This window comes from Trifolium pratense, linkage group LG5, assembly GCF_020283565.1.
Source record: "Trifolium pratense cultivar HEN17-A07 linkage group LG5, ARS_RC_1.1, whole genome shotgun sequence".
Taxonomy (NCBI): Eukaryota; Viridiplantae; Streptophyta; class Magnoliopsida; order Fabales; family Fabaceae; genus Trifolium; species Trifolium pratense.
In genome coordinates, this window is record NC_060063.1 from 33,062,276 (window position 1) to 33,202,629 (window position 140,354).

The 140,354-nt window shown below is 36.9% G+C and overlaps 2 protein-coding genes, 2 long non-coding RNA genes and 1 pseudogene across 6 annotated transcripts; 1 reads left to right on the forward strand and 4 right to left on the reverse strand.

The window, feature by feature from the left end:
- Positions 1-14,829: 14,829 nt before the first annotated feature.
- Positions 14,830-92,475, reverse strand: LOC123886472 (annotated as a pseudogene).
- On the reverse strand, positions 20,501-22,442 carry LOC123885809. Its single transcript, XR_006801252.1, has 5 exons — positions 22,384-22,442; positions 22,197-22,279; positions 21,893-21,958; positions 21,729-21,797; positions 20,501-20,549 (listed from the first exon to the last, which is right to left on the reverse strand). It is a non-coding gene; the product is annotated as an uncharacterized LOC123885809 (long non-coding RNA).
- Positions 80,513-89,724, reverse strand: LOC123885808. 2 transcript variants are annotated; one of them, XR_006801251.1, is made up of 4 exons: positions 89,653-89,724; positions 89,469-89,572; positions 80,802-80,908; positions 80,513-80,639 (listed from the first exon to the last, which is right to left on the reverse strand). It is a non-coding gene; the product is annotated as an uncharacterized LOC123885808 (long non-coding RNA). The 2 variants fall into 2 exon arrangements; XR_006801250.1 differs by having other exon boundaries at positions 80,513-80,648.
- Positions 92,476-92,878: 403 nt separating the features above from the next.
- LOC123884686 (boron transporter 4-like) lies at positions 92,879-96,291 on the forward strand. Of its 2 annotated transcripts, none has more exons than XM_045933850.1 (5): positions 92,879-93,199; positions 93,991-94,288; positions 94,328-94,423; positions 94,524-94,629; positions 94,839-95,011. In XM_045933850.1, the coding sequence occupies exons 2-5, from the start codon at positions 94,154-94,156 to the stop codon at positions 94,859-94,861; spliced, it is 360 nt and encodes a 119-aa protein (XP_045789806.1). In that variant the 5' UTR covers positions 92,879-93,199; positions 93,991-94,153; the 3' UTR covers positions 94,862-95,011. The 2 variants fall into 2 exon arrangements, 1 of the variants encoding a protein (XP_045789806.1); XR_006800900.1 differs by lacking the exons at positions 92,879-93,199; positions 93,991-94,288; positions 94,328-94,423; positions 94,524-94,629; positions 94,839-95,011 and adding exons at positions 95,143-95,180; positions 95,332-95,457; positions 95,531-95,624; positions 95,803-95,915; positions 96,090-96,291.
- A 16,856-nt stretch (positions 96,292-113,147) lies between these two features.
- Positions 113,148-118,142, reverse strand: LOC123887565. Its single transcript, XM_045936895.1, has 4 exons — positions 117,956-118,142; positions 117,696-117,795; positions 113,723-114,112; positions 113,148-113,647 (listed from the first exon to the last, which is right to left on the reverse strand). The coding sequence occupies exons 1-4, from the start codon at positions 118,060-118,062 to the stop codon at positions 113,519-113,521; spliced, it is 726 nt and encodes a 241-aa protein (XP_045792851.1). The 5' UTR covers positions 118,063-118,142; the 3' UTR covers positions 113,148-113,518.
- Between the last annotated feature and the right edge of the window lie 22,212 nt (positions 118,143-140,354).

A 140,354-nucleotide genomic window follows, 5' to 3' on the forward strand; every position in this document is an offset into this window, starting at 1 on the left:
GAGATTGGATTTATGGTGATTTTGTGGTTCCTCATAATATTGGGGGTGGTGGTCGTAGAGGAAATATGAGTAATCCATTTTAAAAATTTAAAATAAAAGTGCCTTAGTCTCTACGGTGCGACATTGGAGTTACGATATCGACTAAATTGGTCCCCGGCAACGGCGCCAAAAACTTGGTCGTGTGTTTATCAACTTAACTGCAAGTATACAGTCGTGTTGCGTAGTTTTAAAAGATTATCGAACCCAAAGGACCAATAATCGACCTACCGTTATCTAGTGTTGCTTTGTAAATCTAAGGCTAATGATTTAAAGGGTTTTGAATAATTGAATAATTAAAATAAGAGAAATAAATATTTTTTAGATTTTTAATACGTAAATAAAATATTGCTAGGACGTGCTATTAGTTGCTTCGGAGGGTTCAATGTTTAATTCGTGCTAGACAAACTGTTAAATCTTCGAAACTATATTGTTTTAAAAACACTAATCTCAGCTCTCGCAAATCTTGACCAGTATTATAAATTATAAAGGTGGTGCTTAACTCTCGTCCTCACACCCGCTAATAAAATACTCTTTGAAAAGCAATATAATTTAATTAACTCTAATCCCAACTCTCGTTGCGAATTAGAGTTAATGTTCAGTTTTTACTATCTAGTAGAAATCTCACGCTCTCGCTCTATTGATTTTTACTTTAATTAATTCTCACTCTCGTGACGAATTATAATCAACGTTTAATTAAAAACTACTTAAGAAAATAAAACAGTCGCCAGTTTTCAAGAATTATATTTGATTTAAAAACACTAATCTCAGCTCTCGCAAATCTTGACTAGTGTTATACTTAGATAAAATAAATACTCTGCTCTCACGCGCTCACTTACATATATAAGTACCTTTGAAAACCAATATAAAACTCATCAATCCTAAATAGCTCTCGCGGACTTTAGAACTAACGGTCAGTTTTTACAATCCGGCCCTAAACCTCAACTCTCGTCAATGTTGGTTTATTGCCTTTAAAACAATCCTCACTCTCGTGACAAATCGTTTGAAAACGTATTTATTTAAAACTGGTGGTTGAAAACTATTAAGCACTAATTAACTACCGAACCCCTATTAGCTACTAACTACACATCCTAGCAACGCTAAATTTAGCAAGACATAACTAAAAATAAAGACATAAAATAAATAAATAAAAATAAAGACATTAAATAAAAACAGAAAAATAAAATAAATAAAATAAGCATAAAAATAAAGAAAATAAAATAAAATAAAGAACCTGAATTAATAAAAGAAATCTTGAGTACGGACACCGACAGCGCAACAGCAGGAAATAAAAATATTAAACTAAGAGAAGAAACCAAGAATTAAATCTTAGTCTCAATTCTCTTCCTCAACTGTTACAAGTTGGTGTGTTTTTAAAGTGTAAGAAAGGACACATATTTATACTAGTAGCTAGGAGACGAAATATAAATTTTGGCCGATGTGGGACTTTGGCAAGTGTGGCGAACGCCACACGATTGAACTTTGATTGGACGGCTGAGATGGAAAAGTGGCGACCGCCACTGGGATGCAAGTGGCGAGCGGCATTATGCCCTTGCTGGCGTGCGCCATTTGGTTGGCTTGGGTGGGCTGCACATGTGTGGCCCAATGCTGCACATGTGTGGCCTTTTTGTCCATTTTTGCTCCTTTTCAGTCCATTTTCGCTCCTTTCTTCAACTCGTACACTTTTTATCTGTTTATTTAAAATATGAGAAATAAGTAACTATTTATATAGTAAAACTTCGAAATCGAAATAAAAACATATAAAATATAATAGTAAATTAACTAAATAAATAACATCTTTTTAGGTGTATCACCTTTCCTTCGAGTCAACATGAGCACACAACTAGGAAAGAAAGTAACATAAAAAAGCTACTTCCAAGTGAGCTCTTCAGCTACGAATAACTTGTAAGTAGTAACAGAGGCATGCAACAGCAGGAATAAACACATATAGCCTCACAGAGCAGATAGAGAGAAATAAACTCTCACAGTGGATTCAAAGATAGGAGAAATAAACTCCTACAATCAGAGTACATCCATTCAACAAAAAATCACCAGGGAAAAATAAATTCCCACAAACATAGAACTAGGAAAAATAAATTCCCAGCCACCAGAGAATAAAGCCAAGATGTCTCAGCATCTGGCATCACACTTGTCACTTATTCATACTACCACTCCCCTTGAATTTGTGCATGACAGAGCACAAGCATACAATGTAGTCAACCATAGGAACTACAACATCCTTGTAATAGCAAAAGCATTCAATCAGAGTGATCAACGCTTAATAGTTGTTGTAGACACACATGTGTGCATTCATAAATAAGCATGTACAAGTTACCCATATTTCTATGACTGTAACTAACTAAGTCACCCATATTGCTATGACTGTGACCCAAATCACCCATATTTCTATGACTGTGATCCTAAGCATAAAAGTCATCCATATTTCTATGATTATGACTAAGCACGATGAATCATCCATATTTCTATGACTATGATTATGATCAGGCCCTATGCTACAAATTTAAATGCTTTTTGGAATTCTTGCATGCACATCACACGGAGCTGAAGGTAACATTTACTCCGCTCAGACATAGGCGTAGCAGATTAACACATCGCAAGGAGAATCGCAACAACAACATACACACCAGATGTCAGCACATCTGTCCACACATCACGCACATAGACCTTACATAGATCACTACTCCCCCTTTTTAGCCACAAATTCTGACAAATAAAGTCAGTGTGCATTAAACAAAAGAACAGAGGCATAGAGGTACCATAGAAGTATCAGAAGTGCAAGTTACATAACAGAGAGAACTAAACTCTCACAAAAGAACCACATAGGGAGAAATAAACTCCCATATACTGAGAAAAATAAATTCTCACACATCAGGCATGACATCACACATCAGGAACATAGCACTCCCACAACCATCACGCACACTATCAGAGCATAAGCTATCAGAACACATTATCGTGCTAGTCACACACTACTACTCCTCCTGAATAGCATTACTCCCCCTCAACACATGCATATATATATAACTCACACTCCCCCTCAATACGAGCATAGAAGCATAAGAACATCAATACGAGCATAGAAGCATAAGAACAGCAACTTCACCAAATGTAAGAACATCGGTCCACACATTTGTCCACACACACACTACTCCCCCTTTTTAGTCATAATTTTGACAAACATCATACATATCAGAACATAGAGTAGCAGACAAACGCTTCAGAGTGCACACAATACAGACCATAATGCACACAGAGGTGCTAGAAATCCAGGGCCTAGCCCACAAAAGATACGGAGAACAAAAGTAGTGGAAAGAGAACATGCACGCTTTCATCCACAATACCATGACCAAACTCCAACAGTATAGCATGAAGATCATAAGTCATAAGACATAAACTTATACTATCTTCATCACATCAACCACATAGTGCACAGAGCTACTACTACTGAAGATAACACCACGGGATACATACCTTATCATATATAAATCAGTAGTAGAGAAACCATATCATATCCACCACATCAAACTCCATAGTCAACACTCATAAAATAGACTTTTTCCCCTTGTTTCCACAACATGACAAGAGCATGAGAGAACATTGTTCTTGGAAACAACATGTACCAACCGGCAGAGAAAACAATGTTAGGAACATGTGGTCCGACAAACGAAATCTATAGTCAAAAGTCAAAGACACTCCCTTTTTGGCTTTGGAGTGTTTCTGATCTTTTAATCTCAAAGAGTCATCTCATAATACTCTTAGAGATTACACCCATAAAGGTTATTGGTAGCTTCACCATAAACGTTGTAGCTTTGCTTCATAGTTAAAAACATACTCACCAAAAATCCAGCTTCTCATAGCATTATCTCCTTTAAAACACAAATTTCTATTTCTAGACATTTTCTTTAAAATGAATGAAACATTCTCTAAGAGGACAGAAGAGATGTCAACTTTCTTCCTGTCAAGTGACATGATGCCCAGAACATCATCCTCAATATTTGTCTCATAGTCAACCACATTCTGGCATTTTGGTGACAGATGTTGTACACAATGTTGGAACACTTGAGATAACATGCTGTTGAGACAGATGTTACAACATCTCGTACCAGAACAGACAAGTTATTCAACACAGATGAGTATTATTCAGTTTCAATCTCAACAGACATATACCAAAAACATCTTCAACATCAAACTAGAGGTTTTAGAAACAGGTCTGAAATAGTCACACACAATAGTAGTAATTACCTTTGATCATCACATATCTGAGCATTATCACATCTGATCACATATAGTACTTCGCAGCAGAATGCACATCCACAAATAGTCATAACATGACCAGTTCTCGTTCGGTCACACTTTTTGCAATACCTTGATCAAGTGGAAGATCATCAGGATCATTTTCTTCCACCACATTCAAAACCTCAATACTCCAAACCACCATTAGGTTGATCTGCAACCGCATTATATTGAGGACTCTTAGAACCACACCAACCTTAGTTTAGGGGATCGCAAAACAGATTTCAACAACACTAACGGGTTGGTCCATGATGATTCAACATCCGATATGACATTAGACTCAGGTGAGGTTTCTTTGGGGGGACTCAACCACAACTTTAGTGGGGAATGACAAAGTGTCAGAACCAACAACCTTGGAAGATGACACTTGCACAATTTCAACAACAGTGTCATCAACAACAACAACATTCATACCAGATTGAAAGTTTCAGAGGTACATCTGACAGATGTTCCAACACTATCCACAACATTAAAACCTTTAACATGAGTAACAACATTTGATTCGACATTAATAAAATTTACCTAGGTAAATCTGGAGGAATCGTCAACAACTAAAAAGACATACTTCTTTCGTCCAAGGTTTCCAACTTGCATAGGTCTCATCAAATCAGCAATCACCTCTTTTCTGGTCGTGAACCCAGAAGTTTTCGTGCCAGATGTTGCAACATTATGTGAGACATTTGTCCCTTCAACTAGTCTATAATGCAATGTGAGAGGAGATTCCCTCTTACAGATAACATGAGAGCTGATCAAAATACTTAGATGCTGATCAAGAATAATACTACAAAGAAAAGTGGGAAATGTTTTTGGCATCTTCACAGCCAAAGACTTAGCATGCTTAGTAGTTTGATAAAAATATAAGAGTTAAAATCACATTTGGTCTTGGTACCAACAATGTAGATAAAGTTACTCAAACTTATAGCATTGCCAGATAACTCTACCTCAGCTGCAGGTTATTCACACCTGCCCAAAAACTTATTAATTATAGATGGAGAGAAATGAACACATCTACCCCTCACAAACACCTCCATATACTCAGGGTTTTTAGGGTCATCACAATTGTCAGCAACATTCACTACAAATTCCCTTACCAACATATCAAAACAGTCACCTAGATCAGTCATTTTTCTCATCAAACCTGCATGTGTAAGTACATCAACAACATTTTTGCATTTTAGAACATCTCCCTTAAGATTCCTTTCAAGAGCCAATCTTCTGTGATACACATACTTCCACCTTGTTGACCCATTTTCCAGATGAAAAGAAATATTATCTAGAGGAGCATAAGGAACGGACACAGACACCTTCTTTCCTTCCACACTTCTTCTAGATGTTGTAACACCCAAACCCATTATTTATATATTTCTACCTTTAGTAAAATCTTTTTCAAAATACGCAACGGAAAGTAATGTTTGATATTATAAAAGTTGTGGTTCGAGTATTACATTCTTCAATCAAAATAATACTAATGTGGTTAATTAGTAAAAATACTTGTTTATACAAATCTTAAATCAACTAACGTATTTATTAGCTATACAGAGCGGAGCTTCACCGACGACTCGACATCGAATACCACAAAAACCTGTCAATCTGGACCCCCAACGGTCCACCACATAACACATAAAAGAGAGTTAGATAACATACTCAAAAATACAAGTGCAAGTAAAAGGGTACTCAAACACTTCTTCAATAATCATGCATATATCATACATTCATACATATTCATCAACAATCTACCATTCAATTATAAGTACATAAACACATATAATCGAATACCCACATAATCAATTATCACTTATCACAATTGGTCAAGTATGTGTCACATATCATCACATAAATGTATACATAACCTAATGCATTCTAATGCGTCAACTTCATGCAATGTCACCATAGACATATCTAATGCATGTGGTACCGTTTCGTCTTTATTAGAGTATCTCACCTCTAATATTCGTCTTTATCGGATAAATATAATCCGATATCCGTCTTTATTGGAATATCCAATATACAACAACAAAATTCATGAATGCATGTATATGTTTTTCATGATTTCACCAACAATTATTTAGCATAAAGCTCGTCATTTACCATGTGGAACACTATCCAACATACGTCATTATTAAGATTAGCAAAACCTTAATATTCGTCATTTACAACTTCATACATGATTAACAATCATTATAAGCATCAACAAGCATCAACAATTGATGACGTTAGTCATTACATGGAAATAAAGACCATTTTCAAGTGTTTTTAGATGTTTTTGACCTAAATCATGAAGAATAAGACCCTGATTTGAAACTACATGCAAAGGAAGATAGCAGATGAAAATTTGTGAAATTTGAAGTATTTTTCGCCTGGGGCGAAATATTTTCGCCTGGGGCGGAAAAATTGCTGAAGAAACTGGTTTGCTCTCTATTCTGCCGTTTCAGGCGAAATTCTAGCGCCTGGGGCGAAACTGCTTGCGATTTCTACACCAAATCACCCAAAAATCCCATTTTTCATGTTATAAATCCCAAAAGAGTTTGTATTCAAGCATAACAAACATGGATAAACACAAAAGGACAGTTCATTTCTCAGATCCACATCATAAACATCGAAAAAGTAAAGATTGAACACTTTTTCATCAAAACTCTCAAGAACACAAAGTTCTTGAGTTTAATCTTTCATAAACTCGTTTTTTAACCATTAAATCCGTCCATTAATCATGTTAAAAGCATGTTAAACATATTAAGAACCTTAGGAACGATTTCCATCAAGAAAATCCGTTCTAAGCTAAAACGAAAATGGGGTGGAGGAAGTTCGGGTGAGGAGAAATCGACATTCTCCCCTTCCTCGAGTCACCCACGAATATGAAAATCTACTCTCTTACCTTAATCCGACGAAAGCTCAACGATTGCTCCTCGAATCTCTCCTCCAAGCTCTTGCCCTAGCTCCTTGCTCTCCCTTCTCTTCATTCTCCCAAAAACAAGAAAATGAACTCTTTCTCTCTCTAATGGGCTTCATATAGCGCCCCCCTCTCCTTGTGCCAAGGCCCATTGGGCCTCAAGCCCACTAACTTGGCCCAACTCGCGCGTTAACTAAAACTCTCGATAAATAACTTAAAGTTACTATCTTACTTAAAAACCACGTCACTAAATAATTAAACACTTAAATAGTGAATAATAAATTTGGGTCGTTACAACTCTCCCCTACTTAAAAGATTTTCGCCCTCGAAAATTACGCTACTAAAACAACTCCGGATAACTCCTGTATCCGACCCTCCAACGAAACGCTCAAAACACTACACATTACTAAGTTTGACAAAACTAGTTTATCCCATCCAACACAATTTTTGTCTATTTATCAAGAGATCAAGGACGGCCAGTTCCTCAATTTGTCGATAGATAGTCAACAATCATGATATCGGCATAAACCATTCTTATTAAACTGCTAAAACGTCAACTTCGCACGAAACATCCACAGACTCACATTCTACGGTATTCGCAACTTTGCCCCAAAACAGGTACAACTAATCGAACACTCTCCAAAAGATACTTCCGTGGAATACTTCCACAACTCCATAATTCTCATACATCTTTGATTCCCTCATGAATCACTTAACCGAGCTACATCACCCATTTATATTTGAACCTTATTCTAACTTATCATTCTATAATGCCATCTCAACATTCAGTTGATGACCAACATTCTCAAACTTCATTGACACATGCTAAAAACTACCGTCTCTAACCGTCAAATTCTTTTTCTCATATATCTCCAATCATTGAGTCGAATCTTGATACGACTATTCTATTCCTAAGTAATCTCTTAACCAATATTTACATTCTTTAACGCAAACATTTTCCAATACCACTTCTCCTTAATCCCTTGCAATTCACTACTTCAAAATTAGGCTACCGCCTAAAATTGGTTCACCAAACCATCATAACTTCTATCTCATTAGTTTCAAACGACATCTTCAATTCGCCCACAATCCATCTATCCATGTTCCCCATCATCTTGCATTGCAACAAGCATACTCTTCTCCTCTGTTTATTCACCCATCGGTTTCTTATTCAATTCTAACCTCTACTAATCATCATCTCTCTATGGATAGCTATCTTTAAACTTCTCCTTAGTACATTCGATACCAAAATCAAACTCTTGAATTTAATCCACAAGCTCCAAATGTTCGCCATACGATCTAACTCTATCCATTAAATTCTAATATAAGGTACAAGGTCTTCCAATATCAACTCTTTGTCTTAGTATTCTTACTAATGACTCCTTGTCTACTCCCAATATGACATCTCTAGAAAATTCCCAAAATTCTCGTCCAAAAGATACATTTTAAGTTATACACCAAATCACTACCGTTCCATCATCCATGATGAAACAATTTAAAATCCTTTACTTCATTGTCACCGATTACGACCATACTACATCAACATCCACGATGCATCTAACAAAACTAGTCTCTACCGACTCTTCCATTCCATGAATTCAAATTTCCTAGTAAATACTTACTCACTCTTATCTTGTGGGCACTACAAAATGCTCTCCGACACTTACCTTAGGCACCGCCTTCAACTTCTTACTATATGTGTTCAAACACAACATCTACTCATGTGTGCGGTAATCCTTTTCGCAACTCTCACCTAACACAAGTCACTTCCAATATGACCTCCTATTACTCATTCTCTGCACGTTCTTCAACGGCTAACTTTCTTATTTCACATCATTCTAAGACGTTACTACTCACTTAGCTTCATCTCAACCTCCAAGAATTTACGATCTCGCTCGACATGCGACACTAATTGTCTGGTTATTATCCAAATCCAATTTCTCTTTCTTCGATAAGCCTCTCACAAAATCTTTCGAATCGTTATCCTACTTCCATCTTCGAATAAACTCGACTACTTATACAATCCTTACTTCCAATGATTCAACAAACATACCAATCCTATTATGATATTTCTCAATTCCATTCTCATCTACTTTAAAACCTACTTCCCTTCCTTGATTAATTAACACCAACGGTTCACTAATCTTCACATCTCTTTCTCTAAGCTTCTTAAACCTCTTCTAGAAATCACCTCGCACACTAGGCTCAGAACTCCGAATTGTTCAACCAATTCAACCTACTACCATATGCACGACTCACGTAAAACTTCTTACTTAAGCATCCGGTACAACATCTGATCCACTTGGATGACAACTTACTTCAAATCATCATCCTCTCAAGAATCCTAATCACTTCTTCTTCCTCATATTCGACTCCTTTCGATCAAACAGGTACTTCAACTTTGGTCCACAAAACACGCCTCCATACTTTTAGTGCAACACACGATCTCCAATCATTCCGAATACTCTTCATCTCACTTAACCAATCTCACTAACGCTCCTACTGCGAAACACTTGGTCTGACAACTTCTCTTCTAGTAGTTTCTCACAACTCGTTGCTTCCATTCATTCCACTTCGAACAACGTCACCAACTTCTGAATATTCTGCTTCAAGAACATCTCTACTCATCCAATCTTCTCACGTTCGAAACATCTCGGAGGGATACAATCTTCTCCCCCACTTATCTCAAACCCACCTACACTCTTCCACTAGAACTTCTGGTGCTCACACCTAACGGTTCTATCGTCTCTAAATATATTCTTCCTAAGAAGAAACTAGTATCGACATCGTTTACACGCATGTCACATACAAGGGACAAAACCCAACCCACTATACCTAAACACTTACACAAAATCATGCAAGCATCCAAGTAACCTATACTTCCCTCACTTCTCAAAGTTAGGAAATCAAAACAACACAAGAAAAATGAACATTGCAACGCAATAATTCATATTCACATTTATTCTAGTCCTAACAAACACAAGAAGGCAAGAATTTCACATCCAATTAACTTAGGACAAGACATCAACAAAAATAAAATTCTTGTCTGGCTCCCTCGCTTAGCAAAAGCTAGCGAGCTCCCGGCGAGACAAGTCAGAACTTCCTCAGGATTTAGTGAGACTTAGCGAGATTCAGTGAGGTTCGTTCCTCGCCTAGCGAGCACATCCAAAAAACTGGGTGCTCTGCTACGATATTGAACTTACGCTCACTAAACTCTCGTTTTCTCGACTCACTAATCCACAAAATCCAAAACATCAAGCATATAACATCATTATATACTTGAAAGTACAATTAGAATCATGCATCAACAATCAAAACATAGAATCGTGAGACCTTCACGTTTTTACTCATAAAACACATAGCAATTCAAGTTCCTAGTAATCATCTAGCACATGTTATAAACAAAACATATAACAAACACACACAAGGATTCACTAACATCCTACTCTTCTCACTTTCATTCAAAATTTTAGTTTTCACTTAAAAGAAAATAATTTTATATTTTCACCAAAATCTTCAAGAAATAATATTAGTTTTTAAAATTATTTCAAATCATCACCACATGCAGTTTTATATCATGTCGGATCGTCACATGCAGTTTTATATCATGCCGGATCATCACATGCAGTTTTATATCATGCCGGATCGTCAACAATTAGCAAATAAGCATCAATCAACCAAGTTTAAACTACACAAAGGTTAAACTCTAAGCATATACAACTATTATAAACATAGAAGTATAACACTCACACAACTACTCACAAAAAGAATGGATAATTTAATCCAATTCACATCACTCATAGTTCCTAAATGAACAACAAAAGTGATTTCACAAAACAAACACCACAAAATCGTTAGACAAACACGACTGACACACAATACTCACTTGGTCTGACTGCACAGACCTGCTCTGATCGACACTTAACCCACACAGTCCGAAGACAACGGGGCTCTGATACCAAGTGTAACACCCTAACCCATTATTTATATATTTCTACCTTTAGTAATTTTTTTTTCAAAATACGCAACGGAAAGTAATGTTTGATATTATAAAAGTTGTGGTTCGAGTATTACATTCTTCAATCAAAATAATACTAATGTGGTTAATTAGTAAAAATACCTGTTAATACAAATCTTAAATCAACTAATGTATTTATTAGCTATACAAAACAACCTAGATAAGGAGACTCTATATACATATAAAACCCCTTTTTCCCGTGTCACAATCAGAGCGGAGCTTCACCGACGACTCGACATCGAATACCACAAAAACCTGTCAATCTGGACCCCCAACGGTCCAGCACATAACACATAAAAGAGAGTTAGATAACATACTCAAAAATACAAGTGCAAGTAAAAGGGTACTTAAACACTTCTTCAATAATCATGCATATATCATACATTCATACATATTAATCAACAATCTACCATTCAATTATAAGTACATAAACACATATAATCGAATACCCACACAATCAATTATCACTTATCACAATTGGTCAAGTTTGTGTCACATATCACTTACCACATAAATGTACACATAACCTAATGCATTCTAATGCGTCAACTTCATGCAATGTCACCCTAGACATATCTAATGCATGTGGTACCGTTTCGTCTTTATTAGAGTATCTCACCTCTAATATTCGTCTTTATCGGATAAATATAATCCGATATCCGTCTTTATTGGAATATCCAATATACAACAACAAAATTCATGAATGCATGTATATGTTTTTCATGAATTCACCAACAATTATTTAGCATAAAGCTCGTCATTTACTATGTGGAACACTATCCAACATACGTCATTATTAAGATTAGCAAAACCTTAATATTCGTCATTTACAACTTCATACATGATTAACAATCATTATAAGCATCAACAAGCATCAACAATTGATGACGTTAGTCATTACATGGAAATAAAGATCATTTTCAAGTGTTTTTAGAGGTTTTTGACCTAAATCATGAAGAATAAGACACTGATTTGAAACTACATGCAAAGGAAGATAGCAAATGAAAATTTGTGAAATTTGAAGTATTTTTCGCCTGGGGCGAAATATTTTCGCCTGGGGCGGAAAAATTGCTGAAGAAACTGGTTTGCTCTCTGTTCTGCCGTTTCAGGCGAAATTCTGGCGCCTGGGGCGAAACTGCTTGCGTTTTCTACACCAAATCACCCAAAAATCCCATTTTTCATGTTATAAATCCCAAAAGAGTTTGTATTCAAGCATAACAAACATGGACACAATATATCGAGAGAAACAAAAGAGAAATACGAAGTATGGACAAATAACTCACAAAAATAAAACAAACAAGAGTGTGGCAGCAAAATAACGTTGAAAAATCACAAGCTTCATATAATCAGAAACTTCTCTTCTTTTTATTTGTATTTTTTTTTTATTGATTTTTTTTTTTGATTTTTTTTTTCTAATTCAAATATCAAGAGATGAAATTGAAATTTGTGCTAAGAGATGGTCCTATACGAACCTTGCTCTGAATATCAAATAATGGCTAACTAAATACAAATTAACCATTTTCACAATATTTGATGAAGTTTAAGCTTGTATTTTGAAAGGGTAAAATGGAGTACGAAAATTACTTATAAAAATATAGTTATGACAGAATGAAACATAGTAATAACTGAAGAATGGGTGGAAAATGTCAGAAATGGGGCGCCATACTCTTTCTATTGATTAGAAAGGATGATAAGCCAAAATGAGGATCACCACAAGAAACATGGTTTCTTGATAAGATCAAAAGCTTGGTCCAATCTAGAACCAAAAAGAGACAATACTCTCAATTCACACAATGTGTAAAAATTCTGCAAAAATAGTCTGATTTATTCATTGATTTTCGTCCCCTTAAATAGGAGAATTACAAAATGAAATTCTGGTACACAGTAGACAAGTGTTGTCCACGATGTGCAGACACTTGTCGTAACACTTGTCTTAGCAGTAAGAACAATAAAACAGAGCATTAAAAACATATACTGAAAAGCATAAACGACACACATAATTGTTAACCCAGTTCAGCCTAACAGCCTAATCTGGGGGATACCAATCCAGGAGGAAATTCACTATCAGCAGTATTAATTCAGAGCTAAACTCCCCCGTTTACAACTCCTCACTTAATCCCTACCCAATGCAACTTCTACCTAGGAACTCCTAGATATGAGATCCCGTCTCACTCCCCTCAACCTTACAACTAGTAAGGATTTCAATAACAACAGAATGGAGACACTCTCCTTGACAAAGATGAAGACACACTTCAATAACATCACCACCTAGCCAACGACTAAGTTCACAATTTGGAGTTGCTTAAAAGCTTCCTCCAATTACAATACTCAACTCATTACCTACAGGTTTCTGAGTGAGGACACGGTGACCATCTCACAACTCGAGTGGTTCACTTTACACCAACTCTCCTAGAGAGTGGCTTAAAGACACGAAACCCTTAAAAGACTACATCTTTGATATTCTATTTTTGCTTCAAGTTTCAGTGTATAAAACAGGGTTAGCAGCACCCTTTAAATAGCTGAGCCTCGTGGGCTTTTCACAATGCTTCAGCTCCAAGAAATCTTCTAGATGCAAAATATATATTTTTACCAAATCTTTCATTGCATCAAATATTCCTCCCATAAATATATTTGTTGTAAATATATTTTAAAATTAAATCTTCTAATCTTCTTGAAGCACAAAGATTTATTTGAAATAAATCTTTTATATTTTCTGCAGCAATCTTCACAAGATATATTTTTGAAACAAATATTATATTTTCTAAAAGTTATTTTATTCCTTTAGAAAATAGAACTAGGGTTCGGCTGCCTTCAGAAACAATAGACCATGTGCGCCTTGTTGTGTAAGAAACCACGAAATAATTCTTCAATCAAATCTTCGAAAGATTGAATAGAAAATATAAACGCTAGCTGGCGCGAACAATCAGACATACAAGTGTTGTTACATCTGTCTCAACACTTGGTGTACGCACATATGTCTCAACACTTGGCTAAAAGATGTTTTTGCAAAATGTAGCCAACATACAAAAACCCAACACAAAAGCTAAAAATTGAGCCAAATCTTGCTCATTATTGCTAATAATTAGCATTGACCAGCCAATATTCATTTGGTGGCCAATTAAGGAAGGTATGATCACACATTAAAAGTGATCAGCTGTTTTGTGATCAGCTGTTTTCCTCTCCCTTGCTCAGCTGTTTATTTGCACGAAAATAAGCACACCAAATGCCTAATTAAAACTTTAAAAGCTTATAATTGGCAAGCAAAATAAACTAAAAATATTCTAAGTGTTTTGGTCTAATTTAGATAATTTGGACCTCACATTTTTATTACAACACGAAATAAAAATTAAGAAAACTTCAAATTTGGGCAGCATGCCCTGTCCCAATGCCATCTTCACTTGACGTGATCAAATTGATAATTCTTGGCTCTATTTCGTCCTTTTGTTCTTTTGCTCCCATCAAGTTGGTTATTAAGTTAGTTAAACTTTCCTTAGCCTTCTTAGCTCGCTCCCTTGTCATTGGACCTCCCAAACCTTGGATTGCTTCATTAAGGTCTTGTTGGGTAATTTCCTCATCACTTTCCCCATAAGCGACACTTCTCACAACCTACACAATCCATCAATGCACAGCATGCCGCAAAATTCCATAACCAACGAATCAAATAAATTTTGTGTGTAAATTTGACGCAGAACAGAAGCACTAGGTTTGCAAAACGCTAGAAACCTAAATGATAATGACAAGCCGCCAGAACAAACTTGTCAAAATAGGGTTTCGGAGTCCACCGAAGGTTGAGATGAAACTCAAATAATTTTATTGAATGAAAAAAACTGTCTGTCAATCTACAACCGTTTAGCTTAAATAGGGAAAAGACAAAACCCTAATGGGCCGAAATTAACAAAGCGAAAAAATAATAATAAACTGGCTAAAATATTAAATTGCTAAATAAACCCCCCTCCTACATCAGTCTCCTCCACCTCAAGAGAACTCGATCCCGAGTTCTCATCTTGATAAAGGACTTCATCTGCATGGTACTCATATATATCTGCCACATTGAAAGTGTTGGAAATGTTCATTGATGCTGGAAGGGCCACTACATAAGCATTGTCATTGATCTTGCGAGTTACTTGGAACGGTCCATATTTACGTGGCTGCAGCTTGCTATAAGTACCAACCGGAAACCTCTCCTTGCGCAGAAACACCATCACATCGTCTCCTACATGGAAAACTTTGATGCTCCTGCGTTTGTCAGCAGCTGCTTTATTCTTCTGCCCAGTAGCCTCTAACTTAGCCTTGACAGCCTTTTTAACTGCTACCATTTCCTCGGCCATATTCTCAGCAATCGCACTAACTCCCGGCGCCTTAGGCAACTTAACCAAATCAACTACATGCTTAGGAATAGAAGTATAGACCAGAGAGAATGGTGATTTCCCTGTAGCTGAATGCACAGCGTTGTTGTAAGCAAATTCGACCTGAGGTAAAACTAAATCCCACTGTTTCGGCTTGTCACCACAAATACTTCGAATCATATTTCCCAAAGTTCTGTTGGTTACCTCAATTTGTCCATCTGTTTGAGGATGAGCTGTAGACCTCCTATTCAGCGCAGTTCCAAACAATCTCCAAAGAGTAATCCAAAAATGACTGAGAAATTTGGTGTCCCTGTCTGAAGTAATTGACTTAGGAACCCCGTGAAGACGCACAACCTCCCTGAAAAACAGTTTGGCTATGTTGGACGCATCGGCAGTCTTCTTGCAAGCAATGAAGTGGGTCATCTTGGAGAATCTATCTACTACAACGAACACTGAATCTACACCTCTCTGTGTACGAGGCAAACCCAACACGAAATCCATGGCTAAATCTTGCCAAATATCATCAGGAATAGGTAAAGGCATATAAAGACCAGTATTTTGAGACTGACCCTTAGAAACCTGACAAGTATAACACCTCTTGACTATAGTACCAGCGTCCCTCCTCAAGTGTGGCCAATAATATCTCTCCTCCAGACTAGCAATGGTCTTGTCTCTACCCATATGACCGCTAAGACCACCACCATGTAGGTCTCGAATTAGCTTCTCTCTTAAAGAGGAGCAAGGAATGCATAATCGATCTCCTTTAAAAAGATAGCCATCTCGAATATGAAAATCTGCACAAGGATGTTTTCCACTGCATTTGGCCCATAATTCCTTGAACTCAACATCACTTTCATACAACTCTTTCTGGCACTCAAAACCTATTATCTCCTGCGATAAGGTAATTAGCAAGGAAGCTCTCTTACTCAATGCATCTGCTACCTTATTAAGAATTCCCGACTTATGCTGAATAATAAAAGGAAATTTTTGTAGAAAACTCACCCACCGAGCATGCATCTTGTTTACCACCTTCTGGCTAAGAAGAAACTTCAAAGCTTGATGGTCAGTGTAGAGCTCTAAAGACTGCATAGAATTCCTGATCATAAGTACTCCATTTCTGGCGAGCATCGCTTAATTTTTTGCTGAAAAAGGCTATTGGTTTCTTCTCCTGAGACAACACAACTCCTATTCCCACTCCACTAGCATCACATTCAACTTGGAATATCTTGTCAAAATCGGGAAGTGCTAATACCGGTGCGGTACATAGCTTCTCCTTAATTAGTGCGAAACTCTGCTCTTGCTCAAACCCCCAATTGAACTTACCTTTATTCAAACACTCAGTAATTGGCGCAGTGATAGTACTGAAATCTTTGATAAGCCTCCTATAAAAGGTGGCTAGACCATGAAAGCTACGAACCTCTGTCACAGATTTAGGTGTAGGCCACTCCCTTATAGCACTCACCTTATCTTCATCAACCTGAATACCTTCTTCACCAACAACAAATCCGAGAAAAAGTAATTTGTTGGTGCTGAATGTGCATTTTTTTCATATTATTGTACAACTGATTCTCTTGTAAAAATTGCAACACTTGCCTCACATGCTGCAAATGCGCTTTCTTTGTCTTACTATAAATCAGAATATCATCAATATAAACTGCCACAAAAGAACCAGTAAACGGACGCAAAACTTGATTCATCAACCGCATGAAGGTGCTAGGGGCATTTGACAAACCAAAGGGCATCACCAACCATTCATACAATCCATCTTTGCTCTTGAAAGCTGTTTTCCATTCATCCCCAGGTCTAATTCTGATCTGATGATAGCCACTACGTAAATCTATCTTCGAGAACACCTTAGAACCGGCCAACTCGTCAAGTATGTCTTCCAAACGGGGAATTGGAAATCGATACTTGATAGTTATCTTATTGATGGCTCGGCTGTCGACACACATTCGCCACTGATTTCCTTTCTTAGGGACTAAAAGGACTGGTACTGCACATGGACTCATGCTCACACGAATAAATCCCTTCTTCAACAAATCTTCAATCTGCTCCATTAAAATCTCATTCTCCTTGGGGCTCATATGATAGTGAGGAAGGTTTGGTAAGCTAGACCCTGGAATGAGGTCAATTTGATGTTGAATAGCATGAGAGGCAAATTATTTGGTAATTCCTCTGCGATCAACTCCTGGAAATCTTCAAGGATCTCTAGGACTTCTCGTGGAATCGTTTCCTCTTTTACAACATTCATCTACCCTTTTATCACCACTGGACAGAAACATTCAGTTTCTTTAACAGCCTCATCAAGCTCCTTTTCACTTTGCGTCATCACCAAGAAACTAGACTTCTTTCCATCTGGATTCTTTTCAAAGTGCAAAACAGGAGCCATAGCAATTTTATGTGTGCCCCATGTAAACATCATCACGTTATCCCGTCCTCGATAAGTGATATCATTATCAAACTGCCAAGGTCTACCAAGTAAAATAGGACAAACATCCATATCAAGAACATCACAAAGTACCTCTTCTCTATAATGTTTTCCAATGGAGATAGGAACTCTGCAGGCTAGTATTACCCGAACTTGGGAGCCCTTGCTTACCCAACCAAGGGTGTATAACTTCTCATGGGGTTTTGTGGACAACTTCAAATAATCTACCAATTTTTGCGACACCAGATTCTTCGTGCTGCCATTATCCACAATCATATTACACACCTTGTTTTTGATAGAACAATGTGTTTTGAACAAATTCTTGCGCTGCCCTTCTTCTTTAGATGCTAGTAACATCCGCTGCAACACAAAACTCACCCTTTCATCATATTCTTCTTCAGCAAACTATACCTCTGCATATTCATCCTCATAAAGTTGCTCTCTCTCATCATCATCATCCTGTTCTTCCACCACTGCTGCAACTCTCCTTGATGGACAGACATTGGATCGGTGACCTTTCCCATTACATCTAAAACAAGTATCAATAGTGGGTTTGGCATATGGATTGTTTTGTTTTTGGGTTGGGGCCTTGTCATGTGGTGCACTACTAGAATTGCCAATTGCCTTATTACCAGGAGTAGAATCCCTGGCTGCTGCACTCTTCTCTTTGTCACCTGATGATTCAGTATTGTTTTGGGGAGAATACTTTCTAAAAGAGGAGAAATTTATGGGGGATTTCTCCATCAATTCTGCCTTCAAAGCTAGGCTGGACGCTTCAGCAACGGTCCAAACGGTTTGCAAACCCATCTTCTCCTGCAAGGATCCTTTCAATCCACTGATATAACGAGCCACTTTCTGATTTTCTGATTCACCCAATTCATTAGGTTCAGAAAAACGCAGAAATTGAGTGCTATATTCTGTCACTGACCGCTTGCCCTGAACACATTCAATATACATCTTATACAGAATTTGTTCATAATCTTCAAGTAAAAATCTCTCAAGCATTAATTGTTTCATCTTCCGCCAAGTTCGAATGGGATTCTTTCTCTGCCTCTGCCTCTGAACGACGAGTTTGTCCCACCAGACAACAGCGGTACTTTTCAGCCTGATTGCCACCATCTTAACCTGCTTGTGATTAGGGACGTCCATGATGTCGAAAAATCTGTCAACATCAATCTGCCAATCTAAAAATTCCTCCACTCCCATCGTTCCATAAAACAATGGAATATCTGCTTTCACGCGGTAATCAGGGTGATTTCCACGATCGTTTCCTTCTTCAGTCACGACCTCCTCCTCTTCTGAATTTGAATCATCCATCGTATGATTGTTTCCATGACCTCCTCCCCTGTTCAGATTGATTCTGTTGTTGTTGTTAACGTTTTTGTTGTTGTTGGATAACGTTGTCACCTGTGTTGTCAGAGCGGTGATGGCCGCGGTTAAAGCCTCTATGGCACCGTCAAACTCTGCTTTCGTCACCGGTTGATCTCCCATCTGATCACTTCACGAAAGAACAGGGGAAACCTGCTCTGATGCCAACTGACGCAGAACGAAAGCACTAGGTTAGCAAAACGCTAGAAACCTAAATGATAATGACAAGCCGCCAGCACAAACTTGTCAAAATAGGGTTTCGGAGTCCACCGAAGGTTGAGATGAAACTCAAATAATTTTATTGAATGAAAAAAACTGTCTGTCAGTCTACAACCGTTTAGCTTAAATAGGGAAAAGACAAAACCCTAATGGGCCGAAATTAACAAAGCAAAAATATAATAATAAACTGGCTAAAATATTAAATTGCTAAATAAACCCCCCTCCTACATCAAAATTGCATCGGTAAGACAACAAAGCAGATACTAGGAGTGTTTGTTTATAGTATAAAAATAAATATGTCTTCAGATAAGCACTTAAAAAGTCTGGTTCATAACAAAAACTGTTAAACTATTGTCCTTCCTACAACTTCATTAGCATCATAAAGCACATCCATAAGAGACGAAGCCACAATAAGCTATGCAAATAAATAAATGATACTATGTAGTTAAGGCGAGAGCTACGTTTTCCATTAATTTTTAGTTAATACCTGATGTTTCTGAATTAATGTTGATTTTTTTGTTTGTGCTCAGGGACAATATGGCCTTTCCACAACTTAGTTTCATCAAATGGAACAGGACATGCAGCTTAAAGCTTGGTGTTGTAAAGCAGCTGTTTTATCAAGGATTCTATTTTAAGGTCCTCATTAGGATTACCCGTATTGTACTCAGCCGGCCTGCTCGAGATAATCTGTAGCCTAAAGTGAAACATAGATTGCATCATGAATACTTCTTACCTGAAATATCTAAATGAAGAAAAGTATATATCAAGATGAATCAATTAAACTATAGACTGTGATTCCATTAAAAGCAAAATTCATGACCTTGAATATGCAAAGAATACAGCAAATTTCAGCTTGAAGAAAAAAGTGCTTAATATAACACTTACTGATCCATGTCATTCAGCACGATACACTGTCCCAAATGATCCAACAACCTGAGCATACACATTGCAAGGTTTCATTTTGTCACGCAGCTGTATGAAACTTCCAGGTCACATTTTATAACTATCTCCTCATTTCCTCGTTTTCAAATTTCATTGTTACATTTTCTTATTCCAGTTATAAACTTAGCATGTCAGTTATTTTACACTTATATTAGTAAAGAGTGATAAATAAGCGAGTGAGTCAACCAAAGGTAAGAGTATATTTGAAATTTAATTATAAATCAACGTAATTTTTTGGTTTGTGCAAAATAAATTTAAAAGACTTGTATATAGGAATTAGGAACTAATGAAGTACAGTACAAATGAACATGCTAAGTAAACTTATTAAGGAAGTTACACACTTATTAAAGGTCAGATCCATGAAGTGAAAGTTCAACATGCAAAATATAAATTGAATGGCTGACTTGTATAAAAAGGAAGAATATGCCTATTTAGCTACATCACATAGAACCTCTCAAGTCATTTTGATAGTTTAAGGTTAAGTTTTGTCAATTCGACCCTTAGTTTAATGATCACTAGTTGAATAGTTTAAAGATTAATTTATTATGATACACCTACCCCCCAAAAGATGATCACATTTTTCAATTCAAATTTGCTATCCGCATTGTGAGTAAGAAAGAGCTTATGTGGGAAAAGTGGATGGAACATTTGTGTTTCACGACAGAGATTAAATTGAATAGTTGATAACTAATTTTTTTGAGACTTCAATGAGGAGATGGATTAAATGGTTGAAATCGAGGATGTGAAAAATGAGCTATAATAGAAATTAATTTATCAAACAAACACTTCTTTGGTAACTGGAAAATTCTAAAAACAACAGAGGGAGTATACAGATTGGTTTCTGTGAAGCACACCAGAATATACATGCTTCCCGCTGAGCAAGCATCATAAAATAATTGACAGTTAAAAACTGTATCTTGTAGTAATTAATCAACTTTAGAAATCATGATTATATCATTTGACTTTAAGAACAACTTTAAAGGACAGGGTTAATAAGAAGTAACAATACTTTTGTATACTTGATCAAGGTTTGCCTATGTATCGTAACACTACAGATAAAAGTCTCATCTTCAAACTTGAAATTGTTTTCGAATTAATTGAAAGAAAACTTCAACACTGGATAGTGTATACCATTATGATTAAACACATACTAAAGTGTGAGAGACTTACCGTTCCAGCAACAGATTTTGATGACAAGAAAGTGTTCGCTTTAAATCTGGACAACTCGAAATCACACACCTGGACAAAAAAAAATTGAAAAATAATCATCTTCCATCACAAAGATATTAAAAATTCCGTAGAGAAACTCAATTACTCAGCCTGTTCAATTATACCTTTACATTCCAATTTTTGTCTATCATCAGGTTCGGGGATTTGAGATCCCAGTGCACGACTGGAGGCTTCAGACAGTGAAGATAATTGATCCCTTTAGCCTACAATCAGATAAAGCATATATCATATACTCCCTCCGTCCCAAAATATAAGCAAAAGTTGGTCAACAAAAGTGGATGTGTTTGGTCCAAATCATTAACCAAATACATCAAGTTTATTTGACCCACTTTTGCTTATATTTTAGGTCAGAGGAAGTATAATTTAATATATTCACGTGAAAAAAGAATAATAATGTTATGTACATACCACGTCTATAGCCATTGCTAATCTTCTTCTTGGATCCTTAATTTCACTAGTTGATGGCCAATGTATCAGGTGAAATAAACTACCTTTGTCATAGATACACCAAGAAACAACAACAGTAAGACACTCAAAAATCTTAATGCAAGAATCCTATAACAGATTTAGTTAACTACGGAAGAAGTTTGATTACCTAGGCTAATACTCTGTCACTATAGATAGATGGGGCCGTTTTGTAACCGTACCCATGAAGAGTGTAACGACCCAATTTTCATATTATTATTTGTATGTGTTAAAATATCTTATTTAACGTGGCATTTTAATTAAGTTAATAACTAGAGTTATTTATCGAGTACTTTAGTTATTAAGCGAGTAGAGTGAGTTAACGTGTGATTGGGCCAAGCCAATTGGGCTTGAGGCCCAATGGGCCTTATGGACTAGTGGGGGCGCCATATAGTCATGGGTAGAGAGAGAAAACACTCATTTTCTCTTGTTCTTGAGAAGCTTAGAGAGAAGGAAGAGCATTGGTGAGCTAGGGCAAGAAGGAAAGTGAAGATCCAAGAGCAATTCTTCGAGATTTTCATCGGTGAAGGTAAGAGAGTAGATTTCATATTCGTGGGTGATACGAGAAAGGGGAGAATGTCGATTTCTCCTTACCCGAACTTTCTCCACCCCATTTTCGTTTGGGTTTTTGGGTGATTTTCTTAAAGGAAATGATAGAGAATGGTCATAACATGTTTAATATACTTTTAACATGTAGTATGAACGAATTTGTGGTTAAAATTGGGTATTTGTTATGTTTTGGATGTGAGTTGTTGTGTTCTTGAGCTTTTGAGCTAAAAATGGTAAATCTCTACTTTTTCGTAGTAAAAATGGTAGATCGGTGAAATGAACCGTCCTTTTGAGTCTATACATGTTGATTACACGTGAAATCAAACTTATTTGGGATCTAGAACATCAAACTTGGATTATTTTTAGTAGATTTTTATCCTCTGTGTTAGCAGGAGTCTCTGCATGATAGTAGGGGTTCTGCATGATAGTAGGGGTTCTGCATGATAGTAGGGGTTCTACGTGATAGTAAGGGTTCTTGCATGATAGTAGGGGTTCTACGTGATAGTAAGGGTTCTTGCATGATAGTAGGGGTTCTATGTGTTAGCAGGGGTATTACCTGAAGTACATGTGTAGTAGGGGTCCTCTGGTATAGTAGGGGTACTCTGTGTTAGTAGGGGTATTACCTGAACTGTTGTTTGGTGGTTTTAAATGCTACTGATTGTTTATGACCATGATTAATTGTATTGTGATGAATTGTTGATTATATGTGTGGAATATAATTGTTGTTGATTGTGTTGATGATGTTTGTTTAAATGTCAAAGAAGTATATTAAGGTGTTAATCAACTTAATAAAGAAGGATATTAGAATTATATTATTCTAATAAAGAAGAATATTAAGGTATAGTGTTATCTTAATAAAGAAGTAATGTTGGATAGTGTTCCACATTAGTAAATGAAGAGCTTAATGCTAATTAAAATGATTGTGAGTGAATTCATGAAAAACATATACATGCATTCATGAATATATGTGATATTGGATATTCCAATAAAGAAGGATATCGGATTATATTTATCCGATAAAGAAGGATATTAGAGGTGAGATACTCTAATAAAGAAGATGGTACCACATGCATTAGAGGTGTCTAGAGGACATAGCATGAATGTGAAGCATTAGATTGCATTAGGGATTATGTGTGCATTTTATGATAAATGATGTTTGACACATACTTGGTAAATGTTGATTGTTAATCCGTATGTGAGGAGCAGAGTCCGTCATGACTATAAAATGAACAACGCAGAGTCCGTCATGACTATAAAATGAACAACGCAGAGTCCGTCATGACTATAAAATGAACAACGCAGGGTCCGTCATGACCATAATCTGAACAATGTATTTGTGGTGTTAGATTACATTAGGAACTTTATGTATATTCCTATTGGTAATTGAGTTATGTGATATTTGTTGATGTTTTGGTATTGTCCGAGACGACGTGAAACTATATGTTTGGTGTATTTTGTGGATGATTGATTAGGTGATAAATGAAGTATATGCATGATATATGAATATGCATGAATGATGGTGATGTATATGTATAATGTATGATTATGCATGTTTTTATGAAGAAGTGTTTAAGTACCATTTACTTACACTTATATTTTGAGTATGTTATCTAACTCTCTTTTATGTGTTATGTGCTGGACCGTTGGGGGTCCAGATTTTACAGGATTTTGTGGTATTCGATGTCGAGTCGTCGGTGAAGCTCTGCTCTGATTGTGACACGGGAAAGGGTTGTATTTAGACTATAGGGTCTTTATGACTTTCGATATTTATTTGTAAAACTATACATTTTGATAAATGATTATTCTGTATAAACACTGTTTTTACTAATTAATTACATTAGTATTATTTTGATTGAAGAGTGTAATGCTCGAACCATGACTTTTATAATAACAAAACTTTGATTTTCCGCCGCGTATTTAGAGAAAGATTTTACTAAGATAGAAATATATAAATAATAGGTTTGGGTGTTACAATTGGTATCAGAGCCCCGTTGTCTTCGGACTGTGTGGGTTATGTGTCGATCAGAGCAGGTCTGTGCAGTCAGACCAAGTGAGTATTGTGTGTCAGTCGTGTTTGTCTAACAATTTTGTTGTGTTTGTTTTGTGAAATCACTTATGTTGTTCATTTAGGAACTATGAGTGGTGTGAATTGATAAATTGATCCATTCTTTTGTTGAGTAATTGTATGAGTGCTATGCTTCTATGTTTATAATAGTTGTATATGCTTAGAGTTTAACCTTTGTGTAGTTTAAACTTGGTTGATTGATGCTTATTTGCTAATTGTTGACGATCCGGCATGATATAAAACTGCATGTGATGATCCGGCATGATATAAAACTGCATGTGATGATCCGGCATGATATAAAACTGCATGTGACGATCCGACATGATATAAAACTGCATGTGGTAATGATTTGAAATAATTTTAAAAACTAATATTATTTCTTGAAGATTTTGGTGAAAATATAGAGTTATTTTCTTTTGGGCAAGTGAAAATTAAATTTTCAAAATGGTGAGAAGAGTAGGATATTAATGTGTCCTAGTATGTGTTTGTTATATGTTTTGTTTATAACATGTGTTAGATGATTACTAGGAATTTGAATTGCTATGCGTTTTATGAGTAAAAACATGAAGATCTCATAATTCTATGTCGTGATTGTTGATGCATGATTCTAATTGTGCTTTCAAGTCTATAATGATGTTATATGCTTGATGTTTTGGATTTTGTGGATTAGTGAGTCGAGAAAATGAGATTTTAGTGGGCGTAAGTTCAAAACCGTAGCAGAGCACCCAGATTTTGGATGTGCTCGCTAGGCGAAGAATGAACCTCGCTAAGTCTTGCTAAATCCTGTGAATGTTTTTGACTTGTCTCGCCGGGAGCTCGCTAGCTTTTACTAAGCGAGGGAGCCAGACAAGAAATTTATTTTGTTGATGTCTTGTCCTAAGTTGATTAGATGTGAGATTCTTGTTTTCTTGTGTTTGTTAGGACTAGAATAAATGTGAATATGAATTATTGCGTTGCAATGTTCATTTTTCTTGTGTTGTTTTGATTTCCTAACTTTGAAAAGTGAGGGAAGTATAGGCTACTTGGATGCTTGCATGATTTTGTGTAAGTGTTTAGGTATCGTGGGTTAGGTTTTGTCCCTTGTATGCGACATGCGTGTAAACGATGTCGATACTAGTTTCTTCTTAGGAAGAATATGTTTAGAGACGATAGAACCGTTAGGTGTGAACACCAGAAGTTCTAGTGGAAGAGTGTAGGTGGGTTTGAGATAAGTGGGGGAGAAGGTTATATCCCTCCGAGATGTTTCGAACGTGAGAAGATTGGATGAGTAGAGATGTTCTTGAAGCGGAATATTCAGGAATTGGCGACGTTGTTCGAAGTGGAATGAATGGGAGCAACAAGTTATGAGAAACTACTAGGAGGAAGTTGTCGGACCGAGTGTTTCGTCGTGGGGCGTTAGTAAGATTGGTTAAGTAAGATGAAGAGTATTCGGAACAGTTGGAGATCGTGTGTTGCACTAAAAGTTTGAAGGCATCATTTTTGTGGACCAAGGTTGAAGTACCTGTTTGATCGGAAGGAGTCGAATATGAGGAAGAGGAAGTGATTATGATTCTTGAGAGGTGATGATTTTGAAGTAAGTTGTCATCCAAGTGGATCGGATGTTGTAGCGGATTCTTGAGTAAGAAGTTTTACGTGAGTCGTGCATTTGGTAGTAGGTTGAATTGGTTGAACAATTTGGAGTTCTAAGTCTAGTGTGTGAAGTAATTTTCATAAGAGATGTGAAGATTAGTGAACCGTTGGTGTTAATTAATCAAGGAAGGGAAGTAAGTTTTAAAATAGATGAGAATGGAATTGAGAAATATAATAATAGGATTGGTATGTTGTTGAATTGTTGGAAGTAAGGATTGTATGAGTAATCGAGTTTATTCAAAGATGGAAGTAGGATAACGATTCGAAGGATTTTGTGAGAGGCTTGTCGAAGAAAGAGTAATTGGATTTGGATAATGACCGGACAATTGGTGTCACATGTTGAACGAGAACGTAGAGTCTTAGAGGTTGAGACGAAGCTAAATGAGAGGTATCATTTTTGAATGATGAAGAATAAGGAAGTTAGCCGTCGGAGAACGTGTTGAGAATGAGTAGTATGAGGTCATGTTGGAAGTGACTTGTGTTAGGTGAGAATTTGCGAAAAGGATTATCGCACATGTGAGTAGATGTTGTGTTTGAGCACATATAGTAAGGGTTGAAGGCGATGCCTAAGGTAAGTGTCAGAGAGCATTTGGTAGTGCCCACAAGGTAAGAGTGAGTAAGTATTTGCTAAGGAATTTGGGTTCATGGAATGGAAGAGTCGGTAAGGACTAGTTTGTTAGATGCATCGTGGATGTTGATGTGGTATGGTCACAATCGGTGACAATGAAGTAAAGGATTTTAAATTGTTTCATCATGGATGATGGGACGGTAGTGACTTGGTGTATAACTTAAGATGTATTTTGGACGAGAATTTTTGGAAATTTTCTATAAATGTCATATTGAGAGTAGACAAGGAGTCATTAGTAAGAATACTAAGACAAAGGTTGATTAAAATTTAATGGATGGGATTAGATCGTATGACGAGTATTTGGAGCTTTGTGGACTTAATTCAAGAGTTTGATTTTGGTATCGAATGTACTAAGGAGGAGTTTAAAGATAGCTATCCATAGAGAGATGATGATTGGTAGAGGTCGGAGGTGAATAAGAATTCGATGAGTGAATAAATAGAGGAGAAGAGTATGCTTGTTGCAATGCAAGATGATGGGGAACATGGATAGATGGATTCTGGGTGAGTTGAAGATGTCATTTTCGAATCAACGAGATAGACGTTATGGTTGTTTGGAGAACCAATTTTAGGCAGTGGTCTAATTTGGAAGTAGCGAATTACTAAGGGATTAAAGAGAAGTGGTATTGGAAAATGTTGCGTTAAGGAATGCAAATGTTGGTTGAGAGATTACTTGGGAACTAAATAGTCGTGTTGGGATTCGACTCAATGACTAGAGTTATGTGAGAAAAGGAATTTGACTGTTAGAAACGATAATTTCTAGGATGTGTCGAGGAAGATTTGAGAATGTTGGTCATCAAGTGATTGTTGAAATTGAATTATCGAGTGATATGTTGGAATAAGATTCGAATATGAATAGGTGATGTAACACGGTTAACTGATCCATGAGGGAATCAGAGACTTATAGGATTTGTGGAGTTATGGAGTATTCCACGGGAGTATCTTTTCGGAGTGTGTTCGATTAGTTGTACTTGTTGTGGGTAGCATTATGTGTACCGTAGAATGTGAGTCTATGGATGTTTCGTGCGGAGTAGACGTTTTAGCGGTTTGATAGGAATGGTTTATGTCGATATCATGATTGTTGACTGTCTATCGACAAATTGAGGAACTGGCCGTCCTTGATCTCTTGTTGATAAATGGACAAAAATTGTGTTGGATGGGATAAACTAATTTTGTCAAACTTGGTAATGTGTAGTGTTTTGAGCGTTTCGTTGGAGGGTCGGATACAGGAGTTATCCGGAGTGCTTTAGTCGCGTAATTTTCGAGGGCGAAAATCTTTTAAGTGGGGGAGAGTTGTAACGACCCAATTTTCATATTATTATTTGTATGTGTTAAAATATCTTATTTAACGTGGCATTTTAATTAAGTTAATAACTAGAGTTATTTATCGAGTACTTTAGTTATTAAGCGAGTAGAGTGAGTTAACGTGTGATTGGGCCAAGCCAATTGGGCTTGAGGCCCAATGGGCCTTATGGACTAGTGGGGGCGCCATATAGTCATGGGTAGAGAGAGAAAACACTCATTTTCTCTTGTTCTTGAGAAGCTTAGAGAGAAGGAAGAGCATTGGTGAGCTAGGGCAAGAAGGAAAGTGAAGATCCAAGAGCAATTCTTCGAGATTTTCATCGGTGAAGGTAAGAGAGTAGATTTCATATTCGTGGGTGATACGAGAAAGGGGAGAATGTCGATTTCTCCTTACCCGAACTTTCTCCACCCCATTTTCGTTTGGGTTTTTGGGTGATTTTCTTAAAGGAAATGATAGAGAATGGTCATAACATGTTTAATATACTTTTAACATGTAGTATGAACGAATTTGTGGTTAAAATTGGGTATTTGTTATGTTTTGGATGTGAGTTGTTGTGTTCTTGAGCTTTTGAGCTAAAAATGGTAAATCTCTACTTTTTCGTAGTAAAAATGGTAGATCGGTGAAATGAACCGTCCTTTTGAGTCTATACATGTTGATTACACGTGAAATCAAACTTATTTGGGATCTAGAACATCAAACTTGGATTATTTTTAGTAGATTTTTATCCTCTGTGTTAGCAGGAGTCTCTGCATGATAGTAGGGGTTCTGCATGATAGTAGGGGTTCTGCATGATAGTAGGGGTTCTACGTGATAGTAAGGGTTCTTGCATGATAGTAGGGGTTCTACGTGATAGTAAGGGTTCTTGCATGATAGTAGGGGTTCTATGTGTTAGCAGGGGTATTACCTGAAGTACATGTGTAGTAGGGGTCCTCTGGTATAGTAGGGGTACTCTGTGTTAGTAGGGGTATTACCTGAACTGTTGTTTGGTGGTTTTAAATGCTACTGATTGTTTATGACCATGATTAATTGTATTGTGATGAATTGTTGATTATATGTGTGGAATATAATTGTTGTTGATTGTGTTGATGATGTTTGTTTAAATGTCAAAGAAGTATATTAAGGTGTTAATCAACTTAATAAAGAAGGATATTAGAATTATATTATTCTAATAAAGAAGAATATTAAGGTATAGTGTTATCTTAATAAAGAAGTAATGTTGGATAGTGTTCCACATTAGTAAATGAAGAGCTTAATGCTAATTAAAATGATTGTGAGTGAATTCATGAAAAACATATACATGCATTCATGAATATATGTGATATTGGATATTCCAATAAAGAAGGATATCGGATTATATTTATCCGATAAAGAAGGATATTAGAGGTGAGATACTCTAATAAAGAAGATGGTACCACATGCATTAGAGGTGTCTAGAGGACATAGCATGAATGTGAAGCATTAGATTGCATTAGGGATTATGTGTGCATTTTATGATAAATGATGTTTGACACATACTTGGTAAATGTTGATTGTTAATCCGTATGTGAGGAGCAGAGTCCGTCATGACTATAAAATGAACAACGCAGAGTCCGTCATGACTATAAAATGAACAACGCAGAGTCCGTCATGACTATAAAATGAACAACGCAGGGTCCGTCATGACCATAATCTGAACAATGTATTTGTGGTGTTAGATTACATTAGGAACTTTATGTATATTCCTATTGGTAATTGAGTTATGTGATATTTGTTGATGTTTTGGTATTGTCCGAGACGACGTGAAACTATATGTTTGGTGTATTTTGTGGATGATTGATTAGGTGATAAATGAAGTATATGCATGATATATGAATATGCATGAATGATGGTGATGTATATGTATAATGTATGATTATGCATGTTTTTATGAAGAAGTGTTTAAGTACCATTTACTTACACTTATATTTTGAGTATGTTATCTAACTCTCTTTTATGTGTTATGTGCTGGACCGTTGGGGGTCCAGATTTTACAGGATTTTGTGGTATTCGATGTCGAGTCGTCGGTGAAGCTCTGCTCTGATTGTGACACGGGAAAGGGTTGTATTTAGACTATAGGGTCTTTATGACTTTCGATATTTATTTGTAAAACTATACATTTTGATAAATGATTATTCTGTATAAACACTGTTTTTACTAATTAATTACATTAGTATTATTTTGATTGAAGAGTGTAATGCTCGAACCATGACTTTTATAATAACAAAACTTTGATTTTCCGCCGCGTATTTAGAGAAAGATTTTACTAAGATAGAAATATATAAATAATAGGTTTGGGTGTTACAAAGAGCACCACATTTGGATGGCGAACACGTTTCATTATTGCAACCTGAAGCAATGAAATTAACAACAAGAATTGTAACTTCCTCACAGAATTAAGAATACTGAACAAGAAAAAATGTAAACAGATTAATAGTAAATAAAAGATATAGAAACATCATTTTATAAAAAAAAAAAAAAAAAAAAAAAAAAGAAATTCATTAGATATAGAAAAAGATCCAAGAGCATGGCACTATACCAAAGTAACAGATCACATCATCAGACAAACACCAATTAATCATAGAAACTCAGATGCTATGAAATAAATATATAAATAAATAAATAGACAAAACAGTACATCTTTTTAATCAATATCAATATTAGGAAAACAAACCTCTCTCAAAAACTCTTTCAACTGATCATCGTGGAAATTCTGAACTGATAAAACTTTGACAGCAACATCCTAAAATTTTAAAGCAACGAATAAATACACCAAAATGAAGAACAATTTACCTTATAATAGAAAAATAATAAATAGCAACTCGTCATGGCAGCTAAAAGTTATTCATGCAATCACACAGACTTAGGAAACTATAGATTGTGATTCCATTAAAAGCAAAATTCATGACCTTGAATATGCAAAGAATACAGCAAATTTCAGCATGAAGAAAAAAGTGCTTGATATAACACTTCTGATCCATGCCATTCAGCACGATACACAGACCCAAATGATCCTTCATAAAGCAAAGAGAAGTCACATTTAGAGTCATCATGCCATTTATAATCCTTCAAAATTGAGAAGCTGGAAAAACGAAAAATTTACCAGCACCAACGCGCTCTTTGATCCGTAACTCATCCCATGATATTTCAAGCCAGTACATTGCTAGTGATGGTTCAAGATTCATATATTTTGGAATATCCGCAGCACCCTGGTTTTCAAGCCTATTGTCTACCTGTTCCAGCTTTGACTGGATACCCATTTACCACCGAACTTCCATTTGCAACGACCTCATTGTAAGAAATTTCTTTGACCTTTCCCAACAAATGGAATTTCATGTAATAATGCTTCATAGGTTGGGCGAAGAGCTTGAGAAACACCTTCATAAATAGAAGGAAAAATTAGTAAGCCTAAATTTTGCACATTTGTTGCCTCTACCTTTCAAATCAAATGGATTTAGAGGTGCTTCCATACCTCCACAAGTTTGATCAACTGAAGCATAATTGAAGCCATTATTATTATTTTTGTACAAATCAGTTTCTTTATGTTATTGATCTTCCTGTGGATGGCCCGTAAAATATTGACCAAAAACAAAGACCAACTTTAAAATATGATTAATTTCTGAAAATTTGAATTTATCAATCTTAAAATTCATACACCACAAACTTGGGAAGGAGAAATCCAAATCATTTTTAAACGAAGTACTACGAAATATCAGATTTGCCATACAGTATGAAAAAGGAAGATTAAATATTTGCAATAGGCGATCTGTAATTTTTGGTAAATAGAAAATGAAACACGGGGATAACAATTTCTTCACGGTGTAAATAGCTCAATTTATACATGCAAACATGATGTTTGTGTGGATATGCATAATTTTAAAAATTAATAGAGACTAAACTTTGTAAGTGCGATTCATACTGAACATCCCGCCTGATGAAACAATTTATACCCTACTGAGTGCCAAGTATCATCAATGCTGCATATATACTGAACTTAAAATAATAATCGTTCAAAACAGCCAGAAGATCAAATGGTCAGGTATATAAAGTGATGCATACCTGAATACAGGTCATTGTTGGGAGAATTCTGATTAAAACATATCACATGAGGAGATGTAGCATCATCCGCATAGGGCGATTGAGAATCTCTCATATGAGAAATTTGAAATGGGGAAGGTATGGAAGACACGTATGCTCCATTAATTGATGAATCTGGCCCAAAAATATTTCCTGGTTCCCCAACCAAGTCAACAATATACTCCACATACCGCAGATACAGATCGATTTCCAGGTTTTGAAACACCATTTGCACTTGATTTCCCAACCTTTGTAGCACCTTTCGATGTTACACTCGCTGAAGCTTCTCTGGCTGACTCGAATGACTCTAAGGAAGAAAAAAAAGGTTAAAAAAACAAAATAACAAATCTACATTATATTATCCTAAATGCTACAGTCAAAAGAAAGAAAAGCAAGATTTATTCATACATGCATTGCATATTGTTCATACATAATACAGTACATCTAAAATATTGTGGAAGACACACACCTTTTACAGAGCAATGATAACACCTTCGCGTGATGACTGGTGTTTCACAAGCTTTATAAACGCATGATTGTAAAGTCTTGAACATTTCTTGCACCATAACATTCTTAATGGATAGCTATTTGACATCTGCAAAATATATATAATGACACATTTTTCATATCAATTGCAATGACATTTCATCACGGGGTAAAGAAAAAAAAAAGAAAAACAAACAAATCTTGTTGTTACCTTGATATAAGGGTCGAACACACCAGGAGAATGCGAATTATTACAAAAGACATTAACAATTCAGATTAGTTAGAAACAAAAATGAGAACAAAAGAACACACCACCACCATAGTCTCAATTCCCTCTAATCCTTTTCATCTCTCCCACGTTGGTTCTGCACTTCTGCAACTTATGAGTTACTTTCAAAAAATCACACACCACCACCATAGTCTCTCCCCTCTCTAAAACATTATTTCATCACCCCCTTGATTTCATCTAATTCATAAATGATTTGTTATAGAAAAACAAAAGAACTTTTCATCTTCATAATTTCAAATGTGATGAATGGGAAAGGCAAAAAAAGCAAATTACAAGTGTGATTTGTTCGACTAAATTGTTTCTTGTATTGTATAATATTGAAGATTGAAAAGGCTTTATCCAACATGGATTTTATTGTCTTTAAGATTTTATCCAATGGGTGATATATGTTTTGTTACAAAATTGTTTTTTTTTTAATGATATACTTAGTTTAGATGAGAGTTAGAGAGGATTGTTAATCCAAAAAGTGTGGTATTCAATTTTTAAGAGGTGGGAGGCGGTGGAAGACCGTCGTGACCGAAGAAAAAGGACGAGAAGCGATACACGGAAGAGAGAAAAGGAAGAAATTGCGAGGTCCAATCAAGTGTGACTACCACACCATATGATCTGATGAGTTGTTTCATCTAAAGGCTTTTAATCATGGTCCACCTATATTTTAGGTGAGGGACTTAGTTGAGCTCTCTCCATAGAATTCACCGAATTATTAGGTTTGTATAAAACATATGAGCTTATTATTTTGAATATGTTTCTTGTTTTTACTAAAAAAATGCATTTTGGGAGAACATCTTTTAATTAATGATTTGAATCTCAATTTGATAACCATGTTTGCAACAACTAAATTCCATAACTTCTTTGTAACACCCCGTTTTTCAAAGCATAAAAAGGGGTATTTTTTTTTTTTTTAAAAATCAACACGCTTAAATAAATTGGCGCGCGTGAACGCCCGCAGCTATCTCGGCAATTCGTCATTCAATAGAAAATAAATATAACATCAACACATTATATTACAGGGCTTCCTCGAAGCAAAGTGTGTACCTGAATAATTTACATACAGCGGATACATTAAGTTCATCAACCAAAAGACACGAGTTATGAACCGAATATATCACAAGGCCAAAAGGCACTAAACATGTCTGAGTATTAATGTATAAGACATACAGTCATCCAAAATACAACTAGGCCCTAAGCCTAACCAAAAATGTAGCCTAACAAGCGCTACTCTCTACACTCCGGGATAGTCCACGAAGTCCTCGCCATCCACATGACCCACAGTCTCGCTAGGCTCTCCGTCATCTAAGGTGGGGGATAACCCGTTCATTTATCACATACAAAGCAAGGGTCACCATCTGGAAACAGGAAATACAAATACCAAATACCAAATAGAAAGCGGCTAAACACTTATCATTTTCCTCAACACACGCATAATAAATAAAGTGCGCACATAGCCTAATGCAAACCTCTAATGAATGAGTGTGGCACCCCGTCACAGGATCGCCACGGTAACACCCCGTCACAGGATCGCCACGGTAACACCCCGTCACAGGATCGTTACATGCATGATTTCCGGAAATATTCTCTCAAAAAAAGGAGAGTCGTAGGTTTCTAGCAACACCCCGTCACAGGATCGTTACCTCTACTATCAACAACACAATCTCAAGGATTAGAGTGGACACCCCGTCACAGGATCGTCACACTCCGTGACACCCCGTCACAGGATCGTCACGTATTGGGACTCAACAAAGATCCCGAAGGATTAAGGTGGACACCCCGTCACAGGATCGTCACACCCCGCGGCCCACTCGCGCGGCCACGTACTATGAGTGCATGAGCATACGATACCCCTATCTATGCCATTTCAACACATTACATATATTCCAAACCAAATTATATGTAAGAAAGCACAACAAAAAGCAACCAAGCACAACAAGAAAGCATACCTTAATGCTATCGACGGAATTTAAATACGGAAATAAAAACGGTGCCCTTACCTCGGCAATGCTTCCAACCAAAACCACAATGTTTCACACTATCTACCGTTTCGCGTTTCCTAAAAATAACGAGTGGACAATGAATAAGTTTCTCCCAAATTATCTTATCGAAACTAAACCTATCTACAAAGGTCTAGAGGTGTCTAAGGCACTTCCTAACACTCTCGGATATTATTTCCGAGTCCTCCTCATAGTGATTAAAAATTCCGAAGTTAAATACACTATTTTTCACAAAACCACACATTTTCGTTTTCAAAGCATACCATTGCTCTCTATGGTTTTAAACTTCAAAGGACACTTTCATACACTACCAAAACACTTGAAAACAACCTAAAAATTTTACGAAAATATCTCGACAAAATAATCGAGTTTTTCTTGCGTCGCAAGTTTCAAGTTTTTCTTTCCAAATACAATTCTATAATCAAACTTTGACCCACCTATGATCATTTCATCAAAGCATGATCATTTTTTTCCAAAATTGTGGACTTAGAAAAATTTCACAATTTTTCCCCCCACACTAGTTTAGGTTCGGCCATCCAAAATGGAAGTGGCACTTCCGCTCAAAATTTTTCGCTTCCGAGGGCATGGTAATATCCCATAATACCCCCGAGTTACTAATCCAAGCCCCAAAAAATTTTCCGGGCAAAGCCTCAAATTTCGAAAATTCAATTTTAGGTTCTTTAACACACATACAACACTAAAACCATTTTTTTCCCAAAATTTTTTGCATGGTAATTCACCCTAGGCCACCATTGTGCCTCCCTCAAAGCCCTAACCAATTTTGAAACCTCTACCACACTTTTCCGAAATTTCTCATGACCAAAAGTTTTGAAAATGTGAACCACACCCAAAATTTTTCCAATGCCAATACATAGCAAGCCTCTAATAGTTCACAAGCCTATGGAAATGATCAACTAAATCATTTTGAGGGTCAAAACAAGGATTTCTAAAAATTTGTTCATAAAGTCCTCAAGAACACACACAAAAATATTTTTCCTTGTCTCACAAAATCAAAGCCATTTTCTAACATCCATTTCCCTACAATGTTCATAAACAACACCAAAAATAAAAGCACAACACAAGTTTTCAAAGTTATGAGCATTTTAAATCAATTTTTCAAACCCTAACAAAAGATTTCATGAAAGTTTTAATCACCATGGAAACCAACATGTGCCAAGCTTAAACAAGCTTATAAACTACTCCTAAACACTTCCCTAGAACCACAAACACCCAAAACTAACATCCTAGTAAATTCTCAAGAACATGCTCAAGAACAATTTCTAAAACTAGGAGAATTAGAGCAACAAAGGTAAGGAATTTGTTAGTTACCTTATGAGGAGTGATTTCCTTGCAAGTTCCTTGATCCAACAAGACAATTCCTAGCTTGAATGGGTGAGAAATGAAAAATCTATGGTGAGGGTGAGTGAGAGAGAGAGGTGGGCGGTTTATGAGAGGAAGAGGGAAGAGCTTTGCAATTTTTTTTTCTAAGTTAAAAGTCCACCAAACAATCCTATGACAAAGTGATCTTGCTCCATCTTAGCCATTGGATCAAAAGACAAAACTCTAGGCCAATCCTAGCCATCCATTTTACTTTAACAAATATCTAGATATTTTCTCTCACGCCCCACAGCTCTCGCGCGCCGCGACGAGCAAAATTCGTAAAAACAGAAAACTTACGGAACGGAAGTCCGTCTTAAAATAATTCCAAAACTTATCGCCGAATCTTTTTCCGCGACTGTAATTTTCTTCCACACTCTCGAAAATTATTCTCAGGACATATCTTAACTCGCGCAGATATATAAAACTTCCACCCAAAATTTACTGAATTTGGAAACCGTAAAATTTTACGTCAGCGGGTAAAATTTCTACTCGTTTTTCCAAAAGCGAGAATAATCCAAAACTCGTCATTCTGAATTTGCATAAACCTTCTCATACATAAAAGAGGATTACAGCCCAAAAGTCTGTGCCTTTTCAGCGCACGAGCACAAAACAGACTTAAACTCAGCCAAAAATGCCGTTATTTCAACGATACATACAAAACGACTTAAACAAAAACCCTAAAACTTTTATCCAATATTTATTTTCCTTACACAAAATAAACTGTGAAATTACGGGTCTTACATTACTACCCTCCAAAAAGAAGTTTCGTCCTCGAAACTTAAACGTCGTTGAATAACTCCGGATATTGCTCTTTTATTTTGCTTTCAAGTTCCCATGTCGCATCTCCGGTAGCTTCGTTCCAAATTACCTTAACCAAAGGTATTTCTTTTGTCCTCAAAAGCTTCATCTTCCTATCCGTAATCTTGATCGGCGGAACCTCAAATGACAAGTTCTCTTTCAAGTGGATATCGTCCGGTTTGATCACATGTGAGGGGTCGGGAGTATATTTTCTCAACTGAGAAACATGGAACACATCATGAATCCGAGATAGTACTGGTGGTAACGCGATACGATAAGCTACCTTTCCTATCCTTTCCGTAATTTGATACGGTCCAATAAACTTCGGAGTTAATTTCTTAGCTTTCAAAACTCTTCCAACACCCGTGGTCGGTGTAACTCTAAGAAATACATGATCACCCGCTTCAAATTCCAAAGGCCTACGATGCTTATCCGCATAACTCTTTTGCCTATCTTGCGTAGCTTTCAATCTTGCCCGGATTTGCTTAACTTTATCCGTTGTTTGTTGCACCATTTCAGGCCCTACAATTATGCTTTCACCATCTTGATACCAACACAAAGGAGTCTGACATCTTCTCCCGTAAAGTGCCTCAAATGGAGCCATTCCGATGCTCGCATGATAACTGTTGTTATAAGTAAATTCCACTAAAGGCAACACATCATCCCAACTTCCTCGATCATCTAGCACACATGCTCTTAACAAATCTTCCAATGATTGATTTGTTCTTTCCGTTTGGCCGTCCGTTTGTGGATGATAAGCCGAACTCATTCTCAATTTAGTTCCCAAAGCATCATGAAGTGTTTTCCAAAAATGTGAAGTAAATTTTGGATCTCGATCCGAAACAATACTAGAAGGTATTCCATGCAATTTCACAATCTCCGCAATATAAATGTCGGTTAACTTCTCCGCGGTGTCGGTAACTTTAACCGCTAAAAAGTGAGCGGATTTTGTCAATCTATCCACTATCACCCAAATTGAATCCTTCCTTTTTCTTGTCTTGGGCAATCCCGTGATAAAGTCCATGGATATACTATCCCACTTCCACTCCGGTATATCCAACGGATGCAACATTCCCGCCGGTTTTTGATGCTCCACCTTCGCTTTTTGACATGTCAAACACGCCGCCACATATTCCGCCACATTTCTTTTCATACCCGGCCACCAAAAATCTTTTCTCAAGTCTTGATACATTTTAGTGGCTCCGGGGTGGATACTCAATTTACTTTTGTGAGCTTCCTCAAGGATTGTGTTCCTCAAATTCTTAACATCCGGCACACACACCCTTCCATTACATCTCAAAATATTATCCGCCCCCACTTTGAATTCGGTGGTCGTTCCTCGAATTATCAAGTCTCTCTTTGACATAAGCAATTCATCATCTTGACAATTTGCAATTTCTTCCAACAACCCACTAGAAATAGTAATCATTCCCAATTTCAAAGCGCCCGGTGCAAACTTTACAGTGAGGTGCAAATCTCGAAACATCTTCAACAATTCATGTTGACTAGCCATTACCGCTGAACATGCCGACACACTTTTTCTACTTAAGGCATCCGCCACCACATTAGCTTTTTCGGGGTGATATTCAAACGTGAAGTCAAAATCCTTAAGCGTTTCCATCCACCTCCTCTGCCTCATATTTAATTCCTTCTGATCGAAGAGGTATTTTAAACTTTTATGGTCACTGAACACCACAAAAGTGCATCCATACAAATAATGCCTCCAAATTTTCAATGCAAAAACTACCGCTGCAAGCTCTAAATCGTGTGTGGGATAATTCTTTTCATGCACCTTTAATTGTCGTGAAGCATAAGATACCGCTTTCTTGTGTTGCATAAGCACACATCCAAGCCCTTGATACGACGCATCACAATAAACTTCATACGGCTCATCGGATTGAGGTAGAACCAACACCGGTGATGTAGTCAAAAGCTTCTTCAACAATTGAAAACTAGCTTCACATTTGTCCGTCCAAGCAAAAGGTTGATCTTTTCGTGTAAGTTGTGTCATCGGCGCCACAATTTTAGCAAAACCTTCAATGAACCTCCGATAATAGCCCGCTAATCCCACAAAACTTCGTACATCCGTGACAGTTTGTGGTTGGTTCCATGAAAGTACCGTATCAATCTTAGCCGGATCCACGGCTATCCCCTCTTTTGATATAACATGGCCGAGAAAATTCACTTTTTCCAACCAAAACTCATACTTCGACGGATTGGCATAAAGCTTGTTGTCGCGCAAAACTTGCAAAACTAGGCGAAGATGCTCTTCGTGCTCTTCTTCACTCTTCGAAAATACAAGTATATCATCAATAAACACCACGACGAACTTGTCCAAGAATGGATGAAATATTCTATTCATGTAGTCCATAAAAATAGCGGGTGCATTTGTCACTCCAAATGGCATTACCAAAAATTCATAATGTCCGTAACGTGTACGAAATGCCGTTTTTGGCACATCTTCATCCCTCACCCTTATCTGGTGGTAACCCGACTTCAAATCAATCTTAGAAAATACCGACGCATCCTTCAATTGATCCATTAAATCGTCAATTCGTGGCAAAGGATAACGATTCTTAATGGTCACCTTGTTGAGCTTCCGGTAATCTACACATAACCGTGACTTTCCATCCTTCTTTTTCACCAACAAAACTGGCGCTCCCCACGGCGATACACTTGGCCTTATAAATCCTTTTCCCAACAAGTCTTCTATTTGACTTTTCAACTCGATTAGCTCAGCTGGAGCCATTCGATAAGGAGACTCCGAAATCGGTCCCGTTCCCGGATGCAAATCAATGAAAAATTCCACTTCTCGGATCGGAGGAAAACCTGGAATTTCCAACGGAAAAATGTCTTGGAATTGTTGAACTATTCACACATCTTCCACAATAATTCCCGAAGTGACTTCTATACTCGAAAGTGACATAAACTCCGTTTCCCCATTTCTCATAGTTACTACAAGCCTATTAGCTGACAGATATCTAGCAACTCCCGGTACGGGAAAAAGGCTAATTTACGGGCACAGTCCAAAATAACATAATGGTAAGATAACCAATCCATCCCGAGAATGATCTCGAGCGACTTAAGGGGCAAACATATCAAATTAACCAGAAAATCTCTATTCTGAATCATCACCAAACAATGTAAACATGCTGTATTAACTACCAAATCTCTAGCAGGGGTAGAAACATTCAAATCAAACGGCAGCGGAGAAACAAGCAATTTCAAGCGATTTGCACAATCCAAATATATAAAGGAGTGAGTTGCTCCGGTATCAATCAAAGCAGTCAAAGAGTTACCTGCTATCTGACAGTCCTCATGAATAGCATTGCTAGCCTGACCACTCACTTCCGTGCCCATACAGTAGACACGCCCTTTGGCGGTGGGTCGAGCTCCTTGTGTTGCATTCTCAGACGGCGCCGCTTTTGGAGCACGGCAATCTCTAGCAAAATGGCTCGGCTTCTGACAATTGAAACATACAGACGCAGTTCCTGGATTCCCGCACTCATTAGCATAGTGCCCCTCTCCACCACACTTAAAGCAAGTCTGCTTCTCTTTAACTTGGTTTCCTCGGGTTCCTTGGTTTCCAGAATTTTGTGGTCCACGATTATTCTGTGGGCGGTTGTAAGGCCTAGTCCCACGTCCTCCTCGATTCTGACTCTGATGACTGGGACGGCTAGGTCCCCCAGCACTAAAACTCCCCTGACGATTTACCCTTTTATTCCTCATGTCCTCTATCTCTTGGCACTTCTCCACAAGCACCTGGAACTCTCGAATCCCCAACGGCACCACTGCATCTTGCAGTTCGTACCTCAGCCCTCCTTGAAATCGACGACACATGTATGACTCATCTATGCCATCCCTGAAGAAACGGAAGTGTCGAGACAATGATTCAAACTTCTTGGCATAGGCCTCGACGTTCAAACCTCCCTGAGTCAGTTTCAGGAATTCTTCCCCATACCTCTCCCTAGCTGTTTCCGGAAAATATTTGGCTAGAAATTTTCTCTTGAAATTCTCCCATGAGAATTCCTCAAATGCAGCTTCCATTAGCAGGCTGGTGTTGCCCCACCAATATTCAGCATCCCCTAGCAATTGGTAGGTGGCCAAGTTCACCATTTCTCCTTCCGGGCAATGGGTAGCCCCCAAAATTTTCTCAATGGCCTGAAGCCATAAATCAGCAGCAGCAGGTCCTCCGTCACCACGGAACCTTGGAGGATTCTGATGGTTGAAACTTGTAAGAACACGAGTCCCCGCAGCATGGACTTCTCTTTCGCGCTTCTCCAAATCTCTTTGGGTCTTTGCATTAGTCTGAGCTGTTATGGCAGCCGCCATCACATTCATCGAGTTAGCCATACACTCAACCCGATCATCTTCGATAACAGGAGCAGCAGATGCCCGTCTTGGAGGCATGTTTCCTGAAAAACCAAATCTTTTAATCAAATCCTTTTCCAATTCCACAGAATTTTCCACATCCAACATATAAGGATTAAAGTAGCTACGGTATGGTTGGTTGAAGACACACATTAACGAAACGAGTTAATACACTACTAACTAGCAAACAAGACTCACTACTACCCACTAATGATTCGCTAAACCGACGCGACTCTAATCTTAACTGACTGACCTCAGACTGTTAACTCACGTACACACTTTCCCTTTGAAGATCTACTGCCGAGCTCTGATACCAAAATGTAACACCCCGTTTTTCAAAGCATAAAAAGGGGTATTATTTTTTTTTAAAAAAAAAATCAACACGCTTAAATAAATTGGCGCGCGTGAACGCCCGCAGCTATCTCGGCAATTCGTCATTCAATAGAAAATAAATATAACATCAACACATTATATTACAGGGCTTCCTCGAAGCAAAGTGTGTACATGAATAATTTACATACAGCGGATACATTAAGTTCATCAACCAAAAGACACGAGTTATGAACCGAATATATCACAAGGCCAAAAGGCACTAAACATGTCTGAGTATTAATGTATAAGACATACAGTCATCCAAAATACAACTAGGCCCTAAGCCTAACCAAAAATGTAGCCTAACAAGCGCTACTCTCTACACTCCGGGATAGTCCACGAAGTCCTCGCCATCCACATGACCCACAGTCTCGCTAGGCTCTCCGTCATCTAAGGTGGGGGATAACCCGTTCATTTATCACATACAAAGCAAGGGTCACCATCTGGAAACAGGAAATACAAATACCAAATACCAAATAGAAAGCGGCTAAACACTTATCATTTTCCTCAACACACGCATAATAAATAAAGTGCGCACATAGCCTAATGCAAACCTCTAATGAATGAGTGTGGCACCCCGTCACAGGATCGCCACGGTAACACCCCGTCACAGGATCGTTACATGCATGATTTCCGGAAATATTCTCTCAAAAAAAGGAGAGTCGTAGGTTTCTAGCAACACCCCATCACAGGATCGTTACCTCTACTATCAACAACACAATCTCAAGGATTAGAGTGGACACCCCGTCACAGGATCGTCACACTCCGTGACACCCCGTCACAGGATCGTCACGTATTGGGACTCAATAAAGATCCCGAAGGATTAAGGTGGACACCCCGTCACAGGATCGTCACACCCCGCGGCCCACTCGTGCGGCCACGTACTATGAGTGCATGAGCATACGATACCCCTATCTATGCCATTTCAACACATTACATATATTCCAAACCAAATTATATGTAAGAAAGCACAACAACAAGCAACCAAGCACAACAAGAAAGCATACCCTAATGCTATCGACGGAATTTAAATACGGAAATAAAAACGGTGCCCTTACCTCGGCAATGCTTCCAACCAAAACCACAATGTTTCACACTATCTACCGTTTCGCGTTTCCTAAAAATAACGAGTGGACAATGAATAAGTTTCTCCCAAATTATCTTATCGAAACTAAACCTATCTACAAAGGTCTAGAGGTGTCTAAGGCACTTCCTAACACTCTCGGATATTATTTCCGAGTCCTCCTCATAGTGATTAAAAATTCCCGAAGTTAAATACACTATTTTTCACAAAACCACACATTTTCGTTTTCAAAGCATACCATTGCTCTCTATGGTTTTAAACTTCAAAGGACACTTTCATACACTACCAAAACACTTGAAAACAACCTAAAAATTTTACGAAAATATCTCGACAAAATAATCCTATAATCAAACTTTGACCCACCTATTATCATTTCATCAAAGCATGATCCACCTATGATCAAGTTTTTCTTTCCAAATACAATCCTATAATCAAACTTTGACCCACCTATGATCATTTCATCAAAGCATGATCATTTTTTTCCAAAATTGTGGACTTAGAAAAATTTCACAATTTTTCCCCCCACACTAGTTTAGGTTCGGCCATCCAAAATGGAAGTGGCACTTCCGCTCAAAATTTTTCGCTTCCGAGGGCATGGTAATATCCCATAATACCCCCGAGTTACTAATCCAAGCCCCAAAAAATTTTCCGGGCAAAGCCTCAAATTTCGAAAATTCAATTTTAGGTTCTTTAACACACATACAACACTAAAACCATTTTTTTCCCAAAAATTTTTGCATGGTAATTCGCCCTAGGCCACCATTGTGCCTCCCTCAAAGCCCTAACCAATTTTGAAACCTCTACCACACTTTTCCGAAATTTCTCATGACCAAAAGTTTTGAAAATGTGAACCACACCCAAAATTTTTCCAATGCCAATACATAGCAAGCCTCTAATAGTTCACAAGCCTATGGAAATGATCAACTAAATCATTTTGAGGGTCAAAACAAGGATTTCTAAAAATTTGTTCATAAAGTCCTCAAGAACACACACAAAAATATTTTTCCTTGTCTCACAAAATCAAAGCCATTTTCTAACATCCATTTCCCTACAATGTTCATAAACAACACCAAAAATAAAAGCACAACACAAGTTTTCAAAGTTATGAGCATTTTAAATCAATTTTTCAAACCCTAACAAAAGATTTCATGAAAGTTTTAATCACCATGGAAACCAACATGTGCCAAGCTTAAACAAGCTTATAAACTACTCCTAAACACTTCCCTAGAACCACAAACACCCAAAACTAACATCCTAGTAAATTCTCAAGAACATGCTCAAGAACAATTTCTAAAACTAGGAGAATTAGAGCAACAAAGGTAAGGAATTGGTTAGTTACCTTATGAGGAGTGATTTCCTTGCAAGTTCCTTGATCCAACAAGACAATTCCTAGCTTGAATGGGTGAGAAATGAAAAATCTATGGTGAGGGTAAGTGAGAGAGAGAGGTGGGCGGTTTATGAGAGGAAGAGGGAAGAGCTTTGCAATTTTTTTTTCTAAGTTAAAAGTCCACCAAACAATCCTATGACAAAGTGATCTTGCTCCATCTTAGCCATTGGATCAAAAGACAAAACTCTAGGCCAATCCTGTAACACCCAAACCCATTTTTCATATATTTCTACCTTAGTAAAATCTTTTTCAAAATACGCAACGGAAAATCACATTTAATTTATTGAATGTCGGTTCGAGTATTACACTTCTCTACCAAAATAATACTAATGTTGTTAATTAGTAAAAATACTTGTTTATACAAATATTAAATCAACTAATGTATTTATTAGCTATACAAAACAACCTAGATAAGGAGACTCTATATACATATAAAACCCCTTTTCCCTTGTCACAATCAGAGCGGAGCTTCACCGACGACTCGACATCGAATACCACAAAATCCTGTAAAATCTGGACCCCCAACGGTCCAGCACATAACACATAAAAGAGAGTTAGATAACATACTCAAAATAATACAAGTGTAAGTAAATTGTACTCAAACACTTCTTCATAAAAACATGCATAATCATACATTATACATATACATCACCATCATTCATGCATATTCATATATCATGCATATTACTTCATTTATCACATAATCAATCATCCACAATTATATACCAAACATATAGTTTCACGTCGTCTCGGACAATACCAAAACATATACAAATACATTGTTCAGATTATGGTCATGACGGACCCTGCGTTGTTCATTTTATAGTCATGACGGACTCTGCTACTCACATACGGATTAACAATCAACATTTACCAAGTATGTGTCAAACATCATTTATAATAAAATGCACACATAATCCCTAATGCAATCTAATGCTTCACATTCATGTTATGTCCTCTAGACACCTCTAATGCATGTGGTACCATCGTCTTTATCAGAGTATTTCACCTCCGATATCCGTCTTTATCAAACAAATATAGTTCGATATCCTTCTTTATTGGACAAGCCAATATCCCTAAATATTCATGATGCATGCACTCAAAACTCATGAATATATTCATCAACAATTTTGGCATATAGCCCGTCAACAATAACGTGGAACACTATCCAACGTCCGTCTTTATTAAGATAATCAATACCTTAATATCCGTCTTTATTAGAATAACATAATTCTAATATCCTTCTTTATTAAGTTGATTAACACCTTAATATACTTCATTTATACTTCATACATGATTAACAATCAATATATGCATCAACAATCATCAACAAGCATCAACAATCATCAACAATCATGTAAGAATAAGATACTGGTTCGAAACTACATGCAAAGGAAGATCGCAGATGAAAAACTGGTGCAAACTGCAGTATTTACGCCTGGGGCGGAAATATTTACGCCCGGGGCGGAACTTTACGCTTGAGGCGCAGATTTTTACGCCTGAGGCGCAGAAAAACCTGAAAGGTTGGCTGCTCACTGATCTGCCGTTTCAGGCGGAAATTATTGCGTTTTAGGCGGAAAAATATGCGTTTTCTACACAAAAACGCCCAAAAATCCCATTTTTCATGTTATAAATCCCAAAAGAGTTTGTATTCAAGCTCAACAAACATAGATAAACACAAAAGGACAGTTCATTTCTCAGATCTACGCCATAAACATCGAAAAAGTAAAGATTGACACTTTTTCATCAAAACTCTCAAGAACACAAAGTTCTTGAGTTTAATCCATTAGAAAACTCGTTTTAACCATTATTTCCGTTCATTAATCATGTTACAAGCATGTTAAACATATTAAGAACCTTAGGAACGATTTCCATCAAGAAAATCCATTCCAAGCTAAAACGAAAATGGGGTGGAGGAAGTTCGGGTGAGGAGAAATCGACATTCTCCCCTTCCTCGAGTCACCCACGAATATGAAATCTACTCTCTTACCTTGGATCGACGAACTCACGAAGATTGCTCCTCGAATCCCTCCTCCAAGCTCTTGCCCTAGCTCTCCTCTCTCTCTACTTCTCCCAAAAACAAGAAAGAATGAATTCTTTCTCTCTCTAAGGGCCTCATATAGCGCCCCCTCACCTTAAGTCCAAGGCCCATTGGGCCTCAAGCCCAATAGCTTGGCCCAACTCGCGTTAACTCTCACTAACTCGCGCGTTAACTAAAACTCTCGATAAATAACTTAAAGTTACTATCTTACTTAAAAACCACATTACCAAATAATTAAACACTTAAATAGCGAATAATAAATTTGGGTCGTTACAACTCTCCCCTACTTAAAAGATTTTCGCCCTCGAAAATTACGCAACTAAAACAACTCCGGATAACTCCTGTATCCGACCCTCCAACAAAACGCTCAAAACGCTACACATTACCAAGTTTGACAAAATTAGTTTATCCCATCCAACACAATTTTTGTCCATTTATCAACAAGAGATCAAGGACGGCCAGTTCCTCAATTTGTCGATAAATATTCAACAATCATGATATCGGCACAAACCATTCTTATCAAACCGCTAAAACGTCAACTTGGCACGAAACATCCATAGACTCACATTCTACGGTACGTATAATGCTACCCACAACAAGTACAACTAATCGAACGCACTCCGAAAGATACTTCCACAACTCCATAATTCTCTGATTCCCTCATGAATCACTTAACTGTGCTACAACACTTATTCATATTCGAATCTTATTCCAACATATCACTTGATAATTCAATTCCAACAATCACTTGATGACCAACATTCTCAAATCTTCCTCGATACATCCTAGAAATTATCGTTTCAAACCGTCAAATTCCTTTTCTCACATTGAGTCGAATCCAATACGACTACTCTATTCCCAAGTAATCTCTCAACCAATATTTGCATTCCTTAACGCAAACATTTTCCAATACCACTTCTCCTTAATCCCTTAGCAATTCGCTACTTCCAAATTAGACCACTGCCTAAAATTGGTTCTCCAAACAATCATAACTTATATTTCGTTGATTCCCAAAACGACATCTTCAATTCGCCCATAATCCATCTATCGATGTTCCTCATCATCTTGCATTGCAACAAGCATACTCTTCTCCGTTTATTCACTCATCGAATTCTTATTCATCTCCGACCTCTACCAATCATCATCTCTCTTTGGATAGTTATCTTTAAACTCCTCCTTAGTACATTCGATACCAAAATCAAACTCTTGAATTAAATATACAAAGCTCCAAATATTCGCCATACGATCTAACTCTATCCGTTAAATTCTAATCAACCTTTGTCTTAGTATTCTTACTCATGACTTCTTGTCTAATCCCAATATGACATCTCTAGAAAATTTCCAAAATTCTCGTCCAAATACATTTTAAGTTATGCACCAAGTCACTACCGACTCTTCCATTCCACAAATCCAAATTCCTTAGCAAATACTTACTCACTCTTATCTTGTGGGCACTACCAAATACTCTCTGACACTTACCTTAGGCATCACCTTCAACTCCTTACTATATGTGCTCAAACACAACATCTACTCACATGTGCGATAATCCTTTTCGCAAATTCTCACTTAACACAAGTCACTTCCAACATTATCTCCCATTACTCATGCTCTGCTCGTTCTCCAACGGCTAACTTTCTTATTCTTCATCATTCAAAAATGATACCTCTCTTTTAGCTTCATCTCCACTTCTAGGATCTCATTCAACTTCGACACAAATTGCCCTGTCATTATCCAAATCCAATTACTCTTTCTTCAACATGCCTCTCACAAAATCCTTCGGATCGTTATCCCACTTCCATCTTCGAATAAACTCGATTATTCATACAATCCTCACTTCCAACGATTCAACAAACATACCAATCCTATTATGATATTTCTCAATTCCATTCTTATTTACTTTAAAACCTACTTCCCTTCATCGATTAATTAACACCAACGGTTCACTAATCTTCATATCTCTTTCTCTAAGCTTCTCAAATCTCTTCCGAAAGTCACTCCACACTAGACTTAGAATTCCAAATTGTTCAACCAATTCAACCTACTACCATATGCACGACTCACATAAAGCTTCTTACTCAAGCATCCGCTACAACATCCGATCCACTTGGATGACAACTTAATTCGAAATCATCATCTCCTCAAGAATCTTAATCACTCCTTCTTCTTCATATTCGACTCATTTAGATCAAACAGGTACTTCAACTTTGGTCCACAAAACACGCCTCCATACTTTTAGTGCAACACACGATTTCCAATCATTCCGAATACTCTTCATCTTACTTAACCAATCTCACTAACGCCTCACGGCGAAACACTTGGTCCGACAACTCCTCTTCTAATAGTTTCTCACAACTTGTTGTTCCCATCCATTCCACTTCGAACAACGTCACCACTTCCTGAATATTCCACTTCAAGAGCATCCCTACTCATCTTATCTTCTCACGTTCGAAACATCTCGGAGGGATATAACCTTCTCCCCCACTTATCTCAAACTCACTCGTACTCTTCCACTAGAACTTCCGGTGCTCACACCTAACTGTTCTATCGTCTCCAAACATATTCTTCCTAAGAAGAAACTAGTATCGACATCGTTTACACGCATGTCGCATACAAGGGGCAAAGCCTAACCCACGATACCTAAACACTAACACAAATTCATGCAAGCATTCAAGCAACCTATACTTCCCTCACTTTTCAAAGTTAGGAAATCAAAACAACACAAGAAAAAATGAACATTGCATAGCAACAATTCATATTCACATTCAATCAACCCAGAACAAGACGTCAACAAAAATAAATTTCTTGTCTGGCTCCCTCGCTTAGCAAAATCTAGCGAGCTCCCGGCGAGACAAGTCAAAACATTCACAGGACTTAGCAAGACTTAGCGAGACTCAGCGAGGTTCATTCTTCGCCTAGCGAGCACATCCAAAAATCTGGGTGCTCTGCTACGGTTTTGAACTTACGCTCACTAAATTCTCGTTTTCTCGACTCACTAATCCACAAAATCCAAAACATCAAGCATATAACATCATTATATACTTGAAAGTACAATTTAGAATCATGCATCACAATTACAACATAGAATTATGAGATCTTCATGTTTTTACTCATAAAACGCATAGCAATTCAAATGCCTAGTAATCATCTAGCACATGTTATAAACAAACATATAACCAACACATACCAGGACACATTAATATCCTACTCTTCTCACCATTTTAAAAATTAATTTTCACTCACCCAAAAGAAAATAACTCTATAATTTCATCAAAATCTTCAAGAAATAATATTAGTTTTTAAAATTATTTCAAATCATTACCACATGCAGTTTTATATCATGCCGGATCGTCACATGCAGTTTTACATCATGCCGGATCATCAACAATTAGCAATAAGCATCAATCCATCAAGTTTAAACTACAAAAAGGTTAAACTCTACGCATATACAACTATTATAAACATAGGAGTATAGCACTCACACCATTAATCACAAAAAGAACGAATAATTAATCCAATTCACATCACTCATAGTTCCTAAATGAACAACATAAGTGATTTCACAAAACAAACACAACAAAATTGTTAGACAAACACGACTGACACACAACACTCACTTGGTCTGACTGCACAGACCTGCTCTGATCGACACATAACCCACACAGTCCGAAGACGACCTGCTCTGATACCAATTGTAACACCCAAACCCATTTTTCATATATTTCTACCTTAGTAAAATCTTTTTCAAAATACGCAACGGAAAATCACATTTAATTTATTGAATGTCGGTTCGAGTATTACACTTCTCTACCAAAATAATACTAATGTTGTTAATTAGTAAAAATACTTGTTTATACAAATATTAAATCAACTAATGTATTTATTAGCTATACAAAACAACCTAGATAAGGAGACTCTATATACATATAAAACCCCTTTTCCCGTGTCACAATCAGAGCGGAGCTTCACCGACGACTCGACATCGAATACCACAAAATCCTGTAAAATCTGGACCCCCAACGGTCCAGCACATAACACATAAAAGAGAGTTAGATAACATACTCAAAATAATACAAGTGTAAGTAAATTGTACTCAAACACTTCTTCATAAAAACATGCATAATCATACATTATACATATACATCACCATCATTCATGCATATTCATATATCATGCATATTACTTCATTTATCACATAATCAATCATCCACAATTATATACCAAACATATAGTTTCACGTCGTCTCGGACAATACCAAAACATATACAAATACATTGTTCAGATTATGGTCATGACGGACCCTGCGTTGTTCATTTTATAGTCATGACGGACTCTGCTACTCACATACGGATTAACAATCAACATTTACCAAGTATGTGTCAAACATCATTTATAATAAAATGCACACATAATCCCTAATGCAATCTAATGCTTCACATTCATGTTATGTCCTCTAGACACCTCTAATGCATGTGGTACCATCGTCTTTATCAGAGTATTTCACCTCCGATATCCGTCTTTATCAAACAAATATAGTTCGATATCCTTCTTTATTGGACAAGCCAATATCCCTAAATATTCATGATGCATGCACTCAAAACTCATGAATATATTCATCAACAATTTTGGCATATAGCCCGTCAACAATAACGTGGAACACTATCCAACGTCCGTCTTTATTAAGATAATCAATACCTTAATATCCGTCTTTATTAGAATAACATAATTCTAATATCCTTCTTTATTAAGTTGATTAACACCTTAATATACTTCATTTATACTTCATACATGATTAACAATCAATATATGCATCAACAATCATCAACAAGCATCAACAATCATCAACAATCATGTAAGAATAAGATACTGGTTCGAAACTACATGCAAAGGAAGATCGCAGATGAAAAACTGGTGCAAACTGCAGTATTTACGCCTGGGGCGGAAATATTTACGCCCGGGGCGGAACTTTACGCCTGAGGCGCAGATTTTTACGCCTGAGGCGCAGAAAAACCTGAAAGGTTGGCTGCTCACTGATCTGCCGTTTCAGGCGGAAATTATTGCGTTTTAGGCGGAAAAATATGCGTTTTCTACACAAAAACGCCCAAAAATCCCATTTTTCATGTTATAAATCCCAAAAGAGTTTGTATTCAAGCTCAACAAACATAGATAAACACAAAAGGACAGTTCATTTCTCAGATCTACGCCATAAACATCGAAAAAGTAAAGATTGACACTTTTTCATCAAAACTCTCAAGAACACAAAGTTCTTGAGTTTAATCCATTAGAAAACTCGTTTTAACCATTATTTCCGTTCATTAATCATGTTACAAGCATGTTAAACATATTAAGAACCTTAGGAACGATTTCCATCAAGAAAATCCATTCCAAGCTAAAACGAAAATGGGGTGGAGGAAGTTCGGGTGAGGAGAAATCGACATTCTCCCCTTCCTCGAGTCACCCACGAATATGAAATCTACTCTCTTACCTTGGATCGACGAACTCACGAAGATTGCTCCTCGAATCCCTCCTCCAAGCTCTTGCCCTAGCTCTCCTCTCTCTCTACTTCTCCCAAAAACAAGAAAGAATGAATTCTTTCTCTCTCTAAGGGCCTCATATAGCGCCCCCTCACCTTAAGTCCAAGGCCCATTGGGCCTCAAGCCCAATAGCTTGGCCCAACTCGCGTTAACTCTCACTAACTCGCGCGTTAACTAAAACTCTCGATAAATAACTTAAAGTTACTATCTTACTTAAAAACCACATTACCAAATAATTAAACACTTAAATAGCGAATAATAAATTTGGGTCGTTACAAATCCTAGCCATCCATTTTACTTTAACAAATATCTAGATATTTTCTCTCACGCCCCACAGCTCTCGCGCGCCGCGACGAGCAAAATTCGTAAAAACAGAAAACTTACGGAACGGAAGTCCGTCTTAAAATAATTCCAAAACTTATCGCCGAATCTTTTTCCGCGACTGTAATTTTCTTCCACACTCTCGAAAATTATTCTCAGGACATATCTTAACTCGCGCAGATATATAAAACTTCCACCCAAAATTTACTAAATTTGGAAACCGTAAAATTTTACGTCACCGGGTAAAATTTCTACTCGTTTTTCCAAAAGCGAGAATAATCCAAAACTCGTCATTCTGAATTTGCATAAACCTTCTCATACATAAAAGAGGATTACAGCCCAAAAGTCTGTGCCTTTTCAGCGCACGAGCACAAAACAGACTTAAACTCAGCCAAAAATGCCGTTATTTCAACGATACATACAAAACGACTTAAACAAAAACCCTAAAACTTTTATCCAATATTTATTTTCCTTACACAAAATAAACTGTGAAATTACGGGTCTTACATTCTTAGATAGTGGTCAGAAACTAACCTCCCCTGCATAATTCTAGAAGAATTTGTATGAAGGGACTGAATAGTAAATATTTGTTAAAAACCACTATAATCTTACTGTACATATTTGTGTTTGAAATAAGCTCCCTGTACACTCTGTTGCAAAAACAAAAAATTGATTTAAAGCATACATCAAACCAAAAATGAAGAATCAAATCAAACTACATATTGCGTTGTCTCAACTGTTATTAGAATAGCTGATACAAAAACTATCAGTTAACAACAAATACCTGTATACATTCAACATGTCCAAGAAGATCATTGAGATCTGGGCAGGAAAAATGTCCCTAAAGAAGATGCAACACTTGTATTTGTCTGCAATTAGAAGGAATTCATTAACAACATAAAGTAGCAGAACATAAAAACAAAAGACCTGACATTCATTATAATCATAGTTACACATCGAAACATGGAAAACCAATAAAACAAGTAAGAGGCGTGAATGAATAAAGGCAACTTTCCTTTTAACAATGGTGATGACTAATTTCGCAAGTGCACGAAAGTCACGTAGTAATAAAAATATCGATCCACAGGGATTGTGTGATCAAACTAGTCGAATTGTGTTCATAGACATTATACAGAAAATTACACATAAATTGGGGGTATGTTGAGTAATGAATGGCTAGAAAACGTGCTTTGATAATAAGGAAAAGCGAGGTAGAATCATCGGAATCATCTAGACTATAGCTAACCGCATACAACCTACAATGTCATAAGAACTACTCAAGTGTTCACAACTAGATCGACAAATTAGTGAATCGCAATCTCTTGTCAAAATCCACTCTATTCGTTGTCGATACTCCCCCGATCTCTCGGGCGGAAGCTACCTACAACGAATGATATTAACGCGCGTCAATCGTTCGCTACACTCTATGCCTCAATCTCTCGACCGGAGACACTCGAGTGCTCAATACAATTCAGTTCAGACATTAAATCAATACTCTCGCACGTGACTTAACTCAAAATCATTACAACACTAATGAAGGATTGTAAAGCATTATAAACAGACTTGAATTGAATGAACACTGTAAAGAGAGTATGATCTTACACAATTGCAGGTTACATTTAGCTGAACTACATTCTAAACTACCCTAGATCCTACCTCCAAAGGAGTTTAGCTCCTCATCGTTCTTCGATTGCTTCCTCGCTTCATCGCCACGGCTTGTGAATCCATGATCTGATGCGCTTGGAGCTCCCACTGGAGTGTTGAATCACGATCTTCAAGTATCAAAGCCAGAATGTAGTGAAAAGTGCAGAAATTTTCCAACACTGAAACAGAATTCTGCAGAAAATATATATACAGAAGGCAACCACGCCGCGCGCCAGATCTATCACGCCGCGCGTGGTTGCAATTTCATCAACTACGCCGCGCGTGGTAACAGAATCACGCGGCGCGTGATCAAGTCAGAGAGCAATCTTCATCTTCAGCAAAGCTTCACGCCGCGCGTGGTAAGGCATCACGCGGCGCTTGATCAAAGTCAGAATCTTGGCTCTCTGTTAGCTCCATCACGCGGCGCGTGATGGCCTACGCCCCCAGCGTAGTGAAAATCATTCAAATCCTGCAATTTTTCCTGTTTTCTTGCAAATCAAGTAATCAAGCTATTGGTTAGATTTCTCTCATATTTATTGCTAAAAACCTACTAAAATGTACCTAATGTTGCTAAAATAGGCATGGATTAGATAGTGTGACGATTTGTCATCACAACCCCAAACTTAAACCTTTCCTTGTCCTCAAGGAAACAACTTTTACCTCAAGCTTTTTGTGTCAAGACCTTGGCATTTTCCTTAAATTCACTCGAATCATACATACGTGAGACTCACCTGATGATCAATGATCCACCTGCAAACAATGCTCAATTGCACAACCGTTCCCGCAAGACATTTTCAAGTAGTTCACACTTTTCGACCAAGGCTCTATGATTTCATCACACTACTCACATGCACTCTTCAGCTTTTGGTAATACACTCAAATCAACACATCAATGCAAGTCAACAATAATTTTGCAAGTAGTCTAAGAATTCATTCGGTTCCCTTTGTGCACACACATTAGAGGTCTTTTAGGGTTATAACGTGGCTTGGCTAGGGTGGATGGTGACATTTTTGGATAAGTAGTAGAAAAACTTGGAGTTAGATCCCCCTAAGGTCAAAAAATTCATAAACCAAACCCCTTTTGAACTAAAGTGGACTAGAGAACTTTTTCAATACATCAAACAAAGTTTTGCAATTTTTTGAATTCAAGGCTATCACTTCTTTTTGTACTTCTTTTCTATTTTTTTTTTTCACATTCATTTTTTTGTTTCATTTTTCTTTTTTCCTTGCCTTGCAATTTTTGAAATTTTTCTCAATTTTTCAATCAAAACATTTTGTAAGTTCTCTAGTACCCGCACCCCAAACTTTATTTGTTGCTAATTCCAAAGAGCAACCCCAAACTTAGTAGTGAGCAATGCGCATCAACCACTAATTAGGTGCCTAACCTCCAAGAAAGTCATTCCTTTTTTCATCAAAAATTTCTTAAGGTTTTGCAAAAATAACATATTCTTTTTCAGCTCAAATTGGTTAAGCAAAGGATAATTATATATAAGGGTGGATAGAAAGGCTCAAAGGTACCAAGGAACATGCCTCGTGTGTGCTACAAAAGTACCAATCAAATAAAAAGACTACAAGCAAGATCAAGAGACAATACATGAGTGGATATCACACATAGAAGAAAAAGGAGTGTTTGGCTCAATACCTCTCGGTTTGGTCGAATCAAAGAACCGGTCAAAAAGTGTGCGTTCCCTTCCTTTGCCTCTTGATCACATGAGTGCAACAAGCTATTGCACTGCAAGTTTCACATATCACACACGGAGAAAATCAAGTAATTGATACTCAAGTAACTAGAAGGAACATGCCAAAATATTGAAACAAACTCTCGAAGTAAAAACCATTCCACAATTAAACAAAAGAAAGATTCAATTTCAGAGTACACATTTAAAATATCCAGCCAATATTCAAGCAACATCAGAATATTATTACAAACCAAGCAAATAAAAGACAATGAAGTAAAGATAGAGATAGAGTAGGAGAATAGTAGCAGCAGCAGCAGTAGAATAGCACACAGAGAAGCCCTTACTTCACAGTGTTTGAAACTTCTTACCAACAAAAGTGCAAAATCTATGATTGAAGAAACGGAAGGTTAATAGTAGTCACGTGCATTGATTTTAGGACTCACATCCTTTTGAAATACTGGGATAGATGGGTGGATCTGAGGCCTAAAACCAAGCACCAGACTGTATACCTTAATACTTGCGAAAACCCTCATGATATTGAATTAATGAGATGAAGGTTACTGGATTCACTTGCACTGATTTTAGGCTTCACATCGCACTTAATAACTTTAGTGAATTTGATAGATCTGAAGCCTAAAACCAAGCAGATGAATCCGAACCTTGATGAATGGTGAGTCTTTAGCTATAACTTGAGAGTTTAAATAATCAGAACAAAGTCACCTGATGACGCCGCGCGTGATTTCCTCTACGCCGCGCGTGATCTTTTTCAAAATTTCTCTCTGGCCCCAAAATCCAACGGTCATGTTGACCAAATTCAAACGGTCAAGTTGACTTGATCACGCCGCGCGTGGCTCTCCTTACGCGGCGCGTGATCACTTCAGCACAACCCCTTTCCTCTCTGCCTTGTTCACGCGACGCGTGAAAGAGACCATGCCGCGCGTGATCACTAGTCAGAGAGCTCACTTATCCACTTCCATCATCACGCCGCGCGTAGGAAGCCTTCACGCCGCGCGTGATTGATACTCCAGTGGCACCTCTTTCCTCCATTTACACGACGCCGCGCGTGATCTCACTACGCCCCCAGCGTAGTTCACTTCAACCGTGCTCTGTTTCTGCTCTGTTTCCTACTGAACGCTGCGCGCCTACCTACATACTTCAAAAGAAACAAACTAAAACATTAGAAACCGTTGGGTTGCCTCCCAACCAGCGCTTGTTTAACGTCCCGATGCTTGACGTTCCATGCCCTTAAGGGTCTTGGAAGAAAAGAGCCACGTTGTGACGAACGAGCTCTCCACCACGATAAACTTTCAACCTTTGACCATTCACCTTAAAACTCTGATTCTCCTCCCCTGATTTGAAGATTTCCACAGCCCCATGTGGAAACACCTCCTTAACTACAAAAGGGCCAGACCACTTAGACTTGAGTTTACCGGGGAATAACTTGAATCGCGAGTTAAATAGAAGCACCAACTGTCCTTCGTGAAACTTTTTCGGAACTAATTGCGCATCATGATAGCGTTTAGTCCTTGCCTTGTATAGCACCGCATTTTCATATGCCCTTTCACGCCATTCCTCTAACTCATTGAGCTTCAACAACCGAGCTCTACCGGCGAGTGTGGCATCCATGTTCAGTTGCTTAACAGCCCAGTATGCCTTGTGCTCAAGCTCCACGGGTAAATGACATGCCTTTCCATAAACCAACTGATACGGGGAAAAACCGAGGTGGGTTTTAAATGCAGTACGGTATGCCCACAACGCGTCGTCGAGTTTGAGTGACCAATCCTTCCTAGTCGCGGTGTTGAGTCGGCGATAGTCGATGCACATTCGCCATCCCGTAACAGTCCGAGATGGAATAAACTCATTCTTATCGTTTTTCACCACTGTCATTCCCCCCTTTTTCGGCACCACATGCACCGGGGATACCCAAGCACTATCGGAGATAGGGTATATCATGCCGGCCTCCAATAGTTTCAGCACCTCTTTCTTCACAACTTCCTTCATGGTAGGATTGAGTCGTCGTTGAGGTTGCACAACAGGTTTAAACTCGGCTTCCAACTTGATTTTATGCATGCAAAATGTGGGACTTATTCCTTTCAGATCGGAGATAGTCCACCCCATTGCGGCTTTGTTGGACTTCAAAACTCTCAACAGTTTCTCCTCTTCCAAAGGAGTGAGTTTGCTGCTAATGATGGCTGGAAACGAAGCATCATCACTTAGGAACACATACTTCAGATGTGAAGGGAGTTGCTTCAGTTCGGGGACTTTCCTTTCTTCTTCCCTTTGATCCTTCTCATTCACTTCCAAGAGGTTTTCAAACTTAGGACTTTCATCTATCCGATTAGCATTCAGGTTGCTAAGACATAACTCAATTTCTCGCTCCCATTCGTCCTCCATATTATCAAATGAGTTAACTAACACCTTTTCAAGAGTGGAGGAGGAATGTTGAACCTTAAAGACGTCTTCAATGACCTCGTCAACCAATTCAATTCTGAAACATTGAGTGTCATCGTCGTGTTGTTTCATAGCTTCAAACACATTAAAGAGGATTTGTTCACTGTCAGTCCGGAACATTAGTTCTCCCAATTCCACATCGATAAGGGCGCGTCCGGTAGCTAAGAATGGTCTTCCTAACAGCAAGGGTTCCCAATTCTTATCTTCCTCCATGTCTAAGACAACAAAGTCAGCTGGAAACACAAATCCGCCGACTCGCACCAGAACATCATGTAAGATACCTTCCGGATACACGATGGATCTATCCGCCAAAGAGAGACTCATCTTTGTCGGCTTTGCTACAGCTCCCGGTATCTTCTTCATTATTGATAACGGCATCAAATTTACACTAGCACCCAAGTCACACAAAGCCTTTCCAATAGTAAGATCACCAATGGAACATGGAATTGTAAAGCTCCCCGGATCTTTCTTTTTCTGAGGTAGCTTCCGTTGAATGAGGGCGCTGCACTCTTCCGTCATACTCACCATTTCATCATCTAATGGTTTTCTTTTCTTTGTAAGCAGCTCCTTCAAAAACTTCGCATAACTTGGCATTTGCTCCAATGCCTCCACTAACGGTATAGCCATCTCAAGCTTGTTCAACACCTTCATAAACTTCTTGAACTCCTTCTCCCGTTCAAGATTCTTAACTTTCTTTCTCCTAGGAAAAGGCATCCTAGCATATGGCGATTCATCAACTCCTTTATCTTTCTCAACCTTCTTACTCTCTTTTTCTTTTATCTCCCTCTGTTTTTCAACTTCTTCTACTTCATCCTCACTAATCTCAACTTCCTTAGGCATATTTTCCTTTTCTACTTCTCCCTCATATCTCTTATTTTCAACTACATCCTCTTTCTTATTTTCAACTTCTCCCTCATTGACCTTCTTTTTCAAAAGCTTCTCCACAGCTGGCCTTTCCGGTATCTCTCTACTCCTCAAGGTGATTCCATTGCAAGTTTCATTTTTCGGATTGTCATGAGTGTTTCCACCGAACCCTCCTTGGTTTTGCAACATAGAGAACTGTCTTGACAGCTGGCCCATTTGCACCTCAAGATTCTTTATAGAAGCTTCATGATTCTTGTTAGAGGTTGCTTGACTCGATTTCATCGCTTCGAAGTTGCTTTGAGTCATGAGCATGAACTGATTTAGAGTCTCTTCCATCCTTGATGGAGGCCTTTGCTGCTGTTGCGGTGCACCTTGACTTTGCATACCATTCCCCCATCCGGAACCGTTGTTATTATTGTACGGCTTCCGAAAATTAGCCAAGTAGCGAGCCTCCTCTGAACCTTCCGGAAAGCATCCGCCATTTGGGTGGTCCTGCAAACAAAAATCACAGCGCACATTGTCAATTTTACCTATCGGAGAAGTTTGGACTTGCGGATTGGACAGCAGCTTCATCATTGCTTCCATTTGGCTAGTCATGAGCTTTTGCTGTGCCAATAATGCAGTTTGAGTATCCAATTCCAACACTCCGCCTTTCTTTTTGGCTCCTCTATCATTAGTAGCTCTATACTCGTTTTGAGCCATGCTTTCCACCAATTCTCTTGCTTCAGTTTCGTCACGGTTCTTCAACGAACCACCGGCTGATGCATCAAGTATCATTCGCGTTTGAGCCCTCAAACCTTGGGTAAACATTTGCATCTGATTGTGGCCATCGAAACCGTGATTCGGGCACCTCTTAAGACAGACCTTGAACCTCTCCCAAGCATCATACAACGTCTCACCATCCGCTTGTTCGAAGTTGCTAATTTCAGCCCTTCTTTCTAGAAACTTATGAATAGGGAAGTAACGATCTAAGAACTTCCGCTCCAGCTGTCTCCAAGTTTCAATAGTCCCGGCGGGTATCGTGTCTAACCAATCTTTAGCACGGCCGGTGAGAGAATGCTTGAATAACCTCAGCCTTTTGTCCGATTCGCTCACCCCCGGTGGATCGGTATAGTCGCAGGCTTCATAGAAATGAGACAAGTGTAAATTCGGGCATTGAGCTTCCGAACCTGAATACGGATTCTCTTTTAAGGCGGAAAGGACCGTGTTCTTGATGTCGAATGTGAAATTCTGGTATCACTAGAATGATGTTGCCTAAGATGTCCCAACAACTACTTTGTGTATAATGTTGTTTTCTATTGTTGGCACATCTTATATAACATATAAAAAAAAACTGACAGAAAATAAATAAATGACACAAGTAATTGTTAACCCAGTTCAGCCAACTGCCTACTCTGGGGGATACCAATCCAGGAAGGAAATCCACTAATAGCTCTAGTTACTAAGACCTCCAGCAAACCCTAGGATTTACGCCTTACACTAAGACCTCCAGCAAACCCTGGTTTACGCCTTATAACCTCGACACTACTTATGCAACTTCTGCCTAGGAACTCCTAGACATGAGATCCCATCTCACTTCCACTCACACAACACAACCTGTGTTGATTATACAATGTTTGGAAAGATGTGGTGACAACTTGTCAAGACAACACTTCACTTTTGCTTAAAAGCTTCAAGTGAATCACACATGGTAAACTCCGTACTTCAAAGCTTAGGAGTAACCTTAAAATAACAAACTTACTTCTTAACTCGTGTTATAGAATCCACAAGCAAGAATTACAATCAAACAATAAAACACTCAACAAAGACTCAACAAAGACTCAATATGTGTAACTAATATTTTTCAATGAGATACTTAGTCTTGAGCTTGATCTTCGTATATATAGCATAATGGCACGCTCCTCTTGCTTCAGAATCAATAGGACGCTCCTTGAGAATCATAAAACGTGATCTGATACTTTTTCAATCTTCATTAAGGATATATCAAGACTTTCCAAAAGTGTTTAAGGACTTTATATGATAGGATAAGTCATCCAGCCATTTCATTAAGTTTGTCGTATCCTTAAAACTCCTGATCAGATCAAATCTCCATTGAGCGTGCTCATTAAGTGGATTTCCAAAAATAGCAGATGCTCTCATAAATGCGCGAGATTTCCTTGAATAAATATGATGTTGTAACATGTTTTCCAACATCTTGTTAGTATATTTGTTTTAGCAAAATTAAGCCAATTCAAATATCCAACAATCTCCCCCTTTGGCAATTTTTGGCTAAAACAATTTCAGGCCATTACCTTTGAGAGATTAATAAGCGCAATCCTTCAAATCAACATGATCACACAAAAGAAGGAATGGTAGAGCATCATTTAAACAAAATTTCACATAGGTGAAAAATATATGCATCAGAGGCAGCAGCAGCGGAGTTATCATCAATTAGCCTCGAGCAAAATAAAACGTGGTATCAGAGCAAAAACATATATCATATGTCATATGTCATCAAAGGTGTTGTGACATATGGGAGCACATCTTCTAGCACATGTTCGTCCAATCAGGGCAGCATCCATTCAGCAGCAAACTCCCCCTGACTTCATCAGCTTGTGCATCATCTCAGGGTAAAATTTTTACTCCCCCTGAATACTTGCTTACTGCTACTTAAACACATGTCATAACAAAGGACACAACAACATGTAGCAGAAACAAACAGATCAAAGTACTACTCCCCCTTTTTAGCCACAAAATGTGCCAAAACAGGAAAGTTAAGTATCCAAAGTGCAGAATTAAAAGTACAGACCATGCACTCAGAAGGTGCTAAAATCCAGGGCACAAACACCCACAAACCAAATAACAAAGTGCAATAAAAACAGTAAAAAGATTACAAAATCATTCATTATCACTGCTATCAGAGGCTTCATCCTCATCTGTAGCAGTATCATAACCTTCTTCCTCATCTGCATTGTTTTGATCACCTGTAGCAGCCACATTTGCACTAGCTTTGACAGGTATCTCATCAGTTTCCAATCCTTCAATCATTTTCAAGAACACATTCTTCCTCTCCTCAAGCTCAGCCTGTTGTTTATCAATATCCTGACATTGAGCCTTTAAACCAGCAATAATCTCCTTTTTGGTCATAACAGCAGCTCCACCAGCAGATGTCCCAACATGTTCAGTAACATTGTGATTACCAAAAAGTTTATGATGAAAAGTAAAACCTGATTCCCTTTTCTTAGGTGTGTCAGTCACAGCCTTGATGTCTGGGTATTGGGCCAAGATAATTCCACACAGCAAAGATGGAAATGCTATTGGCATCTTCACAGCTGTTGATCTAATATGCTTAATGGTTTGATCAAAAATAAAGGTCCCATAGTCATAGTCAAACTTGGTTCCTACAGCATATATAAATCTACCCAGGTTGGTTGCAACATTGGTTGCATGCTTGGTTGGTACCCAATTGGTTGACCCTATCCAATTGAGGATGGCATATTTGACATTTAATTTACTCGTGGGTATCAGCTTCTTTGTAGGCCAGACCTTAACCTTACCACCAGTTATCTCAGCACTCACAACATTATTAGCAACCTCTAATTCAGCCTTAGGTTCTATAGATCTTCCTAAGTAATTATTAATCACAACAGGAGAAAAATTGATACATTTACCTCTGACAAAAACTTTATGGTAGTCCTTGCTCAGTGGGTTATCACATTCTTCAGGGATGTTCACCAGAAATTCTTTCACAAGCAGCTCATAATAGGGACTGAAATCACAGACTGTCTTCATCAGACCAGCTTCTTTGATGTAGTCAAAGATGTCTTGACATTTGAGAACATCTTTGGTCAGTTCCCTTTCAACAGCCAATCTCCTTTGGTAAATGTAGTCCCATCTCAGTGCAAAGGCAGCACGATGGAAGGAGATGTTATCACAGGGGGCTTCTTCAACACCTTGAGGAGCCTTCTTCACAGTAGCTTTCTTAGGATTGGCAGATGAGATGTTAGCAACATCTTCAGCAACATCATAGTCTGAGTCACTAGATGACTCCTTCTTTCTCTTCAGTGTTTCCTTCTTCTTACTTGGAGGGGAGAGAACTTTGCTCCAACCTTTGACTGGTCCAACACCTTTTGTTTTCACTCTTGGTGCAGGAGTCTTGGTTGCAGTGGCCACAGCCTTCCCTGTACAGCTTCTCAATCTCTTTGTTATACCACCAGTTGATTTTTCAGCAGTCTTGGTGGTGACATAAGCATCAACATCAACAACATCTTTCTCTTTCTCAGCTTCTGCAGGCTTGTCAGCTTCAACTTCTTGCTCATCTGTGGGGATGGTGTAACGACCCAATTTTCGTATTATTATTTTTTTTATGTGTTAAAATATTTTATTTAACGTGGAATTTTAATTAAGTTAATAACTAGAGTTATTTATCGAGTACTTTAGTTATTAAGCGAGTAGAGAGAGAGTTAACGTGTTATTGGGCCAAGCCAATTGGGCTTGAGGCCCAATGGGCCTTGCTTCATGGTGGGGGGCGCCCATATGGCCAAGGATGGGAGAGAAATATCATTATTTTCTCTTTTGTTCATGAAGTGTAGAGAGGAAGAGGAGAGCTTGGGAGCTAGGGCAAGGGGAAAGCTAGGGATTCGAGATCTTCGTCGTGTTTTCTTCGAATCCAGGTAAGAGAGTAGATTTCATATTCGTGGGTGACCCGAGGAAGGGGAGAATGTCGATTTCTCCTCACCCGAACTTCCTCCACCCCATTTTCGTTTTAGCTTAGAACGGATTTTCTTGATGGAAATCGTTTCTAAGGTTCTTAATATGTTTAACATGCTTTTAACATGATTAATGAACGAAAATAATGGTTAAAAACGAGTGTTCTAATGGATTAAACTCAAGAACTTTGTGTTCTTGAGAGTTTTGATGAAAAAGTGTCAATCTTTACTTTTTCGATGTTTATGACGTAGATCTGAGAAATGAACTGTCCTTTTGTGTTTAGATATGCTTGTTGCACTTGAATATGAACTTATTTGGGGTTTATAACATGAAAAATGGCTTATGTGAGAGTCTTGAGAGTTTAGAGTTTGAAATGAGAAATGTAGAAAATTGTTATCTATGAGGTCTGAACCTTTACGTGCAATTTTGACCTCTTTTCGTTGTGAACTGGTTTTAGTGGCCAACATAAAAGTTGTAGCCCTGTTTGTTAGCTTTCCAACGAGTATTTGTGCGTCTCCATTGGACTTTCGTAGCCCAAGTTATGATCGTTGCAATGAGAGGCTGTCCAATAATTTCCGCCTGAAACGGCAGATCAGTGAGCAGCCATCCTTTCTGATGTTTTTCCGCCCCAGGCGTAAGCTTTTCCGCCCCAGGCGTAAATTTCCGCCCCAGGCGTAAATATTTCCGCCCCAGGCGTAAATACTGCAGTTTGCACCAGTTTTTCATCTGCGATCTTCCTTTGCATGTAGTTTCGAACCAGTATCTTATTCTTACATGATTGTTGATGATTGTTGATGCATATATTGATTGTTAATCATGTATGAAGTATAAATGAAGTATATTAAGGTGTTAATTAACTTAATAAAGAAGGATATTAGGATTATGTTATTCTAATAAAGAAGTATATCGAATTATGTTATTCGATAAAGACGGATATTAAGGTATTGATTATCTTAATAAAGACGGACGTTGGATAGTGTTCCACGTTATTGTTGACGGGCTATATGCCAAAATTGTTGATGAATATATTCATGAGTTTTGAGTGCATGCATCATGAATATTTAGGGATATTGGCTTGTCCAATAAAGAAGGATATCGAACTATATTTGTTTGATAAAGACGGATATCGGAGGTGAAATACTCTGATAAAGACGATGGTACCACATGCATTAGAGGTGTCTAGAGGACATAACATGAATGTGAAGCATTAGATTGCATTAGGGATTATGTGTGCATTTATAATAAATGATGTTTGACACATACTTGGTAAATGTTGATTGTTAATCCGTATGTGATGAGCAGAGTCCGTCATGACTATAAAATGAACAAACGCAGAGTCCGTCATGACTATAAAATGAACAAACGCAGAGTCCGTCATGACTATAAAATGAACAAACGCAGAGTCCGTCATGACTATAAAATGAACAAACGCAGAGTCCGTCATGACTATAAAATGAACAAACGCAGAGTCCGTCATGACTATAAAATGAACAACGCAGGGTCCGTCATGACCATAATCTGAACAATGTATTTGTTGATGTTTTGGTATTGTCCGAGACGACGTGAAACTATATGTTTGGTGTATTTTGTGAATGATTGATTATGTGATAAATGAAGTATATGCATGATATATGAATATGCATGAATGATGGTGATGTATATGTATAATGTATGATTATGCATGTTTTTATGAAAAAGTGTTTAAGTACAATTTACTTACACTTGTATATTTTGAGTATGTTATCTAACTCTCTTTTATGTGTTATGTGCTGGACCGTTGGGGGTCCAGATTTTACAGGATTTGTGGTATTCGATGTCGAGTCGTCGGTGAAGCTCCGCTCTGATTGTGACACGGGAAAGGGTTTTATATTGTATATAAAGTCCATTATCTAGGTTGATTTGTATAGCTAATAAATACATTAGTTGATTTAAGATTTGTATAAACACTATTTTTACTAATTAATTACATTAGTATTATTTTGATAGAGGAGTGTAATACTCGAACCGATATTCAATAAATTAAACGTGATTTTCCGTTGCGTATTTTGAAAAAGATTTTACTAAGGTAGAAATATAGAAATAATGGGTTTGGGTGTTACAATTGGTATCAGAGCCCCGTTGTCTTCGGACTGTGAGGTTATGTGTCGATCAGAGCAGGTCTGTGCAGTCAGACCAAGTGAGTATTGTGTGTCAATCGTGTTGGTCTAACAATTTTATTGTGTTTGTTTTGTGAAATCACTTATGTTGTTCATTTAGGAACTATGAGTGATGTGAATTGGATTAATCGATCCATTGTTTTGTTGAGTAATGGTGTGAGTGCTATACTTCTATGTTTATAATAGTTGTATATGCGTAGAGTTTAACCTTTTTGTAGTTTAAACTTGATGGATTGATGCTTATTGCTAATTGTTGATGATCCGGCATGATGTAAAACTGCATGTGATGATCCGGCATGATATAAAACTGCATGTGGTAATGATTTGAAATAATTTTAAAAACTAATATTATTTCTTGAAGATTTTGGTGAAAATATAGAGTTATTTTCTTTTGAGTGAGTGAAAATTAATTTTTCAAAATGGTGAGAAGAGTAGGATATTATTGTGTCCTGGTATGTGTTTGTTATATGTTTGTTTATAACATGTGCTAGATGATTACTAGGCATTGAATTGCTATGCGTTTTATGAGTACAAACATGAAGCTCTCATAATCCTATGTTGTAATTGTGATGCATGATTCTAATTGTGCTTTCAAGTCTATAATGATGTTATATGCTTGATGTTTTGGATTTTGTGGATTAGTGAGTCGAGAAAACGAGAGTTTAGTGAGCGTAAGTTCAAAACCGTAGCAGAGCACCCAGATTTTTGGATGTGCTCGCTAGGCGAAGAATGAACCTCGCTGAGTCTCGCTAAGTCTTGCTATATCCTGTGAATGTTTTGACTTGTCTCGCCGGGAGCTCGCTAGCTTTTGCTAAGCGAGGGAGCCAGACAAGAAATTTATTTTTGTTGACGTCTTGTTCTGAGTTGATTGAATGTGAGTATGAATTATTGCTATGCAATGTTCATTTTTCTTGTGTTGTTTTGATTTCCTAACTTTGAGAAGTGAGGGAAGTATAGGTTACTTGAATGCTTGCATGAATTTGTGTTAGTGTTTAGGTATCGTGGGTTAGGTTTTGTCCCCTGTATGCGACATGCGTGTAAACGATGTCGATACTAGTTTCTTCTTAGGAAGAATATGTTTAGAGACGATAGAACCGTTAGGTGTGAGCACCAGAAGTTATAGTGGAAGAGTGTAGGTGGGTTTGAGATAAGTGGGGGAGAAGGTTATATCCCTCCGAGATGTTTCGATCGTGAGAAGATGAGTAGAGATGTTCTTGAAGCGGAATATTCAGGAATTGGCGACGTTGTTCGAAGTGGAATGAATGGGCGCAACAAGTTGTGAGAAACTATTAGAAGAGGAGTTGTCGGACCAAGTGTTTCGCCGTGAGGCGTTAGTGAGATTGGTTAAGTGAGATGAAGAGTATTTGGAACGGTTGGAGATCGTGTGTTGCACTAAAAGTATGGAGGCGTGTTTTGTGGACCAAGTTGAAGTACCTATTCGATTAGTGTGAGTCGAATATGTAGAAAAGGAAGTGATTAGGATTCTTGAGAGGATGATGATTTGAAGTAAGTTGTCATCCAAGCGGACCGAATGTTGTAGCGGATGCTTGAGTAAGAAGTTTTACGTGAGTCGTGCATATGGTAGTATGTTGAATTGGTTGAACAAGTCGGAGTTCTAAGTCTAGTGTGCGAGGTGATTTCTAGAAGAGGTTTGAGAAACTTAGAGAAAGAGACGTGAAGATTAGTGAACCGTTGGTGTTAATTAATCGATGAAGGGAAGTAGGTTTTAAAGTAAATGAGAATGGAATTGAGAAATATCATAATAGGATTGGTAAGTTTGTTGAATCGTTGGAAGTGAGGATTGTATGAGTAGTCGAGTTTATTCGAAGATGGAAGTAGGATAACAATTCGAAAGATTTTGTGAGAGGCTTGCCGAAGAAAGGGTAATTGGATTTGGATAATGACATGGCAATTTGTGTCGAAGTTGAATGAGATCCTAGAAGTGGAGATGAAGCTAAAAGAGAGGTATCATTTTTGAATGATGAAGAATAAGAAAGTTAGCCGTTGGAGAACGTGTTGAGAATAAGTAATATGAGGTCATGTTGGAAGTGACTTGTGTTAGGTGGGAGTTTGCGAAAAAGGATTACCGCACATGTGAGTAGATGTTGTGTTTGAGCACATATAGTAAGGAGTTGAAGGCGATGCCTAAGGTAAGTGTCAGAGAGCATTTGGTAGTGCCCACAAGATAAGAGTGAGTAAGTATTTGCTAAGGAATTTGGATTCATGGAATGGAAGAGTCGGTAGAGACTAGTGTTGTTAGATGTATCGTGGATGTTGATGTGGTATGGTCACAATCGGTGACAATGACGTAAAGGATTTTAAATTGTTTCATCATGGATGATGGGACGGTAGTGATTTGGTGAATAAACTTAAGATGTATTTTGGACGAGAATTTTTGGAAATTTTCTAGAAATGGCACGTTGGGAGTAGACAAGGAGCCATTAGTAAGGATACTAAGACAAAGGTTGATTAGAATTTAATGGATAGAATTAGATCGTATGGCGAATATTTGGAGCTTTGTAGATTTAATTCAAGAGTTTGATTTTGGTATCGAATGTACTAAGGAGGAGTTTAAAGATAACTATCCAAAGAGAGATGATGATTGGTAGAGGTCGGAGATGAATAAGAAACCGATGGGTGAATAAACAGAGAAGAGTATGCTTGTTGCAATGCAAGATGATGAGGAACATCGATAGATGGATTATGGGCAAACTGAAGATGTCGTTTGGAATCAACGAGATAGAGGTTATGATTGTTCGGAGAACCAATTTTAGGCGGTAGCCTAATTTTGAAGTGGCGAAATTGCTAAGGGATTAAGGAGAAGTGGTATTGGAAAATGTTTGCGTTAAGGAATGCAAATATTGGTTGAGAGATTACTTGGAAATAGAATAGTCGTAACGAGATTCGACTCAATGATTGGAGATATGTGAGAAGAGGAATTTGACGGTTAGAGACGGTAGTTTTTAGCATGTGTCAATAAAGTTTGAGAATGTTGGTCATCAAGTGATTGTTGGAATTGAACTATCAAGTGATGTGTTTGGAATAAGATTCGTATATGAATAAGTGATGTAACACGGTTAAGTGACTCATGAGGGAATCAGAGACTTATATGATTTGTGGAGTTGTGGAGTATTCCACGGGAGTATCTTTCGGAGTGTGTTCGATTAGTTGTACTTGTTGTGGGTAGCATTATACGTACCGTAGAATGTGAGTTTATGGATGTTTCGTACGAAGTGGATGTTTTAGCGGTTTGATAAGAATGGTTTGTGCCGATATCATGATTGTTGAATATTTATCGACAAATTGAGGAACTGGCCGTCCTTGATCTCTTGTTGATAAATAGACAAAAATTGTGTTGGATGGGATAAATTAATTTTGTCAAACTTAGTAATGTGTAGCGTTTTGAACGTTTGGTTGGAAGGTCGGATACAGGAGTTATCCGGAGTTGTTTTAGTAGCGTAATTTTCGAGGGCGAAAATCTTTTAAGTGGGGGAGAGTTGTAACGACCCAATTTTCGTATTATTATTTTTTTATGTGTTAAAATATTTTATTTAACGTGGAATTTTAATTAAGTTAATAACTAGAGTTATTTATCGAGTACTTTAGTTATTAAGCGAGTAGAGAGAGAGTTAACGTGTTATTGGGCCAAGCCAATTGGGCTTGAGGCCCAATGGGCCTTGCTTCATGGTGGGGGGCGCCCATATGGCCAAGGATGGGAGAGAAATATCATTATTTTCTCTTTTGTTCATGAAGTGTAGAGAGGAAGAGGAGAGCTTGGGAGCTAGGGCAAGGGGAAAGCTAGGGATTCGAGATCTTCGTCGTGTTTTCTTCGAATCCAGGTAAGAGAGTAGATTTCATATTCGTGGGTGACCCGAGGAAGGGGAGAATGTCGATTTCTCCTCACCCGAACTTCCTCCACCCCATTTTCGTTTTAGCTTAGAACGGATTTTCTTGATGGAAATCGTTTCTAAGGTTCTTAATATGTTTAACATGCTTTTAACATGATTAATGAACGAAAATAATGGTTAAAAACGAGTGTTCTAATGGATTAAACTCAAGAACTTTGTGTTCTTGAGAGTTTTGATGAAAAAGTGTCAATCTTTACTTTTTCGATGTTTATGACGTAGATCTGAGAAATGAACTGTCCTTTTGTGTTTAGATATGCTTGTTGCACTTGAATATGAACTTATTTGGGGTTTATAACATGAAAAATGGCTTATGTGAGAGTCTTGAGAGTTTAGAGTTTGAAATGAGAAATGTAGAAAATTGTTATCTATGAGGTCTGAACCTTTACGTGCAATTTTGACCTCTTTTCGTTGTGAACTGGTTTTAGTGGCCAACATAAAAGTTGTAGCCCTGTTTGTTAGCTTTCCAACGAGTATTTGTGCGTCTCCATTGGACTTTCGTAGCCCAAGTTATGATCGTTGCAATGAGAGGCTGTCCAATAATTTCCGCCTGAAACGGCAGATCAGTGAGCAGCCATCCTTTCTGATGTTTTTCCGCCCCAGGCGTAAGCTTTTCCGCCCCAGGCGTAAATTTCCGCCCCAGGCGTAAATATTTCCGCCCCAGGCGTAAATACTGCAGTTTGCACCAGTTTTTCATCTGCGATCTTCCTTTGCATGTAGTTTCGAACCAGTATCTTATTCTTACATGATTGTTGATGATTGTTGATGATTGTTGATGCATATATTGATTGTTAATCATGTATGAAGTATAAATGAAGTATATTAAGGTGTTAATTAACTTAATAAAGAAGGATATTAGGATTATGTTATTCTAATAAAGAAGTATATCGAATTATGTTATTCGATAAAGACGGATATTAAGGTATTGATTATCTTAATAAAGACGGACGTTGGATAGTGTTCCACGTTATTGTTGACGGGCTATATGCCAAAATTGTTGATGAATATATTCATGAGTTTTGAGTGCATGCATCATGAATATTTAGGGATATTGGCTTGTCCAATAAAGAAGGATATCGAACTATATTTGTTTGATAAAGACGGATATCGGAGGTGAAATACTCTGATAAAGACGATGGTACCACATGCATTAGAGGTGTCTAGAGGACATAACATGAATGTGAAGCATTAGATTGCATTAGGGATTATGTGTGCATTTATAATAAATGATGTTTGACACATACTTGGTAAATGTTGATTGTTAATCCGTATGTGATGAGCAGAGTCCGTCATGACTATAAAATGAACAAACGCAGAGTCCGTCATGACTATAAAATGAACAAACGCAGAGTCCGTCATGACTATAAAATGAACAAACGCAGAGTCCGTCATGACTATAAAATGAACAAACGCAGAGTCCGTCATGACTATAAAATGAACAAACGCAGAGTCCGTCATGACTATAAAATGAACAACGCAGGGTCCGTCATGACCATAATCTGAACAATGTATTTGTTGATGTTTTGGTATTGTCCGAGACGACGTGAAACTATATGTTTGGTGTATTTTGTGAATGATTGATTATGTGATAAATGAAGTATATGCATGATATATGAATATGCATGAATGATGGTGATGTATATGTATAATGTATGATTATGCATGTTTTTATGAAAAAGTGTTTAAGTACAATTTACTTACACTTGTATATTTTGAGTATGTTATCTAACTCTCTTTTATGTGTTATGTGCTGGACCGTTGGGGGTCCAGATTTTACAGGATTTGTGGTATTCGATGTCGAGTCGTCGGTGAAGCTCCGCTCTGATTGTGACACGGGAAAGGGTTTTATATTGTATATAAAGTCCATTATCTAGGTTGATTTGTATAGCTAATAAATACATTAGTTGATTTAAGATTTGTATAAACACTATTTTTACTAATTAATTACATTAGTATTATTTTGATAGAGGAGTGTAATACTCGAACCGATATTCAATAAATTAAACGTGATTTTCCGTTGCGTATTTTGAAAAAGATTTTACTAAGGTAGAAATATAGAAATAATGGGTTTGGGTGTTACAGATGGACTGGTTACTTTCTTCAGATTGAGTGTCCCCTTCATTATCAGAGGTATCCTCATCAGCAGTTCCAGTTTCCTCATCTGTGGACTCAGATGTTGTGGCAGTTGGCTCAACATCCTTTTCAGCAACAGTTTCCTTCACAGGTTCTTCCTCAGCAGTTCCAGCATCTTCATTCTCATTCAAGGATGTCTCAACATCTTGCATGACAACCTCTTCAGTCACAACAGGGGTTGATTTTTCAGCCATCATCTCAGTTTCAACAGGCATAGAATTAAGATCTCTCTTTTCAGCTTCAGACCCCAATTTTTCTAGACTAGGGTTATCACCGGTTGACACGATTGTTTCAACAACATCAGACACAGTTTTGGGGTTTACTTCAGTTGCTTTCTCAGATGTGTTAACATTCGAATCAAAAACCAAATCAGACATAGACAGAGCAAACTTAGACTTGTAGTCTCTTCTCTTTCTTTTAGAACTTCCTTTACTAGATTTAGCAATTTTAGCAGTAGAAAGAGAGATATCATCGCCTACCTCAGAAGTTCCCTTCTTCACAACAGTTTTTCCTTTTCCTTGCTTCTCAGCGTCATTGGATTGAGCTTTGGGTTTGGATGCATGAACAACTGTAACGGGGACCGCGTCCTTGATAATCTTTGAGGGATCGATTTTTGTCTTTGATCGAGTAGACCGTCCGGTTTTAGTGGTTTGTGAAGATTCAGACATGTTTTGATAATTTTTGAAGGTTGAGAAGATGGATAGATGGAGTTTGATGATCAAAGTGAGAAAATAGGGTTTGCAGACAATGGTTAGAATTTGGAAGAAAAACAATTGAATGCGTGTGATGATGTATTTAAGGGAAGTTTGTAATGATTTCCCTAAATTAGCGTGCATTAAATGATGGGAGAGAAAACGGTTTCCTTTTGCACGCCACAACTGCAGTAACTGCTATGCTTCTTCATGCAGGCAAATTCCCAATTTGCCCCTTAAAAATTCAAACTGATTAGCATCAAGCGCCTTTGTAAAAATGTCAGCTAGCTGTTCACTTGTACCAATGTGCTTGAGTTCCACACAATTTTCTTCAACAAGGTCTCTAATGAAATGATGCCTGATGTCTATGTGTTTGGTCCTTGAGTGTTGAACTGGATTCTTTGATATATTGATTGCACTCAAGTTGTCACAATATAATGTCATGACATCTTGGTCGACATTATATTCTTTCAGCATCTGTTTCATCCACATCAACTGTGAACAACTGCTACCTGCAGCTATGTATTCAGCCTCTGCAGTGGATAGAGACACACAATTCTGCTTCTTGCTGAACCATGAGATTAAGTTGTCACCCAAAAAGAAGCATCCTCCTGAAGTGCTCTTTCTATCATCAGCACTTCCAGCCCAATCTGCATCACAATACCCTATTAAAGTTGAGTTCTTGGTCTGGGAATACAGAATCCCATAATCACTGGTGCCCTTTATATACTTCAGAATCCTTTTGACTTGCACAAGATGGCTCATCTTTGGCTTGGCTTGGTATCTTGCACAAACACCAACAGCAAAGGTGATGTCTGGTCTACTAGCTGTAAGATACAAGAGACTGCCAATCATGCTCCTGTATAGACTTTGGTCAACATCAATGCCATTTTCATCTTTGGTTAGCTTCAGATGTGTAGCAGCTGGAGTTCTCTTGTGTGCTGCAGTGTTCATTCCAAATTTCTTGATCATATTCTTCGCATACTTGCTTTGAGAAACAAATATGGTGTCTTCCATTTGTTTGACTTGCAGACCAAGGAAATATGTCAGCTCACCTACCAAACTCATTTCAAACTCTGATTGCATTTGTTGTACAAAATGTTGCACCATCTTTTCAGACATTCCACCAAATACTATGTCATCAACATATATTTGGGCAATCATCAGCTTTTCTTCTTGTTCTTTAACAAACAAGGTTTTGTCATGGCCTCCTTTTCTGTATCCTTGACTAACAAGAAAATTTGTCAGCCTTTCGTACCAAGCCCTTGGAGCCTGTTTCAGTCCATAAAGAGCCTTCTTCAGCTTGTACACATGATCAGAATTAGCAGGATCTACAAAACCTTTTGGCTGCTCCACATAAACTTCTTCATGTAAGTACCCATTAAGAAAGGCACTCTTGACATCCATTTGGTACAGCTTAAATTTAAAGATGCAGGCTATACCAAGAAGAAGTCTGATAGATTCCAATCTTGCTACTGGCGCAAATGTCTCATCAAAGTCAAGTCCTTCAACCTGAGTGTACCCTTGAGCCACTAACCTTGCCTTGTTTCTTGTTACAACACCATTTTCATCTGACTTGTTCTTGAACACCCATTTTGTGCCTATGACATTAACACCATTGGGTCTAGGGACAAGATCCCACACATCACTTCTTCTAAACTGAGTCAGTTCATCTTGCATAGCTTCTATCCAAAACTCATCAGTAAGAGCCTCTTTTACATTCTTTGGCTCTATTTTTGAAACAAAACATGAATTAGTAACTACTTCATTTGTCCTTCTTGTAGCAATTCCTTGGTTAGGATTCCCAATGATGAGATCCTTGGGATGGTTCTTCTGTATTCTTATTGAAGGAACTTTACTCACAGGACGAGGTGTAGGAATGGTTGATTCATCATCTGAATCTGATTCCTTATCTGCTACAGCTTCTTCAGATGTTGGCAAAGTTGTTGCAACATCATCTTCAGTATCAGATGTTTTAGCAGATGTCAAATCATCTATCACAACATTGATAGATTCTACTATTACCTTAGTTCTCTGGTTGTAAACTCTATAAGCCCTGCTGTTTGTTGAGTATCCAAGAAACAATCCTTCTTCACTTTTGGGATCCATTTTTCTTCTGTGCTCTCTATCAGATAGGATATAGCACTTACTTCCAAACACATGAAAGTGTTTGACAGTTGGTTTTCTGCCTTTCCACAGTTCATATAGTGTAGTAGAAGTTCCAGTTCTGAGTGTTACACGATTGTGAATATAACAAGCAGTATGCATAGCCTCAGCCCAGAATTGATATGGAAGATGTTTTGCATGCAACATCACTCTGGCTGACTCTTGTATTGTCCTGTTCTTCCTCTCAACAACACCATTTTGTTGAGGTGTGATTGGAGCTGAGAATTCATGCTTGATTCCTTCAGAGATGCAGAATTCAAGAAAGCTTGCATTCTCAAACTCTTTACCATGATCACTTCGTATCCTAACAATAGTAGAGTTCTTTTCTCTTTGGAGTTGAAGACAAAGTTCTTTGAATGCATCAAAACTTTCAGATTTGTCTTTTAGAAATTCAATCCATGTGAACCTTGAAAAATCATCTACCATGACAAAAGCATACCTTTTTCCTCCAAGGCTCTCTACTTGCATTGGCCCCATCAAGTCTATGTGCAGTAATTCTAGAACCCTTGTTGTGGTCAGATGTTGCAACTTTGGATGCGACATCTTTGTCTGCTTCCCTATTTGACATTCTCCACATATACTTCCTTCTTCTATTTTGAGCTTTGGAAGCCCTCTGATAGCCTCTTTAGCTATTGCCTTCTTCATGCCTTTAAGGTGCAGGTGGCCAAGTTTTTGGTGCCACAACTTTACCTCTTCTTCTTTGCTAATAAGACATGTTGGTACATCTTCTTCTTTAGGGATCCAGAGATAGCAGTTGTCTCTTGACCTTACTCCTTTCATTAACAACTCTCCTTGCTCATTTGTAACTAGACATTCAGCTTTCGTGAAGTTAACTCTCATGCCTTGATCACAAAGTTGGCTTATGCTGATTAGATTTGCTTTAAGCCCTTTTACAAGCAGCACATTATCTAGCTTTGGTAAGCCATGGTTTGCAAGTCTACCAACTCCCTTGATCTCCCCTTTAGCTCCATCTCCAAAGGTTACAAAACTGGTAGCATATGACTTCAAATCTTCAAGATAGTGTTCAACACCTGTCATGTGTCTAGAACAGCCACTATCAAAGTACCATGTTTCCCTTGAAGAAGCTCTCAAAGATGTATGTGCTATTAGACCTGTGATCTTCTTCTTTTCTCTCCATTCCTGTCTTGTTGTAACATTAGGAAAGACAGGAGTATAGAATTCTTGATGAACTTTCCTTGGATATCCGTGCAGCCTATAGCAGAAAGGCCTAATATGTCCTTTTCTTCCACAATGATGACATGTCCAGTTATAGAACCTGGGCACAGGATGTTCCATAAGATGTTGCGACAATCCTCCTGACACAAACGTGTTGTTGATTGGAGTATGTATAGTGGCATTGTTGAACTTCATCTGTTGCTTTACTCTTTCATGTTCAAAACCAATGGGCTTAGGTTTCCCGTAGTTTTGTCTTTGTAACATTTCCTCAAAGGCATCAGTACCTTTGGTCAACATTTTGGCCACTTTTGTAACTTGATCCAAGTCAGCTTTTAACTTGGTCACTTCTTCATTCTGTTCAGCAACTTTACACAGGAGTTTAGACTTCTCCATTTCCAGCTGTTGAATTTGACTACCCTGATCTTCAACCTTAGCATTGAGATTATCAATGTTTATGAGTAAGTCATTCTTCTCAGTTTGTAGTTTACCATTGATCTTCTTTTGTTTTTCTAATGCTTTGCAAACTTCTATACTTCTAGTATGAAGATCTTTATAAGTAGCAGCTAGTTCCTCATAAGTTACCTCCTCATCACCTGAATCTGAGTCAGATACACAAACTCCTGTTAAAGCATTAACATATTTGGCAGATTCTTCTTCCTCTGAATCTGTATCAGACCATGAAACTACAAGACCTTTCTTTTGCCTTTTTAGAAAGGTTGGACATTCAGGTCTGATATGGCCAAAACCTTCACATTCGTGGCATTTTACTCCTCTTTCATCTTCATTTGTCTTTTTCTGAAAGCTGGACTGTTTGTTGTTGTTGAATCGACCATTTGGCTTGTGCCTTTGATCCACTTTCTTCATCAACTTGTTGAACTGTCTCCCAAGCATAGCCATAGACTCAGCTAAGCTTTCTTCACCTTCAGATTCAATTTGTAAATCATCAGCAGCACTTTTTGAAGCAAAGGCTAGATTCTTATCTTTCTTTTCATTCCTCCTGTTTAGGCCAATTTCATAGGTCTGAAGTGATCCTATGAGTTCATCTAGATTTAGACTTGAAAGATCATGAGCCTCCTCAATAGCTGTCACCTTCATATCAAATCTTTTAGGCAAAGATCTGAGTATTTTTCCAACTAGCTCCTCATCTGAGATAGGTTTTCCAAGTGCATCAAACGAATTTGCAAAGTCAAGCACATTCATTTGAAAGTCATGAATGGTTTCTTCCTCCTTCATTCTGAGATTCTCAAAATTGGTTTTGAGCATCTGAAGTTTAGATAGCTTAACTTTTGATGTTCCTTCATGAGCTTTTCTCAGAATTTCCCAGGCATGCTTAGCAGTAATACATCTCTTAACAAGCCTGAACATGTTTGCATCCACACCATTAAAAATTGCATACAAGGCTTTGGAGTTGCCAAGTGCCAGATCATCCTCATCTTTAGTCCATTCATCATTTGGCTTCTTGACATCAGTTTTATTGCCATCTTTGTCAAGAACCATTGGTGGTTCCCATCCGCGTAACACAGCCTTCCATGTCCTGCTGTCAATTGATTTTATGAAAGCCTCCATTTTAGCTTTCCAATAATCATAGTTCTCAGGACCTGTCAGTAAGGGGGGTTTAGACACTGACCCTCCTTCTTTATCCATTGTACCAGAAAGTACTCTCCCTGGAGCTCACCCAAAATAACAGAACAGGGTGCCTGCTCTGATGCCAATTGAAATTCTGGTATCACTAGAATGATGTTGCCTAAGATGTCCCAACAACTACTTTGTGTATAATGTTGTTTTCTATTGTTGGCACATCTTATATAACATATAAAAAAAAACTGACAGAAAATAAATAAATGACACAAGTAATTGTTAACCCAGTTCAGCCAACTGCCTACTCTGGGGGATACCAATCCAGGAAGGAAATCCACTAATAGCTCTAGTTACTAAGACCTCCAGCAAACCCTAGGATTTACGCCTTACACTAAGACCTCCAGCAAACCCTGGTTTACGCCTTATAACCTCGACACTACTTATGCAACTTCTGCCTAGGAACTCCTAGACATGAGATCCCATCTCACTTCCACTCACACAACACAACCTGTGTTGATTATACAATGTTTGGAAAGATGTGGTGACAACTTGTCAAGACAACACTTCACTTTTGCTTAAAAGCTTCAAGTGAATCACACATGGTAAACTCCGTACTTCAAAGCTTAGGAGTAACCTTAAAATAACAAACTTACTTCTTAACTCGTGTTATAGAATCCACAAGCAAGAATTACAATCAAACAATAAAACACTCAACAAAGACTCAACAAAGACTCAATATGTGTAACTAATATTTTTCAATGAGATACTTAGTCTTGAGCTTGATCTTCGTATATATAGCATAATGGCACGCTCCTCTTGCTTCAGAATCAATAGGACGCTCCTTGAGAATCATAAAACGTGATCTGATACTTTTTCAATCTTCATTAAGGATATATCAAGACTTTCCAAAAGTGTTTAAGGACTTTATATGATAGGATAAGTCATCCAGCCATTTCATTAAGTTTGTCGTATCCTTAAAACTCCTGATCAGATCAAATCTCCATTGAGCGTGCTCATTAAGTGGATTTCCAAAAATAGCAGATGCTCTCATAAATGCGCGAGATTTCCTTGAATAAATATGATGTTGTAACATGTTTTCCAACATCTTGTTAGTATATTTGTTTTAGCAAAATTAAGCCAATTCAAATATCCAACAGAATGAGACAGGATTCGCCGGCTGAAATCCTTGATTTGCCAACGCGTCATTGTCTCTCCTCCCATAATCACCAAGGGTACGCCTTGGCGGTTGAGGAACCGGTGGAACATGGACCGGTGGAACCTGTTCTTCTTCCATCGTTGCTGAATTCTGTCCTTGACAGTGCGGTGTACCACCTAGCAAAACTATTCCCCTTGACGCTTGAGCTTCCCTTCTTGCCTTTCGAATTGCGCGAGCTGTCTTTTCAATCTCTGGATCAAATTGCAGCTCTTGAGGACCTGTTCTCCGCATGCACAATGAAACACACAAGTAGAACGCTCCGGGAAACAAATATAAAACAGAAAATACTGAAGAAAACACAGAAAATATGAACACTATTGCCTAGTTGAATCAATCACAATCCCCGGCAACGGCGCCAAAAACTTGATGACTAATTTCGCAAGTGCACGAAAGTCACGTAGTAATAAAAATATCGATCCACAGGGATTGTGTGATCAAACTAGTCGAATTGTGTTCATAGACATTATACAGAAAATTACACATAAATTGGGGGTATGTTGAGTAATGAATGGCTAGAAAACGTGCTTTGATAATAAGGAAAAGCGAGGTAGAATCATCGGAATCATCTAGACTATAGCTAACCGCATACAACCTACAATGTCATAAGAACTACTCAAGTGTTCACAACTAGATCGACAAATTAGTGAATCGCAATCTCTTGTCAAAATCCACTCTATTCGTTGTCGATACTCCCCCGATCTCTCGGGCGGAAGCTACCTACAACGAATGATATTAACGCGCGTCAATCGTTCGCTACACTCTATGCCTCAATCTCTCGACCGGAGACACTCGAGTGCTCAATACAATTCAGTTCAGACATTAAATCAATACTCTCGCACGTGACTTAACTCAAAATCATTACAACACTAATGAAGGATTGTAAAGCATTAGAAACAGACTTGAATTGAATGAACACTGTAAAGAGAGTATGATCTTACACAATTGCAGGTTACATTTAGCTGAACTACATTCTAAACTACCCTAGATCCTACCTCCAAAGGAGTTTAGCTCCTCATCGTTCTTCGATTGCTTCCTCGCTTCATCGCCACGGCTTGTGAATCCATGATCTGATGCGCTTGGAGCTCCCACTGGAGTGTTGAATCACGATCTTCAAGTATCAAAGCCAGAATGTAGTGAAAAGTGCAGAAATTTTCCAACACTGAAACAGAATTCTGCAGAAAATATATATACAGAAGGCAACCACGCCGCGCGCCAGATCTATCACGCCGCGCGTGGTTGCAATTTCATCAACTACGCCGCGCGTGGTAACAGAATCACGCGGCGCGTGATCAAGTCAGAGAGCAATCTTCATCTTCAGCAAAGCTTCACGCCGCGCGTGGTAAGGCATCACGCGGCGCGTGATCAAAGTCAGAATCTTGGCTCTCTGTTAGCTCCATCACGCGGCGCGTGATGGCCTACGCCCCCAGCGTAGTGAAAATCATTCAAATCCTGCAATTTTTCCTGTTTTCTTGCAAATCAAGTAATCAAGCTATTGGTTAGATTTCTCTCATATTTATTGCTAAAAACCTACTAAAATGTACCTAATGTTGCTAAAATAGGCATGGATTAGATAGTGTGACGATTTGTCATCAAATGGGTACCAAGGTTGCACAGGCGCTGCATTATTCACAAGCGGCTGCATGCCTGATTGTACTTGTTGAGGCGTTCCAGGAGTGGGACAAAGGCACATTAGCAGCAGCTGCATTATTCACAAGCGGCTGCATGCCTGATTGTACTTGTTGAGGCGTTCCAGGAGTGGCAATCATTGCCCAAGTTCCAGAAGAGACATCATTAATTAAAAGTGGCACTAAACCAGGACAATACATATTATAAAATATCAACAAAACTTATGCAAATGGAAACCAATTCAATCTAAATGAAGTCTCACCTCTCTATGCGATAATCAGTCCTTCACGCACACATGGCATGGAGACATGTGGAACACTTGACACATTGTGTGCATGAACCATCGATTTGCTTACAAATAACACAAATCTGAAATTGAACTAATACAGAATTTAGGTTGAATTGGAATGAACAAAACTAAGTAATGATGTAACTTAGTGTAAAATGTGCAAAGAATAAATTCCATCAATTGGTGACTAGAATTAGGTAGGACCATTACTATATTTTTTCGGGGAAAAATTTATACACATTAGTGAGTGATAATATCAAACTATACTTCTTTTGAAAATAATATACAAGTACATTTTCTGCATAGGGAAAAGAACTTCAAATAGGCTACCCTCACAAAAGAATTTGATGGAATACTCAAGATACCCAAAACATGCTAAATTTACTCATCACTAGCAAAAAAAACTTCAGGTCTAAACCAGACACAAGTTACATGAACCATAGTGGAACAAGATCAGTAGGCTTTAGAGCACAACCTGAGTGTCCAACAATACATTTCACATAAAGTGTGCAGTTAGATCTTAAAAATAAAGTGTGCAGTTATTTGATCAGGCAGGCATATGTAACGACCCAAATTTATTATTCACTATTTAAGTGTTTAATTATTTGGTGATGTGGTTTTTAAGTAAGATAATAACTTTATGTTATTTATCGAGAGTTTTAGTTAACGCGCGAGTTAGTGAGAGTTAACACGAGTTGGGCCAAGCCAATTGGGCTTGAGGCCCAATGGGCCTTGAGTGTGTGTGAGGGGGCGCCCATTAAGGGCAAGGAAGAGAAAGAGAAATTCATTTCTCATGTTCTTTATGTTCTTGAAGAGAGGAGGAGAGAGCTTGAGGAGCTAGGGCGAGAAGAAAAGCTAGAGGTTCGAGATCTTCGTCGAGTTTTCTTCGAATCCAGGTAAGAGAGTAGATTTCATATTCGTGGGTGACTCGAGGAAGGGGAGAATGTCGATTTCTCCTCACCCGAACTTCCTCCACCCCATTTTCGTTTTAGCTTAGAACGGATTTTCTTGATGAAAATCGTTCCTAAGGTTCTTAATATGTTTAACATGCTTTTAACATGATTAATGAACGGATTTAATGGGTAAAATACGAGTTTATGAAAGATTAAACTCAAGAACTTTGTGTTCTTGAGAGTTTTGATGAAAAAGTGTTCAATCTTTACTTTTTCGATGTTTATGATGTAGATCTGAGAAATGAATTGTCCTTTTGTGTTTAGATATGCTTGTTATACTTGAATATGAACTTATTTGGGGTTTATAACATGAAAAATGGGATTTTTGGGTGATTTTGAGTGGAAAATCGTATTATGGAACTCAAGAACAGATGTTCTTCTGGTGTGGTTCGCTACCTGTTCGCTACAGCGAATGTGTTCGCCAGATGCTCGCTACAGCGAACGTGTTCGCCACCTGTTCGCTACCTGCTCGCTAATTGGATTTTGGCTCTGTGTCTGTTCGCTACCTGTTCGCTACCTGTTCGCTACAGCGAACAGCTCTGTGACAGGATTATTTTGTTGATGTTTTGTTAGTGGAATTAGGCACTCGTAACATGGATTTAAGGTATCCTAACATGCAATTAGGTGTTTATAACCATGATTAATTGTATTGTGATGATAGTTGTTGATTATGTGTGTGGAATATAATTGTTGTTGATTGTGTTGATGATGTTTGTTAAAATGTCAAAGAAGTATATTAAGGTGTTAATTATCTTAATAAAGACGGACGTTGGATAGTGTTCCACGTTATTGTTGATGGGCTATATGCCAAAATTGTTGATGAATATATTCATGAGTTTTGAGTGCATGCATCATGAATATTTAGGGATATTGGCTTGTCCAATAAAGAAGGATATCGAACTATATTTGTTTGATAAAGAAGCATATCAGAGGTGAAATACCCTGATAAAGAAGATGGTACCACATGCATTAGAGGTGTCTAGAGGACATAGCATGAATGTGAAGCATTAGATTGCATTAGGGATTATGTGTGCATTTTATGATAAATAATGTTTGACACATACTTGGTAAATGTTGATTGTTAATCCGTTTGTGAGGAGCAGAGTCCGTCATGACTATAAAATGAACAACGCAGAGTCCGTCATGACTATAAAATGAACAACGCAGGGTCCGTCATGACCATAATCTGAACAATGTATTTGTGGTGTTAGATTACATTAGGAACTTTATGTATATTCCTATTTGTAACTGAGTTATGTGCTATTTGTGGATGTTTTGGTATTGTCCGAGACGACGTGAAACTATATGTTTGGTTTATTTTGTGGATGATTGATTATGTGATAAATGAAGTATATGCATGATATATGAATATGCATGAATGATGGTGATGTATATGTATAATGTATGATTATGCATGTTGTTATGAAGAAGTGTTTAAGTACCATTTACTTACACTTGTATATTTTGAGTATGTTGTCTAACTCTCTTTTATGTGTTATGTGCTGGACCGTTGGGGGTCCAGATTGGCAGGTTTTTGTGGTATTCGATGTCGAGTCGTCGGTGAAGCTCCGCTCTGATTGTGACACGGGAAAGGGTTTTATATTGTGTATAAAGTCCTTTATCTAGGTTGTCTTGTATAGCTAATAAATACATTAGTTGATTTAAGATTTGTATAAACACTATTTTTACTAATTAATTACATTAGTATTACTTTGATAGAGGAGTGTAATACTCGAACCAATATTCAATAAATTAAATGTGATTTTCCGTTGCGTATTTTGAAAAAGATTTTACTAAAGGTAGAAATATATAAAAAATGGGTTTGGGTGTTACAATTGGTATCAGAGCCCCGTTGTCTTCGGACTGTGTGGGTTATGTGTCGATCAGAGCAGGTCTGTGCAGTCAGACCAAGTGAGTATTGTGTGTCAGTCGTGTTTGTCTAACGATTTGGTTGTGTTTGTTTTGTGAAATCACTTATGTTGTTCATTTAGGAACTATGAGTGGTGTGAATTGATGAATTGATCCATTCTTTTGTTGAGTAATGGTGTGAGTGCTATACTTCTATGCTATAATAGTTGAATATGCTTAGAGTTTAACCTTGGTATAGTTTAAACTTGGTTGATTGATGCTTATTTGCTAATTGTTGATGATCCGGCATGATGTAAAACTGCATGTGACGATCCGGCATGATATAAAACTGCATGTGGTAATGATTTGAAATAATTTTAAAAACTAATATTATTTCTTGAAGATTTTGGTGAAAATATAGAGTTATTTTCTTTTGGGTGAGTGAAAATTAATTTTCAAAATGGTGAGAAGAGTAGGATATTAATGTGTCCTGGTATGTGTTTGTTATATGTTTGTTGATAACATGTGTTAGATAATTACTAGGCATTTGAATTGCTATGCGTTTTATGAGTAAAAACATGAAGATCTCATAATCCTATGTTGTAATTGTGATGCATGATTCTAATTGTGCTTTCAAGTCTATAATGATGTTATATGCTTGATGTTTTGGATTTTGTGTATTAGTGAGTCGAGAAAACGAGAGTTTAGTGAGCGTGAGTTCAAAACCGTAGCAGAGCACCCTGATTTTTGGATGTGCTCGCTAGGCGAAGAATGAACCTCGCTGAGTCTCGCTAAGTCTTGCTAAGTCCTGTGAATGTTTTTGACTTGTCTCGCCGGGAGCTCGCTAGCTTTTGCTAAGCGAGGGAGCCAGACAAGAAATTTATTTTGTTGACGTCTTGTTCTGAGTTGATTGAATGTGAGTATGAATTATTGCTATGCAATGTTCATTTTTCTTGTGTTGTTTTGATTTCCTAACTTTGAGAAGTGAGGGAAGTATAGGTTACTTGAATGCTTGCATGAATTTGTGTTAGTGTTTAGGTATCGTGGGTTAGGTTTTGTCCCTTGTATGCGACATGCGTGTAAACGATGTCGATACTAGTTTCTTCTTTTGGGAAGAATATGTTTAGAGACGATAGAACCGTTAGGTGTGAGCACCGGAAGTTCTAGTGGAAGAGTGTAGGTGGGTTTGAGATAAGTGGGGGAGAAGGTTACATCCCTCCGAGATGTTTTGAACGTGAGAAGATGAGATGAGTAGAGATGTTCTTGAAGCGGAATATTCAGGAATTGGCGACGTTGTTCGAAGTGGAATGAATGGGCGCAACAAGTTGTGAGAAACTACTAGAAGGGAAGTTGTCAGACCAAGTGTTTCGCCGTGGGGCGTTAGTGATATTGGTTAAGTGAGATGAAGAGTATTCGGAACGGTTGGAGGTCGTGTGTGGCACTAAAAGTATGGAGGCGTGTTTTGTGGACCAGGTTGAAGTACCTGTTTGATCGAAAGGAGTCGAATATGAGGAAGAGGAAGTGATTAGGATTCTTGAGAGGATGATTATTTGAAGTAAGTTGTCATCCAAGTGGATCATATGTTGTACCGGATGTTGGAGTAAGAAGCTTTACGTGAGTCGTGCATATGGTAGTATGTTGAATTGGTTGAACAATTTGGAATTCTAAGTCTAGTGTGTGAAGTGATTTTCAGAAGAGATTTGAGAAGCTTAGAGAAAGAGATGTGAAGATTAGTGAACCGTTGGTGTTAATTAATCGAGGAAATTAAAGGAAGTAGGTTTTAAAAGAGATGAGAATGGAATTGAGAAATATCATAATAAGATTGGTATGTTTGTTGAATCGTTGGGAGTAGGATAACAATTCGAAAGATTTTGTGAGAGGCTTGTCGAAGAAAGAGTGATTGGATTTGGATAATGACCGGACAATTGGTGTCACATGTTGAACGAGAACGTAGAGTCTTAGAGGTTGAGACGAAGCTAAATGATAGGTATCATTTTTGAATGATGAAGAATAAGGAAGTTAGCCGTTGAGGGACGTGAGAAGAATGAGTATATGAGGTCATGTTGGAAGTGACTTGTGTTAAGTGAGAATTTGCGAAAAGGATTATCGCACATGTGAGTAGATGTCGTGTTTTAGCACATATAGTAAGGAGTTGAAGGTGATGCCTAAGGTAAGTATCAGAGAGCATTTGGTAGTGCCCACAAGATAAGAGTGAGTAAGTATTTGCTAAGGAATTTGGATTCATGAAATGGAAGAGTCGGTAGAGACTAGTTTTGTTAGATGCATCGTGGATGTTGATGTAGTATGGTCATAATCGGTGACAATGACGTAAAGGATTTTAAGTTGTTTCATCATGGATGATGGAACGGTAGTGATTTGGTGTATAACTTAAAATGTATTTTGGACGAGAATTTTGGAAATTTTCTAGATGTCATGTTGGGATTAGACAAGGAGTCATGAGTAAGAATACTAAGACAAAGGTTGATTAGAACTTAATGGATGGGATTAGATCGTATGGCGAATATTTGGAGCTTTGTAGATTTAATTCAAGAGTTTGATTTTGGTATCGAATGTACTAAGGAGGAGTTTAAAGATAGCTATCCAAAGAGAGATGATGATTGGTAGAGGTCGTAAGTGAATAAGAAACCGATGAGTGAATAAATGGAGAAGAGTATGCTTGTTGCAATGCGAGATGATGAGGAACATCGATAGATGGATTATGGGCGAATTGAAGATGTCGTTTGGAATCAACGAGATAGAGGTTATGATTGTTTGGAGAACCAATTTTAGGCGGTAGCCTAATTTTGAAGTAGCAAATTGCTAAGGGATTAAGGAGAAGTGGTATTGTAAAATGTTTGCGTTAAGGAATGCAAATATTGGTTGAGAGATTACTTGGGAACAGAGTAGTCGTATTGGATTCGACTCAATGTGAGAAAAGGAATTTGACGGTTAGAGACGGTAGTTTTTAGCATGTGTCAATGAAGTTTGAGAATGTTGGTCATCAAGTGATTGTTGGAATTGATTTATCAAGTGATAAGTTGGAATAAGATACGATATGAATAGGTGATGTAACACGGTTAAGTGATCCATGAGGGAATCAGAGACTTATAGGATTTGTGGAGTTATGGAGTATTCCACGGGAGTATCTTTCGGAGAGTTCGATTGTTTGTACCTGTTTTGGGGTAAAGATTGTGAGTACCGTAGAATGTGTCTGTGGATGTTTCGTGCGAAGTTGATGTTTTAGCAGTTTGATAAGAATGGTTTGTGCCGATATCATGATTGTTGAATATTTATCGACAAATTGAGGAACTGGCCGTCCTTGATCTCTTGTTGATAAATAGACAAAAATTGTGTTGGATGGGATAAACTAATTTTGTCAAACTTGGTAATGTGCAATGTTTCGAACGTTTCGTTGGAGGGTCGGATACAGGAGTTATCCGGAGTTGTTTTAGTCGCGTAATTTTCGAGGGCGAAAATCTTTTAAGTGGGGGAGAGTTGTAACGACCCAAATTTATTATTCACTATTTAAGTGTTTAATTATTTGGTGATGTGGTTTTTAAGTAAGATAATAACTTTATGTTATTTATCGAGAGTTTTAGTTAACGCGCGAGTTAGTGAGAGTTAACACGAGTTGGGCCAAGCCAATTGGGCTTGAGGCCCAATGGGCCTTGAGTGTGTGTGAGGGGGCGCCCATTAAGGGCAAGGAAGAGAAAGAGAAATTCATTTCTCATGTTCTTTATGTTCTTGAAGAGAGGAGGAGAGAGCTTGAGGAGCTAGGGCGAGAAGAAAAGCTAGAGGTTCGAGATCTTCGTCGAGTTTTCTTCGAATCCAGGTAAGAGAGTAGATTTCATATTCGTGGGTGACTCGAGGAAGGGGAGAATGTCGATTTCTCCTCACCCGAACTTCCTCCACCCCATTTTCGTTTTAGCTTAGAACGGATTTTCTTGATGAAAATCGTTCCTAAGGTTCTTAATATGTTTAACATGCTTTTAACATGATTAATGAACGGATTTAATGGGTAAAATACGAGTTTATGAAAGATTAAACTCAAGAACTTTGTGTTCTTGAGAGTTTTGATGAAAAAGTGTTCAATCTTTACTTTTTCGATGTTTATGATGTAGATCTGAGAAATGAATTGTCCTTTTGTGTTTAGATATGCTTGTTATACTTGAATATGAACTTATTTGGGGTTTATAACATGAAAAATGGGATTTTTGGGTGATTTTGAGTGGAAAATCGTATTATGGAACTCAAGAACAGATGTTCTTCTGGTGTGGTTCGCTACCTGTTCGCTACAGCGAATGTGTTCGCCAGATGCTCGCTACAGCGAACGTGTTCGCCACCTGTTCGCTACCTGCTCGCTAATTGGATTTTGGCTCTGTGTCTGTTCGCTACGTGTTCGCTACCTGTTCGCTACCTGTTCGCTACAGCGAACAGCTCTGTGACAGGATTATTTTGTTGATGTTTTGTTAGTGGAATTAGGCACTCGTAACATGGATTTAAGGTATCCTAACATGCAATTAGGTGTTTATAACCATGATTAATTGTATTGTGATGATAGTTGTTGATTATGTGTGTGGAATATAATTGTTGTTGATTGTGTTGATGATGTTTGTTAAAATGTCAAAGAAGTATATTAAGGTGTTAATTATCTTAATAAAGACGGACGTTGGATAGTGTTCCACGTTATTGTTGATGGGCTATATGCCAAAATTGTTGATGAATATATTCATGAGTTTTGAGTGCATGCATCATGAATATTTAGGGATATTGGCTTGTCCAATAAAGAAGGATATCGAACTATATTTGTTTGATAAAGAAGCATATCAGAGGTGAAATACCCTGATAAAGAAGATGGTACCACATGCATTAGAGGTGTCTAGAGGACATAGCATGAATGTGAAGCATTAGATTGCATTAGGGATTATGTGTGCATTTTATGATAAATAATGTTTGACACATACTTGGTAAATGTTGATTGTTAATCCGTTTGTGAGGAGCAGAGTCCGTCATGACTATAAAATGAACAACGCAGAGTCCGTCATGACTATAAAATGAACAACGCAGGGTCCGTCATGACCATAATCTGAACAATGTATTTGTGGTGTTAGATTACATTAGGAACTTTATGTATATTCCTATTTGTAACTGAGTTATGTGCTATTTGTGGATGTTTTGGTATTGTCCGAGACGACGTGAAACTATATGTTTGGTTTATTTTGTGGATGATTGATTATGTGATAAATGAAGTATATGCATGATATATGAATATGCATGAATGATGGTGATGTATATGTATAATGTATGATTATGCATGTTGTTATGAAGAAGTGTTTAAGTACCATTTACTTACACTTGTATATTTTGAGTATGTTGTCTAACTCTCTTTTATGTGTTATGTGCTGGACCGTTGGGGGTCCAGATTGGCAGGTTTTTGTGGTATTCGATGTCGAGTCGTCGGTGAAGCTCCGCTCTGATTGTGACACGGGAAAGGGTTTTATATTGTGTATAAAGTCCTTTATCTAGGTTGTCTTGTATAGCTAATAAATACATTAGTTGATTTAAGATTTGTATAAACACTATTTTTACTAATTAATTACATTAGTATTACTTTGATAGAGGAGTGTAATACTCGAACCAATATTCAATAAATTAAATGTGATTTTCCGTTGTGTATTTTGAAAAAGATTTTACTAAAGGTAGAAATATATAAAAAATGGGTTTGGGTGTTACAGCATACACATGTGAACCATACATAAAAACTCACTAATTCAGGACTTTTTTTTTGAGACACGTTGGAAACAGAAGGAATGAAAAACTTAGACAAAAACAGAAGCACCTATAACTCTCCCTTAGAATGGCACTGATTGCTTCTTTTGTTCTTTTGACATTTTTTCCGCTTGGCTGATAAACTGACAATGGAAGTCTCCATTGGTGTGGCCCCTGCAAAAAATTAATGACCACATGAACTACGGTAATAACCAAGGGGCATATAGCTAGGTGAATTTTTATCAAGAAGGAACCTTTGACATTGAAGTAACACCAAGAAAGTTTACTGCACTTTTTCTGGCAGTGATTAAATCCCCCCTCCATCCACTAACTTCGTCCTGAATACAAAATTTTGGTCAGAAATGACTACAAATTATCTAAAACAGTAACGAAAAAAAAATCGCACTATATCTGAAGGAAGATTCTTCCGTATATACTCATCAGCATCTTCTTCCCACTCTGACATGTCCTGCAAATTGCATTACCATAAGACATCAATGAGAAAGGGTCTCTTGAGAAAAAGTCCATCCCCGTTACTTTTTTGAAATAAATTCTGACCTTTACATTTATGACCAATGCTGGGAAGATTGCAGATTCCAATAGAGCTGTAAAATGTGGAGAAACTAACCCTGTGTTATAATTGAAATAACGTCTTTAAATTGAAGAATATATCAATTACAAAATTCAAAACATCCTAACAATTAAAACAGACACTAAAAATAAATTGCAAGTCAATAAAATTGATATAACCTACCGGACCAGTCTCCAGCACATTTGAAATTACTTCATAACCAAGGGAGAGAATCATCTCTGGAAGGAAATGAAGTCTCTGCAAAAAGGAATTACACTGTTCAGATATTGAAATGACAAAAAATAAATAATATAATTATAAAATTAAGGTTACACAAGTCTAGAATCAAGTTATAGATAACAGAAGATTTGGAAACCGTGTGGAAAATGAATATAGCAAGCATAACCATTAATCAAGCCAACTACTAATCAGATACTAAGAACAAAATTTAAGAATATCATCGTACGCTGATGTTTTTGCTAAATTTTACTATGCTTAGAGTACAATTTATAATATCTGGCATCAACCTGAAAATGGAGGAGTTATATTTTATTATACAATACCAAACATGCATATAACCAAAAATTAAAATACTTAGAAACTATATTACTTGTCGAAAGAGGAGCTAGAGTAGATGAGCATGTAGGACTTTACCTATCAGTAGGAATGTCTCCTTCAAAAAAAAAAAGTAGGAGTGTCAGATTAAAAATGAATAAAAAATTTCAGATTAATTAGCAACAAAAAAAAAAGAATTTACCATATAAACTTCAGAGGGAGGAGAAAAAATTCACATACATTCTTGAACCAAATACCAAAAGAGAAATAAAAGGTTACAATAGCTGACATTTTGCATTAAATAACAAAAATTTACAAATTATCAAGACCACCAACAGTGAATTTCGAATATCTGAAAGGGTCTGAGAAGAAGCGCATGAAGAACAATAAGTGCATTGATGGTCCGCATTAGGATTACATGTATTGTACTCTCAGCCTGCTCGAGATAATCTGCAGCCTAAACATAGATTGCATCATGAATACTTCTTAACTGAAAGTTCTAAAAGAAGAAAAGTATATATCAAGATCAATCAATTAAAATCAGGGCAAATTATACTCACTTTGGTTACACCTTGCAGGACAAAGAGAAAAAGTGAAATACAAATTTCTGACACGTATTTTTGGACTCGATCATACAACAAAGTCAGATTTTGTCCCCACCGGAATAATAAAAAGGAAGGAAAGAGGTTAGTATCTTCTTAATTTATGCTTTGCATTAGAGTAACAATTTATATGTTGCCAATTTATTTTTGTGCATATAAGAAAAAAAATATAACACAAGAGTACCTACAAACTTAAATATGCTATACTGTATTGATATCATTATCATGAAAGCAATGACAATGTTTCTTTTGAAACAGAAAATTTAAGACCCCGTTGACTTTATGAAAACATTTTCTACACAAATTTTAGAAAATGCTTTCACTTTTCGCATAGTAAATAGGGTCTCAGCTACTTTAGAGAAGAGGAATGGAAGATTTACCATATTTGTAGCTTCGTCAACTAGGTAATCGCAGCTATATGTACTGATATGGAGGACTGGAGACCTGATATCAATTTATACAAAATCTTTTCCTCCTAACACGATTCTTTCGAAAGATCTACAAAACAGAAACCTTTCTTGTTATAAAATATACAAACCAACAAAGCTTGGGGATTTTGCATAATACTGCAGACATCAGTTTTGGTTCCTCTTCTACGATATTGATCGGTTTCAAGATATCTTTCACTCAAGATATAAATGATAAAAACAAACTAATATTCACTCCACAAGCAACAAACTAGATACAAGATTGTTGTTTCCGAAGACAACTTACATTTAGGGCAGTTCTCAGAGTAGACAACATCCCATATCCTTCTTGCAGATGGACTGGTGTACCCGGTATATCTTTCAGGATACAGTTGAAGATTCACATATGTCATCTCACATGTAAATGCAACCATTTAGACAATCATTTTTCTAAAAATAAGTATAAAACATTATAGGATGATTTAATTGGATATGTAACAGTGTAAAAATATGTCAATTCCATGGTGCTACTAATACCTCTTTAAAAGGTAAACTTAAAAGTTACTTATGATAAACTACAATGATAAACATAAATTATTATGGACATTGACATACACTACAGTCCCGCAAACGGCAGATACGATCATCAGGCCAAAAAGGGCAGTCACACCATAGCTTGGCCTACAGACAATTTCATCTACCAATCTTTAGCGTAGAAGAAACACATGAGGGTTGCCAAAAGGGGAAAATAATCAGTAATTTCCCTATCTAAGTTTCAGCCTCAATTCTTTTGAAATATAGAATTTTTCCATCAAAGTAACAATACAATAAAAGATCAAATAGAAAGACTTTTGCATTTTCCTGCTTTGGAAGTGCCACAAGATTCACATCATCCAAACTCAAGGGGAAGCCCAAGGAATGGATTTGCCAGCTGACTAGCATGGCTAATTTGGGAATCACTAATGATGCAGTACTCTATCAACAAAATAAAACAAGAAATTTCCCATTATATTGATCAAATCTAATATATTATTGAAATGACCATAACATCATAACAAAGCTTACACTAGTAGAAAAATGACTTTTGGTTTAGAGATACCACTACTGGTATGTGAATACCAGTAGTGAAATACATTTGACCAAAGGATTCCACTACTGATATTTTAATACCGGTAGTGAAAAGTTCATAGACAAGGGATTTCACTACTGGCTTTCTTAAATCAGTAGTGAAAAGTAGACACGGTGGCAATGTTGTAATTACGTTGAAATTTGTTTTAATTGGATTTCACTACTGATTTGTTTTTCCACGGTAGTTAAATCCTTTACCATAGAATGTATACGCGCAGTGTTCTACTGATTTGTTCATTCATTCCCAAAATGTTATACGCGCAGCAAAATCTCGTCTTCTTCATTCCCACAAATCCCTAATTCTCTTTGAAATCCCTAAATCCCAAATCCCAAATCGTTTTCATTCTTCTTCACAGCAAACACATAAAATTCTTCATTCTACTCTTTGAAACCCAAATCCCTAAATCGTCTTCTTCTTCTCTTTGAAACCCCAAATCGTGTTCTTCATTCTTCGTTTTCTGGAAGTGTGTTCTTCATTCTTCGTGTTCTTTCATTCTTCGTTTTCTGGAAGCGTGTTCTTCATTCTTCGTGTTCTCAGGTATTATTCTTCGTTCTAATTTCTGGTTTTAGGGTTTATGCAATTGGGGTTTATGTTAAAACCTAGGGTTCATATAATTTCGTTTTTCTTTTTTCTTTTTAGGGTTCATGTTAAAACCTAGGGTTGACTTTTGTTTACTCTGGGAAAAAGGATTCAATTCATTAAATAAACTTCTATTTATATGAAACTAACAGTAACATGAGTAACATGAGTATACTTTGATGAAGATGCTAATAATGTTATTGGAATGATTTTGAATTGGATTTATGTGGTAAACCCCAAAGTACTGCATCTGCAATTCTGCAGAATATTTTTTCTCTGAGACATTCCGTAGAGCACATGCAACACTTGAATAGACAATTTGGTTTTGCACATTTATTTACCTCATATATCATATACTTATCTAAATTAATCATACTCATTGTTTGGTTTTATTACAGGAAGTTTAAATAGACCATATAGCATTAACAAATTTAGACTTTAGTACATGATTTTATCTTGTATGTCAGCTTTATGTTTTGCATTTTGAACTAGGTCAACCCTTATAATTATATCAATTGAAGCAGAGTTTATCGTTTGAAATTACATAGTTTATCGTTTGAAATTATAAGATGGAACTGGCCGTTGTATATAATAGCCACTTTACGCATTCATTCATATTGTGTGCAGTTTAGAATTCATATTAACGAGAGAAGAAAAACCATGGCATTGTACTGAAGTTTTATCCTAATTTTTATGCCACAATAGTGCAATAAAATGTGTGATTATGGTATTTCAATATGAACTTATAGATCTGATTTTCGGGATTACGCGGAACTTTGCTTCAAGGAATTTGGAGATAGAGTGAAGTATTGGATTACCGTGAATGAGCCGTCCACTTACACAAAGATATGTCCTACTCTCAACACTTTTCATTTGTCCTACTCTCAACACTTTTCATATGTCCTACCGTGAATGATACCTGCATTGATGGTAGCAGGGCTTTACTTCTTTGATCATAGTGTTGCTTCTGGGATGGCACAACAAAAGGATTTCAATCTCAAGAAACCTTCTGCATACCATTATGACATATTCTTACTAGGATTCATGGTATGTGTATATATTTAATTATGAATCTCATTATTTCAGACTTTGATATGTGGACTACTTGGCTTGCCTCCTTCAAATGGTGTTCTTCCTCAATCACCTATGCACAGTAAGAGCCTTGCAGTTCTTAAGGGTCTGGTAGGTGAATGACTATTATAGTTCTTAATTTTATAAAGCATTGGAGAGAAAATTGTTGAAAAAAGATGTTAGTTTGAAATGGTAATTTTATGAAATGTAGATGATTAGAAGAAAGATGGTTGAAAGTGCCAAGGAAAGCATAAGAAAGAAAGCTAGCAACTCTGAAATCTATGGAAAGATGCAAGCAGTGTTTGTAGAAATGGACAGCAGCCCAGTTTGTAACACCTAGTAGGTGGTTCAAGTAAGTAGACAATTTACTCTAAAGTTCCATATCCTCATCAATTTATATTTTATTTAATTTCCTTCTACTAATATGTATAGTTCTAAATTGAAATCCGCCATTGCAATTGCGGCCAAATTTATAAACTCATGTTTAGGCCATCTCACATCCGATGGGAGACTTTTTAACATTTAGGTTCACATCGTAAACGTTACTAGGGGTGTTCATAAAAAATTCAAAAACCGAACAAAACCGTTAAACTGAACTGCACCGAAAAGAACTGAATTGTGACATGTAGTTCATGAACCGAACTAGTTCGGTTCAGTTTTTCCAAATGTGTCTAATCAGTTCATAATAGCAATACAGTATAGTTTTGGAGTAACATGGATTCCAATAGCTGGAATCTTGTTTCCCTTGCCTTTCTTCTTACTTATCTTGGTGAGGCAATATATCCTTCCTAAGATATTTAGTCCTCATCATCTAAGAGAACTAGATGCATCTGAATATGAAGAAATTGCTGGTGCTCCAAGACTCTCTGTAAGTACATGAAATGCTTAATGCCCTATATCACTCTTTGATGATCTCAATTCTATTTTTACACATTAATGTTTGTGAAGCATAGACACTGACATGTAGATATCAGTAATAATGTGGAATGTAAAAGTGCTCCTTTATTTTTATTTTTCAGCAGAGGGATTCACCTAGTTTTGGATCAATGGAAGTGTCTGATAGTGAAATATTAGATGAGTTAACTACCAGTAGAGGAGAGTTGAAAGTCAGAACTCTAAGCTTTAGAGAGGAAAGACATGGTCAAGTAAGTGGTTACTTCAATTAAATTAATTTTTTTTCTTCATTTGGAGTTTAAGCCTATTTGAATTGACTTACAGGTAAGAACCATTATAAGGAATAGCTTTAAGGAGGCATTGGATCAATATGATATCTTGATTTCCCCCGCAGCTCCTTCAGTTGCTTATAAAATTGGTAGTCACCCTATTGAATGAACATATGGCAGTCACCCTAGAAATATTTGAACTCTAAAATGTATCAAACTCGCGTTTATAGGAATATTTAACAAAACACTTTTCAAACAATTTAGGAATACCTTCACATCAACTATAGTCATCAACAAAAATGATGAGTTTAGAAATATCTCTTGTAGGTATTGGATTCAGGCTTGATTGGTCCATATAATTTAGCATCTGATTTTTCGGAGAGGTTTTCGTCACAGCACAGACACAAGCTTTAGCACTAGCAGCTGGCTCATTCTTTGGGGTCTGTGATGAAATTTGGTCTTGCACATATTTGAATGTTATAGCCTGTTTCATGGTTAATCTTGATGTTTTTGTTTCTCAACATTTGTTCATTAATTTAAATATTAGCTAGTATATTCTGTCTCATTGTCAGAATTCTTGGTTTTCTGATCCAAATTATATATATTTCATGCAGCTGGGAATTGAGGATGGTGATGAAATGCTTGTTATGCTTCATCTGAGAAGACATGTTTAGTGGAAAATTATAATGAAAAGCTTGCCATGCTTCATTGTAGATGGAACTGGTTTAACTTTGGACTAGGCAAATTAATGCATAATATTTGTACCTTCTATTTTCTAGTAATATTATGGTGCAGTTGCAGCTGCTGGACTTTGCACTTCCTAATTATAACCTTAGTTTATATTAGTTTAAATCATGGATGGATTATCATAGTTATATATATATATGTATCAGTTGCCTCCATGAGGTTGTCATGTATAGAAGATATAGCTTTGCACTTCCTAACTGATTTTTAACATATAGCTTTAGCACTAGCAGCAATGGCTCATTCTTTGGGGTCTGTGATGAAATTTGGTCATGTTACAAATATGCAGGCACAGGATGCTACAAAAAAACGAAAAAAAAAAAAAAAAAACTAACATACCACTACTGATATTTATAACAATCAGTAGTGAAAACTACACATACCACTACGGGTAAGAGTAATGACCCGTAGTGGAATCCTCAATTCTAAAAAAAAAAAAGGAAACCATACATACCACTACGGGTATGCGTAAATACCCGTAGTGGAATCCTCAATTCTTAAAAAAAAAAAACTGGAAACCATACATACCACTACGGATATGTGTAAATACCCGTAGTGGAATCTCATACATACCACTACGGGTATTTGTAAATACCCGTAGTGGAATCCCCAATTCTTAAAAAAAAAAAAACTGGAAACCATACATACCACTACTGATATTGTAAATACCCGTAGTGGAATCTCATACATACCACTACGGGTATTTGTAAAAACCGACGTGGAATCCCCATAATATTAAATAATAATTACAGAAGAAACTACACATACCACGTCGGGTATAAAAATACCCGACGTGGAAAGTTGAACTTACAACGTCGACTGCATTTACTACTGGCCGCGGCCAGTAGTAGAAAGTCAGTTTGGCCAGTGGTTGTATCTCCTTTCTGCACTAGTGTTAGTAACCAAACACTGAAATAAAAACTTATTTTATTGATAAGAATTAAAATCCAAAACCATTACTGGTAAGTAGCAATATGTGCATGCATAAACACCAGGAGAATGCAACGTTGTCTATTTTGAGTTCTTTTCGGAAAGATAAAACAGAAACCAAAATCCCACACCATACATTTATATTGACACCAATAAATCTACAGCCACTGTAAATAGATAACTCATAATCACGCGTCATTATTTGTAAATCTTAAAAGTTTCAACGAAATTAAAGCAGAAAAGCAAATAAGAAAACAATGGAACAGAAAACTACTTGAAAGGCAGGGGCGGAGCCCTTCATGGGCTGGACAGGGCCATGGCCCGCCCCAGAATTTTTATTTTTTTTCATAGGTATACTATTTAGCGGCGGTTATAAATCCCCGCTAAATAGTCTGTGTAGTTTGTTATATTTTGTTTTGTGGGGGTTTCAAACCAAAATCCAGTATTCTTTAACAGGTTTTCATTTTGCAGGGGTTTCCAACCCCCGCTATTGCTACGTCCCAGAATTCAAATGATTCAAACATACTTTTTAATTTGTTTTTTTAAGCATCCCTTCTAATGTTTTATTGTTAAATAATTTATAGATGTCTTAAAATGTGTAATTTATTTGGTCGAAGTATTCAAGTATATTTTTTTGGAGAAAAAAGTACTCAAATTTTTATTTAAAATAGAGTTTGTGTATAAAAATTCATGTTTGATCAATCTTTTGTTAAAAAAATTTAAATTTTTGTTACAGAGATGCATATAATATTATAAACATAAATACAAAAACTAATTAAAAAGTATGAAGTTTACACATTTGACATAAAATATATTTCATAATATATTTTTTAAAATTTATTTAATAAACATGTTAATGGTCCACCTTTTGACTATTTTTGAGATATCCATACTAGACAGACTCTCAATATGATATGTCTTTTTTTTAGTAATTTCTTTTGCATATTCAATTTATATTTGCAGCGGCCCGCCCCAATTTTTTGGGCTAGCTCCGCCATTGTTGAAAGGTCTGATGGGATAACGTTTATATATAACTGAACGGTTAAGGGCAGTGACCTTTCATTGGGCTTAACTGAATGGTCCAACCCATCACGGTCCATTCAGAAACAAGAGCCCAATCAAATAATTCATCAACAATTAAGTGCTTAATATAATGGATCATAGTTTATATCAATAATAATTTATAATAATTGATTAATTAAATAATTAATCCAACACACCTTACAAGTCGGTTTTGTAAGGATGAGTTAGGCCCAAAACTCAGTTTTAAGATGGTATAAAGTCTCTCCACGATACGTTGGACCACCTGTTATCCGGTTTCCATTATCCTCCCACCGTTTATATCTGCGCACCAAGCCCAATAGTGTTAGGCGCAATGGGGTGTGTTAACAAGTCCCACATCGGTTGAGAGATGGTCTGACTAAGTGTTTATAAACTAGAGGCAATCCTCACCTTACAAACCGGTTTTGTAAGGATGAGTTAGACCCAAAACTCAATTTTAAGACTCACCCCAGAGAATTTGGCATTAATGGTTGCCAAGTACAAAGCACCAACAACATCCCTAAATGATTCCTCTAAGTATTGGTGGAATGATGCAAAGTTTTGGGAGCTAAACCCTCTTCAAAAACAGGCTCATTCTAGCATGGGAAAGAGTGGTAGGTCTCTCATGGTGGGAAACAAATGTTAACCTTTAGATCATAAAGGTATACAATATGCTATAATAAAATGTCCACACCATATTTTATCATCTTTTATCAAAATTATTTTTTAATTTATATATTATTATTAAATTATTTTTATATGCCAAAACTTTATTTTAATGTAATATATATTTCACGTCGAAGTGTACATGTACAATAACAAAGGTGGAAAAAAAAAACTATAAATTGAACTTAGAAATAGAGAAGGTGTTGAGAGATGAAATACTTAAAAGGAAGTCTCATTGTACTAAGACTAGCTACAATGGTGTTGATGTTGGTGTAAGCCCTAGAGGCCAATTACTTATAATTGGATAATAAATGTATTGAATAATTTACTTATCAAATAAAAGGCTTTTCTTTATTAATTTTATATATGTTAAAATGATAAAGTCCCTAGAATAGTCAGTTCACTTATGGAACGTTAAGTATGACTTAATCGTGAGATTCCATTAAATATAAGAACACTATTCTTAAACATATCCATAGTCAAGTTTTATTGTGAAATGGGATAACGATAAAGCATAAAGACTATTATGTTGGTAGACTGATGATCATATCTCACTGATCATGGATAATGAGTTATCAAGTCTTCACATAGATATAAATGTTAAGGGTAACTTTATATCGGATTGACCCACCATGAGAATACTACATAGAGTGTTATGAAATGTCATAAGTTTTCTCATAGTGATAAAAGGTGTATTCCACCCTTCGACCTGAAACCACTATGTACCCTAGATGCAGGAGTGTAATACCTTGTTGCCATTCAAACGTTATCCGTAACTGGATAATTATAAAGATGGTTGATGGGTATCCCACGAATCATGCTGAGGGACATGAGTGACCTAGATGGAATTTGTCCCTCCTACATAACGGGAGATATGTCTATGGGCCCAATATTGAACTAGACAAGGATGACATACTATGCCTTGTGTTCAATATAGACATGAGGACAAAAGGGTAATTGTGCACAAGATATTTATCACGGAAAGGTTAGTCAGATCACGTGACATTCCTATGACTTGGGTAACAGTGATGTGTTGCTAGATACCGCTCACTGTTTATAATATTACGATTAATATTATTGCCAACGTCATAAGAACCTACAGGGTCACACACATAAGGACAGTTAAGAAGGAAAAAATAAGTAAGACTTATTGTGGGGGTGCAGTTAGTGAAAAACGGTTATTGGGCTTGAGAAGCCCAATTTCGTGTAAACTAAAGACCTCATAAGAAACTCTATAAATAGAGCCTTATGAGGTTCAGAAGTTACACTTTTTGAAACCCTAACTGAGTTTAGAAAAATTCTGAATTTCTCTAAACCCTAAACCGCACAAAATTCCCTCAGCCTTCATCCAAGAACAGCTAGCACTGTGAGATCGAAGGTTTCTGTTCGTGTGGACTAAGTGGAGGTGCTGCAAGTGCGGTGCTTGTGATCGATAAAGGCGGCCACAGATTTGTTCTTCAAAGGTAATATTCTAGACCTGATCATGCACATTCACAAGAATCCATTGATGGGAAATCTTAATTTTAAAATTCCGCTGCGTTTATAAAAGTGTTTTATGAAACGATTTCCCAACAGTGGTATCAGAGCCACTTGTGAAACCATGAATCGGTTTGCTGTTTTATTACTGTTTTATTAATATGATTTTGAATCGGTATTAATAATAAGAACAACAAGGATTAATAAAATTTGATTGATCGGTTTAAAATATATATGTGATATATATTTCTGATACGACGCATCAGTGTATGTGATACATTGATCGTGTCATTCATTCGAATGTTTGAGTGATTGGCGTTTAATTTGGATGATTGTGAGCGTGAGCTTCGGAACCGTTTATGGTGAAGCATCATATATCCGATCGTTCATCTAGAACTAGCAGTCCTGAAACGTTTTGATGAATGGTGGTTGTATTAGGGTTTATAACAATACAAGTGTTGTGTTGTTATATAAACAGAACATATTGTTCATTGAAAGTTTTAAGTGATTGTCGTGAGCATGAATGATTGTGAGCGTGAGCTTCGGAACCGATTACTGGTGAAGCATCATATATCCAATCGTCTATGGTGAACAAAATCCTGAAACGTTTTGATGAATGATTACTGTAACAATACAAGGGTTGTGTCGTTACAAAAACAGAGTACGGCTAGGGTTTGTATCTGACCGGGCAGCGGAACCCCCGGCTAACTCTGCGTAAGGTGATCAATCATAGTATTTTATTAATTGGACTAATGTAATAATAATAAATTGTGTGTTTATTGTTATTAAAGTTGCATGATGAATGGTTATGGCCTTAGTTCTTTTTCGTTTTATTTGGGATTTTAAATACGGCCTGCGTGTCGTGCCTCTCTTATATTTTCTTGATGTAATTTCTTTTCTCATCTCACTCCCTCGTATGAACACGAGTTTCTTGTAGTGATGTAATATAAGATTAGCAAATAGGACAGGAAGGACATCAATGAAGATCTATCTTGGAGAAGTATAGGTCATTCTTAGATATAGCATAGGTTCTCTCAAATGTTGAGGGAACAATTACGCTAGGGGCCATAACCATATCATTTTATTATATTATGTATGTTGATGCATGTTATGAATGGAGTGACGTCATTGTATGTAAGCCGTGGTAAGGTGAGATCAAATTAATTATAAAAGCCCTCAAAGGAATTAATATTAAGTTTTATTGCTTTCCAACGAATAGCGCCCTTCAAGATCAATATCGATCAATGTAGGTTTTGCCAACGCGAAGTGCATTGTCAATATTGATAAGTTGCGGTGAGGTAATTTATTTATCCAATCGCTATTTAATGGGTCTAACTTAACTAAAGAAAATATAATAAGATTATATAACTTTAGAAGCAAGTATTGGGTTATTCCATGTGATGGATTAGAATAAGTGTTATTCACCCAATAGAAAGGATATGAGAGTTGTATGAGATACAATTGGAAAGGAGTTTCCTACCTAAATAACTAAGTTTTGTGTAATCAGCCCAACGCTGACTTAAAACGAAGTGAAATATGGATCTCATTCTCACTAGAAAATCTTCCAACGGGATTTTCCGAATCAAATGTCGAGGGTCATTTGTTTTGAGTAAAATAGTGAGAGAGCATGTTTAATTAAAGGCCTAATTAAATGTGTATTAAAATTGTTCAATACTTATATTTTCACTTTTATAAATTGTAGATCACCATGTCAAACACCAATACTTCGAACAACATTTTGCGAAGCATTCTTGACAAAGAGAAATTGTCTGGGACAAATTTTCTTGATTGGCATCGTAACTTGAGGATAGTCCTCATGCACGAGAAAAAGCTGTATGCTATTGAGGAACCCCAACCTAACCCTGAGGATGAACCTGCCGCCAATGCTCCAAAGGCACAAAGGGATGCTTATCAGAAGCGTCTTGATGATGCCATGGATGCAAAGTGCCTCATGCTGGCTACCATGACCTCTGAGCTTCAGAAGCAACATGAGGACATGAATGCGTTCGATATGATCGAACACTTGAAAACGCTCTATCAAGAGCAAGCCAGGATTGAGAGGTTTGAGGTTTCCAAAGCCCTGTTTTCAGCCAAGCTATCTGAGGGATCTCTAGTAAGTCCACATGTGCTCAAGATGATTGGGTACGTGGGGAACTTAGAAAAATTGGGATTTCCACTTGGAAATGAGCTTGCAACTGATCTGATCTTGCAATCGTTGCCGGAGAGTTTTAATCAGTTTGTTCTGAACTTCACCATGTCGGACATGGAGAAGACTCTGCCACAACTGCTAGGCATGTTGAGGCAAGCTGAGCAGAATATGAAAACAAAAGGGAAGTCCAACCATGTTCTTATGATTGGCAATGGAAACAAAGGGAAGGGCAACAAAGGGAAGGGAGTCAAAGGGAAGGGCAAGGAAGTTGCCAAACCCAAACCTACCCCTAAAGCCTTGAAGCCCACTGGGGGAGTTGCAAAGGAGGGTAGGTGCTTCCACTGTAACAAGACTGGACATTGGAAGAGGAACTGCCCAAAATACCTGGAAGATAAAAAGAATGGAGTAGAGAGCTCTAATTCAGCAGGTATCTTTGTTATTGAAATTAATTTATCTACTTCTTCTACATGGGTATTAGATACCGGATGTGGTTCTCACATTTGTACTAATGTGCAGGGGCTGCAAAGGAGTAGAGGATTGGCTAAAGGTGAAGTCGACCTACGAGTGGGAAATGGAGCAAGAGTTGCCGCATTAGCTGTAGGAGTTTATAATTTGACTTTACCTTCTGGTTTAATAATACAGTTAGAGAACTGTTTTTATGTACCTGCCATTAGCAGGAATATTATTTCTGTTTCTTGTTTGGATAAACTTGGCTTTTCATTTACAATAAAGAACAATTGTTGCTCCATTTATTTAAATGATATTTTTTATGCCACAGCACAAATGAGTAATGGATTATATATTCTTGATCTTGAAATGCCAATATATAACATTGATACAAAAAGGATTAAACCTAATGAGTTAAATCCTACATACCTTTGGCACTGTCGTTTAGGCCATATAAATGAGAAACGCATTTCCAAGCTCCATAAAGATGGGCTCTTGGATTCATTTAATTATGAATCTTTTGAAACATGCAGATCTTGCTTATTGGGAAAAATGACAAAGACCCCATTCACTGGTAAAGGTGAAAGGGCAAGTGATCTTTTGGCCCTCATACATACTGATGTATGTGGACCATTGAACACACATGCTAGAGGAGGTTTTCAATACTTCATCACATTTACTGATGACTACAGTAGATATGGATATGTGTATCTAATGAAGCATAAATCCGAATCCTTTGAAAAGTTCAAAGAATTTAAAAATGAAGTACAAAACCAACTAGGAAAGAAAATCAAAATCCTTCGATCAGATCGAGGAGGTGAGTATTTAAGCCTAGAATTTGATGACCATCTAAAAGAGTGTGGGATCTTATCCCAACTCACTCCTCCTGGAACACCACAATGGAATGGTGTGTCTGAGAGAAGAAACCGAACCTTGTTGGACATGGTGCGGTCTATGATGAGTCACGCTGATCTTCCAAACTCCTTTTGGGGACACGCCCTATTAACAGCAGCTTATACACTTAACCGTGTTCCTTCTAAAACGGTTGAAAAGACACCATATGAGATATGGAGTGGCAAGAAACCACATATGTCTTACTTAAAGATTTGGGGTTGCGAAGTTTATGTAAAACGTCAAATTTCTACTAAACTTGAACCTAAATCTGACAAGTGCTTCTTTGTGGGATATCCAAAAGAAACAAAAGGATATCACTTCTACAATCCTTCTGAGGGCAAAGTGTTTGTCGCTCGAACAGGAGTATTCCTAGAAAAGGACTTTGTTTCCAAAGGAATCAGTGGGAGGAAAGTAGATCTTGAAGAAATTCACGATCCACAAAGTAGTGACACACCAATGGAGGAACAACAGCAGGATGCACAAGATGTTGTGACAGAAAATCCTGCTCATGTAACACAAGAACCACGTAGGTCCAACAGGATACGTCAAGAACCTGAAAGATATGGATATTTCATATCGGAACAAGGTGATGTATTACTCATGGATCAAGATGAGCCTGTGACTTACCAAGAGGCCATCACTGGCCCTGAATCTGAGAAGTGGCTTGAAGCCATGAAATCTGAAATGGATTCCATGTACACAAATCAAGTTTGGAACTTGGTGGAAGCTCCTGATGGGATTAAACCCATAGGATGCAAGTGGGTCTTCAAGAAGAAGACTGACATGGATGGAAAGGTACAGACCTACAAAGCGCGATTGGTTGCTAAAGGTTTCAAACAAATTCATGGGGTAGACTATGATGAAACATTTTCACCAGTTGCGATGATCAAATCCATTCGGATCTTACTTGCCATCGCTGCATACTATGATTATGAAATCTGGCAGATGGATGTAAAAACTGCCTTCCTTAATGGGAGTCTCCTTGAGGATGTGTATATGACACAACCTGAAGGCTTTTGCATTCCAGGAGAAGCCAAAAAGATATGCAAATTACAGCGATCAATCTACGGATTGAAGCAAGCTTCCAGAAGTTGGAATCTTCGTTTTGATGAAACTGTAAAACAGTACGGATTCATTCAAAATGAAGATGAGCCTTGTGTTTACAAGAAGGTTAGTGGGAGCATAGTCGCATTCCTAGTATTATATGTAGATGACATATTACTAATAGGAAACGACATCCCTACCTTGCAACAAATTAAAACTTGGTTAGGGAATTGCTTTTCTATGAAAGATCTGGGTGAAGCAGCCTATATATTAGGAATAAGAATCTATAGAGATAGATCACAAAAACTGCTTGGCCTGAGCCAGAGTACATACATAGATAAAGTGTTAAGACGCTTTAATATGCATGATTCCAAGAAAGGATTCATTCCTATGCAACATGGCCTATGTCTTTCAAAGACACAGTCTCCTTCATCTAAAGAAGAAAGAGACCGCATGAATAAGATCCCTTATGCATCGGCTATAGGATCTATCATGTATGCCATGATATGTACTCGACCAGATGTTTCATATGCCTTAAGCGCAACAAGCCGTTATCAGTCTGATCCTGGTGAGGCTCATTGGGTGGCTGTCAAGAACATCCTTAAATACTTAAGGAGGACTAAAGACTCATTCCTAATATATGGAGGCCAAGAAGAGCTAAATGTAATTGGTTACACTGATGCTAGCTTCCAAACAGATAGGGATGACTTTAGGTCGCAATCAGGCTATGTGTTTTGCATAAATGGTGGCGCTGTGAGCTGGAAGAGTTCAAAGCAAGATACAGTTGCTGATTCTACAACCGAAGCTGAGTACATCGCTGCATCAAATGCAGCAAAGGAAGCTGTTTGGATAAAGAAGTTCATTACTGAACTTGGCATATTCCCTAGTATTGTGGATCCCATTGAATTATTTTGTGACAACAATGGTGCAATCGCACAAGCTAAGGAACCTAGATCTCACCAAAAGTCCAAACACATACTCAGGCGCTATCATCTTATTCGAGAAATAATTGATAGAGGAGATGTGAAAATATGCAGAGTACCAACACTTGACAATGCTGCTGATCCACTTACAAAGCCTCTTGCTCAGCCGAAGCATGAGGGCCACACTAGGGGCATAGGTATTAGGAGTATGCCTGATTGGCTCTAGTGCTAGTGGGAGATTGTTGGTGTAAGCCCTAGAGGCCAATTACTTATAATTGGATAATAAATGTATTGAATAATTTACTTATCAAATAAAAGGCTTTTCTTTATTAATTTTATATATGTTAAAATGATAAAGTCCCTAGAATAGTCAGTTCACTTATGGAAGGTTAAGTATGACTTAATCGTGAGATTCCATTAAATATAAGAACACTATTCTTAAACATATCCATAGTCAAGTTTTATTGTGAAATGGGATAACGATAAAGCATAAAGACTATTATGTTGGTAGACTGATGATCATATCTCACTGATCATGGATAATGAGTTATCAAGTCTTCACATAGATATAAATGTTAAGGGTAACTTTATATCGGATTGACCCACCATGAGAATACTACATAGAGTGTTATGAAATGTCATAAGTTTTCTCATAGTGATAAAAGGTGTATTCCACCCTTCGACCTGAAACCACTATGTACCCTAGATGCAGGAGTGTAATACCTTGTTGTCATTCAAACGTTATCCGTAACTGGATAATTATAAAGATGGTTGATGGGTATCCCACGAATCATGCTGAGGGACATGAGTGACCTAGATGGAATTTGTCCCTCCTACATAACGGGAGATATGTCTATGGGCCCAATATTGAACTAGACAAGGATGACATACTATGCCTTGTGTTCAATATAGACATGAGGACAAAAGGGTAATTGTGCACAAGATATTTATCACGGAAAGGTTAGTCAGATCACGTGACATTCCTATGACTTGGGTAACAGTGATGTGTTGCTAGATACCGCTCACTGTTTATAATATTACGATTAATATTATTGCCAACGTCATAAGAACCTACAGGGTCACACACATAAGGACAGTTAAGAAGGAAAAAATAAGTAAGACTTATTGTGGGGGTGCAGTTAGTGAAAAACGGTTATTGGGCTTGAGAAGCCCAATTTCGTGTAAACTAAAGACCTCATAAGAAACTCTATAAATAGAGCCTTATGAGGTTCAGAAGTTACACTTTTTGAAACCCTAACTGAGTTTAGAAAAATTCTGAATTTCTCTAAACCCTAAACCGCACAAAATTCCCTCAGCCTTCATCCAAGAACAGCTAGCACTGTGAGATCGAAGGTTTCTGTTCGTGTGGACTAAGTGGAGGTGCTGCAAGTGCGGTGCTTGTGATCGATAAAGGCGGCCACAGATTTGTTCTTCAAAGGTAATATTCTAGACCTGATCATGCACATTCACAAGAATCCATTGATGGGAAATCTTAATTTTAAAATTCCGCTGCGTTTATAAAAGTGTTTTATGAAACGATTTCCCAACAGTTGAATCCATTGTGTTGAATCTGCAAAAAAGTGTTGAAACCATTGCAAGCATGTGTTGAATCTGATCTGGCGGAGAGAGATGATGAAAATATTAAACACAGTTGAAACCTGCTTCAGCAGCCACGTGGCGCGTTTTAATTTGGGCTGCCTGGCGCGTGCGCAACACGCGCGGACAATGCGGCTGCGGAAATGTTTCACGCGGAGAGAGAAGCCTCTTTGGATAAAAGGCAGCCACGTGGCTGCTGCTGATTGGTCCGGTGGATTTTTATCCTTTGAACTCAATTATCTCATTGCAAATTAATTTTTAATTTTTTTATTTTTTTACCAAAATTCGTGATTTTTTTTTCTCTACAAATATAGACTTGGTTCATTTCATTTGGACACAGAAAAAAAACCAATTTTTTCACTATCTTAATCTATTATTATCTTTCTAATTAGTCTTTCTTTTGAAGTTTTAATCTTTTTTTAGTGAAATGGATCCCAACAATTCTTCTAATTATCCCATCAATTCTCAAAATCCCAACAATTATCAAAACTCCAACAATTATCAAAACTCCAACAATTATCAAAATCCCAACAATTATAAAAATTCAAATCAATTTTTCAATCAACATCCTCAAAACACACCTAATTTTGGTTTAACACCAAATTTCAACCAATCATCCTTTGTTCCAAACTTTCATCCACATATTATGAAACTATGCTGAGAAATTCATCTCAAACACCCCCGTTTAATGGTTACATGCCGATGGTTAATGAAATTTTTTCGAGTGGTGGTACGACTAACTTTCCCGAATTTTCAACACAATTAACTATTGCTAATGAAGATTCAACTCCTAAGAGCAAGAAAAACCAGCAACCATCATGGAACACTGAACAAAATTTGGTGCTAATTTATGACAAAAAGCTCATCACGAATTGCAAGCAGATCTAGTGAAGCACATATGGACAAAATTTGGAATGTTTCAGGATTAAAGATGATTTGTTTCGTATTTGTGTGTTGTTTCGTATTTTAAGTTAATTTGCATCGTATTAATTACGTAACTTGTGTGTTGTATTGCATTTTAAGTTAATTTGTATCGTACTAATTACGTTATTTGTGTGATGTATTGCATTTTAAATTAAGAAAATAAAAAAATATTTAAATAAATTTTGTTAAGTGTATTATTTTAATTTAATTTTAATCGATAATTATAATTTTATTTAATCATAAAAACAAAAATTAAAATTTAAATAAGAATATGAAATAGAAAGTGGTGGGGTAGACAAAGTGGTGGGGTAGGGTGTTGAATAGAAAAACCATTGGAGAGGGTAAAAGTTGAATGTGTGTTGAATGATTAGGTGGAAGAAAGAGAAAATGATGTGGAGTGAAAAAGTGGGTGTTGAATGTAAAATGGAGTTGAGACCATTGTACATAGTCTAAATATCTCATTTTATTAATTTAATATATCATTTTGATACTATTATTAAATTAATTTTTATTTACTGGAATTTTATTTTCAATTTATTTTCATTTTAGTTGTATAAATTTATAAGTACATTGTACTCTTGTGTGCATTTTACCCGGGATCTGTTTGTCAAGACCAAAAATCTGATTTAGGATCTGCTTGAAAATACGAATAAACTAGCTTTTAACTTATAGCTTATAAACTCGTATAACTAAAAAAGATTTGTGTGATAACGGCCATTTCACCAAGAGTTTATAGATTATAGTTTATTTTACAAGTTTATAGCTTATTTTTCAACGTTATTTAAATTAGTTTACGAACTTTCTACCGTATTTACCCTTGATATTTTATCTGAAATCCAATTTTACCTTTTATAATTTATTATCATTTAAAACAATTTAAAATAAATAAATGTAAAAATGCTAGAGCTAATCAATTGATACCAATTCAGATTTTCACCCTGATACTATTGCGTACCACATTTTTCAACACAAACGCCTATCTTATTTTGTTTTTCTTTTACATGATTTTATATTTATCATACATATCATCTTCCATCAAAATCATTTTTTAATTTATATATTATTTTAAATTTAATTTTATATGTCAAAATATTATTTTAATGTATATTTCTCGTTAAAGTGTACATATACAATAACAAAGGTGGGGAAAAAAATCTGAAAATTGAACTTAAAAATAGAGAAGGTTGAAACACAGATAAGAAAAAGTCTCATTGTGCGTAAATATCTCATTTTATTAATTTAATATATTTGTTTTTATACTATTATTAAATTAATTTTTTTTTACTGTAATTTTATTTTCAATTTATTTTTATTTTAGTTGTATAATTTTTTTTCTCTTTTAAATACTATTGTTTAGCAAATTTTTTGGCAAAAAAAATACATTTATATTATACATACAAGTTTCTCACGCGCCCTATCTTTTGTCATCCGTTACCTACAAGTTTCTCATGTGACCTATTTTTACTCATCCGCGACATACGAATTTCTCGCGTGCCTTATTTTTACTCATCCGCTACCTAAGAATTTCTCGCACCCCATATTTTTACTCATCTGCTACTTTCGAGTTTCTCGCGTGCCCACAACATTTTTTTGGTACATTATAAAACAACACTTTAATTCATAATAAACCTATATTTAAATTACTTGCTAAGTTTTGTAATATTAAATAGTATATAATTAAACATAATAATATTTATTTAAAAAAACATAACAATAATTAATAATAAAATATTGTAAAAGAAAAACAAAATAAGAGAGGAGTGGGGCGGCTTGCGTTGGAAAATGTGGTACGCAATAGTATTAGGGTAAAAATCTGAATTGGTATCAATTGGTTAGCTCTAGCATTTTTACATTTATTTATTTTAAATTGTTTTAAATGATAATAAATTATAAAAGGTAAAATTGGATTTTAGATAAAATATCAAGGGTAATTACGGTAGAAACAATAATAAGCTATAAGTTCATAAGCTAACTCAAATAACTTTGAAAAATTAGCTATAAACTCGTAAAATAAGCTATATAAGCTGTAAACTCTTGGTTAAATGACCGTTATCACACTAAACTTTTTTAGTTGTATGAGTTTATAAGCTATAAGCTAAAAGCTAGTTTATTGGTCTTTCCAAACAGATGTTAAATCAGATTTTTTATCTTGACAAATAGATCCTGAGTAAAATGCACACAAGAGTACAATGTACTTGCAAAATTATACAACTAAAATGAAAATAAATTAAAAATAAAATTCCAGTAAATAAAAAATAATTTAATAATAGTATAGAAATGATATATGAAATTAATAAAATGAGATATTTAGTACAATGAGACTTCATCTTATTTGTGTTTCATCTCTCAACACCTTCTCTATTTCTAAGTTCGATTTGTAGTTTTTTTTTCACCTTTGTTATTGTGCATGTACACTTCGACGTGAAATATATATTATATTAAAATAAAATTTTGGCACATAAAAATAATTTAATAATAACATATAATTAATTTAATAATAATATATAAATTAAAAATTGATTTTAATGAAAAATGATAAAATAGCCTATTATATACCTTTATAATCTAAAGGTTAACATTTGTTTCCCACCATGGGAGACCGACCCGCCTTTACCATGCTAGAATGAGCCTTAAAAAACAAGCCTACAACTATGTGAGGAGTAACCATTTAGTTTATGATTATTATGCTAAACAGTTACAAAGTCTCGAATGTCGAGATTTACCTCTAAACTAACTCTACTACCACTATTTTAAAAAAAAGGCTTAATTAGTTAATTGGTCCCTTAAAGATATTTTAGGTTTCACAATGGTCCCTTAAAGAAAAAAAGGTCTGGATTGGTCCCTTAAAGAAAAAAAGGCACATATTGGTCCCTTAAAGACATATATGTTTGTCATATTGGTCATTTCCGTTAAATTTTAACTCCAAATATAACAAAAAAATTCAAATGGTTAAAATTTTAAAAATTAATAAGGTTTTTGGTGAACCACTTACACTTAATGACATCCACAATTCAATCAACTAAACTAACGTTTTTTTGTAAAAAATTGACAAAAAGGACCAATTGAGAAACAAATGTGTCTTTAAGGGACCAATTCGAACCTTTTTTTCTTTAAGGGACCATTGTGAAACATAAAATATCTTTAAGGAACCAAAAGACTAATTAAGCCTTAAAAAAAAAAACATTCATTTGCGTGTATGGTTTCTTTTAGGGGTGTTTGTGTTGCGATTTGGTTCGATTTTGACCATAAAAATGATTCTAACCGCAAGATAAAAATGCATGCCGTTAGTTTGGTTGAATTTTAAAAAGTCATCCAAACCAAACCAATGCGGTTAGGGTTGGTTCGGTTTGTGTGGTTTATCACGATATAAAAATTATGACAATATTTTCAACTTGTTACAAAATAAACATGAAATTTTAATTTATGTTATTGTTTACTATAATATAATATGCATATACATAATAACTTACTTTTAATACCAACAATATAGTTCTCGATCACGTGAAATGATATGTTTTGACAACCTATCGTTTTATGGACTCAATTTTGGTTGATTGTTAATAGTTTATAGAGCTAAGTTAAGTATTGCGGTTTGGTTTTGTTTGATTTGGTTTTCTGAAATGAAAACCGCAAACCAAACCAAACCGTGCGTTTGAAAGAAAAATGATCAGTGCGGTTAAAACTAAATGCGGATTTTTGCGGTTTCAGTTTGTATTGGTTCGGTTTGTGATTTTACTTTTGGATTGGTTCGGATACGATCACCCCTAATTTTTCCATAAGAATGAATAAAATTAATAGATAATTTACTTAGTAGAATTGGAATACATTTTATTAAAACCGTTGATATTATTCATGCATATTAGAGCATAATGACTTCAGATTAGCGAATGAATGCGGCCACCTCGAATGGCATGAGCCGCATGAAAGGAGACATGCACGTACGATTTTTAGGGGTTTAAGATCGAAAGACCGGTCGACGCCCACCAAACTAGAGAATGATATATACACATTGTAAATCATTTTTAAGTCATTATTTATATTTCTTTTTATATAACTATTTTAGGGGCTTCTTTATCATGTGCAAAAAAAAAAATTTACCACCAGTATCCGGCCGATTGAACCGCCTAATCTGGTTCGGGGTTAGTTCTAGCATCAAGTGGTTCCATCCTCCATCAAATCGCAGTTGCGGGGATCAAACGGTGGTCCTCCCTACCAAAATCCAACACCGATCACCACTGAACCAACTAACGATTGATTATCATGTGCAAATTTATACATGTTAAGAAGTTTTTTTTTTTTTTGGATACAACATGTTAAGAAGTTTAAAATAATAAATTTGTATTAGAATTTGTGCATTTTATATTAAATATATAACTTTTTAATAAATAATTGTTGTTTTTAATAAAAAAAAGTTATTACTTTTGGTTATTTTAACAGCTACAATATTGCAACCAACCATAAAAAGCTTCAATTGACACTAATGTATTTTGACACCCACATCCTATCCCTCCATTTCAATTTAATCAAAGTCTTACGATCTTTCACTTAAATGTTCACATGCTTCTCTTCCTTAATTTCAACAACGTTTTGATTTTTGCTCAAAATTTCTCATTTACAAATAGTGAATCATTGGAACCACATTCCTATTTTTTTTCAGGCACATTCCCTATTACCTCGCCATCATATATAAATGAGGTAAAGTCTAGTGTAAACGGCTATATTTTTAAAACATGACAAATTAAGGTTTGAACTCTGACTGAAAGAGGTACGCTCATTTAGTATCCTACATGTCTCAAACAGGATTGCTTCCAATGAAGAGTTAACTATTACAAAAAAGAAAGAAAAAAAAACCTCATGGCTCTGATCTTTATCTCACTTAACATATTCTAAATGCATCAAAGCAGAGTACAGCATGCGGATAAAATGTCTTAATCCGTCAAAAACCTATTCAACCAAGCCATTGAAGTATAAACAATAAAAACCGCATATAAAAAAAACAGAATTTGTAGTGATATGTCATGCAGCATTCGGCCTCACTGCACGCAATCCAAGAGTGAGACTAAGGTACTTTAGGAAGTACAAGGAAAATAAAAAAAAAAAGAATTTTCTTTTAAACATGTTAAAAGGAAACAGTTAGAAATCCCATGGTTCTAAGAAACAGACCCGTGAAAAGACTAGTCTTTGGTTACATGTAAGGGAAACCGTGAATTCAACCATATAAATCACGCCATGGCTCCTTGATCTCCTTTGATGTCTTTTTTGGATTCCATATCACTCTGTCTTCTGAAAACTGCAGACCTGTACTGCTAGCCAAAATCTCGCCTATTTCACAAATTGCCTAGTAACCTCAAAAAATTAGCTATGGAATTTACGCCCATTGACGTGATTTAAAAGTGGTAGGGGAAATGAATACCTCATGCAGTTTGGTAGCTTTACTGTTCAAATATTGACTAGTTTGTCCAATTAGAAAGAAGGTTGGTAACTTCATTACACAAACAAAGTGACGAAAACATGCAAAATTTTCGTGCTGAATTCGCAATGTAGACGGTGGTTCCTGGGTTTTCTTGAGTAAGGTCTGCATTATGTCAGTGATTTGACCAAGCTGTATGCCATAAGTTAAGGCTACACTTTCATCTGATCTTAGGGATTTACTTTGGCCTTTAACTTCGGATGATTCCACCAAAAAAGGCACCAAAAGTGTAGGTAATGTAGATGGATTGCCTCCAACAATTTTATTGAGGACCTCATTAAGAGCACATGCTAGTACTGGTGGCTCATAGTGTTGCATAATCACGATTGATACCTGAATATGAAGAGTTAACAAAATCAGCTGTATATCTAGAAGTAAAATTATGACATGATAACAAATTTTCTAGGAAATCTTTTGAGGCTTAAGTTTAACAATGAATTTCTTTTAAAATCATAGGAATTAAAATCGATATGAAAGTGTCACCAGTAAGATTACTTGGACACTGGTTAAGAAATCATAATTAGGAAGTTCTTGTTGAAAATTGTAGCTTTTAAAATTATGAATGCATTGAATGCTACGATTCTTGATAAAACTTTCTACAAATGAGTATCAAGAAAATCAAGGTAATCAAAACCGGACCGGTCATCGAACCGGCATGATCACTGGTTCAAGGTTCAACCGGTCGAACCAGGGTTCAACCAGGTCGGACCATTTTTAATTAATTATATTTTTTATCATTATAAAATAATATTAAAGAATTTTTTTAATAATATTCATAATTTTATACTATTAAAATCATATTAATTTCACATTATTACTAGTAATAATCATAAAAAAAATATAACAAAAAATGTAAGGGTTAATAAGTAGTTATCAAGAAACAAAAATGTGTAAAAAACAAATTTATCACATAAACTCACAGTTGAAGTTTATCTATTTAAGAGTAATAAAAAATCATCATGGACTTATTATTTTAGGAACCCAATCCATCACTATTAAACCCTAAATTATAGTGTAACTCTAAAGTGAATGGATGCTAATCAAAGCACAGCCACCCATAAATTTTTTCATCTTCAGATCTGCTCTTAATCATCATTTCCATCTCCCATCTATTTCCTTTTTCCATCCTTCTCTTGCATATGACTTCTAGGGAAACATAAACAAAATGAACTTTCCTTCCCTTTCTTTCTCCAAATCTTTGTAAATCTTCTACAATTCTAATTCAAACTGGATCTTAATTTCAACATGAATTTTTCCAAGTTCAACAAATGGGTATTTCACCTCTCTCTGATCAATTTTGCTGTGTATCAGAACAAGTAAAACACTTCCAATTCTTTCTTTTCCTTTCTTCTTCCTGTCAAAGTCGCTTTTTTTTTTTTTTTTTCAATTGAAACATTTGGATCTGGACGCAAAAGAAAAAAACCCGCCAGAACCGCAAAACCGTCAGACCCGGCCGGTTCACCGGTTTTTTCCGGTTCCGCGCCGGTTCGAACGTTTTTTTCCGGTTCCTTTGCTCCCAGGTTTTTAGGCCTGACCGGACCGGATTGTTCCCCGGTTCACGGCTGGACCGGTTTGACCGGCCGGTCCGGTTTTGACAACCTTGAAGAAAATTGTTCCATTTCTATGGTTATCCTTTTGATTCCACCACCAATGTAAGGAGCATTGTTCCATTTCATCTTTATTTTCTTCTATCTATGAAGTGTATAGAGATTACGATCTCTGTTAGTATCTATGTTGTCAAAGCGGAAAATTGACGCGACGCGGACAACCCAAAATTGACGCGACGCAGTAATGCGGAGAATCGCGGGCGCTATTTAAGTGACGTGACGCGGACAATAAAAATAAAAATTCCATAATAAATATCAAACTATCAATTAATCATCAAAATACATATACTAATAAAATTAGCATAATAATTAAAATACCAATCATCCAAATCCAAATACTTACTACACACAATAGTAGTATTCCAAAATCCAAAATACCAATAAAAGATAAGTCTTAAACAAAACATAAAATTCAAGGAAAGTAAGAAACAAACAAAAACTTAAGTACTTAGTTCTAAACATTAAAATGAAACAGAGAAGCAGAGAAAGAAGAACGATGAAATTTTACGTGTCTTTGTTTGTCTCCAAACACAAAACGGCGATGGGGAATGGAGAGAAAGAGGCGTAACAACAAGATAAAGAATTAGGGTTTAACAAAATTTCACAATTATTCTCTAAAATGTTTAAAAATTAAGGGCAAAATCGTTGTTTTGTTGTTCAATTAAAAGCGGTGATACGAAACTGCTACTCCCGCGAATCGCGACGCGCTATAGCGCCCGCTTCACATAAATATCGCCTGCTACACCCCGGATGGCCGTAGCGCCTTGGGCTGACTCGGTGACCTCCATTTTGTCGCGTCGCGCTGCTGTAGCGGTTGTAGCGGCCGCTATTGACAACAGAGGTTAGTATCACTGTTACATCATTAGATTCCAGTTCCTTTCTATTTTATTTTCTAGTTCCTATCAAATTGGTATTAAAGCTTTGATCCGAGGAGCATCTAGTATCTAATTTTTTTTGGAAGGATGATAAATGAGAAGATTGGAATTTGAGAGTAAGGAGCAATCTGAAAAAATCAATTCCAAACTTTAACGAGAGGGAGGCCTATTAGTGGCTGATCTAGCTTGATCATTATTTTGAGGAAACTAGGAGTACTTGAGGAGATGAAACTATGTTTTCTATGAGGAGAGAAGCTTGGGTATGATGGTCTTAATGGAAGCAAGACCATCCATCTGATGAGAACCTGGAAAACTTTTGAGAAGACATTCATCCAGAAGTTCCAAACAGTTTTATGGGCTCGCCTTCAAGATTCAGAAGATGAGAAGCAAGATTATGTATGCCACAATGAGGTTCAAAGGGAGAAGCCAGGTAAAGGTAAATGTCTGAAAAAAGAATGAGCAAGAACATGGTAAATTCAGAATTTTGGAGAAGAACCAAGATGAAGCAACAGTATAGAGCCCCACATAAAAGGGTTATTCCGATGGAGGAGTAAAAAACTATGGTGTGCATAATGGCACTGAAACAGAGACAATGTCAAAAAGGGAAGCAACGGCATCAGCCGGGAGGGGCGGTTCTTGAGTGGATCGGACGACACATGGCTAAGAGGAACAATATTCAAAAGATGGTTTGCAAGGTGGGGCATTTGGAGTGAGTACAAGAAAACAAAAAGCAAAGGAGCAATCAATAATATATAGTATCAATTTATTTACATGATTTCAACAACATCTGGCAAATTGACTGACGTGATAAATCAAAAGGTTCAAATCTGGCCGGCCTCCTTCCTATTTGGGTTTTGTTCTGGACTGGGCCTAGAAGCCCAAATACCAGGGGGATCACGAGCATATGCTGTCGAGCACGCCTCAACACAAGCCTGCTCCTATGTTGTGCTCGACATATTAATGGTCATAATGCCTACACGCATTGTAACGGCCGATAGCCGGAATGATGAGCATTAACTGCTCATCAAGGCTTTCCAGCCGTTTTCCGGCAGCCACTTGATGACCATTAATGTCATCAAGGGCCTTGGCCCAGCGCTGGGGGCTATATATATATTCAACTCCTTGCCATTTCTCAAGGTACGTGTTATTAGCACAGAAAACCTTACTCCACACTTGACTGACTTGAGCGCGGTCGCCCATTCTGATCAGGTAAGATCAGGTTTAATCTTAATCTATAGCACCCCCTTCCTCCCTCCCTACCTACCTACCTACCTACCTATCTACCGCAATATTTTCAAAGTTGTAAGTAAACACACAAAAGAGGGTAGGTTCAACACTACTGAAAAATCCAATAACTATTATTTATTTTAAGCCAAATTGACATGATAAAACATGAGAGAACAATAGTAAGTAATTGAGAAGAAAAATGAGGACCTTGTAAATGCCATGATTATCAACATAGTGAATTACGTTCCCTGATGCTTTATGGTCCTTGATTCCATAACTCTCTAAAGAGAGTTCAAACGAGTCCTCTCTGAAACCAAAACAAAACGAAAAAGGAACAACAATCGATTGGTATTGATATACAAAATAAAATAAAGAAGAAGAAGAAGAAGAAGAAGAAGAAGAAGAAGAAGAAGAAGAAGAAGAAGAAGAAGAAGAAGAAGAAGAAGAAGAAGAAGAAGAAGACTCACTGGCGGGTGAAGGAGGAAGAAGGGTTAGGGTAAAGAGCTTCTGAGATAGCAGAGGCAAAACCCTCTGAATCTCTGAACATAAACACTGTGATTGGAGCTAACTTCATTTCGGTCTCGTCTTATCTGTTCTGTTTGTTCGCTCCTTTGTTTTCCGATTTCACTCTACTCATCGACCGGAGTTTATCCATCGCTTAATTTCACTCGTCTAAAAAGGCTAATTGCAGTTTAAGTCCCACTATTTTCACCATTTTACAGAGTTGGTCACCTACTATCATATTTTTTAACTATAAATTTGTAATATAATTAATATGTTTTAAACGATTTGGTTAACATTTTCCTAATAGGGTCATGTTAACATGTCCATCAAGGGCACATGTTAAGATATCTAAAAATAGAAATTTACATTTAATAACATAAAAGAATTTAATGTTTAAATATATGATTGATGATGAGAAAATATCAAGATTAGCGAAATTCTAAGAAAATTACTTTATAAACTTAATTTAAAACATGTTGCATCAACATATTTTAGACAAAATAATTGGCAGAGGGACCAAAACTGTCAAATTTTAAAGCAAGTTTTAAAATAGGGGGACCAATTCTACAAAATAGTGAAAATAATCCTCTAAAAAATAAATAAGATATTTTTAAAACTAACCTAAGCAACACTATGTTAATATTTTCACTACATAAGCAATACTCTCTTTTAAACATTTTACCTAATAAATTTAATTTATATACATTGTCGGTACATTGTTGGTGTAAAAATATTTTACTCATGCATTTAATAATATATTGACACATCATCTAATGTGTTTTAAAACACATGACATGTTACATTCATTAAATGATGTGACGAGGCATTACTTGATGTATGTGTAAAATAATTTTACACTCATAGTGCACAATAATTAAACTCTTATCTAATACTCGAGAGGATTTCGAAGGACGTTCAAGAGAAGCGACCACACAAGACATCAAAATTTTAGGAGCACCGGTTTTTTGTACTTAGTGGGTGTATGTGCGTGAGTGCAATCGTGTGTGCGTCTGTGTGTAATAAAATTTAAAATAAATATTAAATATAACTAAATTTTAAAATAGACTTAGATTTTTATGATCTTGACAGTGAAATTAATTTGAAGAATGAAAAGTTATTAGAGAGATTCTAACAATTGAAAGTATAATCTTTAATTTTTCTTTCACATTATATATTTATAGTTATATGACTTATAAAAAAATAAGGCACCAAAATTATAACTTGCATATGACACCAAAAATACAGGACGACCTTGATCAAAGCATGTAGTCATATATATGGTTAAGTGGAGGTATTTTTTAATAACTTTCTCATATTTTTTATCTTTTAGGGTGTGTTTGGTAGGAGAGAAAAAGGAAAGAGAGAAATAAAAACATGAAAACTAATGCATGTACTTGAACTAATACATGCATTGGGTTCTGTGTTTTTATTTCTCTCTTCCTTTTTTCTCTCCTACCAAACACCAAAATTTTAGGGGCACTAGTTTTTTTTACTTATTGCGTGTATGTGTGTGCGTGTGTGCGTCCGTGTGTGTTAAAATAAAAACATATTAATTATTATAACTAAATTTTAAAATAAACGTAGACTCTTATCATCTTGACGGTGAAATCAATTTAAAGAATGAAAAGTTATCCGAGAGATTCTAACAATTTAAAGTATAATATTGTGTGTCTGTATCAGGCCTAGGGTTGTACTAGTTTGAGTCCTTTTATTGTGTTTTCAAGTGTGCTCGTCTGTTTTGTCTGCTTAATTATTGTTTGCCAATTTTTTATTTTGATGTTTTATTGCTTACAATAGGGAATGAAGGGAGTAATTATATATAATAAGAAAACTTGTGTATGACGAATAAGTACTAATATTTGTTCTCACATTTGCAGATTGGCAATCTTCTTATGGAGTTTACCACGAATTACAATTCTAGGGATGAATTTTCATGGTCCCATGTGAAGGAAAATCGTATTTAAAACAGAGTGTAAAACGCAGCGGAAATTAAAATTTTCCTTCGATGGATCCTTGCGAATTGACATGATCAAGGTTTCGGTTATTACCTTTGAAGAACAATTCCTCGATTCTGAATTGATCACAAGCACCGCACGATCGCAGCACCTCTAGCTGGTCCACACGAATAGTTTCCGTTCACCTCTTAGTGCTAGCTGCAAGACGACGGTAGAGGGAGATTAGGGTTTTAGAGAATTTTAGGGTTTCTCTAAAATTAGGATTATGTGTAACAACCAGACTGAATTGCATAAGGCTCTATTTATAGAGCTTCTTATGTTGTCTTCAGGCCAAAGCGGTTATTGGACTTCGCAAGCCCAATAACCTACTGTTACTAATCGCACCCCACTAATAAGTCATACTTATTTCTCCCGTCATTAACTGTCCTTATGTGTGTGACCCTGTAGGTTCCTATGACGTTGGCAATAATATTAATCTCAATATTATAAACAGTGAGCGGTATCTAGCAACACATCACTGCTACCCAAGTCACAAGAATGTCACGTGATCTGACAAACCTTTCCGTGATAAATATCTTGTGTATAATTACCCTTTTACCCTTATGTCTATATTGAACGCAAGGCATAGTATGTCACCCTTGCTAAGTTCAATATTGGGCCCATAGACATATCTCCTGTTATGTAGGAGGGGCAAATTCCATCTACGTCACTCATGTCCCTCAGCATGATTCGTGGAATACCCATCAACCAACTTTATAGTCATCCTGTTACGGATAACGTTTGAATGGCAACAAGGTAATACACTCCTACATCTAGGGTACATAGTGATTTCAGGTCGAAGGGTGGAATACACCACTTATCACTATGAGAATATCTTACGACATTTCATAACACACTATGTAGTATTCTCACGGTGGGTCAATCCGATACAAATGTTACCCTTAACATTTATATCTATGTGAAGACTTGATAACTCTTTATCTATGATCCGTGAGATGTGACCATCAGTCTACCAACACAATAGCCTCTATGCTTTAATGTTATCCCATTTCACTTTAAAGCTTGACTACGGATGCTTCAAGAATAGTGTTCTTATGTTTAATGGATTCTCACGATTAAGTCATACTTAACGTTCCACTTAATGAACTAACTATTCTAGGGACTTTATTACTTTAACACATAAACATAATAAAGAAGAGCCTTTATTTAATAAATGAATTATTCAATACAAGTATCATGCAATCATAAATAATTGGCCTCTAGGGCTTACACCAACAATGTCCCACTAGCACTAGAGCCAATCAGGCATACTCCTAATACCTATGCTCCTAGTATGGCCATCATGCTTCGGCTGAGCAAGAGGTTTTGTATTCACATCTCCTCTATCAATTATTTCTCGAATAAGATGATAGCGCCTGAGTATATGTTTGGACTTTTGGTGAGATCTAGGCTCCTTAGCTTGTGCGATTGCGCCATTGTTATCACAAAACAGATCAATGGGATCCACAATGCTAAGGAATATGCCAAGTTCAGTAATGAACTTCTTTATCCAAACAGCTTCCTTTGCTGCATTTGATGCGGCAATGTACTCAACTTCCGTTGTAGAATCAGCAATTGTATCTTGCTTTGAACTCTTCCAGCTCACAGCGCCACCATTTATGCAAAACACAAAGCCAGACTGCGATCTAAAATCATCCCTATCTGTCTGGAAGCTAGCATCAGTGTAACCAATTACATTTAGCTCTTCTTGACCTCCATATATTAGGAATGAGTCCTTAGTCCTTCTTAGGTACTTAAGGATATTCTTGACAGCTACCCAATGAGCCTCACCAGGATCAGACTGATATCGACTCGTTGCGCTTAAGGCATATAAAACATCTGGACGAGTACAAATCATGGCATACATGATAGATCCTATAGCTGATGCATAAGGAATCTTACTCATGCGATCCCTTTCTTCCTTAGACGAAGGGGATTGTGTTTTCGAAAGACACAAGCCATGCTGCATAGGAATGAATCCTTTCTTGGAATCATGCTTATTAAAGCGTCTCAGCACTTTATCTATGTATGTACTCTGACTTAAGCCAAGCAGTTTCTGAGATCTATCTCTATAGATTCGTATTCCTAATATATAGGCTGCTTCACCCAGATCTTTCATAGAAAAGCAATTCCCTAACCAAGTTTTAACTTGCTGCAATGTAGGGATGTCGTTTCCTATAAGTAATATGTCATCTACATACAATACTAGGAACACGACTATGCTCCCACTAACCTTCTTGTAAACACAAGGTTCATCTTCATTCTTGATGAATCCAAACTGTTTCACAGTTTCATCAAAACGAAGATTCCAACTTCTGGAAGCTTGCTTCAATCCGTAGATTGATCGCTGTAATTTGCATATCTTTTTGGCTTCACCTGGAATGCAAAAACCTTCAGGTTGTGTCATGTACACATCCTCAAGGAGACTCCCATTAAGGAAGGCAGTTTTTACATCCATCTGCCAAATTTCATAATCATAGTATGCGGCGATGGCAAGTAAGACCCGAATGGATTTAATCATCGCAATTGGTGAAAAGGTTTCATCATAGTCTAAGCCATGAATTTGTTTGAAGACCCATTTGCATCCTATGGGCTTGACCCCATCAGGAGCTTCCACCAAGTTCCAAACTTGGTTTGTGTACATGGAATCCATTTCAGATTTCATGGCTTCAAGCCACTTCTCAGATTCAGGGCCAGTAATGGCCTCTTGGTAAGTCACAGGCTCATCTTGATCCATGAGTAATACATCACCTTGTTCCGATATGAGATATCCATATCTTTCAGGTTCTTGACGTATCCTGTTGGACCTACGTGGTTCTTTTGTTACATGAGCAGGATTCTCTGTCACAACATCTTGTGCATCCTACTCTTGTTCCTCCATTGGTGTGTCATTACTTTGTGGATCGTGAATTTCTTCAAGATCTACTTTCCTCCCACTAATTCCTTTGGAAACAAAGTCCTTTTCTAGGAATACTCTTGTTCGAGCGACAAACACTTTGCCCTTAGAAGGATTGTAGAAGTGATATCCTTTCGTCTCTTTTGGATATCCCACAAAGAAGCACTTGTCAGATTTAGGTTCAAGTTTAGTAGAAATTTGACGTTTTACATAAACTTCGCAACCCCAAATCTTTAAGTAAGACATATGTGGTTTCTTGCCACTCCATATCTCATATGGTGTCTTTTCAACCGTTTTAGAAGGAACACGGTTAAGTGTATAAGCTGCTGTTAATAGAGCATGTCCCCAAAAGGAGTTTGGAAGTTCAGCGTGACTCATCATTGATCGTACCATGTCCAAAAGGGTTCGATTTCTTCTCTCAGATACACCATTCCATTGTGGTGTTCCAGGAGGAGTGAGTTGGGATAGGATCCCACACTCTTTTAGATGGTCATGAATTTCTAGGCTTAAATACTCACCTCCTCGATCTGATCGAAGGGTTTTGATTTTCTTTCCTAGTTGGTTTTGTACTTCATTTTTAAATTCTTTGAACTTTTCAAAGGATTCGGATTTATGCTTTATTAGATACACATATCCATATCTACTGTAGTCATCAGTAAATGTGATGAAGTATTGAAAACCTCCTCTAGCATGTGTGTTCAATGGTCCACATACATCAGTATGTATGAGAGCCAAGAGATCACTTGCCCTTTCACCTTTACCAGTGAATGGGGTCTTTGTCATTTTTCCCAATAAGCAAGATCTGCATGTTTCAAAAGATTCATAATCAAATGAATCCAAGAGCCCATCTTTATGGAGCTTGGAAATGCGTTTCTCATTTATATGGCCTAAACAACAGTGCCAAAGGTATGTAGGATTTAACTCATTAGGTTTAATCCTTTTTGTATCAATGTTATAAATTGGCATTTCAAGATCAAGAATATATAATCCATTACTCATTTGTGCTGTGGCATAAAAGATATCATTTAAATAAATGGAGCAACAATTGTTCTTTATTATAAATGAAAAGCCAAGTTTATCCAAACAAGAAATAGAAATAATATTCCTGCTAATGGCAGGTACATAAAACAGTTCTCTAACTGTATTATTAAACCAGAAGGTAAAGTCAAATTAAAAACTCCTACAGCTAATGCGGCAACTCATGCTCCATTTCCCACTCGTAGGTCGACTTCTCCTTTATCCAAATCTCTACTTCTTTGCAACCCCTTCATGTAACACCCAAACCCATTATTTATATATTTCTACCTTAGTAAAATCTTTTTCAAAATACGCAACGGAAAATCACATTTAATTTATTTAATATCGGTTCGAGTATTACACTCCTCTACCAAAATAATACTAATGTAGTTAATTAGTAAAAATACTTGTTTATACAAATGTTAAATCAACTAATGTATTCATTAGCTATACAAAACAACCTAGATAAGGAGACTCTATATACATATAAAACCCCTTTTCCCGTGTCACAATCAGAGCGGAGCTTCACCGACGACTCGACATCGAATACCACAAAATCCTGTAAAATCTGGACCCCCAACGGTCCAGCACATAACACATAAAAGAGAGTTAGACAACATACTCAAAATATACAAGTGTAAGTAAAGGGTACTTAAACACTTCTCAATATTCATGCATATATCATACATCTATACATATTCACCAACATCTATCATTCCATTATAATCTACCAGACAAATTATAATTCAAACATCACTTATACGTCAACAATTATCACATAATCAATCATCCACAAAATACACCAAACATATAGTTTCATGTCGTCTCGGACAATACCAAACATCAACAAATACATTGTTCAGATTATGGTCATGACGGACCCTGCGTTGTTCATTTTATAGTCATGACGGACTCTGCTCCTCACATACGGATTAACAATCAACATTTACCAAGTACGTGTCAAACATCATTTATCATAAAATGCACACATAATCCCTAATGCAATCTAATGCTTCACATTCATGCTATGTCCTCTAGACACCTCTAATGCATGTGGTACCATCTTCTTTATTAGAGTATCTCACCTCTAATATCCTTCTTTATCAGATAAATATAATCCGATATCCTTCTTTATTGGAATATCCAATATCACATATATTCATGAATGCATGTATATGTTTTTCATGAATTCACTCACAATCATTTTAATTAGCATTAAGCTCTTCCTTTACTAATGTGGAACACTATCCAACATTACTTCTTTATTAAGATAACACTATACCTTAATATACGTCTTTATTAGAATAACATAATTCTAATATCCTTCTTTATTAAGTTGATTAACACCTTAATATACTTCATTTATACTTCATACATGATTAACAATCAATTAACGATTAGCAAAGAGCATTATAAGCATCAACATGCATCAACAATCATGTAAGAATAAGACACTGATTTGAAACTACATGCAAAGGAAGATAGCAGATGAAAATTTGTGAAATCTGCAACATTTTCGCCTGAGGCGAAACATTTTCGCCTGGGGCGAAATAATTCCTGAAGTACTGGTTTGCTCACTGATTAATTTTCGCCTGGGGCGAAACATTTTCGCCTGGGGCGAAATAACTGCAGAATGAACTGGTTGCTCACTGATCAATTTTCGCCTGGGGCGAAACAAATTTTGCCTGGGGCGAAATTCTGGCGTTTTCTACACCAATGACCCAAAAATCCCATTTTTCATGTTATAAATCCCAAAAGAGTTTGTATTCAAGCTTAACAAACATAGATAAACACAAAAGGACAGTTCATTTCTCAGATCTACGTCATAGACATCGAAAAAGTAAAGATTGAACACTTTTTCATCAAAACTCTCAAGAACACAAAGTTCTTGAGTTTAATCTTTCATAAACTCGTTTTTTAATCATTAAATCCGTTCATTAATCATGTTAAAAGCATGTTAAACATATTAAGAACCTTAGGAACGATTTCCATCAAGAAAATCCGTCCTAAGATAAAACGAAAATGGGGTGGAGGAAGTTCTGGTGAGGAGAAATCGACATTCTCCCCTTCCTCGGGTCACCCACGAATATGAAATCTACTCTCTTACCTGGATTCGAAGAAAACACGACGAAGATCTCGAATCTCTAGATTTCCCCTTGCCTTAGCTCCTCAAGCTCTCTCTCTTCCTCTCTTCAAGAACACAAAGAACATGAGAAAATGAATTTCTCTCTCTTTCCTTGCCCTTAATGGGCGCCCCCTCACACACACTCAAGGCCCATTGGGCCTCAAGCCCAATTGGCTTGGCCCAATAACACGTTAACTCTCTCTACTCGCTTAATAACTAAAGTACTCGATAAATAACTCTAGTTATTAACTTAATTAAAATGTCACGCTAAATAAAAATATTTTAACACATAAAAATAATAATATGAAAATTGGGTCGTTACAACTCTCCCCCACTTAAAAGATTTTCGCCCTCGAAAATTACGCTACTAAAACAACTCCGGATAACTCCTATATCCGACCCTCCAACGAAACGTTCAAAACACTACACATTACCAAGTATGACAAAATTAGTTTATTCCATCCAACACAATTTTTGTCTATTTATCAACAAGAGATCAAGGACGGCCAGTTCTCAATTTGTCGATAGATAGTCCACAATCATGATATCGGCATAAACCATTCTTATCAAACCGCTAAAACGTCAACTTCGCACGAAACATCCACAGACTCACATTCTACGGTACTCACAACTCTACCCCAAAACAGGTACAACCAATCGAACTCTCCGAAAGATACTTCCGTGGAATACTTCCACAACTCCATAATTCTCATAAATTTTTGATTCCCTCATGAATCACTTAACTGTGCTACACCACTTATTCATATTCGAATCTTATTCCAACTTATCACTCGATATTTCAATTCCAACAATCACTTGATGACCAACATTCTCAAACTTCATTGACACATGCTAAAACTACCGTCTCTAACCGTCAAATTCCTTTTCTCACATTGAGTCGAATCCAATACGACTACTCTGTTCCCAAGTAATCTCTCAACCAATATTTGCATTCCTTAACGCAAACATTTTCCAATACCACTTCTCCTTAATCCCTTAGCAATTTGCTACTTCAAAATTAGGCTACCGCCTAAAATTGGTTCTCCAAACAATCATAACCTCTATCTCGTTGATTCCAAACGACATCTTCAATTCGCCCATAATCCATCTATCGATGTTCCTCATCATCTTGCATTGAAACAAGCATAATCTTCTCCGTTTATTCACTCATCGAATTCTTATTCACCTCCGACCTCTACCAATCATCATCTCTCTATGGACAGCTATCTTTAAACTCTCCCTTAGTACATTCGATACCAAAATCAAACTCTTGAATTTAATCTACAAAGCTCCAAATATTCGCTATACGATCTAATTCTATCCATTGAATTCTAATCAACTTTTGTCTTAGTACTCTTACTAATGACTCCTTGTCTACTCCCAACATGACATTTCTAGAAAATTTCCAAAAATTCTCGTACAAAATACATCTTAAGTTTATACACCAAATCACTACCGTTCCATCATCCGTGATGAAACAATTTAAAATCCTTTACTTAATTGTCACCGATTACGACCATACTACATCAACATCCACGATGCATCTAACAAAACTAGTCTCTACCGACTCTTCCATTCCATGAATCCAAATTCCTTAGCAAATACTTACTCACTCTTATCTTTTGGGCACTACAAAATGCTCTCCGACACTTACTTTAGGCATCGCCTTCAACTCCTTACTATATGTGCTCAAACACAACATCTACTCACATGTGCGGTAATCCTTTTCGCAAACTCTCACCTAGCACGAGTCACTTCCAACATGACCTCCTACCACTCATCCTCTGCACGTTCTTCAACGGCTAACTTTCTTATTTCACATCATTCTAAGACGTTACTACTCACTTAGCTTCATCTCAGCCTCCAAGAATCAACGATCTCGTTCAACATGCGACACTAATTGTCCGGTCATTATCCAAATCCAATTACTCTTTCTTCGACAAGTCTCTCACAAAATCCTTCGAATCGTTATCCTACTTCCATCTTCGAATAAACTCGATTATTCATACAATCCTTACTTCCAATGATTTAACAATCATACTCATCCTATTATGATATTTCTCAATTCCATTCTCATCTACTTTAAAACCTACTTCCTTTAATTTCCTCGATTATTTAACATCAACGGTTCACTAATCTTCACATCTCTTTCTTTAAGCTTCTCAAATCTCTTCTGAAAATCACTTCACACACTAGACATAGAACTCCAAATTGTTCAACCAATTCAACCTACTACCATATGCACGACTCACATAAAGCTTCTTACTCAAGAATCCGGTACAACATCCGATCCACTTGGATGACAACTTACTTCAAAATCATCACCTCCTCAAGAATCTTAATCACTCCCTCTTCTTCATATTCGACTCATTTCGATCAAACAGGTACTTCAACTTTGGTCCACAAAACACGCCTCCATACTTTTAGTGCAACACACGATTTCCAATCATTCCGAATACTCTTCATCTCACTTAACCAATCTCACTAACGCCCATACGGCGAAACACTCGGTCCGACAACTTCTCTTCTAGTAGTTTCTCACAACTCGTTGCTCCCATTCATTCCACTTCGAACAACGACACCAACTCCTGAATATTCCGCTTCGAAAACATCTCTACTCATCTCATCTTCTCACGTTCGAAACATCTCGGAGGGATATAACCTTCTCCCCCACTTATCTCAAACTCACTTGTACGCTTCCACTAGAACTTCCGGTGCTCACACCTAACTGTTCTATCGTCTCTAAACATATTCTTCCTAAGAAGAAACTAGTATCGACATCGTTTACACGCATGTCGCATACAAGGGACAAAACCTAACCCACGGTACCTAAACACTTACACAAAATCATGCAGGCATCCAAGTAACCTATACTTCCCTCACTTTTCAAAGTTAGGAAATCAAACAACACAAGAAAATGAATATTGCATAGCAACAATTCATATTCACATTTATTCTAGTCCTAGCAAACACAAGAAGACAAGAATTTCACATTCAATCAACTTAGGACAAGACATCAACAAAAATAAATTTCTTGTCTGGCTCCCTCGCTTAGCAAAATCTAGCGATCTCCCGGCGAGACAAGTCAAAAACATTCACAGGATTTAGCAAGACTTAGCGAGACTCAGCGAGGTTCATTCTTCGCCTAGCGAGCACATCCAAAAATCAGGGTGCTCTGCTACGGTTTTGAACTTACGCCCACTAGAATCTCGTTTTCTCGACTCACCGATCCACAAAATTCAAAACTTCAAGCATATAACATCATTATAGACTTGAAAGTACAATTAGAATCATGCATCAATAATCACAACATAGAATTATGAGATCTTCATGTTTTTACTCATAAAACGCATGACAATTCATGTTCCTAGTAATCATCTAGCACATGTTATAAACAAAACATATAACAAACACATACTATGACACATTAATATTCTACTCTTCTCACCATTTTGAAAATTTAATTTTCACTTGCCCAAAAGAAAATAACTCTATATTTTCACCAAAATCTTCAAGAAATAATATTAGTTTTTAAAATTATTTCAAATCATTACCACATGCAGTTTTATATCATGCCGGATCGTCACATGCAGTTTTATATCATGCCGGATTATCACATGCAGTTTTATATCATGCCGGATCGTCAACAATTAGCAAATAAGCATCAATCAATCAAGTTTAAACTACACAAAGGTTAAACTCTAAGCATATACAACTATTATAAACATAGAAGTATAGCACTCACACCATTACTCACAAAAAGAACGGATAATTTAATCCATTTCACATCACTCATAGTTCCTAAACGAACAACATGAATGATTTCACAAAACAAACACAACAAAATCGTTAGACAAACACGACTGACACACAATACTCACTTGGTCTGACTGCACAGACCTGCTCTGATCGACACATAACCCACACAGTCCGAAGACAACGGGGCTCTGATACCAATTGTAACACCCAAACCCATTATTTATATATTTCTACCTTAGTAAAATCTTTTTCAAAATACGCAACGGAAAATCACATTTAATTTATTTAATATCGGTTCGAGTATTACACTCCTCTACCAAAATAATACTAATGTAGTTAATTAGTAAAAATACTTGTTTATACAAATGTTAAATCAACTAATGTATTCATTAGCTATACAAAACAACCTAGATAAGGAGACTCTATATACATATAAAACCCCTTTTCCCGTGTCACAATCAGAGCGGAGCTTCACCGACGACTCGACATCGAATACCACAAAATCCTGTAAAATCTGGACCCCCAACGGTCCAGCACATAACACATAAAAGAGAGTTAGACAACATACTCAAAATATACAAGTGTAAGTAAAGGGTACTTAAACACTTCTCAATATTCATGCATATATCATACATCTATACATATTCACCAACATCTATTATTCCATTATAATCTACCAGACAAATTATAATTCAAACATCACTTATACGTCAACAATTATCACATAATCAATCATCCACAAAATACACCAAACATATAGTTTCACGTCGTCTCGGACAATACCAAACATCAACAAATACATTGTTCAGATTATGGTCATGACGGACCCTGCGTTGTTCATTTTATAGTCATGACGGACTCTGCTCCTCACATACGGATTAACAATCAACATTTACCAAGTACGTGTCAAACATCATTTATCATAAAATGCACACATAATCCCTAATGCAATCTAATGCTTCACATTCATGCTATGTCCTCTAGACACCTCTAATGCATGTGGTACCATCTTCTTTATTAGAGTATCTCACCTCTAATATCCTTCTTTATCGGATAAATATAATCCGATATCCTTCTTTATTGGAATATCCAATATCACATATATTCATGAATGCATGTATATGCTTTTCATGAATTCACTCACAATCATTTTAATTAGCATTAAGCTCTTCCTTTACTAATGTGGAACACTATCCAACATTACTTCTTTATTAAGATAACACTATACCTTAATATACGTCTTTATTAGAATAACATAATTCTAATATCCTTCTTTATTAAGTTGATTAACACCTTAATATACTTCGTTTATACTTCATACATGATTAACAATCAATTAACGATTAGCAAAGAGCATTATAAGCATCAACATGCATCAACAATCATGTAAGAATAAGACACTGATTTGAAACTACATGCAAAGGAAGATAGTAGATGAAAATTTGTGAAATCTGCAACATTTTCGCCTGAGGCGAAACATTTTCGCCTGGGGCGAAATAATTCCTGAAGTACTGGTTTGCTCACTGATTAATTTTCGCCTGGGGCGAAACATTTTCGCCTGGGGTGAAATAACTGCAGAATGAACTGGTTGCTCACTGATCAATTTTCGCCTGGGGCGAAACAAATTTTGCCTGGGGCGAAATTCTGGCATTTTCTACACCAATGACCCAAAAATCCCATTTTTCATGTTATAAATCCCAAAAGAGTTTGTATTCAAGCTTAACAAACATAGATAAACACAAAAGGACAGTTCATTTCTCAGATCTACGTCATAGACATCGAAAAAGTAAAGATTGAACACTTTTTCATCAAAACTCTCAAGAACACAAAGTTCTTGAGTTTAATCTTTCATAAACTCGTTTTTTAATCATTAAATCCGTTCATTAATCATGTTAAAAGCATGTTAAACATATTAAGAACCTTAGGAACGATTTCCATCAAGAAAATCCGTCCTAAGCTAAAACGAAAATGGGGTGGAGGAAGTTCGGGTGAGGAGAAATCGACATTCTCCCCTTCCTCGGGTCACCCACGAATATGAAATCTACTCTCTTACCTGGATTCGAAGAAAACACGACGAAGATCTCGAATCTCTAGATTTCCCCTTGCCTTAGCTCCTCAAGCTCTCTCTCTTCCTCTCTTCAAGAACATAAAGAACATGAGAAAATGAATTTCTCTCTCTTTCCTTGCCCTTAATGGGCGCCCCCTCACACACACTCAAGGCCCATTGGGCCTCAAGCCCAATTGGCTTGGCCCAATAACACGTTAACTCTCTCTACTCGCTTAATAACTAAAGTACTCGATAAATAACTCTAGTTATTAACTTAATTAAAATGCCACGCTAAATAAGATATTGTAACACATAAAAATAATAATATGAAAATTGGGTCGTTACACTGCACATTAGTACAAATGTGAGAACCAAATCCGGTATCTAATACCCATGTAGAAGAAGTAGATAAATTAATTTCAATAACAAAGATACCTGTTGAGTTGGAACTCTCTATTCCATTCTTCTTGTCCTCCAGGTATTTTGGGCAGTTCCTCTTCCAATGTCCAGTCTTGTTTCAGTGGAAGCACTTACCCTCATTTGCAATGCCACCAGTAGGCTTCAAAGCTTTAGGGTTAGGTTTGGGTTTGACAACTTCCTTGCCCTTCCCTTTTCCGCCCTTTCCTTTGTTGCCCTTGTGATTCCCATTGCCGATCAATAGAACTTGATTCGACTTCCCTTTTGATCTCATGTTTTGTTCAGCTTGTCTCAACATGTTTAATAGTTGTGGTAGAGTTTTCTCCATGTCTGACATGGTGAAGTTCAGCACAAACTGATTAAAGCTCGCCGGCAACGATTGCAGGATGAGATCAGTTGCAAGCTCATCACCGAGCGGAAATCCCAATTTTGCCAAGTTCCCCACGTACCCAATCATCTTGAGAACGTGTGGACTTACAGGAGATCCTTCAGCTAGCTTAGCTTGAAAAAGGGCTTTGGAAACCTCAAACCTCTCAATTATGGCTTGCTCTTGGTAAAGCGTTCTCAAGTGTTCGATCATATCGAACGCATTCATTTCCTCATGTTGCTTCTGAAGCTTTGAGGTCATGGTAGCCAGCATGAGACATTTTGCATCCAAGGTATCATCAACACGCTTCTGATAAGCGTCCCGTTGAGCCTTAGGAGCATTGGCAGCAGGTTCCTCCTCAGGGTCAGGCTGAGGTTCCTCTATAGCATACAACTTTTTCTCGTGCATGAGGACTATCCTCAAGTTACGATGCCAATCGAGAAAATTTGTCCCAGACAATTTCTCTTTGTCAAGAATGCTTCGCATAATACTGTTTGATGTGTTGTTGTTTGTCATGATGATCTACATTATAAGAAAGTGAAGATATAAGTATTAAATAATTTTAAGTCATATTTAATTAGGCCTTTAATTAAACATGCGCCTCCCACTATTTTACTCAAAACAAATGACCCTCGACATTTGATTCGGAAAATCCCGTTGGAAGATTTTCTAGTGGGAATGAGATCCATATTTTACTATGTTCTAAGTCAGCGTTGGACTGATTACACAAAACATAGTTATTTTAGGTAGGAAACTCCTTTCCAATTGTATCTCATACAACTCTCATATCCTTTCCGTTAGGTGAATAACACTTATTCTAATCCATCATATGGATTAACCCAACACTTGCTTCTAAAATCATATAATCATATTATATTTCTTTTAGTTAAGTTAGACCCAATGAATAACAATCGGGTAAACTGGTTACCTCACCGCAACTTATCAATATAGACAACGCACTTTACGTTGGCAAAACCTACATTGATCGATATTGATCTTGAAGGGTGCTATTCTTTGGAAAGCATAAAACTTAATATAGATTCTTTTGAGGGTTTTTATTTAATTAGATCTCACCTCACCACGGCTTACATATAATAACGTCACTCCAATCATAACATGCATCAACATACATAATATAATAAAATGACATGGCTATGGCCCCTAGCGAAATTTTGTTCCCTCAAGCCAATGAGAGAACCTATGATATTCCTAAGAACGATCTATGCTTCTCCAAGTTAGATCTCCATGGTTGTCCTTCCTGTCCTGTTTACTAATCTTATATTACATTACTATAAGAATACTCGCGTTACATGCGAGGGAGTATGAGATGAGAAGAGAATTACATCAAGAGATATAAGAGAGGCACGACACGCAGGCCGTATTTAAAATCCCAAACAAAACAAAATAAAAGGACTAAGGCCATAACCATTCATCATGCAATTCAATAACAATAAACACATAGTTATTATCATTAAATTAGCCCAATTAATAAAATACCATGATTGATCACTTTAATGAGCACAACACTTGTACTCTGTTTCTGGATACATACCCTAATTGCATCAACGTTTGACGCTCAGATATGAACCCTAGCCGTTTCTGTTTTCATAACAATATAACACTTACATTGTTATGAACCCTAATACAACGGTCATACATCAAAATGTTTTAGGACTGCTAGTTCTAGATGAACGATCGGATATATGATGCTTCACCATAAACGGTTCCGAAGCTCACGCTCACAACCATCCAAATTAACGCCAATCACTTAAACATTCGAATGAATGACACGATCAGTGTATCACATACACCGACGCGTCGTATTAGAATTATATATCACATATATATTTTAAAACCGATCAATCAAATTTTATTAATCCTTGTTATTATTATTATTATTAATACCGATTCAAAACCATATTAATAATATAGTAATAAGCAACAAACCGATTCATGGTTTCACAAGTGGCTCTAATACCACTTAAGGAAAATCGTATTTAAAACAGAGTGTAAAACGCAGCGGAAATTAAAATTTTCCTTCGATGGATCCTTGCGAAAGGACATGATCAGGGTTTCAGTTATTACCTTTGAAGAACAATTCCTCGATTCTGAATTGATCACAAGCACCGCACGATCGCAGCACCTCTAGCTGGTCCACACGAACAGTTTCCGTTCACCTCTTAGTGCTAGTTGCGAGACGACGGTAGAGGGAGATTAGGGTTTTAGAGAATTTTAGGGTTTCTCTAAAATTAGGATTATGTGTGTAACAACCAGACTGAATTGCATAAGGCTCTATTTATAGAGCTTCTTATGTTGTCTTCAGGCCAAAGCGGTTATTGGACTTCGCAAGCCCAATAACCTACTGTTACTAATCGCACCCCACTAATAAGTCATACTTATTTCTCCCGTCATTAATTGTCCTTATGTGTGTGACCCTGTAGGTTCCTATGACGTTGGCAATAATATTAATCTCAATATTATAAACAGTGAGCGGTATCTAGCAACACATCACTGCTACCCAAGTCACAAGAATGTTACGTGATCTGACAAACCTTTCCGTGATAAATATCTTGTGTATAATTACCCTTTAACCCTTATGTCTATACTGAACGCAAGGCATAGTATGTCACCCTTGCTAAGTTCAATATTGGGCCCATACACATATCTCCTGTTATGTAGGAGGGGCAAATTCTATCTACGTCACTCATGTCCCTAAGCATGATTCGTGGAATACCCATCAACCAACTTTATAGTCATCCTGTTACGGATAACGTTTGAATGGCAACAAGGTAATACACTCCTACATCTAGGGTACATAGTGATTTCAGGTCGAAGGGTGGAATACACCACTTATCACTATGAGATTATCTTATGACATTTCATAACACACTATGTAGTATTCTCACGGTGGGTCAATCCGATACAAATGTTACCCTTAACATTAATATCTATGTGAAGACTTGATAACTCTTTATCTATGATCCGTGAGATGTGATCATCAGTCTACCAACATAATAGCCTCTGTGCTTTAATGTTATCCCATTTCACTTTAAAGCTTGACTACGGATGCTTCAAGAATAGTGTTCTTATGTTTAATGGATTCTCATGATTAAGTCATACTTAACGTTCCACTTAATGAACTAACTATTCTAGGGACTTTATTACTTTAACACATAAACATAATAAAGAAGAGGCTTTATTTAATAAATGAATTATTCAATACAAGTATCATGCAATCATAAATAACTGGCCTCTAGGGCTTACACCAACACCATGGGGTGACATCCGTGGAAACATATGGCATGTTGCGGACTGTCTGGTTTTAAACGTTGAATTACGCCCAAAATATCTTATTCTCCCAAATGGCCAATTGCTTAACTTCACGTGGAAGAAATCATCACCCCCTTAACTTCCAAAGCTTGGGGACGAAGGAAAGATAACCACACCTATTCTTGCGCTGGCTCTCCGGAGAAGACGGTGGTGGCCGAAGTTTCACGGGATCAAACTTGGAGAAGAAGGAATTTGCAGCCTATAAATAGCTTCACATTTTCATTGTAAAGAAGACAACAAATACTTTTTATCAGTCCATCTTGACAAATTCATGTAATATTATTCTTATATTATTAATAATACAACTCCCTTTGAGTGTTCACCAAAACATTTTGGCGCCCACCGTGGGGCTGAGGTAAAAGCGTTTTTCCCAGCCTACCACATCAATCTAGACGAGAAAACAAACATCTTCACATGGCTGGAGATCATAGCAATCATGATAACTCTAACGCTGCAACTCTGCAAGCCGTCGTCGTCGAAATTCGACATATTCAAACCCAGATGGCGGCCATCGAGGCAGAAAGAGCAGCAGAGCGTGAAAGAGCAAGAAAAGCTTCATAGGAGGAAGAAGGAGAGGGTGTTGTTGATTCTCAACCTTTGGCGCAACACCTATGGGACACCCATGTCCTAGAAGGAATCAAGGTCCCTCACCTTCCTTCGACGGAAAAACAGACCCATTAGAACACCTGATGGTGGTAGGCACGCAAACTGCCATAATAAATGCTTTAGAGCATTTAAAGTGCAAACTGCTAACTGGAACGTTCAAGGATGCATCATTACTCTGGTACATGAACCTTCCAAAGAATTCTATCGAAAGTCATGCTGACTTTCACAACAAATTCATCCATCAATTTGTTGGATCAAGACACGTGAAAGTCACATCAACTAGCCTGTTTTCAATTCGCCAAAACCACGCAGAATCATTGCGTGATTATTTTGCTAGATTTAGTGAAGCCACCATAAAGGTTTCAAATCCTAATCAAGAAATGTTTGTAGCGGCTTTTCACAACGGGCTAAGGGCGGGACACTTTAATGAATCCCTAGCTCAAAAGCCTGCATTGTCAATGCAAGAAATTAACAAGAGAGCCGAATGTTATATCAAGGGCGAAGAGAGACAACAACATTAGAAGAGAACAATAGACCCCTAGAGAAAAACTTGGACATGATTGAAGAAAAGAGAGAAATGGAAAATTTCAAAGAGTTCGCCACAAAGCAGAGAGCAGCAAGGCAATACAATTCACGAGTCATTCAAAGAAGGTTCAGAGAAGGCGACTTAGTGTTAAAAAGGCCTATGGGAAAAGATAAATGAGGAAAGTTCACGGCTAATTGGGAAGGCCCCTTTCGTATTCACGAAGCCTTTGAAGGCGGAACGTATCGTTTAGAGACAATGCAAGGAGAAGTCTTACCTAGGACATGGAACGTTACAAACCTGAAGTTCTATTACAGTTAGGCGAGGAGCGCCGCAACAAACCGCCCATGGCGGCGTCATTTTCATTTGCTTTATTTTTCATATATTATTATTGTTGAACCTTTGATGTATCAAAGCTTATTTGCAGAAAATAAAGGAGCAATGGGACACTCCTGAGAAAACATGAGTTTTTATTGAGGCCCATTGTGTAATAATTAACTGTTGTTACCTCGAATTTTTGACCATATGCATTTAATATTTATTTGTTGCGTTATTAGGCCACTAAAATAAATGAATGAAAATAATAAATGGAATGTATCCATAAGGGTCCAGAATGAATGTATTAAATAAGTTAATATAAGATATGAAAAGGTGATTAAAATCGCCTAATTAAGATTATTTAAAGGTCTTAAATGTATAAAATATCTTGTTAACAAAAGGGCAAAATTGCCTTCGAATCAAGTAATGTTTCCGAATCATGGTATTCGAAGCGATTCTGGACTTAGAATTATTTTCATTGTTTTCAGCAGGAGATGGCAAGAAGTTCGAAGGCTGGTTTCGAGCGACAGTTGGAGCTAGGAAGCAGTTACTCTTTTCAAGCAAGGTCAAGAGATCGTGGGATCATGGGATTAGAAAGCTGGCGAAGCACGTTGCATAAACAGTTGTTCAATCTTGTGCCTATAAATAGTAGTCTCTTCAATTGGAATAAGGGTTACAATTCATATACAAAATTCACAAACCTAAAGTATCCATGCGTTCGAGAGAAAAAGGTGAAGTGAAGAAAATGTATGAATTCGTGAACCATTTCTTTTCTTTGTAAAACTTTTACATTTTTTATGCAATTTTAATCTTTCTTTTGCAATTTATCTTTTCAAATTCTCTCATTCGAGTGAATCTTGTTTAATTTACATTTTCTTTTGTAAATTGTTCTTTCCAACTGGTTTACCAAATGTTTATTTCAATGATGAACATTAAAATCTATACACAAAACATGTCATAGGATTTACTAGTTGGTCCTGCAAGTAATAAAATTAAACTAGCGGTTGTTTACAAAAAACCAGCGTAAACAAATTGGCACGCCCAGTGGGAGTGGTTTTGTGTATTTTTCTTTTTGTTTTCATATAGATTATTAGATTTTTACTAAGTGTATGCATTTGAGAAGTGGCACATCCCTTCCAAATTTAACAAGTGTTAAGTCTCATCGAAAAATGGTGAGACCAAACCCTCAAAACGCATCCACAAGTAATTTGTCCACAAGTGTTGGCGCAAGTTCTAGTAATGCTGGCCTAGAAGGACAACCACAAGCGTTTTCTTCGAACGCTGCTTTTGATTCGACCATAGGGACAACAAACCCTACGTTTCACGCAAACACATTTGGTGGACATAGTTCTGCCTCGATAGGGTCAACTCAAGTTACTCATGTCTCGAATCCAACTAATCTGAATTCTCAAGGGAATCCAAATGATGGAAGGAGTCCTCCTAGATCTCCGTTTTCATTCCCAACTAACCCTGGATTTGGAATGCCAACAACTTTAATGGCAAATTTATTTAGTAACCAACATATGGAGAGTCCTCCAAGATTTTCTCCTTCAACATCAGGTGTTGGGAGTTCAGGTTCGAGGCCAGTAACTCAGGCCTTAAGTTCTTCATCTGTGATGTCCCTAAGACAACCGATGGATGAAAGTAATCATGAAATAGTTAACACTTTGACATCATAATTAGAAACCGTGTTAAACCCTCTAATTAATAACACAAATGACAGTTACCAATTGTTGGCTGGTCAAATGAGTTGAATTGCTGATTTCTTTGGTGCTCCTACAATGCGTAACCAACCATTTCACCAATTCAGAACCAAATACCTGTTCAGCATCAGAGCATGCCTGAATATAGTGGGTATAACGTAAGTCATATTAACCCACCAGTAACGGTTCGAGAAGAACCGCAAGTCCAAATGGGGATGCCTCGTGTCCCCAATCCTGGCGTGACTTTGGTTCATCGAAACCAAGATGCTGATGAAGCTTTTAGAAATGTGCAACAAGATAATTATGATGGCCAAAACAATTTGGCTAACATGGTTGAAACTATACTTGCACAGAATGGCCTTAACGTTGGTTTATATAGGCCAAACTTTGTATCAGCATTTTCGGAGTATGTACTCCAAACTAAATTACCAAGGGGTTGGAAAATCCCTAATTCACAAAGTTTGCGGGTGACACTACTGAATCCACTGTCGAACACATTGCTAGATATATATTTTGCAGAGGTAGGGGACTTAGCAAATAATGTGAATCTAAGGATGAAATATTTTCCTAATTCTCTCACTAAGAATGCCTTTACTTGGTTCACTACACTGTCCCCTGGTTCTATCCATCATTGGACTCAATTAGAAAGAGCTTTTCATGAGCAATTCTATATGGGGCAATCTAAAATTAGCCTCAAAGAGTTGTCAGGTGTGAAGCGAAAAACCTCAAAGTCCATTGAGGATTACTTAAATAGGTTTAGACTTCTTAAGGCTAGATGCTTTACTCAAGTGCCTGAACATGAGTTAGTTGAAATGGCTGCTGGTGGCCTTGACTACTCTATTCGAAAGAAATTAGATACTCAACATTTAAGGGATATGGCACAGTTAGCAGATAGAGTTCGACAAGTCGAACGCCTTAAGATAGAAAAGGCTAGAACTTCTAAGTTTCAGAAAAAAGAAAAAGTTGCATATGTTGAAACTTATGAGGATGATAATGAGTACGAAATCAATTACGAAGATATTGATGAAAGTGAGGTTTGAGTGGCAGAGTTAAAGCCGGGGCCTCCTTATACTTGTAAATTGTTAAAACCTTCGAATGGAAAAAATCCGGTTGAACCCAAAAGTGATAAAATTGCAAAAACTTACTCTTTTGATATTTCTAAATGTGATAAAATCTTTGATATTTTGGTAAATGATGGCCAAATAGTTGTGCCAAAAGATTTAAAAATTCCACCAATAGAACAAAGAAAGAAAATAGGTT

Bases quoted from the DNA above. Each gene is read 5' to 3' on its own strand.
- LOC123884686 (XM_045933850.1), top strand. From the start codon at position 94,154: ATGATACCTGCATTGATGGTAGCAGGGCTTTACTTCTTTGATCATAGT. The intron at 94,289-94,327 runs GTATGTGTATAT...TCATTATTTCAG, and splicing joins TATTCTTACTAGGATTCATG to ACTTTGATATGTGGACTACT. The intron at 94,424-94,523 runs GTAGGTGAATGA...TATGAAATGTAG, and splicing joins TTGCAGTTCTTAAGGGTCTG to ATGATTAGAAGAAAGATGGT.
- LOC123887565 (XM_045936895.1), bottom strand. From the start codon at position 118,062: ATGAAGTTAGCTCCAATCACAGTGTTTATGTTCAGAGATTCAGAGGGT. The intron at 117,796-117,955 runs GTGAGTCTTCTT...TTTTGGTTTCAG, and splicing joins TCTTCCTCCTTCACCCGCCA to AGAGGACTCGTTTGAACTCT. The intron at 114,113-117,695 runs GTCCTCATTTTT...CTTCATATTCAG, and splicing joins ATAATCATGGCATTTACAAG to GTATCAATCGTGATTATGCA.